The sequence below is a fragment of the Marmota monax genome, unplaced genomic scaffold, assembly GCF_021218885.2.
Source record: "Marmota monax isolate L192 unplaced genomic scaffold, Marmota_monax_Labrador192_F-V1.1 WCK01_AAM20220418_F8-fsc00014, whole genome shotgun sequence".
In the NCBI taxonomy this organism is placed as follows: domain Eukaryota; kingdom Metazoa; phylum Chordata; class Mammalia; order Rodentia; family Sciuridae; genus Marmota; species Marmota monax.
The window spans coordinates 31,856,291-31,999,752 of NW_026695222.1; the positions used below are offsets into that span (position 1 = coordinate 31,856,291).

The 143,462-nt window shown below is 49.0% G+C and overlaps 1 protein-coding gene across 3 annotated transcripts; it reads right to left on the bottom strand.

Moving 5' to 3' along the window:
* Window positions 1-4,292: 4,292 nt before the first annotated feature.
* On the bottom strand, window positions 4,293-79,440 carry Slc9a8 (solute carrier family 9 member A8). 3 transcript variants are annotated; one of them, XM_046433191.2, is made up of 16 exons: window positions 79,312-79,440; window positions 77,412-77,590; window positions 70,800-70,880; window positions 49,774-49,832; window positions 46,247-46,330; window positions 40,598-40,699; window positions 39,542-39,576; window positions 34,365-34,508; window positions 29,260-29,398; window positions 27,780-27,885; window positions 20,348-20,464; window positions 17,871-17,953; window positions 14,453-14,564; window positions 11,415-11,635; window positions 9,218-9,364; window positions 4,293-8,188 (listed from the first exon to the last, which is right to left on the bottom strand). In XM_046433191.2, exons 1-16 carry the CDS (start codon window positions 79,335-79,337, stop codon window positions 8,081-8,083), a joined length of 1,743 nt encoding a protein of 580 aa, XP_046289147.1. In that variant the 5' UTR covers window positions 79,338-79,440; the 3' UTR covers window positions 4,293-8,080. The 3 variants fall into 3 exon arrangements, with proteins under 3 accessions (XP_046289147.1, XP_046289149.1, XP_046289148.1); XM_046433193.2 differs by lacking the exon at window positions 79,312-79,440 and adding an exon at window positions 78,263-79,027; XM_046433192.2 differs by lacking the exon at window positions 34,365-34,508.
* Window positions 79,441-143,462: the final 64,022 nt, after the last annotated feature.

Below are 143,462 nucleotides of genomic sequence, written 5' to 3' on the forward strand. Positions count from 1 at the left end.
GTAAGTCTTCTAGGACATGCTCTTCAAAAATGCAGCTTGAGCCAGGCACAGTGTCGCACGCCTGTAATCCCGGCGATCTGGGAGGCTGAAGCAGGTGGATTGCAAGTTCAAGGCTAGCCTCAGCAACTAAGCAAGATCTTCTTTCAAATAAAAAATAAAAAGTGCTGGGGGGTGTGACTTAGTGGTAAAGTGCCCCTGGATTCGATCCCCAGCACCAAAAAAAAAAAAAAGGAGCTTGATCAGTGGCAGGCACCTGTAGTCCCAGCTACTCAACAAGCTGAGACTGGAACATCGCCTGAACCCAGAATTTCAGAGCAGCCGTGGGCAGCTGGACAGCACATTAAAAAAAAAAAAAAGAAAAAGAAAAGAACGGGAGCTTGCTCTTGCTGCTGAGATTCTTCTCCCAACTGGCCTGCCGTGAAGGCTGGGCCTGGAGCACGCTGAGATTCTGAGGGAGAAGCCAGGTGAAGGAGGCTGGGCAGCACCGAGGGCCGGGTCCTGTGCTCAGGGGCCTGTTGCGATGCGCTGCCTGCGCTGCCTGCCTCCAGGTTGCCAGGTGAAAAATTCTTGTTTTGCTTAAGTCACATTTTTTTTCCATTTGCTTTTTTTTTTCTTTTTGAGGCGGGGGGCACTTACCCACTGAGCCACATCTCCAGCCCTTTTTATTTTTTTAGAGACAGGGAGTCTCACTAGGGTCTCACTAATCGCTGAGGCTGGCTTTGAACTCTCCATCCTCCTGCTTCAGCCTCCAGCTGCTGGGATTACTCATACTTCAAAGTAAAATCCGGGGCAGCGGACTCTTTCTAAGCCTATCTTTTTTCCCATGCTGAGAATCCTGGTTATCAAGGGCACCAGGGAAGCCACTACTAATTTTGGCTTTTGTCACCATGACTAAACCTAATCATGACTGCTGGGAGGGGCTGTGGGCCTGCCACTGTGGCCCTGGGAGAGGGTCCGGTCACTCCCGCGGAGGGCAGGGAGGGCACGAGGAGCCCTGTGGGTTCCCAGGGCGGGAGGTGGGGTGGACTCCCAGGACCAGCTCCTACTGCCTGCCACTCTTGGGGAAGGGAACCTGCAGGGGACCGCTGAGGACAGTTAAGCCACAACGGGCACAACAGCCACCACCTCCTATCACCGGGCGCCTCTGTCCCAGGTGCTGGCCGCTCCAGCCTCTCCTCACACCCTCACCTCTAGGGCCACGACCCGGGGATACCATTTGGCTTCTTTTTTTCCTGAGTGTCTCTTTGGGAATGAGGGGACAGTTTGAACTCCCCCAAGATAGCCCTCTTTCTCTTGCCCCCGGGTCAGGCCCACCCATCAGCACTCCTCAGGCAAGAGGAGGGAACAGCCAGGAATGGCCAGATCCGGGGTGCGCCATTTCCCGGAAGGACATGGCCTCCCTCCGTGAACACGACGGGTTCTCTTAGCAAAGGTGATGCCGCAGCAGGGGGAGGAGGTGGGGGACCAGGCTGGCACACAGGGGTCAAAGGAGTGTGTTGGTACTGTGGGAATTCTTCTGTTTAAAAACATTTAATTTGTGCTTTTTAGGTACATACGACAGTAGAGTGTATATAAAGGACATGTCACACCTGGAGTGTGGCTTCCCATTCTTGTGGTTGTGCACGATGTGGACTGACACTGCCGTGTATCCAGATATGCACACAGGAAGGTTCTGACCCTTCCATGTCCCCCGCCCCCCATCCTCGTTTGTAGTCCAGCTCCCCCCCACCCCGTGTTGGCAGCCGCCCAGCTGAGGACGTTAGCCTTGTGAAGCTATTCCACCACCTCCACACCTAACGTACACCGAGTTTACAAAATGGGTTATATCTTACTTCTACTTTTAACATTTATCAGGCGCTTTGGAACAGCTAGAAAGTCTAGATTTTTTTTTTTTAAAGTCCTTAGCATCGTCAACTATACATACGGTCACGAGGAGGAAAACGCACCCACAAAACACTTCTAAACGCCCAGACAGACGAGGTGTTTCAGGTGAGGACGCCGTTTGTCCACTACGTAATGACAGTCGTCTTGAGTAAAGGGCACACGTGTAACAGTAGTTCTAATGTGAAAAGGTCTTCAGAATGTGAGCCCTCCGGCCCTCCACCACCAGGGCTACGCACTCCAGCCCTTCCTAGACTTCCTTCTTTTTGGTACCGGGGATTCAACAACCGAGAGGCCATCGCTCACTGAGCCGCACCCCAGCCCTATTTCGTATTTTATTTAGAGACAGGTCTCCTGAGTTGCTTTCTTTCCCCCCTGAGGCTGGCTTTGAACTCAGATCCTCCTGTCTCAGCCTCCCAGCCACTGGGATTACAGGTCACTGCACCTGATGCTTAGGAATTTTAACACAAAACGTACAGAATGTTTACGAATCCCACTTTTGTCATATACTTGCAATCTTTTTAGCATCTAGAAAACTAGAAGTAGAGTACGACTCGTGTGTCCTTTACATACACTATGTACACAGCAAAGTAAAACCAAACCGGGGCACGGGACAGTGCTCTGCCCCACCTCGCGTAAGCCACCGTGCTCCCAGCCCAGCACCCAGTGAGCGCCACTCCACAGGGGGTGGTTACTGCCCCTCCAAATCATTTATATTTTACTTCTATTTTTAACATTTATCAAGCACTTTAGATTTTTCAAAAAAAAAAAAAAAAGTACTCAGCATTGTCAACTCCACATCCGGTCATGAGGAGTAAATGCACACACAAAACACGGTTATAGTATGAAACACGTCTTTCACATACAAATCGTCTTCGCAGGACCCCTCTTGTCACGGTCAAAGTCTTCTCCATGTCCTCTAACCCAGTATGTGTATTTCTCAAAGCATGTTCGCAAAATTCTACTCCTGAAATTTACATTTAGCTCCCCTGTGGGAAGAGTGGGGACCACGGGGTCCTCAGCTGTGCCAGACCTTCCTTGGCCCCGAGCTCTAAGGAAATGGCTTTTTCTCTTGACTGCTCCCCGCTATGCTGAGAGCTTCCCTCGGGGGTGCAGGGGCATGACGTAACATGGAGTGCTGCCTGGGCGAATCCTGCTTTCCATTCCCAGTCCTGTCACTTCAGTCTCCCTACACTGAGGCCGTGACAGCCACCACCTGACACCACACTTGCAGTTCTTCTCCGGACCCAGGTCTCTCCAGCATCAGTGGGCAGAGGGGAGGGGGCTGAGGCCTTGTGGGCCTTCTGCAGCCTCCAGTCCCAGACTGGGTCCCCTGCTGCTGCCACCTGCATGGCTGTTAGTTCAGAAACGGGACAAGGGGCGATAGGGGATGAAGAAAAGACAAACAGACACACCTAGAGAGAAAGCTGGGGACCCGTGGCTCTCATCCCCTGGCGAGGGACGAATGACCGAGCCAGGCCAGCACGTTTATCATCGAGGTTTCCTTTGGGAAAGTTTCTTCAACACAAGCAGGACAAAGGTCGCGGTTGGGGGCAGCCCATCGTGACCAGACTCTGCTCACAATTCTTCACCCCTGCAGCTAGTGTCTGAACTGGAGTCAGAAGTGACAGTCCCATAACAGGCTGGGACCTCTTCTGAACAGGGCATCACCACAGTTAACTGGGCAGTCTCACCTGGGCCTTTGCACAAGTTCCCAGCTCAGATGTGCTCCTGTCCCCGGCTTGAGGACCGTAATTTGGATCGCTGCTCCCAACACCCTGTCTGTGGCTGGTGGCACCTGGGCAGCCCAGGCCAGGTCGTGTTCTGGGGCGACTTCTCCCCCTTCATGGCTGTGGCGGGACGGGATGCGGTGCAGGCCTGGGAGAGGAGGCCCGCCCCCGTCCCCATGGGCCAGAACAGGGAGCGGGTTCGCCCCCCCCCCCGCCCCCGTTCTAGATTCGTTTTCGTTTTCTTTTTTGCGCCTCTTCTCACAGAAGCTTCAGATGCCCCTGGACGGACGTGCAAGCTCAATTCATGCCCACCCACTGCCACTGCCTCCTCTCCCAGGAGGGGACAGGCAGCTTCTGCGGCTGTGTGGGCTCAGTGGAGACGATCTGCTTAATTGTCAGGCAACAGCCACCACAGGTGCCATCCTAGGTGGCCCTGCCACCAGCTTGGGAGACGGGCTCCTGTACCCGTGAGAAGCCCAGGCGGCCACCTCGGCCTCATATTTCTCCTGGGGGCAGAAGCAGGAACCAGATCCTGGCCCTCGTCACACCAAGTCCCCGTTGCCAGGCACTGCCCTTCACGGGACTGTTCGCTGCTGGCCCAAGAAGCTGTGTGACCAGAGTGAGCCCAGGAGTGCAGGACCTGTATGTGCAAAGCCACGGGAACACGGACACAGAAGCCCGTTCGGATTCGGCAGCATTTTTATTTCTAAATAAATATCCAGTGACATGACTTTTCCGATCCTGAATCCTCAGTCCAGGGAGACAAGCAGGGGCCCAGCAGCACAGCCGCCCCACCCAATGCAGCCACCATCCCCTGCAGCCAGGGCCCCCAATGCCTGGCCCCAGTGGTCCCTGTTTAATTGTTTTTTCCTCCCTGGGGTCCTTAAATAAAAAATAAACAACAATAAAAAACCCAAACTTAATTACACACACCTTAATTTTTAGAGAAAATATGAAAAAAAATACAAGACTCCTATTGGCTGTGAGAATAGATCTGGCCTTGTGGGAACTGCAGCGGAGGGCACTGGAGCCTCTGGTGGAAGCTGGGGCCTCCCAACCATCCCTCCCTTGTCATGTGCAAGTGGCTTCTTTCCTCTGGCCACCAAACACATTTTTTCCTTCCAGTCCCACAGCCCCGAGGGGCTCCCAGCAGCCTCTTGCCTGCAGAGCTGAGAGTCCACACCGTGGGTAAGGGCCCTGGGATGGTGGGGAAATGGGATGGGGCAGGCCATGTTAGAAAGTCCTTCCTTTGTGGCCCATGAATATGCATTTGAGAAACGGCAGGAACCGGCAAGGAGCTAGCTCCTTATTCTCTGGGAGCCTGTACTTAGGCCTGGGCCCTGGAGGTGGGGTCCTGGGAGGACACCCTAATGACTCTGGCTGCAGTGTTGGGAACATCTCAGATTCAGCTTCTGACGCTCCAACCAGCAGGGGAAACACATGGCTGCATTTTGGAGGGAATGGGGAGGGGACCCTATTTTGTATTTTAAAATCCTACCCTACAGCAGAGAGCTGTGAGATCCTCCAGCTGGAATCAGGGGCAACTCTCTACCTGGGCTTTGCCAGTCCCTGGACTGCGAAGCTAGTGAGGTCCTGGTAACAGCTACCCTGCTGAGAGCTCTGCCAGGGTGTGGGTCCATGGAAACAGGGACCAAGACTCAGGAGGCCAGGTCTTGCTGAGGGATAGGGATATCTGGCCAGTGTCAAGGAGGCCCCCACTTGCCCGTCTTGGCATCCACCGCACACAAAGGCATATACGGCAAAAGAGGACGTCTGCACTGACTGCGGCTGCCACGTTCTGGGCCAGGCAGGGCCCTGCTACAGCCCCATTGTGAGAGGGCCGGTGGCTTGGGCTGAGGACTGGAGGGCTTCGGCTCTGCTCCTGGGCTGAGAGGCTGGGCACCAATGGGCTGAGCCGTCCCCAGCCTGGTCCAGCCCACAGCTGACTTGACCTCTGGGGACTCAGGAAAAGCTCCTGAGGACTCCAATCTCAAGTTGCAGGGTGTGGTTGTTCCAAGAGGTCCTACAACCACAGGTGGCACTGAGTGTACGATTTATCCCAGGAAGTGGGGTGTCGGGGGCACAGGCCTGCTGTGGCACATCTTGGTTTACTGGCTACAGGGCCAGCATTCCCAGGGGCACTCATGGCTCTTACCTCACTCTAAAGCAATACCTTCTGAGCCACAGCTGTCCTGTCTCTTGGCTAGATCTGAAGCAGGCGGGAAGGTATAGCAAAACTGGATCCTTTTATATCTTCTACGTTTATTTCCCGCCTGAAGTGATACTCCACCTGAAAAACACACCTGCAGGGCCTTCTGCTTACTACAAATCGAAGCCGGTCACCCTCACCTCTCGGGTTGCCCTTCCAGGCTGCTAAACCCTCACTTACCAGCAGGGGGCAGAGGAGACTCACAGGAGACCCAGGCTAGTGCTGGTAGCGCCCAGGAAAGGTCTCACCCTCCCCACCAGCAAAGCCTGGTGGCCTTTCTACCAAACCCCACAGATGCTCCCCACCATGACATTCTCAGGTCTCAGCAAAAAGTGGGAGGACAAGGCATGATGTGGCTGGGCCACTGGACCTGATGACAATAGTCTGAACTGAGAAGACTCCTTCTGTCTCATTGCTTCATCTATAAATTAAGATTAAAAAAAGAAAATCTTGGCAAGTTACTGAGCTTGCAAAACAACCAAACAACCTTCATCTCTGATATCAGACCCTGGATTTCAGGGGAGAAAAATTAGCTCTGAGCTGGGCTAAGAGATCAATCTGGTCTCAGCTCCCTGCCTATTCTCAAGCAAGGGCGAAGGTCCCCTTCTTCTCTGACCTCTTCTTCCACAGCAAAGAAATGGTGGAAAACAAAATTATGCAAGGCAATGGGATGGCTTGAACTATGGGGTCAAGGTGTGGGACTCTAGGAAGGAAAAGACCACGCTGTAGCTCTATCAAGCACAAACTCACTTCTCATGCATAAAAGCAAGCGCGGCTTCCTGCCTGACGGCGACAAGTTCTGGGCAAGGTGAGCAGTGAGGGCTGGGCCTGGCAAGAATCCTAGGGGGGGGGCTGGGGATGTGGCTCAAGCGGTAGCACGCTCGCCTGGCATGCGTGCGGCCCAGGTTCGATCCTCAGTACCACATACAAACAAAGATGTTGTGTCCACCGAAAACTAAAAAATAAATATTAAAAAATTCAAAAAAAAAAAAAAAAAAAAGAATCCTAGGGGGTCTGCGGTCGGTCCTTCCTGATTCCAGAGTCACCCTGCCTGGGGCACAAGACAGAGAAATACACCTTCTACCACTCCAAGGCATGCTGGCCCATACAGACTGTGGGCCCACAGTGTCCCACTGAGAGCCAAGGACATGCCCGTGATGAACTGAATCACCTGAGGGTTCTGCTCTCGACTCCAGCTGGGACCCAGAGCCATAGGGGAACGCTGTCCACGCCTGTGGATGGGCGTAGTGGAGCAGTTACACGAAAGGTGGGTGGGAACGGGGTGTGGGTCACACGGAAACGACTGGCAGCTTGAGGCGGCAGGGGAGGCAGGGCCCGAGATGGTACCTCTGGGTGGGGAGCTGGCACCCCAGCACGGGAGACGGACAGAAACCAAGATGGTAGGGAACTGAAGAGAATAGAACCCTACACAGCAGTGAAGGTGGCAGCAGGTAATGGCAGGTGGACATACAGCTGGCAAAGGACCTCGGCTGGATGACCGAGAACAACGGAGCAGCAGGACCCAGCGAGGGAGATGGGATGCCGGCCGAGGCAGGAGGCTACCAGACTCCTGGACTTGGTAAAAGTGCATGAACTGAAACAGAATCAAGGCAGCCATGGCTGGCCGCAGACACCATTTTCCAGCTTCTCTCTAGGGGGCGCTCTGACCCCACAAAAGAGCCCAATGCCCCAGCCTGAGACCCAGGGCTGCAGCTTTCAACCAGGCTCTAAGAAGGGCCCAGCCTCAAGGTGGGCACCAGTGTAAACATTCACGATACGCCCCGAGCAGGGCAGCAGCTGCCTGCCCCGGGAAGACAGGCGGTGAGGTGCCAATCAGAGGTAAAGAAAAAGGGTCGCTCAGCTTTTCCTTCTCAGGGGGTTGAGGTTTCTGGCTTTCCAAGCCTGCACGAGGGTTAGACCCTGACCCCCAGGCTCCAGGCTCAGCGCTCCCTGCAGGCCCTGGCTCGAGCTTCCCTGTCCAGGCCGAACCGCTCTCTTAGGGGCTGCACAGGGGCTGCCAAAGCAGGAGGGGGCACTACCCATGACAGAGGCCACTCCACTCTATGGAGGCCCTGCTCAGTGAGGAGTGGGGAGATGAGAGTTTCCAAAGGCCTGGAAAACTGCGGGCTAAGAAGATTCCGCAGCCACGCGTCACTCTCCTTCTGACACCCTGAAGAGGCTGCCAAGTGCAAATACTTCCAGGGCCACGCTCGGTGTCTGTGGGTGGCAAGGCCCGCCTGGGCCCTGTCTGCCAGAAGGGTCAGAACAGCTCCTGCTCGTCGTCCTCAGAGCCCGACGGGCCCTGGCGCACCTCCTCATACCACTTATTGGTGAGGCTCTTCATCTGGATGCGCCCATGATGGAGGTCCTGGGGCGGGAGATGAGATGAACCTGGTCAGTGTGGAGGAGGGGCTTCCCCTGGGCTTGGGGGGCGCAGGACAAGGCACCAGGCAACGGCACAGTGTTAAGCAGCCAGCTTTGGGGGCACCAGGAGGGACCCCTGAGAAACAGGAGGTGAGGAGGCAGATGGTGTGAGGATAAAAATGTGGCACCTCTGCCCCTTTCAGCAACTTAGTGAGACCTTGGCTCAAAATGAAAAATAAAGCTGGGCGTGGTGGCTCATGCCTGTAATCCCAGCAGCTCAGGAGGCTGCGGCAGGAGGATCGTGGGTTCAAACCTCTTGCTTTTAGAAGATTAAAAGGGAGGCACTGAGCAACTCAGTGAGACCCTGTCTCTAAATAAAACACAAAGCAGGGTGGGGATGTGGTTCTGTGATCGGGTGCCCCTGAGTTCAATCCCCAGTGACCCCACCAACTCCCCAAAAGAAAAATGGCCAAAGATGGAGCTCAGCAGTAGAGCACCCCTGGGTTTAATTCCCAGCATCCCCCAAAAAACAAACAAAAAAACCCCCAAGCCCCTGCAGCCTCTAGAGTTATCCTCATGCTGGCTGTGTGGCCTCTTGGGCTGGAGCGGGGGCTACTCCCTGGGCCTCAGTTTCCTCAATGTCAGGGAGACCACGGCTGTCTCCTGCAGGTGGCTGGGATGCAAGGTGGTGCTGCAGCGTGCTGACAGCTGGCACCACGGCCTGAGCAGCAGAAGGTGCTGGGCGGCTGGAAGAGCCCCAGCCCTAGCACAGGGCGTCCACACCGCCTAGCAGTGCACCATGGCTCCCTGAGGCCCTGGCCTGCCTGAAACTTAGCCCAGCTTCAACAGCTGATCAAGGCCTGGAGCCATCAACCAGGAAAACCTAACACGTGAACAGGCTGTTACCAAGTGAAGAGCAAATCCGCAGCCCAGGGAAACAGCAGCTGCACCCACACCCAGCCCGGGAGGCGCCCTCGCGACACTCCCTCCCCCAGCCCTCGGCCAGCCCTCCTGAGGGGAGGCAAGGTCCCACCTCTTGTGTCAGCCTCCGTGTGAAGAAGGGGTTCAGGTACTTGGCGTCCAGCCACATGAAGCCCTTGAGGTCCTGCCGCCGGATGTAGTGGGCCTCGTACTCCTCCTCGGTGAGCTCCGATAGGTGCTCGGACTCGATGGTGTTGCCCTGGGGGACAAGGCAGCCGGATGCGTCAGCGGGCACTAACTGGAAGCCCCACACCACTACCTACAGGCTTCTGCCCCAGGTCACCAGTGTCCCCAACCCGAAGTGCCTCACACCCAGGCAGGGTGAATGTGGGTACAAACAGCCTCCTGGGAGCCCACGGGAGGTACGACAGTCTCTAAGAACATCATGGATGCCAGGGACACCTCCTGGCGAGTCAAGTCAGAGCAGGGGAGAGGGGAGAACAGCTCCAGAGAGGGGTGAAGAAAAGAGTGGCTCCGGAAGGGAGGACCTAGGTCTCAGGCACTGTGCATCTTCCTGCGCTCCCCAAAGCCTCACCAACAGCCACCCTTGGCCAGGAGGCCCAAAGGCCAGCAGCACTGGGAAGCAGGAGTTTCTGCTCTGCCGGAGGAAGTCGGACGAAGCCATGGAAAGTGCCTGCCAGTCCGCCACCTCGCCTCCAGCAGGCTCGGGAGAGGGGCGAAGGAAGTGCCTTCGGACACTGTGGCCCACGTCAGCATCACCTGGAGGGCTTGTTGAACCCCAAAACACTGGGCAGGAACCGCAGTTTCTGTCTCAGTAAGTCTAGGGTGAGGCCCGAGAATGTGCAGGTCTAAGTGCCCAGTGATGCTGCTGGTCTGGGACCCCACTGTGAGGACCACCAATGTAGAAAGTGGCGATTTCGAGGGCTGGGGCTGGGGCTCTGAGGTACAGCGATCGCTTAGCACGTGCGAGGCACTGGATTTGATCCTCAGCACCACATAAAAATTAATAAATAAAAAATAAAGGCATTGCGTCCAATTACCACTAAAAATAAATATAAAAAAAAAAAAAAGAGAAAGTGGTGACTTCGAGCTTAGATTGTGGGAGCTGTGGGACCTCAGCTGGGTGAGTGGGACTCTCCTGTGCCTCAGCATTCCTAGAGGCAAAATGGGGACCAGGAGAGCATCTGCTTCCTGCAGGTACTCAGGATGGCCCGAGACAGGCACATGCCTGCACCCGAGAGAGGCCCCGCAGCAGTCCCCCTGAGGACCCCTCCTGGCCCTCAGCCAGCTGGCTCTCCAGGAGTGGTGGCAGCAGCAGCAACTTGTAAGAAATGACCATTTTGGGGGGCCTCCTCTAGTCCTCTAAGACCCTCGTGGTAACCTTGTGACGAGCCTGCCGTCCATTCTGATACTCAAGCAAATGTCTGACCCCCATGAGAGATTGTGTTCAGAACAAATAAGAAAGCTGGTGGGTGGGGAGAGAGGCCTGGGAGCTGCGAAGAGCCCTGCAGAGCCCTGCCTGGCCATGGAAGCTTCCTTCCAGTAGCACAGCCCTGGCTGAGGCCCAGTGTGGGGACGAGTCCCAGAACCACCCAGGCCTGACCGCCATGTTAGACCAACAGGGAAAGATTTCTGTGACCAGTTACCAGTGGCCTCAAATATGGGAACCAGAATAAGATGCATTTCCTGAAACGTGGTGGGGGCGGGATGCAGGAGCCTGCAGGGAGGTCAGCAGGCCCACCTCTGCACAGGACGGCAGGGAGGCACCAGGGCTGTTGGCCCAGAGGGTGGCTTGCAGGAAGCAGAGGTGGGCAGGGAACAGGATTCTCAGCTGGACTGCAGCGGGCCCTGGACCCCTCCAGCCCTAGTCATGCCCTCCCTGTCCTCCAGCCCCCAACAGGAAGTTTTCAGCAGACAACATGATTTTGAAACCTTCCAGCCCTGGGTCCCAAGAGGTGGCTCTGCTACTAGCAGGGGAGGAATGCCCCCAGGGCCCCAGAGGGAAGTACCAGAGCTTGTCCGTGGCCTCTGTGGCCTCATCAAACCCCGAGTCCGGACAGCCTGTCCACCCCAAAGTGCCTTGCTCCAGAACTCCAGTTCCTCTTCAGCACAGTGACTGCACTGTGCTCCGCGATGCATGCCCGTGCATGTGTATTGCGAGCGCACACCTGTGCATCATGGAGATGCAGGGCACCCTAGAAGCCAGGTTGTTCCCTGCCTTCTGGCAGCAGGCGGCAACCAGCGGGTCCCCAGCACGCCTGCCCCCGCCCCACCCGGCCGGCACTGACCATCTTCTCCGTCTTGCTGAGGTTGACGTCCTTCTTGCTCCTGCGGCGTGCCTTGGCATCCTCGATGTCCATGAGGCGGATGAGGGGCATGGTGCTGCCGCCCAGCAGCAGGATGGTGAAGAGCACGATGACGATGGTGGTGGTGCCGATCAGCTGCCGCTTCTCCATGGGCTCCAGGTCCAGGTGCAGGCTCAGGGCGTAAGGGATGGCCCCCCGCAGGCCTGGGGGCGGCAGGGTGGTCAGGGGAGTGTGGGGAGGCAGCAGCAGCGGCTGCCCGGCAGGTTGCCTGCACCACAGCCCACGCAGGCTGCAGAGGAGTGGGGACGGGGTGGTGCCCCTCCACCCGCTCCACGGCTACAGACATGTGGTGAGGCCACTGACCCGCTAGGCTGCAAGGCACAGGTGCCTGTGCAGGGAGGCCACCAGGCCTGTGACTCATGCTGGCTGCTGTGGGCCAAGCGCTCCCGGGCGCCCCAGGCCTAGGGCTTTGTGCACAGCAGTCTCCAGTGCGCTCCACCACACACTGAGGAGCCAGGCCAGAGCACATTCGTCCCACCCGGGGCCACCATGAACAGCAGCAGCACAGGCTGCAGTCGGGAGGTGCCCCCTGAATCTGAGGAGGCTGCCTGTGCTGAGCCCCTGGCAGTGCTGGCAGGGCTCTGGCTGCCTGGTGGTGGTGACAGGCTCTTGGGGAGTGACAAGGGTGTGGACTGAGCAGGAGACAGCCCTTCACTCAGTCAGAAACTTCTGGCCACTCTGGCACCCCACAGCCAGACACAGGTGGCCCTGCCCCTGCCCTTGGGAGCTTCCAGAGTGCCTGGGAGGAGTGACCATCAACAAGGACGCAGGAGATGCTGAGTGCGGAGAGGGAGGGCGGGGCAGAGACAGCGCAGGGCCCACACAGGTCCAGGATGGGGCCGCGGGTGGTGAGGGACACAGGCAGGGTCCAGAGGCAGAGGATGAAGCCAAGGGATGTGCTTCCCCTACTGCCCAGCCAGCGCTGCGAGCCTAGCGGCCCTAGACCTGTCTCAGTGAGGCCATGCTGGCCCCACGACATCCAGGGAGGCACTCGGCAAGGTCTGCTCAGGGGAGCCCGATGAACCCCGAGCTCCCCAGGGAGTGATGACCTCGAGCACAGCAGGGCTGGGCTATGTCCTGAGGTGGTGCTGGCCGGAGCCTGAGGAGACCCCACAGGGGAGAGGGCAAGGGGCCTGCGGGCTCAGGCAGTGTGGGCAGCAGAGGGAGCCTAAAGCCAGGAGGTGGCTAGGGCGGGGGCTGACTGGGCCCAGCAGGTTGGCTGCAGGTGGCACCGGTGACCAGGTAAGGCCAGTTCCGGGGTGCTGGACAGGAGATGAAGAAGTGGAGACAGTGAGTGAGGGTGGCCTGCCCCAGGTGGCCATGGTGGAGGAGGGGACAGGGATGGGACTGAGCTGAAGCCTGGGAAAGAGAAGAGGCTGAAATGGGAATGGGCGGAGCCAGAGAGGCAAAGTCCTCAAAGAGGATCCAGAAAGACCCGGAAATCATAGAGGAAGGGCTATCAGAGGTCAGCTGGCCTCACCCCCAACACGTGGCTCTGCAGCAGCTGTCCTCCTGCCCTCACTCCCAAATATGGAGCCCCCGTGGCTTTGTGAACTATCTGACACAGTTCTTGGATTTTCTTGGGAGATTTTCACGCCCTGGGATCGACTACTCCAAAGAGTTTTTCGTTTTTCTTTTTTGCATTGCAATTCTTATTACACATATAAAGCACAATTTTTCATATCTTTGTATATAAAGTATGTTCACGAAAAGAGTTTTTCTTCATTGGCAAAAAGGATTAAGAAAAAACTGGGGCTGGGGCCAGGGCACAGTGGCAGAGCGCTCGCCTGGCAGGGGTGGCCAATGGGTTCGATCCTCAGCACCACATAAAAATAAATAAAATAAAGGTATTGTGTCCAACTAAAAAAAAATAAAAATTAAAAAAAAGAAAAAATTGAGCTTCTCTCGTTGTATATGAGTCCATGCGTGTACACACACACACACGTTTTTTGAAAAAAGAGAAATCTGAGACAAATTTCCATTTGTGCGGCCAGAGAGAACATTATAAAGCATGTTGCTGTATCCAACCCACATGGAAATGTTTCAATTATAATATTTAAACACGAAAGCACAGAGAACTCTATGTGTTGTTCAAAAATAAATTTAAAGATGGCTGAGGACCCGGTTCTCTAGGAGCCAAAGATTTATAGAGTCATTTCCATCCTTGAGGAAGTAGAGAAACATGATGGAATGGCAGCTGAGACTCTGAATGAGAGCGTCAGAACTCTGTGACTGAAGGAAGAAACACCCAGCATTAGCACACAGGCCTGGCGTGGATGGTGGCAGAGCCTTGCCTGCATGTGCTGGGCCTGGGCCCCACCCCAGCCCTGGAAGACAGAGAATCACCACGTGGTCCGTGAGAATTTTAACTTCTACCTCTTTTATTTTGAGCCATTATGACTTCAGCCTAGAAAACCAGAATTGGCCTGGTCACCCCTGGGCTCACTGGCCTGTCCAGGAGAGGGGTGGACAAAGGAAGGGCATACCCTGGCTCTGTCTCCTGTGGTCACAGGATCCCAAGCATGCCCTCTGTCCCCCAGATCTCAGGCTACTGTGGCCAGGTCGCATCTGGTAGGGGCCTGGCTTACAGTAGGGGCCGTTAAATGGGAGTTTTTTGGGGGTGGGTACCAGGGAATGAGCTCAGGGGCACTTGACCACTAAGCCATATCACCAGCCCTATTTTCTATTTTTTATCTAGAGACAGGGTCTCACTGAGTTGTTTAGCGCCGCCCCTTTGCTGAGGCTGGCTTTGAACTTGTGATCCTCCTGTCTCAGCCTCCCCAGCTGCTGGGATTACGCGTGAGTGCCACGGCACCTGGCCAAGTGGGAGCTTTTATTAATTTTGGCTTATGAGGCACGTTGGCTTTCAGGATTTCTAGCAGGTGGCTTCAGGTTCTCCCCAGCTGGTGTGCACCTTTATTATAAAAATTTTTCATCCATTTACTCAAGATTTGACTTACCGCTAAACCACATGATGAACATCATCTTCGGGGTGATCTTGTGATCGCGGAAGAAGTTCAGGAGGTAGGAAAGCGGGAAAATGTTGACGGCTCTGCCGAACAGCACGAGCACCTGTTAACAGCAGAGAGCCAAGTCCCAGAGGGACACGTCAGCTTCTTCAGGTCCCAGTTTGCCCAAGTCAACGCAGACCAAAAACACACCTGTCACCACGCACCAGCCCCCCTCAGCCATGAAAGGTGTGAATGGTACAACACCAGGCAGAGGCAGCAGTGGGTGGCTAGAGACACAGGCCTGGATGACCCTTGTGGCTCCGTTTTCTCTGGGATCACAGGTGCACAGCATCATCATGCCCGCCTGGTTCCAAAGTCCGAAGAAAGGACCAATAAGTGTCAATGAGGGTTCTGGTAATGACAGCAGAACAGAAGCCAAAGGCCTTGCAGAAACATCCAGAATGCAACTTCAGGGCAACCTGCCTCCGATGGTGGCCACCATGGGACAGGTCTGCACTAATCCTCCCCATGGGGCAAACTCTGGAGGGATAAACCAGGTGTTTCTACCTCAGCCACAGGGACCACGCTCCTCAGGACAAGGAGGGAAGGACTGAGAAGACCTACCTGGGCATTTTTCTTTGAGCAGAAAGAAAACAAGGGGGCCACACACGGCCTAGCCCGTTGCTATGGCTTTTAGTTCCCACCATCTCCAAAGGCATTTAGTCTTAACGAAAAATAGTTTTATGGGGCTGGGATTGTGGCTCAGCGGTAGAGCGCTCGCCTAGCACGGGCGGGACCCAGGTTCGATCCTCAGCACCACATAAAAATAAAGGCATTGTGTTGTGTCTATCTACACTTAAAAATATATATATATTTAAAAAAAAATAGCTGTATGGGGTGGGCTGGGGATGGAGCTCAGTGGCAGAGCGTTACTTAGCAAGGCCCTGATCCCCAGTACTGCAAAAAGAAAAGGTAAAAACCAAACAAAATATAGCTTTATGTAAAGCTTGAATCTTGCCAACCCCAGCCTCCACATGAATGTATTTTAATCCTATTTAGTTTATTTCTCTTAACAAACATGACCTGAGTGTGCTTTGAGTGGTACGCCTCAGAGGGTCAGGTTAACAACGACTGCTCCCAATTATCCAGCGGTCCAGTGCCAGGGGCTGTGCTAAACATTTCACGTGTCCTATCTGCCTGTATCTGAATCTTGCAGCAGTGTTATGGAGTGGGTGCTACCTCCATTTTACAGACAAGCAAACTGAGGCAAGCCGAGGAACTGAGTGAAGCTGACTGGGCAGGAAGAGGTAGATCCAAGGTGTGAACCTGGTCAGACCCCAAAGCCCACAGTCTAGACCACTGAGCTGGGTGTGAGGGTGGAACTATCACTACCTTAACAAAACAGGGGCTCTGCTAGCCACAGGGCCAGCCTGTGCCTGGTGCTTGGGGGGACTGAGCCACTGCCTGGGGTGTCCTCCCATGTTCCTCCCAGCCCATGGCTAGGACAGTCACCTCCCAAGTTCACCGTAACATCCAATCTCAGCTCCTACACTTTGTTTCAGGTTTAACCAAAGGTGGTCCCTTGACCAAGGACAGTAACGGCCACTGTACTTTCTGTAAAAGGCTTTTGCTGCTGTTCTCTTGTCCTGAAACCTGAGTTTGGAGGACAGACAACTGACAAACAGCAACAAGCTCCGGCCAAGTGAAAGGCAGAGAGAAGAACCCAGATGTCAGGGAGGACATCTTTCCCTAGGGTTCCTTATGTCCTCCACGGCTCTCCTGGGTGCTAAGCAGGAGGTCCTTACCAGTTTGCACTTGGTAGGTAAAAGTGCTTTAATAAAGTCTGCTTCCTAATAGCTGGGTTTTAAGTGGAACTGGCAATAAACAAAAAACAATTATGCCACACTCCAACAGGAAGGAGTGTCTTGTAAATGCTTGAAATTAATGAGAGACCCAAAAAGATTAAATTAGGACTTAAGAGTATAGATCAGCTATTGGGCCTTGGGCTGAAAAAGAATGAGCCCGAACTGAAGAAACAGAGACCAAAGGAGAAACGCAGGCAAGGACCTGGAGGTGTTGGGCCAGATGCCCAAATGCTAGCGGTCTCTGCTGTCACTTGAATCAGATGCTTGAGGGAGCTGGACCTTTCTTTCAAATGCTAAACATTTATTTTCCCTCCCAGTCCCCAAAAGGATTCCATTCTGCTGTAGATGATTACATTTCCCCTTTCCTTATTTATTTGAACCTGGGGTGCTTTACCACTGAGCCATGTGCCCAGCCCTGTTTTACTTTTTATTTTGAGACAGTGTCTTGCCATGTTGCTGAGGCTGGCCTTGAACTTGCATTCCTCTTGCTTGAGCTTCATGAGTCACTAGGATTACAGGAATGTGCAGCACTGGGCCCAGCCTCTCTCTTCTTTCTTAAAGGTATATTTCAATTGTTTTACTGCCACCCTCAGCCCAATTATAACCCTGTTTCCATGTCATAAGCATCACCTGGGTAACTCCCCTGGGTGATTCTGAGGAAGTCACCCAGGGTCTGGTAATCTTTACTTTAACCACTATCTAAGGTCATGCTTATAAATAGGCACATTTGGGGGGAAAAAAAAAAACTGCAGTAAGAAGGCAGTATACATCCATTATAAATTTTCCAGAAAAAGGTCAAAGAAAAAAATCATCCCCATTTTAACAACTGCTGTGAACATTTGTCAGTATTTTCTTTTTTTAAAAAAAAGTACTATGAGAGTTTTTTTTTTTTTTTTTTTTTTTTAAAAGACGTTAATGGATTTTTATTTTATTTATTTATTTATATGTGGTGCTGAGAATCAAACCCAGTGCTTCCCACATGCTCGGCAAGCACTCCACCACTGAGCCCCAGCCCCAGCCCCATCAGTATTTTCTTACATACATGGTTATAACAGGTTGCATAATCAATTTTGAAGTCTGCTTTTATCACCTAACATAAAATTGTATAAATTCGGGCTGGGGATATAGCTCAGTTGGTAGAGTGCTCGCCTTGCATGCATAAGGCCCTGGGTTCAATCCCCAGCACCACAAAAAAAAAAAAGAAAAAAATATATATATATGAGTTTGTTCTTCTTAGGAGAGACCGTAACATTCAAGTGCACTGAAAATTAAAAACTATGAAAAAAAAATAAAAATAAAAAACAAAAACAAAAACAAAAAAAAACAAAAAACTATGCACAAGTCCTTTTCCAGGGTTATTCAGCCACTTAATTTCAATCCCCCCACCCCCACCCCGTCCCCCTTGTTTATGATTTTTAACAAAAGAGACTTTAAAAACATAAGTGTGTCTATGTAGCTGTTGACTCTGAACAGTTAACAGTTACATAAATGAATCCAGAACATGTTATTGATCTACAAATAAGTATTTAAATTAAAAAAAAAAAAACAAGGAAAATACTTACTATGCACCAGATGACAAAGGAAATTTCAAACTTGTGAGGGAAACTAAAAATGGACAGGCCAAGAAATGCAAACACACATGTTTCTGAAACAAACCAAAGAATGGATTATTCAGCCCCAACTATTTTCTTCCAATACAGCACAAAACTATTAAGCAAACATGCAGAAGTCATGAGCCAATAAGGCACTTTCTTTTCATTTTCTGGAAAATACTGCAACCCATATTCTGGTCAAACTGTGCTTGGATTCTTTCTTTTCTGTCACACTAGCTACATGGGCTGTTCTCCAGGATTTCCCAAAGTAATGAGTCAACTGTCAAATACGAACTTCAATAAACACCATCCCACCCAGGGAAGATGATAAACCAAATCTGCCCATGTGCTCAGCACTGTTCTTAGCAAGGGTCCTGATAGCAGCCAAGTGGCAAGAGTTCAGAGCAAATGGCTGCAGGCGCCAGATGACAAGCATGAAAGGGCTTTTGGTTAACTTCCCCGCCAGTGCCACAGTCAAGTGACAGGAATGAACATATTGACTGCTGCTGCAGGTTAGAGAGCAGCCCGAGCCCAGCAGGACTTCAGGAAGAGATCCCCTTCCAGCTCTGGGCTTTGCTCCACAGAGCAAAGGAGCCCCGACTTTCTGTGGGCCAGCAGTCACTTGTGTATCTTAAGAAAAAGCACTTTATAAATTTCTGGGCACCCCGCTTAAACTCTGATGACCTCCAGAACTGCCGATTAACCAGGGAGACACGGACTATATTTTAAAATAGCTGAACATCATAAAGCATTAAAACTGTTTAAAAACATTGCAGTAATGTTTTTTCTTCAAACGTGAATCTTTTCTTTTTTGGTGCATGCTGAGGATTAAATCCAGGACCTCACACATGACAGGCAAGTTGTCTACCACTGAGCTACACCCCAGCCAAATGTATATATATATCTCTCTCTCTCTTTTGTAAATATACTTTTTAGATATATAGACCTTTATTTTATTCATTTATTTATATGTGGTGCTGAGAATCGAACCCAGTACCTCATACATGCTAGGCAAACGCTCTACCACTGAGCTACAGCCTCAGCCCCATATATCTTTTAATTTTTTTTTTTTTTTTTAATTTGAGAAAGGGTTTCACTAAGTTGCTGGGGCTGGTTTCAAACTTGCAATCCTCCTGCCTCAGCCTCCTGAAATGTGTATCTTTTTAAAGTGAGTCCACAAGCTGAACAATATACTCACCCTTATCCTACTTGAAGGTTTTTTCTTATCTATTAAACATTTTTGTGATCTTTCCAAATCTGCACATTCAGAACATTCATATCTACCTTTTCCCTGGCAGTCTAAATTCTAGTCCTGGGTGTATCACGGTTAACCCACCCTCTGCAGATGAATACTTAGTTCCATTTGATATTACAAGCTACAACACCACACCCCTGCACACAGGTTAGATTCCTGAAGACTGAATTGCCTGGTCCAGAGAGTACGTGCCTTTTACATTCAGATAGATAACTGCAAAAGATTCTCCAAGAGAAGCCCCTCCCATAGCTTGATTTCCACTCACCCTGCCAGAACTGAATATCACCAACTTGCCAATTTGCTTAAAAGTTGCCAATCTGATTGATTAGTGCCAAATAGAATTTGATGGATGTTTTGTTCTAGGTTCCTGTAATTGTGAGGATGAGGTCAGAATCTTTAGCCTTGGCTTTTGGAGAGGAATACTGTGGAATAAACACCCACCGGCCCTGGGATACAGAGGCCTGGCTGCCGGCGCCAATTCCTGGCAGAAGGTCACCAGGCCTCACCTGGGCCTCCTTGCCTCCGCATAGCCAGCCCTTCCTCCTGGAACACCACAGGGAACTACTGCTTTAGAATGAGACAAGGCCCCTGAAGTGCCAGGGGATACTGGTGATGACAGCTGGGGCACAGTAATTCAGGGCTAGTGTAAAGGGACAGTGTGACTGGCTCCGTCACTCCAGGGATGAGCCAGGGAGGAGGCAAGTGGGAGCTCAAACTGGAACAGCTCTTCACGGTGCAGCCCAGCTCAGCCAGCATGTGACACCCCCAAATGCACCCTTCAGGATGGCCCGTGGGTAAAGGGCTCCCTGGACGAACCTGGGAATGCTGGGACAGTGTCTCTCTCTTAGAAACCCAAGACGCCCATCTGCTGAAAAGCCCCGGCCCACAGCCTGCTCAGCTCACCCAGGATCTCCCAAACTCTTCTCCTATACAGCTCTGGGCAGCTGATCCTCTTCAGGATCATTTCCAAGGAGAAGTTTTGGACACGTCCCTTCAATACATTGCATGTCCCACTTGTCGGGAGCGAGGCTGGCCCTGGCGGTGCACAGCAGGGCGACAGCACAGGCAAGGAGCCCAGCGTCTGGTGGAGGTTCTGCCTCTGCTGCAGGGAAATCTCCGCCAACTCCCACCACAGGGCAGGAAGCCCATCAGGGCTGGAGGGCCCAGGCGCCAGCCACCAGGGAGGACTCACCGCACAAGAAGGCCACGGTCCGGAGGGTTTGCTGCATGAGGATCTGGGTGACCGGGGAGAGGTTATGGTGCGTGTAGTGTGACATCACGATGCCCGAGAACAGGATGGCCATGATGCCTGGACAGGGACAGAGGGGCACAGACATGAGCGGCAGAACAGCACCTGCCACGGGGCGCCCATGTCAGGCGACACACTCCTGCAAGCCCCAGAGCCCGGGGCACGAGGGCTTTAGGAAAAAGGAAAATAAAATAATCCCGAGGCCTCCCAGGGCTGCGGGGAGCCGAGCCCTGGCTCTTCGGCACTGGCGCTGGCTGAGCTCCTTCCCTTCCCGCAGCCTGTCTGCTTGACAGTACCCACCCGTGAACTGTTAGGGGGCAAGGGAACACGGGCCACGCAAAGTGCCCACTGTCCCGGCCCCACCACGTGTGCACCGTCACGGCCATCCAGGGCTGTGGGGCAGGTGAAGCTCGGGCGGCAGACAGCCTGAGGACAAGGAGAAGGGGCAGCTTCGGGGGCTTTTTAACTACTTCCCCTTAATTTTGAATTCCCCACAGCCATCATGTAAGGAGGAAAATGTGTATTTAAGCAGGTGACGCGTCTCTTCTTCAAAGCTCTCCACGGCCCAAGGCCTGTGCTGCTCAGGCTCCGAGTGCCCCGTCTGTCCCCTGCCCTGCACCCCTCCTAGGCACTTGGCTCTGACTCTTCTCAGCTCACCCCTGCCCAGGTAGCAGGAAAGGGGTCTCCATGTCAAGTAAGGATGCTGGCATTTAAAAAAGCCATCAAACAAGATGCCAAAACACACGAACTGCACGTCATATTTTATAACAAAAGTTTTAACTCAACTTGTGCCCTTCTGGAGAAGCAGAAGTCAGTTAAACTACCTTTCCATTTACACAGGGGTGAAGACGACAGGATTGTGTCGCAGACGTTGCAGCTGCTGAGCTGAGTGTACACACAACACCCTAAAGAAACCTGGCAAGTCCTGCTCTCTGAATGGCCCAGGTGCCTGCTGGCTGCGTGAGAGGGGCTGGGACGCTTTGTCCCCTCATTCTCTAAGGAAACAGCAAATTCCTTTGCTCTTTCACTTCCCTCCAGGAAGAGCCCAGAAACACTTCCCACGAGGCCTGAGAGCTGGGGAGGAAGCCCAGGGGCAGATCTCCTCTCCTGCCCTGTCGGGGCAGGAGCTCTCTGGAGCTCAGCGTCCCTCTGAATCATGGCTCTACTGGACCAAGAGTGAGCACAACAGAAACTTCAGTTCTTCTCAAGTTCACTTTTCCTCTCCCTAAGTTCCTGTTCCATACTGGGAGGGACAGCTGAGCCCTCTGATCTTGCAGAAAATGCAGGCACTGAGGCCATCAAAGGATGGGCTGGGGGTGTGGCTCAGTGGTGGAGCTCAGGCTCCGCAGGTGCAAGGCCCTGGGTCCAACCCCAGCACAAGAGCAAATCAACCAGACAAAGGCAACACCATGCGGAAAGGGCAGGGAGGGAGCACTGGGTGGCCTGGACCCCACCTCAGCTGGAAGACTGGGCGCCGGGTGTGGCGCTGGCAGCCGCTAGGCCACTCAGTCCCATGCTCACAGATCCTGGCTCCCAGCTGTGAAAGGGCTCTTTCCACCAGCTGACTTCAAGAGGGACCATCAATCCTCTGGCAAGGTCAGGCCTTTGTGCTTCTAACTTTGATGTAAAAGTCAACCCAGAGGAGCCCGAGCCACGCTGAAGTCACCACACAAGTTACCTCACACCCGATCGTCATTCCACCCACAGAGAGAAGCTGTCATGGCCATAGGAGTGGACATCAAATACCTATTCTAGAAAGCCAGGGCTGCGGGCAGTCGGATCTGACACAGAGTGTGGAAGTTCTCTCGGGACTGACCACTAGGAGAGCCCATATGGGAGCCTGTGAGACTCTTACCCCCAGGACCATCCTGCCCCAGAGTTCTTCAGGGGGACAGGCTCAGCAAAGAAGGGTTTAGCTGGCCTGTTTACTCAACACTCCTTGGGGGCCACACTGAAAATACAAAGAATAAGCTGGCCTCTAATCCCACCAACTCAGAAGGCTGAGGTAAGAGGTTCGCAAGTTTGAGGCCAGCTTCAGCAATTTACCGAGGCCTACGCAATTTAGTGAGACTATCTCAAAATAAATAGTAAAAAGAACCGAGGATGTGGCTCAGTGGTAAGCACCCCTGGGTTCAATCCCCAGTAACAACACAAAGAATCAAGAGTCAGCAACGGGGCTGGGGCTGGGGCTCAGTGGTAGAGCGCTCGCCTAGCATGCATGAGGCACTGGGGATCCTCAGCATCACATAAAAATAAAGATACTGTGTCCCCCTAAAACAAACAAACAAACAAAAAAATCAGCAGGATGGAGGTGGACAGTGGGAGGGTGGTCATAGAAGACACTCGTTTTTCTGGTACTGAGGATTGAACCCAGGGTCACTTAAAAACCGAACCACCACATCCCCAGCCCCCCTCCTTTAATGTTTTGAGACAGGATCTCACTGATTACGTTGGGCCTTGCTAAGTTGCTGAGGTTGGTTTCAAACCTGCAATCCTTCTGCCTCAGCCTCCTGAGTTTCTGAGATTACAGGCCTGCACCATCACGCCCAGCAGACACGGCCTCTTTACCAAGGGCTTGCAGCCTGGAGGGTTGGCGGCCAATCTTCCTGCTTGTGTTTTTAGATGCCGGGAATCTGCTGCTCATGGGTATTTCCCAACTTTTAAAGACAGCAACTGATTCAAATCTTTAAAAATTCCCTGTATGAATAAACAAACCCAGTCTGGGAAGTGAGTCCGGACGATGCTGTGCCTGTGTGCTTGACCTACTGATGTTGGAAACGGGCCACCCACGGGGAAGAGTGCCCCACCCAGGGCAGTGCCAGGTGGGGCATATGTCAAGTTCTGGGCTACAGGAAAGAGCCTGGGCAAGCAGTGGGCTCCAGAGCCCAAGGGACAGCTCAGGTGTCTCCCCATGATCCCTCCCTATGCAAAGGGGTCCCACCACCACCCAGACCACCCCATCCACTGCAGCTGCCACCTGTACAGGCTGGAAAAACACCACAGGGGAACAGGGTGACCTAAGCTCACTCTTAAGTGAGCTAAATGCCATGGCTATTTAAAAAAATACTATAAGGAAGAAATGCTGACACATTTACCTCTTTATTTAAACCTTTATTTAATTTATTTATTTTTATGTGGTGCCGAGGCTCCAACCCAGCGCCTTACACGTGCCAGGCGAGTGCTCTACCGCTGAGCCCCAGGCCCACATTTACCTCTTTAAGAAGGCAAAATCAGCTAGGTGCTGTGGCTCACGAGGCTGAGGCAGGAGAATCACAGGTTCAAGGCCAACCTCAGCAACTTAGCGAGGTCCTAAGCAACTTAGTGAGACCCTGTCTCAAAATGAAAAATAAAAAGGGCTGGAGATGTGGCTCAGTGGTGTCCTTGAGTACAATTCCCAGTACAAAAGAAGAAGAAGAAGAAGAAGGGCAAAATCATTTTAGAAAGTAGGTAGCCGGCAGGCCGCGCATAGTAGCACACGCCTGCAATCCCAGGGACTGGGGAGGATGAAGCAGGAGGATGGCAAGTTCAAAGGCAGCCTCAGCTAGTGCTCGAGTTAAATCTCTAGTACCAAAACCAAACTCAGCAGAGACACAATGCTTCTTGGAGTTCCTTTCACGGCAGTGCAAACGGACCAACACTTAGTAAGTGGCTGCACGGTATTCCATAGTGAGAATCTTCACTCTCACAGAGTGATCTGGAGGCTCCATCCAACCTCTCTCTGAAGACCCGGATTACCACAGCCCAAAGGCAAAGTGCAGGAGAGGAGTGCCCTTCCCAGGGCTGACCGTATGTTCCTGGCCTGCGCGGCTGTCCAGCGGCACCTGCAGCAACTCCAGAGGAGTCACTTCCCTCTGATCAGAAAACAGTGCCTCTTGGACAGAAGATACGAAAAACACTCCCTAAATGGATGCATAAAATGTATCTTCCCAACAGGGACTCAGTGCTAATGGCAGGGGGATAATTTTGAGAACCAGAGGTAAAAACAGGTAGGCGGGCCGTGACTCACAGGTAATGTTCAGTAAGCACCAAAGTTCAGAAAAGACAAAGTTGGCAGATGCCGGGAGCAGTTATCCAGGTGAACTGACTCAGGACTGACAACGAAGCCCTGAGGTCACAAGAGGCCCCCAGGGAAAGCAGCCCTTCCCCCTGCTTCCTCCTCCAGGCAATGGACTGCAGAGGGAAAAGGCAGGTCACCCACACCATTAAAAACCTCACCGCGGGTTCTCCCTGTGCCAGGTACTTAACAGCCAGGATGGAGCCAGGTGTGGTGGCTGAACTTAAGAAGAGCTCCCAGCTGAGACTCCAGGAGGGCAACACCACAGAGAGCCCGGCAGGTTCTGGGAGGAGCTGGGGTAGCTGCACGGAAAAAGCTCTGCGATTCTCCATAAGATCCCTTGAAGCCTTTGCCAGGATGAGATTCCGAGAGGCTGAGGATAGGACCACTGAGAGGTTGGCCCAGCAATCCCTGAGGCCTGAGAGCCGCCTGCCTCCCCCCAGCTGGAGCAGTGATGTCGCAGCACATGGGACAAGAGGCCAAGGACTGAGCAGGGCATTGCTTTAGTTAGCACTGCTTCTCTGGAACTGTCCTAACAAAGTTTAAGTCGACCTCAGGCCAGGGGTGATGGCGCATGTGATTCCAGAGACTCAGGAGGCTGAAGCAGAAGGATTCCAAGTTCAAAGCCAGCCCCGGCAACCCTGCCTCAAAATCAAAAGGACTGGGGGTGTAGCCCAGTGTGGGTTCAATCCCCAGCACCACACACACAAAAAAAAGTCCAGAACCATATTAAAAAAGACAGTAAAATCTTAAACTTGAGTTCATAATGACCAGCCTCCAATAGAAAATTAATAGCAAGCAAAGAATAGGAAACATGACCTAAAACACAAACAAATTGATAGGACAGACCAAGAATTGACAAAGATTGAAGGAATAGGTAAAGAAGCACTTTAAAATACCTATTATAAATATGCTCAAGAATACAAAGAAAAAAATGAGCATGATAAAGAGAAAAATGAAAGATATAAAAACGGGGTGGGGTCATGGCTCAGTGGCAGAGCGCTTGCCTGGCATGTGTGAGGCACTGGGTTAAAATTCTTAGAAGAAAGGAAAGAAAGAAAGGTATTGTGTCCATCTACCAAAAAACAAAAAACAAAAAACAAAAAAACCCAAAAAACAGAGAACTTCTGTAGATGAAACAACACAATAGCTAAAATGAGAAATACACTAATAGGATTAACAGATACCCAAATGGCAGAAGAAAAGATCAGTGAACTTGAAGACACACTGGTAGAAACTAACTAAAATAAATCACATATGTATATGTGTGTGTATATATAAATAGTATCTCTATATTTAAATATGTGTATGACTAAAAAAAAAGAAAGAGCACACTGTGGGCCAGTAGCACACATGCAGTCATAACTGGAGTCCCAACAGGGGGGCAGAGAGAAGAAAAGAAAACCTGAAGAAATAGGTAAAGAAATCACCAGTTCAATGAAGGCTATACACACCTAAACTATCAACCCAAAAATCTCCAGGGGGCTTCCCAGAGGAATCCCCAGAGAACCACACCCAGGCACATCCAAACCCAATGGCCATGCCTCTTCTGGGAGGGATAAGCTTTTTAAAAATTAAAATAAGAGTCATCAAGGAACTGGACTCTGTCACATCCTGGTGGGAATGTGACATGATACAGCACTTTGAAAAACACTTGGCAGGTTTCTAACAAAGCAAAATATATATTTACCATATGACCCACAACCTTCCTCCTGATATTTAACCCAAGATAAATAGAAACATGCACACACGTTCATAGTCCCAAAGGTAGAAAGACCCAAATGTCCTTCAAATGGTGAATGGCCAGCAGACTGTGGTGCCAAGAAGCGTTTAAGTTACTGATGTGCGAGAACACACACGCTTCTCAGGAACAGCACAAGTGAAGGAAATGAGTCCTGAGACCAAAGACACGCGAGCTCCTTCACCACCATGTGGAGAAGGCGAAGCTCCAGTGACCAGAAGGTCAGGGCGTGCCAGGCTTGGACAGCCTGAGGGCATAAGGGAACCCTGTGGGGAGATGGAACGTTCCACATGTTGACTGTGGTGGCAATGTGACTGCATATGGTTGTCAACGTCCACAGAATGTATACTTGGAATAGGTACGTTTACTACAGGTAAGTCAAACCTGGACCAAGATTTAAAATAAAACAAGAAAGAACAGAAAAGAAAAGCCTCCCTGTGGCAGAGAGCTAGCCAGCCCCACAGCGGGGGCTCCTTCCAGAACAAGGCCTCTGAAGGGCCTGCAGGGTGGGGTCAAGGCAGACCCTCCCTCTCCGCTGTTCAGCTGCCCCTCACACAGGGGAAGCGGGAGCCAGGCTCCAGGTGCCAGCACAGCCTCCATCTCTAGGCCAGCGCCCTAAAAACTTGCAGTGGACACAGGCTCACCTCCCGCTGGGAGGAAGGCCTGTCCTGCATGCCTGACGCGGAGGGGGAGGGCTCCAGCAGCACTACCTGTGAGGGGCCACCCCTCCTGCAGCTGGGAGCAGGGTTTCTAGAATCCCATCCCAGAGCCATCTCCGCTGCTGGAAACCACACACCCTCCTCCCCTGGGTGCAGGGAAAGGGCATTTGAAGCTCAGGGCCACCACTTACTGCCTGTGCATCTCTGAGCTGATGACTTAACTTCCTACAGCCTAAATTTTCCATGGGGCTTGTGGAAAATTTAAAAAGTGAACCCAAGCTGGGGCATGGTGGAGCACACCTGTAGTCCTAGCTACCTGGGAAGCTGAGGCAGGATGCTGCCTTCAAAGCCAGTCTGGGGAACACAGTGAGACCTCATCTCAAAAGACAAAACAAAATGGAACCCTGAATACAGGTTCACTGTGTCCAACACACCCCACCGTGATAGCATCACGTCACACTTTCTTGTGCCTCTGAACAGCCCTTGGTATGTGGTTTCACGATGACCTGTTTCGGAGGGACCAGGTTAGAGAAGCATCGGTTCTTGAATCAAGTCAACTACTATGCATCACTACTCTGCCAATTTCAGCTCTGACCTCAGGCAACATATTTCATTTCTCTCAACTTTGGGTTTCTCATCAGTATAACAGGGATCCTCACAGTACCTCCCTCCCACAGCCACCTACCTACAAGGGAGCCTCCTAAGACTGACGGTTAAATGAAAGAAGGTGGGTAAAGACCCCAAATGGCTGCGCCCTGGAGATGGTCAGGCCTGAATCTCTAGGCACCATGAACCCTCTTTAAGCCTTAATCTCTTCTGAGTTGACTCTGCCTCCCACGATGGAGAATGACCCAAGTGAAAAACTTTTCGACAGAAGGACAATAAGCCATTGCCACAGTATTTCTAGGGTCTGTCACTTACCTGAGAGTGAGATTCCTTCTGCAAGCCCATAAGGCAGATAGGCAAAAATGATCATCATGCCAAACTCCAAGGAAGGCGTTTTCCTCAAGTCAATATGCTTTAGCACGTAAATGGCAATCGTCAAGGAAAACGAACCAGGGGCTCTTGATAGAGAAGTCACAGAACTGCAGCTTTCCAAATGTATGAAGTAGACAAAGGAAATGAAAGACTTGAGCATCCCAAGGTTCCAACGGCAAACTAATCATCATGGATGCTTCCTACTCCACGGGGCTTGTGGAAAATTTATTGTTATAAAAAAGGGAAACTAATAAAACACTAAAAAGTACAAATTCCTATGATAAATAGGGGAAAATTCAAATCAACTACTTAAAAAATGCTGACTTAGAGGACTGGAGATGTGGGGTAACAGGACAGTCTGGGCTGCAGACACACAGAGGGACAGGCCACAATGCTAGGCCACCTTCCCACCTCCTAGGAGGACTCAGATGGGACCGTCAATGGGTACCTGTTTCCAGGGACTCAAGGCCCAGTTGAAGGACTGTGTCCCCGTCCCTGCACACTTCTATACCACAGCCTTGTATAAGGAGGGAGTCGGTGCCCGCTCACATGCTGCTCACGGGCCTAGACGGAGCTCAGGGACCCATCACTCTACTCTGCCTCACTACGCACATGCTCTGCAGAGAGGAAGCTCAGCGTGCAGGAAACGCTGAACAGGAAGGCTCGCTCTCCTGCCCATTCTGTTTATTGGTTCAATATGAAAAGCTGTCAGCCGCCTCGAGAGAGCTTTAGGCTTCTGGACAGAGGAGCCGATGGGAAAATTCAACAGAGTGGCAGGAAAACACTCCAGGCAAGAGTCTTCCGGCCATCTGTGAAACAAACTGCTTATGGAAGAGAGCCAGGTGGCCACGTCCCGGCTGGCGGCTCGGCGCGTGCAGAATGGTCTGGTGCCGGCTCATATTTTAAACATGATGGATTTTCAACGGCAGTTGAGGCGCCTTTGCCTTGACAGGCCTCTTTTCTGCTCTGGCTGGAAAAGCTCACGGTTGTTTAGAAACAAAATCAGTGCAAATAACTTAGACGGAGCTCACTTCCAAAGGCCCTTTCCAATCACGTTCAGCTGGGAAAAGATTCTGTCAATTCCACATTTTTGAAGAAATCCCATTTCCAATATTCTGTATGTGCGAACTGAGACAGCCGACAAGGAAAGTCATCGGAATGCAGTCATTATCCTGACAGCTGAGAACGTCCCCAGTCACACCTGATGACTCCACAGTGCACAGTGTTGTTAAGCTTGGAAAGTGATATCCTAAATTTCATGTTAAATTTTAATTCCTTGAGTCTAGAGTATTTCTCAAACCAAAACTAAACATGGCTTCCTTTAAACAAAATCTTGATTAAACTGGCCCTGAAGGAGCAGGAAGAGCCAGCTCCCGATGGGTGCCACTAGAGGACCCCACCCTGGATCACACGAAAAGGATATTAATGCAGAAATCAAGCCAGTGAGGGTGCCGAGTGCCGCAGAGCCAAAGAACATTTTGAGGAAGTAGCCAAGGGCTTGTAAAAATGTTTGCCACCCACTGACATCTGACGTATTCTTTCTTGTTAAACCTTCAGCTGTGCTAGGAAATAAAGGATAATATAACGAAGTCAAAATGTTATATCAGGCGCAGTGGCACATGCCTGCAATCCCTACGATTCAGGAGGCTGAGGCAAGAGGATGATAAATTTGAGGCCAGCCCTGACAACTTAGCAAGACCCTGTCTCAAAAATAAAATCAAAAGGGCTAAAAGGCTGAGGATGTAGCCCAGAGACATAGCGCCCTGGGTTCAATCCTCAGTACCTCAAAGAATAAAAATCAATAAAAAGTTAAAATATTATAGACAATGTTCTTAGAAATTCAGAACTTAAAACTTATTTCTTGCTTATTTCCTTATTCCTTCATTATTACACTGTTCAGCCAGTCAGATGTGTATCTCCGTTCCCCCACTGTGCCTGGGATGCTGCATTAGTTTCTGGGGACTGGGTGATAAGAGCAGCGTCCAGCCCCCCAGGAGCTCTCCCTAGTCTGAAGGAGAAACCCAAGATGGAAATGAATGGGGGGGGGGCAGGGAGGGCTGCAGAAACACTGCATGGAACTCCCACTAAGGGGGGAGTCAAGGAAGCTTCTAGAACAAACATGGGCTGGATTTAGATACAGGATAAAGAAGAGATCAGGAAGGACCCTTCGGGGGTGGGGAGGCAGGGAGCCCAAGCGGTGGACGCACTCAAGTGCTTGGATCAGTGCGGCTACAACACAGGAGCAGGATGTGGGGACAGGTGGGGGGCAGTGGCAGGAGACAGGAGAGCAGCAGGCGGTAGTGTTTCACCCTGATGATGGGACAGGTTTTCATACCAGACACCTGGAGTGACCCTGAAACTGAGACCATGGCAAAAAGCCAGGCTGGAATGGAGCCGCCCAGAGAAGAAATGTCAGAGGTGCAGGGCAGGGGAGGATTGAGGAGACATTAAGGAAGAAGAATTGAGAGAACTCTCCTTTCGCTCTAACAAAGACTAAATAAAATGTCAGAAGCCATAAAATTCAATTGTGGGTTTTGTCCTCAAAGGGAGGACACCATTCCCACGCAGCCATTCTATTCATTACACATCCTCCTCCACCCAGTCCCAGGACTCTCAGGACTCCACACACCTCTCTCCTCCCCGCCTCCTCCCTCCCAGAGTCACTCCTCCCCAGTTTCTATAGACATCCTCCTCTTCCTGCAGGCCAGCTGGGGCTGAGTTCCGCAGCCTGAGCAATGCACGCAAGCAGGCCAGCAGCCAGCTCCAAACTCCTCGGTGGTGTCCTGACACTTCCAGGAGGAAGCCCCGTCTTCCAGGTATGACCTAGCTCCCTCACCTACCTGAACTCATCTCCCATTCAGGTGGGCCACACTGTCACTGGTACCTCCCTGGAGGTCACCTTTCATCTTCCCTGGCCCCAAGTGAAATCCTCCAATGGACCCTAAGCACCCAGTGTCAGTGCCACTCCCCCAGGACACCTACACTGACCCCGTAACACAAGCCAGCCCAGATACTGGCCTTCGTGGTGCCTGACTGCTTCACACCATGTGAAAACTGCAGGGAATCATTTCCATGAAGACCAAGCCTCTGTCCACCTGGATCACTGCCACCTGTCCCAGGTCTATCGAAAGCACAATCCAGCACATGAAAGACACTCAGTACATTTTTGTTGAATCAGTAAATAAAATCAAGAATCTCTAGCAGCACCACACAGCTTCATTGATCAGCATTTCATTTGAAAGTAGAAAAATCTCTGTCAACAGGGCAGCTTGGTCAAGTCACCCAGGAAACCTTTGTGGAGACTCAGCAGAGAATAACATAACAAGGATTCTGAAACGCCTTGCAAAAAAGAAACCTTTCTTCACACCAGTTTTCCACTTTCCTGAATGTTCGATCTCCCCCACCTCCTGTCTTTTCCAAAAGGTTACTAGCTCACGAATGTGAGACCAACGAGGGCTCTCCCTAGAAAAGTGCTTTGGAAGGTCAAGGTCATCTGCAGTTCCCCACAGGGACCTGGGGATCACATACTTGACCCCAGGCCTGCAGCCCCACCCTTCTCCACTGCCTGCCAGAACACAGGTGTCTCTGGCTATTTTCTTTTTGTACAGAGGAGGTGAAGACCCAAAGACCAACTAGGATTTAGAGCAGACCCAGGGCTGGCCAGCAGGCTCTGAATGCCAGAAAAATGAAAGCAGGATCTGGGTTCTTCCTGGCTTAGCAATTTTTTCTTCTTTCTTTCTTTTTTCAGTACTGGGGGTTGAATCCAGGGCCTCGAGCATGGCTAGGAGAGTGCTCTGCCACTTAGCCACATCCCTACCCTTTGCAGAAACTTTATTTTGAAACAGGGTCTTGCTAAGTTGCTGAGGCTAGCTTCCAACTTCAATCCTCTTGCCTCAGCCTTCCAAGGCAATGGGACTATGGGGTGTGCCACTGCCCTGCTGGGTTTTAATTTTTGTATATAAGGTGGAGGCTACCACGTCTGACCCTCTTGTTCACTTCTCTAGGGTAGCTTTCACCCGCATGCATCAAAGTCATCAAGTCCAACTTGTTTCTGAGCAGCATCTGGCACCAGAGGCAGAGGACTGACAATCAGCCATTAGCATATCTGTAGTCAAGGAGGCTGACTTCTGAGGGGCAGGGTCGCCCCAGTGTTACCAATGGCAGAGGGAAGGAAGTCTGGGAACTGGATGCATGCAGTCCAGAGATCCCACTGTGGAAACAGTCACCACAGGCGATCTTGGCCTCAGAGGCACTTCCACTAAGAAAGAACCTTTGTCTATATACAATGACGTCATCAGCTCTTGTTTTTCAAAATATCTCCTAATCTCTGGCCTTTTTGCAGCAGAGACCTGGAAAAGCTCAGAAAAGGTCGTGACAGATCTTTTCTCTTTAAATAAATGAGAGATGAGACAATTCAGTTTAGCTCCTAATGTATAAAAATAACTCATGATGTTAACTCCAAATCAGGCAAAATTCCTTATCACAAATTTTCAATATGTTACCAGGATATGAGATAAAAGTAAAAACCAGAGAGCTAAGCGGCTTTCAGAATAGACCTTAGATAAGAAGAACACACTGTGCCAGGCACGGTGGCATATGCCTGTGATCCCAGAAGTTGAAAGGATGAGGCAGGAGGACCATAAGTTCAAGGCCAGCCTCAGCAACTTAGCAAGGCCCTAAGCAACTTAAGACCTTGTCTCAAAATAATAATAATTTTAAAAAGGGCTGGGGATGTGGCTCAGTGGTTTAGTAACTGTGGGTTTAATCCCTGGTAACCCTCCACCAAAAAAAAAAAAAAAAAAAAACCCTCATTGCCACCAGATTTGTTTTTGTTTTTGATTCTGGGGATGGAACCCAGAACCACACATATGCCAGGCAAGTGCTCTACCACTGAGTTACACCCCCTCCCTTTTTATTTTGAGACAGAGTCTCACTAAGTTGCCTAGGTTGGCTTGGAACTTGTGATCCTCCTGCCTTGACTTCTATAAGTAGCCAGAATTATAGGCAACTTCCAGTACAGGCACCCAGTGCCATAGATTTTTTTGAAAGGTCTTACGGCATGCTATATGATAATTTCCTAATAAAACTATATAAGTTTTTGCCAAAATAAATGGAAAAAAAAAAAAAGGTATAGGAGCTGGTCCAGAGTCTTACAGCTGAGGGCATCGACAGGACTTGAACCCAGGTCAGCTTGACTTCAAAACCTGGGTTGGGGCTGGATGTACGGCTCAGTGGTAGAGCACTGGCTTAGCATGTGTGAAACCCCCCAGTTCTGTCCCCAGCAACAAAGGGAAGAAAATGGGCTCTCTCTACTACAGAATACCATATTATTCCAACATACGAATTCTGACATCTTATGATTCATCTTTAATTTCTCAGATCCTATCAACCAGGGCAGTAATACCAGTGAATGTTTGAAAACGATCTGTAGTTTTCCACCACAGCACCTGCAGGTGGGACGCCTGTGGCTATGAAAACGAGGGCCTTGTGCAACAGCTGGGAAGCAGGAGAGGAGGGCCTCTTGATCACCTTTTTTTTTTTTGCTCCCAGGATGGAACCCAAGGCCTCAGGCATGCAAAGCCAGCACTTTGCCATTGAGCCTGCACCCTGGTCCTGTCTGTTGCTTCTGTCTCCAACAATGCTTCCCACGGCCTGGAGAACACACAAAAAGCCAAGAGGGGCCAGCACAGCGACACACCTATCACCCCAGCTACTCAGGTCGAGACAGGAGGACTGCAAGTTCAAGGCCAGCCTGGGCAACTTGGCAAGACGTTGTCTCAAAATAAAGTTTTTAAAAAGAGCTGGGGCGATGGTTGACCGAGAGAGTGCTTGCCTAGTAACGTGAGACCCTGGGTTCATTCCCCCGAACCCCCCCTGCCCCGCCTACAAAAAATAATAATAGTTTTGAAACCAACTGAATCAGAGACTGAGGTGGGACCTGAAAATGTCACATTGAATAAGCACCCTCAGTGATGCTAACAAGTTGAGCCCAGAAACCACCACTAACAGTTCAGAAGACTGGATTCTCCTAGTCACTCCTGGTCCTGATATATTCCTATGGCACAGAATAGCTTGTCAGTGCACAAAGATAGAGAACCACAGCAGGTGAGCCAACTACCCAGAGAACAAGCCACTGTACAGGTAGCTGCGTGGAAATGTCTGAAACTTTTTTTTTTTCTTCTTTTTTTGGTACTGGAGATTTAACCCAGAGGCACCTAAACATGGAGCCACATGCCCAGTCCTTTTTTTTTTTTTATTCTGAAACAAGGTCTCACTAAGTTGCTTAGGGTCTCACTAAATGGCTGAGGCTGGCCTTGAACTTGCAATCCCCCTGTCTCAGCTTGCCAAGCTGCTGGGAAAACAGGCATGTGCCACTGCACCTGGCTGAAACATTTTTTTTGATGCTGGGGATGAACCCAGGCCCTGGAGAATGCTAGGTCAAGTGAGTGCTCTACCACTGAGCCATGCCCCAGTCCTCTTCTGACAATTTGTTCCTGGGACTGTTGGTTCTATGACACCCACACTTACTTGGTCAAGACAATGGAGACGGCATCGTTGAGAATACTTTCTCCAAACACCAGCATGTTGAGCACGGGGTCCACATGCAGAGCATTGAAAATAGCAATAGTGGCCACGGGGTCAACAGCAGATATTAGGGAGCCAAATGCGAAACTGGAAGAAGAGAGAAGGAAATCTTGAACACCATGTGCTTGGTCCACACAGCAAAGCGTCGCAGTCAGTGCCTGTTTCACACAATGTGACGTGCACCAGCTAGAGTACTGACAGGAGCTGGTGTTGGCCCACTATATCTGCTGACTGGCCTTGCAGGTGGAGCAAGTCAGACCCATTCCAGAAGGAGCTGCTAGAAATGGTCTGGTGTCCCCAGCAGCACTGTGACTTTTTTTTGCCCAATGCTGGATGGAAGACTTTTGCCTACATACATCACACACCAACCAGCCCTCCCAGTCAGAGCAGTTGAAGCCCAGTGGTTCACAACCTGCTGGGCCTGACCTCTGCCCCATGCAACTAGGTGGTCTTAGTGCCACCTGTGACCAATGCCAGTCTCCAGATGGCAATATCTAAGAAAGTGCCAAGCTGGGCATGGTGGCACATGCCTGTAATTCTAGAGGCTCGGGAAGCCAAGGCAGGAGGACTGCGAGTTCAAGGCCAGCCTCATCAACCTAGCGAGGCCCTAAGCAACTCAGTGAGACGTCTCTAAATAAAATATAAAAAGAGCTGGGATGTGGCTCAGTGGTTCAGTGCACCTGGGTTCAATCCGTAGTACAAAAACAAAGAAAAAGCCAGGGCAACTCCAGGGGGTGGCTTGGGTGGCAGACACCAACGCCGTGCTGGCTCCCAACCAGGCCCTTGGGACTCACAGACAGTGCCCAGGATGACGGAATTGCCTCTACCAAGTCACCACTTGAATTGTTCCAGCCACTGAGGATTATCACAACAGCAAGCTACCTGTGGCACACACTGGGTCCCAGCCCTGTCCCAGGCACTCTGCACACAGTTCCTCAGCAATCCACGCAGAGGGTGTGGAGACAGCCCGGCTGCTGCCTGGCTACAAAGGCCCGATGGCAGACGGGGTGAGGGGCTCACCCAGTCAGTCAGCTAACGAGGGGCAGGATCAGACTCGAACACAGACTAACTATCTCCGTCCTGCTCCACCCACCTGGGTGGCTATGGCACTAGCCAGAGACTCAGCCAAATTTAGAAAATGGCAAAGTGTGACACAGGAAGTAAATGGGATGATGTGAGAACCAGTAGCCTGGCAGAGAGAGGTGTGTGAGAGCCCATCTGATTGAGGGGTCAGGAAAGGCCTGACCCCGTGTGCGCAAGCACCTACATGACAAGAAGCAGCGGGCAGGCCAAGGTGATGGGGGCAGAGGTACATCAAGTATCCCCAAGGTGGGAGCAAGCCTGGCAGGTGGAAAGCAGAGGAAGGTGCTCATGGCAGGGTAGGTGGCCAGGGCAGGAAACCTAGAAGCTTGTGAGGGAGGTGGCCCAGGTCCCCTGGGGTCCTGTGGGCCCTAGGGAGTCGGGATGATTTACTGATGGCCCTCCTTGGCTCCTCCTGGGTATGTGCACTGGCCTACAGTGCTTCAGTCCCCTCCCTGCTGCGACAGCTTCTCTCGACAAAACAGAAAGCCTGGGGGTCTGGCCCTGCAGCAGAGTCGCAAGCCAGACTGTCACCAAGCTTGCAATCTGGGAGAGAAAGGAGCGACACTCAGCTTGGGGCAGAGAGTGCACTTCATGGACTCTGCCATCACCAAGACTGCCCACGGGGGTCCCACCTGGCTGCCCTGTCACTCTCTCTCTGGCCCTGGGGTTCCCACGGCAGCACCCTATGGAGTGTGAATCCAGGCAGGAGAGCCTGCAGCACACGCTGAGGACAGACCCCAGAGAGCAGTCCCTGCTCAGGCTCAGCTCTGACTCCACCCGACCTGCGTGTAGGCTGCCTGTCACCTTTGCTGTCACCAGAATCCATGAAAGGCACAGCCCTAACACCTGTGGAAGGAAGGCAGGCAGGGCACGGAGGGGCGTGAAGAAAGGCGACTCCCAACCACCTGCGAGTGGGAGGCCCAGACTGCAGCCCTGCACAGCAGCCCAGCCTGGCCTTTGCTCTCACCTGGCCCCAGCAACAGGGCAGGGAGCATGGGTGCCAGCTGGGGGCTGGGTGGGGCTGCGTGCTGCACCCACGTGCTGGCTTGGCTGGCCCTCTTTCCACTCCTGAGCAGAGCACGTGGGTGCACAACTCAGCATCCACACCTGTCTTGGTTACAGCCACACCTCCTACTCCCCACTCCTGTCACCACGCGGCTCTAGATGTGTCACGAGGCCCAAGCTTGGACAATGAGAATATCACTGGAGGTCTTCGGTGCAGCCCTTTTGGCAGGGATGCTGACAAGAGGCGACGTGAGCCTGGAGCCATTGGCACTGCCACCCAGGGCGAGCTCACCAAGGAGCAGGCCAACCTGAGGGGGTCTGGGCTAAGGTGCAGTGACAGACAGGCAATACTCCCACATGGTAGTCCCCATAGGGTGTCATGCTAGATGCCATCACCTTGGGGACACTTCGGTCCTGTAAACTTCTTCCTCAACAAACTTCTTCATCTTTTTTTTCTTTTACCTAAACCAGTTTGCACTAGCTTGAGCTGCACAGTAGCTCTGACATCCTGAGGCAGACAGCGAGGATCCACAGGGGCACTGGTGAGGGACAGCAACAGGCCCCAGTCTTCAGGGGCCAGGAGCTACAAGTTCAACTGAAGAAAACTGTGGGAGGCCATCCTTGCACGTGATCCGAGTCACCTCCCCGGCTGGGCGAGAGGCGCTTAGACACATCCTTGTGTCCAGAGCTTTCCCCACCCTTCTCGGGTCCAAGGGCTTGTCTGTGTGGAGGCGTGCCTGGCCACTACCCGGAAGACCCAATCGTCTTACCGGACCTTGGGACACTGCCTGCCTTAATCTTCATTGGATGGGATTTTCCCCAGAATTTTTTGTTCCCCAGTAAAAGTCCACTCCCTGGCGTGTTCTCTCTCTCGCTGGCCTCTTCAGTAAACCTCGCTATCATAATAGGCAGCTGGAGGCTGGGGATACGGGAGGGAAGCCGTCCTGAGCTGGTTTAAAGGTAATTAGAGTCTGTCTCTTTAATTCAAACTCCCTTTGGATTTCCCACAAAGTCGAACCTTCACCTGAAAAGTTGAAAAAAGCCGGTGCTGGCCCAGGCTAAAGAAAACAGCCTCAGGTGGTGAAAAACCCGGGATTTTATTTACGGTGCACTCTCTGTCCAGCAGAAACATCATTAAACCACCACCTGTGCCACGGGGTCATCTTTGTGTTTTCTGCCCTGCACAGGCTGCATCAGGTGACCTGTGGGTCTCATTGTGGCCTACATGTGCTTTTGGGAAAATGGCATTGCTGTCAACAACATCAACAACAAAAGCCTGGACCATTCCAGTCAGGTGCGGTGGCGCACACCTGCCATCCCAGCACCTTGGGAAGGTAAAGGAGGTAAAGCCAGCCTCAGCAACTCAGCGAGGCCCTGAACAACTTAGTGAGACCCTGTCCCAAAATAAAAAATAAAAACCGCTGGGGATGTGGCCCAGTGGTAAAGTCCTTAGGTTCAACTCACAGTACCCAAAATAAAGACAAAAACTGGACCATTCCCTATAAACATCTAGAAACTACAAATCTAGCCAGTTTTTAAAGTAATTTTAACCAGTGTTGTGCACTGGAGAGCATTTGCTTCGTGTACATGAGGCCCTGGGTTCAATCCCAGCACCAAAACAAAAACTTCAAACATCTAGTCATTGTGGGCCACATGTCCACTGGCCCACATTATGTGGAGGAGCTGAGAAGCACTGCAGCCCTCAGACACGTGTCTCCAGTGGCCACCGTTCCACCTCCACCACACCTGACACCTGCCCTCTGCCCGGGGCGGGGTGGGTCTGCTCCTACCGTTTGGCTGTAGGCGACTCTCTCCCCTCCCCGACCCCAACACCCCAACCATGGCTTCAATTCAATTTCACAAAAGTGAATCCAGCAGCATCGTCTCTAGCCAGTTGCCCCCAAATCTGGTCGAAGGTCTGAATGTTGGACACCTGCCCTCATGTCAGTGGGGTGCGGGGCATTTCTTTTCACTTGTGCAATCAGGGACCGAATGGGCTTTACTCTGCCTCCTAAGGAACAGGAGTGTGACTCCGGCTACTTCTTCACATATCAAGACTTTCCTACAACAAGAGCTCCAATACTCATGTCTCAGGAAGGTGCGGGAGGCAGGGGGGACAGTGGAGGTGGAAAGGGGATGGGACCCGTCATCAGAGGCACATTTCTCATGAAAAGGGTTCTGAATTTTAGTCCTAAGGTACTAGGTTGCTGCTACAGTCTGGAAGCTCTGGCTACTCGTATTAAGGACCTGGGACTGAGTCCTTGAGCCATCCCCAGCAAGCCACAAGGCCAGACCAGGAACCAAGGTGCAGGGGGACACACCCCCAGCTGCACTGAGCGTGGAGCTTTGCTAGTCTGACCTCCTGAGATCCAGCTGCCGGGGCTCGCTCTTCTTTTTCTTTAAGATGGGGTCTGTGCCCTCACACTCGCATGCCCGGCTCAGCCATCTGAGTGACCGGTACTATAGGCATGTGCCACCATATCCGGGCTGCTGCTTGCTAAGTGACTGAGATGATTTCTGGATAGACTCCTAGGTAGCAGCTCACTGGGTAGTATTCCCGGGGGCAGCTGCAGAGTGACATGGACCCATGACAGGCCTACCTCAACCACCCCTCCATACCTAATCTATCAAGAAGGCAGCCTTTCATCATGGCTACTGAAAAGACAGTGATTCGTTGAAAATAATTCTTAATAATGATAAAAGGACAGCGGGGTAGCATGTGGGTGGGGGTGGGGTAGGGTGGAGGGATGGGCGGGCAGTGAACCGACCACAGCTGGGCACCCAGAGCGGAGGCTAGATGAATGTTTCCACCAGCAGTGCTCTGACTAGACACCTTCAAAAGGGATCTTCACTATAATTTTGATTCACCTCAGAGACACAAATTAATTCAGAATAGATTCTGAAGCAGAGACCATCAGCAAGTGGGGAGGGACAGAGGAAAAAGAGAGAAGTACCACACCCAGGAAGCAATGTGCAGAAAATTCCCCGGGCCTGAGCAGCAGTCACATGGAGCTACAGTGTGAAGGATTTACCTGTCTGTCATGTTGAGTTTAGAGATGACGTCAGCCTGTAAAATAAAACACACAAACACACAGACACAAAAAACCCCTGGAGAACAGCCAAGAAGATTAAAATGTCCATTAGTGCTTTATTACCAACTAATAAGGACATTCATCTTCAGTCCCCAAACCAATTGAAAAATAAAGAAAATTAAGTTTCAGATACAGTGTGCATCAATCAGACCATAGAAGTATGGACACAGGGTACATTTTCCAAGCCCAATTAACTGCATGCAGTTTTCTTCTCTATAGTTTATTCCTCTTTGATACTAGAAGCTGAGCAATGAAGAAAGTGGCAAGGCAGACAGATTTATTCTGGTGCCCTTGAGGCAGCACTAAAGGTGAGGATCAGGTGGAAGGGGCTTTGGCTATCAAGAGAAGAAAACCCCACCACACCAAGCACAACCTGCCAGCAACCCAGTGCCTGAACCTCAACTTAAGTTCTCAGCACCAGGGCAGGCAAACCTGACAATAAAGAAACAGAACTGGGGGCGTGCAGGGATGCACACGGTGTCAACCTACAGGAACCTGGTCTCAATTAATGCAAATTAACCAAAGTACAGAACACCCAACCGATGCCACTGTGAAGTGGCTCAGAATGGTGGAAAATCCAGAGCACATAATTCTACAGGTGGACTGTTTAGAATTGAGCGAACAGATTCAGAATCATATTTGACTTAAAATGTAAATTTTTATTAAAAAACAACATTCAACACCAATTCTACCTATCAGACAACATAACTGATAACTGTTAGCAAATGAAAATCATGATGGTATATACTCTGCTTCATTTTTAGATGTTTAAGACAACATTAGTTTGCAAATAAGATCAATACTTGAGAGATAATAGGAGAGATTCACTCAAGTCCAGCTTCTTGGGGGACCCTTGGAAATGTCCCCACGCTTCTGCCACATCTCCTGTGAGTTGGGATCTCCTCTAAAAATTGCAATCCCTGCCCAGGAGGTGCCCACCCTGCCTCCCACACAAGCTCCTGAATCTTCAAAGGCTTTCAAAGATGTTTTTCTTACCTGACCCAGAAAATAGATTCCTCCACCTACTACGAAAGCAGAGATCGCTGTACCAAAAACAGCAAACAGAGTGATGGAACCAATATTCTGAAAGAAGTTACCCTGTGTGAAAGAGCAGAGAGCAGAGAAACGGTCAGAGGGCTGGCCTGCCGGGGAGGGTGGCCCTCTCTGGAGCTCCACTCTCAGGGAACCATCGCCTGCCCTGTATGGCAGGCTGGGAACCGGAGTCCTCCATACCCACGTCGGCATCCCCATGCCGTTCATGTCTCCCTGTGCCCCCCTCCTTGAATCACCTCTCACCCAGACCCCAGCTTCTTACAGCCCTCGCCAGCACTCTCTGAGCACTTCCAGAACGATCTCGGCCAAAGACAAATCTGATGGTGCTACCTGCACCCGACTCCCTCTGCTCCAGATGCAAATCCCAACCCTATCCGCCCAACCCCTGGTAAAGCCTCTGACCCCATCTGGCACCATGCTGTCCTTTGTTCTCTGGGTTCTGGTCCACATGGATGTCCTGCTACCTCTCATCACCCTAAGACCTCAGTGCACCTCCACTCCTCCTGAGCAAAGCCTTCCCTGCGCCTCAGCCAGCTCCCAGCTGGGCTCCTAGTCTATGTTCTGGGTGCACAATGGCCCTCTCCTGGTGGCGCTGACCTGGCTGCAGTTTTATAGTTATTTATGTAACTATTCGATGTCTGACTTCCTCATAAGGCTGTGTGCTCAATGGGGACAATGACATTCGCTTTGCACACACAGTGACTGACACATTGCCTGTCAGATGTCACTTGGTATTGAAGGAACCAACTGTGTCCCATGTCTGATCAAGCAAGTCCAAACGCATATAATTATAATTTTAATTTAAGAAAAGGTTCACTACTAGGCTGGGGATATAGCTCAGTTGGTAGAGGGCTTACTCGCATGCACAAGGCCCTGGGTTTGATCCCCAGCAACACACACACACACACACACACACACACACAGAGTACGCTCTTATAAAGAATGCCAAGATAACAGGTTATCTTACTGTCCAGTTCTCTTCAATAATTTTGTCTCACTATTGGTATCATCTCAAATATGACAGATAAAATATATTTACATCTATCCTTCCCAACATTCAAGAGAAAATATTTCATCCCAAGTAGCAAAGTGACATCTTTCAAATCTCCACAGAATGAAGAGATGAGGCTGTGGAATAGAATCCTATGGACCCGACCCAGGGACCACTGCCCAGGGGGCCTGATGACTCTTGACTCCTGGTGTGGGGAAGATGTCCTCTTTTTTTTTTTTTTTTTGAGAGAGAGAGAATTGTTTTAATATTTATTTTTTAGTTTTCGGTGGACACAACATCTTCATTTTATTTTTATGTGGTGCTGAGGATCGAACCTAGCGCCCCGCACTTGCCAGGTGAGTGCACTACCATTTGAGCCACATCCCCAGCCCCAAAGATGCCCTCTTTTGCTCAGAAACTGTCACAGTATGGACACCAGGAGCTGCTATGTCAAAGTCACTCTAAGAGTGTCCTCAGCTTGATGCTGATTCACCACCAAGCCCCTCTCTTTGAAGAAGCTGCTTGGCAACTTCGTTCTGGCTGCCCACACCGCTCACTGGGTCTGTGTTTGGCAAATCAACCTCGGGTACACAAAGAGGTTTTTTTTTTTTTTTTTTAATATTTATTTTTTAGTTTTCGGCGGACACAACATCTTTGTTTGTATGTGGTGCTGAAGATCAAACCCAGGCCACACACATGCCAGGCAAGCGCGATACCGCTTGAGCCACATCCCCAGCCCCCACAAAGAGTTTTAAAATAGCTCAATGAGAACACAATGTTGAGTTCTGTTTCTAAACAAAGGACTTTTATCTGTGAGTCTTTGTAAATGGCTGGGGATGTAGCTCAGTTGGTAGAGTGCTCGCCTCATATGCACAGGCCCTGGGTTCAACCTACACACACACACACACAAAAAAAAAAAAAAAAAAAAAAAAAGAATAGTAATCACTCCTGCTCTGTTCACAGGGATCTAATTCTGATATGATTTATATAATTGGTTAATATTAACCTAGATATTAAAATTGTCCTAATTCAAGCTACTCTGCCAGAAGAACTTCCCTATGCTACACAGCAAATTTGTCTATTTCTCTGACATAATTAACATTATGTGACATTTACAATTTAAAGAACCAGTAGGAGTTGGTGTGTAACTCAGTGGTGGGGTGCCTGCCTAGAATACATGAGGCATTGGGTTCAGTTCTCAGCACCGCATAAAAATAAACAAATAAAACAAAACAAAGGTATTGTGCCCATCTACCAAAAAAAAAAAAAAAAAAAAAAACCAGTAGCTGCTTACTTTACACACTGCTGCTGACAGTCTTACTGAAATGTGTATTCTAAGTCAAATTTAAATTAGCAAATGCAGCAATATTAAATAAAACATTCAAAGTCAACTTCCTATCTTCTCAGGGGGAAGGTGGAAGTGGACAAGTCTCTGAATTGATATTTCCTGCTCACATCAGACTGTCCCATCCCTCCCTCCCTCCTTCTTTTTTTCCCCTTGGTATCAGGGATTAAACCCAGGAATACTTAACCACGGAGTCACATCCCAGCATTTTTTATTCTGTATTTCGAGAAAGGTCTCACTAAGTTGCTTATGACCTTGTGAAGTGGCGGAGGCTGGCCTTGATTTGATCCTCCAAACCATCTCCCTCAAGTCAGTGTGAGCACTGGGACCAGCCACAGAAAACAGACATACTATAAAATCAAATAAATAAAAAACAGGAATGTTTTTCTAAAAAACTATTATTTTCCTCAAATTTTAAACAAGCCTGTCTCCTCTCCCTCAAAAAAGAACTAGAAAATAAAAATTGTACATACTCTAATATTCAAAATGTCATGTTTTAAATTCAAAATGAGACCAATTTCTTCAGCATTTAATATATATATTTTGTTGTAAATGGACAAATACCTTTACTTTGTTTTTATTTACTGTTATGTGGTACCAAGGATGGAACCCAGGGCCCTGCACATGCTAGGCAAGCGTTCTACCACTGAACCATAACCTCAGCCCCTCCTCAGCATTATTTTTTTAAAAGTATTTTTTAGTTGTTGATGGACATTCATTTATTTATTTATATGTGGTACGGAGGATTGAACCGAGTGCCTAAGATGCTAGGCAAGCGCTCTACCACTGAGCTATAGCCCCAACCCTCTTCAGCATTATTTTGAAATATTTTCATAATCTGCTTACAGTTCTTTTAAGATTTGTTTACAAAATGAAGGAGTGAAGAGATGTTGAATTTGATTTCTTTTTGCTTGTTTTTTAAAAAATAATTATCTAATGTTAATAATGTCTGAAGGGGCTCGGGATGTGGCTCAAGCGGTAGCGCGCTCGCCTGGCATGCGTGCGGCCCGGGTTCGATCCTCAGCACCACATACAAACAAAGATGTTGTGTCCGCCGAAAACTAAAAAATAAATATTAAAAAAAAAAAAAGATATTGTGTCCATCTACAACTAAAAAAAAAAGTTTAAAAAAATCTCTTTAAGTTTAATAAGTCATTATTATTCCTGGTAATGATATAAACATCATTAATATGAGGAAATAACATTATCAATATCAAGAAGCAGCAGCAGTCTACTTAATGTGGGGGCAGTAATTCGCCCACATCCTTTCATGGAATGTACATCTCAAAGCCATATGGAAGAGGGTTTTGGTTTTGGGGATGGGGGTTGTTTTAATTTCTACCTCCTAACAAGAAATCTGTAGGAGGCAGCACAAGAGCAGAGCTGCATCTCTGGCTCCCTCCTCTCCCCCAGGGTTGGTCTAGCTAGCCCTGGTCCATCCAGCCTTCAGTTTGTTATCACATTCACAAAATACCTACAGCATTACAAATACTTCAAGCTGAATCAACTTATTTTAAAACTTAAATGCCTCTATATTTAAGGAAAACTCAAAGGAAGAAAAATCCAGCCGTATACAAACAGATTTTTAAAAAGAAGACAAGAAAGTGTTGCACCGGGCATCAGAGGGCAGACAGCAGCAAGGCCAGGAAGCAGAGCCCGGGCAGGGGTGGTGCTGCTGGTCTTCAAACACAGAATGGGCAACACATCTGCAGGAGGCGCAGCTGGAAGCCAAGGGGAAGGACAGGCCTCCAGCCAGTCAGGAGAGGGACCAGGGAGGGGGGGAGTGGGGTAAGGGACTTGTCAACTGGGGGTGGAGGCCCACAGAGGGGCACTAAGAGGAGAGACAGGAAAGATGGGCCTGAGAAAGGAAAAAGGTCCCACAAGGCGAGAAGCCACAGGCCTGGGCACATGTTCCTCATCCCAGGACACAGTCTGTCCTCATAACATGTGTTAGTCTGTGTCCAACAAGAGGAATCCAAAGTAACTGTCCAGGTGGGGGCTGTGGCTCAGTGGCAGAGCGCTTGCCTTGCACACGGGAGGCACTGGGTTTGATCCTCAGCACCACATAAAATAAACAAAATAAAGATGTATACTTTTATATAAATACATGTATATAAAATAACTGTCCATGTGCCACTTAAAATCACTTTGGAACACGCCTATAATCCCAGCGGCTTGGGAGGCTGAGGCAAGAGGATCACAAGTTCAAAGCCAGCCTCAGGAACTTAGCAAGGCCCTGTCTGACCATCTTCCTGGGCAAAGTACCCCCCGTGGAAACACTAGCTCAACAGGCCACTCTACCTGAAACTTCAGAGCAGCCAATTAAGATCACGTCCGCTCTTCTCTGGCTTCCCTGGGGCAACTATAGGGTCAGGGAGCCACCACTGCTAAAATTAACCCCCAAGCTCTTTTGAAGATGCACCTGAGGATACTGTTATGTCAGCTGAACATGCACAACAGAGCCAGATTTTATTTTTTTGCTACTCACAATAAAACAATCTCTTCCAATATCAGTATCAGAGAAGGTTGAGTCTCCACAATTGTCACTGAGCATTGGGTTTCAATATTTACCCAACTAGCAGTTGTTTTTGAAGAATGTTTGGAAGAACAAGGGGTAATTTTATAGCTATAATTTTCCTTGAATTTTGTTACAATTGTTAGAACAAAGCAAGAGTCATCTTTCCATTTGAGAGAAGAGGAATCTGAAAGAGAGGCCATGTAAGTCACCTATGATCTCTCAGTTACTGAGTGACAGAGCTGGGATTCAAGCCCAGGCAAAAGAAATCACAATGCACTACAGATCTAGGGAGCCTGGATGGGTGCTAATATAGAGGTAAAATAGCCATTGGTATATTATAAGCACCTGATAAAGGTTAGGTATATGACAACACTGTGATATATGTATTACACATATAGCTCATTTAAATCTCACCATACCTATATAGTAGGAATTACTATTTTCTTTTTTTTTTTAAGATATTTTTTAGTTGTTGATGGATCTTTATTTTTTATTAAACCTATTTGGATATGGTGCTGAGAATCGAACCCAGTGCCTCAGGCATGCTAGGCAAACACTTTACCAATGAGCCACAACCCCAGCCCCAATATTTTCTCTTGATAGCTGAAAATACCAAGAGTCAGGAAGTTGAATGGCTTTGTTAAGGTAACAGTCAGCAAGTGGCAAGCTTTTCAGGAACTGGCCCCAGAGAGAAAAGTTGCTTCCAGATACCAGCAGCTAATGCAGGTCAGGTCTCACCTTGTGCAAGGAGTATCCAGACTCAAAGATGATAGGCGGCAGCAGGAGGAGGAAAAACATATTAGGTCGAAACATTTCTTCTTCCTAAAAATATAAAAAGAGATTTGTATAACCAAGAAATCCATTCTTCTCCCAGGGTCTGGCAGAGGGGAGATGTCTGAGGTTTGAGTGTACTGCCTGATACTAAAACCAAGCTGAAGGAGAGACCGAAAGTAAATTAGTCATCTGCATTCTCAAATGTAGGACAAGCAATTGTAAAGGGTGCCCAGCAAAAGAAACAGCACAATGAACTGCTACCAAACACTTACTGGTGTGCTAAGCTTACTCCTTGGAAGGAAGGAAAATTAATTTTAATATACACAATTTAAATTCAGATAGAAAGCTTTCAAAATCGAGTGCACAAACTGGAACCTTGGGAACAGGGCGGCAGTGGGCCTGAGAAGCCCGCTCGGGAGGGCCAGCCTGCAACGTGGCGGCAGCTCGGCCTACTCCCACCACAAGCACCTGCTCTTTTCCTGCGTCACACTGGGTGCCTGGGAGGTGGCTGTGACGCAAGCCCCTTGCCAGGCTTCCAGACTTGAATATGAAGTGCTATTGGCTCCAGGATCCGTGTCTTCTGGGACATGAGGTCATAAGAATTCCATCTCTGCATTAATCTGCCTAATTTTGTTGGGATTTGGGGAAAAACAATAAACCCCAAATGGCTGCATGCGGTCCCCAGGCTACTCAATACTGCAAAACCAGGCCTCCCTCCCTCTGAATGTTTCCATGTCACAATCCTGACAGTCTGATTTCTTGTCAAAATCCTAACTCAAAAGAATGACTAACTGTATTCTTACAAATGTAGCTGCTATCATAAAGACTAAGATAACATTCAAAAAAGGCTCAAAATAGAAGCAAATGATGACTCTGAAATGCCCTACTGAGTCTGAAAATAACCCCTCTGCAGCGGTGGCACTCCTCCGGGCACACACAAAAGAAAGGGCTGCCTTCGCGGTGGCCACTAGGATCTGCGCAGTCAGGCCCTGGCAGCTCCTTCGGGAGGTTCAAAACCTAAACCCCGGGACAAAGGAGCGCGCCTTCAGGGAGCCCGCACAGCTCCCCTGCCCGTGCCCCCCGCACCCCCCAGGCTGCTCTCAGTGGGAAACAGGCTGGTGTAAGGACAGGCTAGAGGTAAGGGGAGAACTGAGAAGGGTTCCCGCCCTGAGGGAGGGCCCAAGTGCAGCCAAACTGCAGGAGCCAGGAAAGGACACACACAGAAGGCCACAGGAAGACAGAGGCAGAGACAGAGCTCACAGCCACAAGCCACGGGGTGCCTGGGGCCCCAGAAGGATTCCCTCCTAGAGCCTTTCCAGCAGCTTCGGGCCCCAGACTGTGAGGCACAAACCTGCAGCTCAAGCCACCCCTGTGGTAGGGAACGGGGACATGAACACCCCTCCTCAGACGGCCAGGCCCCTTCCACAATTTCTCCCTGGAAATGGTCTGAGGTGGTTTCGGGTGGCCATCGAGCAATGGTGTCAAATCCACTCCCCCACGGACAGAAGGTCAGCCCCTTGTCATTCTTTTCCAACCTCAAAAGTTTGGCCCCAACGTTTGGCATCGCCATGGCGACAGTCTCACTCTACTGGGCTGCCCCCTGGACAGAGGGAGCAGGCCTGAGCCCAGGCGTCAGCAGGCACATGTCCTACTTCACTTTTACCCCATTTATTTACAAAACAGCACTAGGGGCTGGGGTGCAGTTCAGCCACAGAGGACAGGCTTCGCTTGAGTGAGGCCCTGGGTTCCATCCCTAGCACCAAACCAAAAAAAAAAACCCACCTAATGTTAGTTTGTTTCCTTCCAAATAAATGCGAAAGGAGCTGGGGGGTGGTAAGGAGCTGGGGGTGGCTCTCTCCTAGCAGGAAGGAGGCCCTGGGTTCCATCCCTGGCACTGCAATAAAATAAGTTGGATACAGTATATCACCACCAGAGCAGCAGTATTCAAGTAGCCAAAAGGTGGAAAGAACCGGGACTCCACCCCCAGAGGAAGGGGTAACAGAAGTGAGAGTTATTCAGCCATAGAAAGGAATGAATTTCTGAGAGATGCAAGCACATGAATGCAGCCTGGACGCACCATGTTAACCAAAATAAGCCAGATACGGAAGGGCAGATGTTTCATGACCACATGAATACAGGGCACACAGGCTATGGGAAGGGGGACAGAGCTGTGGCTTCGAGAAGACAGTTTTTGTTTGGAATGATGAAAAAGTTCTCAAAATACATAGGGGGATGGGCATACAACACTGTGAATGTATTTAATGTCACAGAATTATCTGCTAAAAAATGGCTAAAATATAATTTTTATGCATGTTGTACCATGAAACATTTTTTTAAACTGCCAAAAATATACATAAATTAAAAAGTAAGCTGATATAAACAAAAATATCGGCCAAGGATGTAGCTCAGTGATAGAGAATTTGCCCAGCATACATGAGGCTCTGGATTTTAAAAAAAGGAAAATATTAAGCATGTGATAATACAGGCAGAAAGCAGCAGATTCAGCAGGACAGTTTACAAACAGGACTCTGTGGAAGGAAACCATCAGGCTCCTTCACTGTTCTTCTCGCACACTGCTCCCTGTGCATCCGGTTTCCAGAAGGCTGTCCGGCTTCCAACTCCAGCTCTCCACAGATGCCAGCTCCCCCAGGACGCCGCCCCACCTGTCCAGCCTAGAACTTTCCCACACACTTTCTACTCAATAAGGATGCTCAAGTTTAAGTTGGAATTCAAGTTTCAGCTGGTCCTTGTACTTCAAATGATGCTTATACCCTAATAACCACCCTGTAAACACAAGGGGATGTACATCAGCGAACTGAGGAACTATAGAATAGTGGAGAGAATACTGAATATACAGGGCACAGGGTCTGAACCAAGACTCAGTTCAGCCACTTCCTCTCTAACCCTGCCAACACTGGCCATGACCCAACCTCCTTCAAGTGTAAGGAGGTGGCAATGATAATGACTGGTCAACCTAGCTTGTCAAGCGGCTGTCACAAGGACCACAGGAACTAAAGTGTATCAAGTGCTCTAAGCTCCACAGTGCTGGACAAGTACCCTTCATCACCTCATCACCCTCAGCTGGCAGAGTGCGAGCAGAACGCTCACTGTTCAGGCTTAATGCTGATTAGTCTTCCCCATGAAGTCGGTTAGTGCAGGATTATCAAAAGGCAAGTAACAACAAACTGACAGTCAGATGGTGCGAGATTTATGCATTTTCTAAAAATTCACGTGTAAAGGAATCAACCTGAATCTTACAAAAAAAATGAATAGGAGCTGGGACTGAAGCTCACTGGTAGAGCACTTATCCAGCACAAGAACCTGGATTTGGTCCCCATGACAAAAAAAAAAAAAAAAAAAGTTCATGGAACAATATAAATAACTTCAGTGACAATCCAGTTAATAAGAAAACTAGAATAAGCATTAATGCTACTAAAAAAACAACCAGAAACTGTGATCATATTACAAAATGAACAGTTAGGCAAACTTACCTTCCAATTTGCCAGTTTTTTAAACTCTATAATTTTTATAACTGCTCCCATGAGGATACCTAGAAGAGAGAAAGTGAAGTTTAACATAAATTTAGACAGGAGAAAGACTATTCAGGCTTATAATTCTAGAGAAACTGAATATTATTCATTGTGTTTTAAATGGTTTTCATGGAGCTCAGCAAGTTTTATATCTGAAAAAATAAGAATAAAATATTGGCTGGCCATGGTGGCGCACACCTGTGATCCCAGTGACTTAGGAGGCTGAGATAGGAGGATCACAAGTTCAAGGCCAGTCCAGGCAACTTGGTGATATTGTGCCTCAAAATAAAAATAAAAAGGGCTGGGGATATATAACTCAGTGGTAAAGCACCCCTGGGTTTAACCCCCACAAGCGCCCCGCAACATACATGCACACAAAAGAGAGGAAATTAGTCTATCATTATATGAGTCACTTGAGTTTCTCACTTGCATCGCAGATAAACTAAGAAGTCTACAGGAATCTGGGGGAAGAAATTTTTGCACAAGGTACTCTGCCTGGCATGGAAGATGCAATACGTATCATTCTTCTACATACAGCCACTCTATTTTTCCTTTTTTGTTGTTGTTTTTGTTTTTAGAAGCATAGAGATTTCCTCAGGGAAGCTGAGACACATTCAAGGGAGAATGTAGGCCATCTCAAGAGTGAGAATGTGGGCTGGGGTTGTGGCTCAGTAGTAGAGCGCTCACCTAGCATGCATGAGGCACTGGGTTCGATCCTCAGCACCACATAAATATAAAATAAAGATATTGTGTCCATCTAAAACTAAAAAAAAAATAAATATTAAAAAAAAAGAGTGAGAAGCTGCCCATATGCCCATTTTCAAGGTAAAATGGGGAAACCTTGTAAGACAAGTTTGTCCTAGCATTAAAAAAAAAAAACAAAAAAGAAACCCAAGATCACTTTCTCACAGACTCAGATGGCAGCTCTATGTTGACTATTTAGAGATGAACTCAAATGCTGAAAATAACCCAAAGTAAAAAGTTCTGTGAAATCCCTGGAAGAAAAGAGATCATCTAAGTACAGCGTGTTTCTATAAAACTGACAGGCTCGTTAATCTCTCCTAAAGCACCTACCAAAAATAATTCTCAAAGATGCACCTTGGGTTCATTTTTTTATTGCTGGATTACTCACTAGATAAACAATTCTTAACCCCACTGCTCCATCTGAATCATCATAGGGGCCTTGTGTAAAACAAAAGAAGTCCAAGCTCATGGCAGAGCGCTTGCCTAGCATGCGAGAAGCCTGGGTTCCATCCCCAGTCCCAGGGGGAAAAAGATATTTAGGCAGAACTCCAGGCCTAACCCCCACACTCTGGTGAGGGTGACACTAGGAAGGTCTGCAGAGCATGGCCCTGGCGGCACTCTGAGGAAGACACAGAGGAAGGAGCTTCCCCAGCACCAACAGAAGGCTAAGCAGGGACACCTCACTGGGTGGAGGAACAATACCAGAACACAGACGTTTATCAAGAAAAGGATCCTTATTGGCTGCAGTGGCACACGCCTATAATGCCAGCTTCTCAGGAGGCTGAGGCAGGAGGATGGCAAGTTTGAGGCTAGACAGAGTCAGACCCTGTCTCAAAATAAAAACAAAAAAGCTGGGAATGTAAACTCAGTGGCAGAGCACCGCTGGGTTAACTCTCCACTACCCAAAAAAAGAAAGGAAAAAAAAAAAGAACCTAAAGTTGGGCACAGTGCTCACACTGTTATTTGGGAGATTGAGGCAGGTGAATCCTAAGTTTGAGGCCAGCTTCAGCACCTTAGTGAGACCTGTTTCAAACTAATACATAGAAAAGATCGTGGGGCTGGGCGCGGTGGCACACGGCTGTGATCCCAGTGGCTTAGGAGGCTGAGACAATAGAATTGTCTCAGCAACTGTGAGGCACTAAGCAACTCAGTGAGACCCTGTGTCTAAACAAAATACAAAAAAGGGCTGGGGATCTGGCTCAGTGGTTGAGTGCCCCTGAGTTCAAACTCCAGCACCAAGAAAAGAAAAGGCTGTGGGGGGAGCTCAGTGTTAAAGCACCCTGGGAACAAGCCCCAGTAACAAAGCCCAAACCAAACCAAACAAAATGAACAAGAAAAAGAAAAGGACCCTCCCTGGCAAAACGGCGTGTGTGCCCTCATGTGCACGTGTGGGGGGTGAAGACAGGAGGTAGGTTCATTTTAATTTTAGAAACTTCTACACTATTTGAGTTGCTATGCAGTAGTAGACTAATGATAGGGGGTGGGGACGTTGACCAGTGGCAGAGCGCTTACAGAGCATGTGTGAGGTCCGGGGCCACCCTCAGCACAGAACACAGCTCTAAAGGGAGTCAGTGACACAGCAGCCAGCACACTCCCCGCCAGAGTGGCCAGCCAGCAGCCCAGAGGCTCTTTCTTCTTATGTTTTCAAGCAGTAAACCATTTATTTCCGGGTGTTTTAAAACACGTCGTTATGACTACCACATAAAATGTTATAATCAGTCCCCTCTAATCATATCCCACCCCAGCTTAGTTCATCTTCTAATGCAAGATAAAGCCATCTCGGTAAGTCTTGGGGACTGTACCACCACCCCCTGTGCTCTCTCAGACATATGCCTGTATACATCTATGCATATGTATGTATGTGTGTGTGTGTGTGTGTGTATTTAAAGGACTGAGGATGTAGTTCAGTGGTAGAGCCCTTGCTTACCATGCAAGTCTTGAGTTCAATCCCCAGTACCACACAACCCCCGCCAAAAAAAAAAGAGAAACAGACAGACAGAAGTGCTATAGAGCTCCAGGAGACCAGAAATTGCAGAGAATGATGGTAGAAGAACTTACATTGTCTATATTTAAGCACACAGAACCCATACATTCTTGTGTGTATATGCATGTACAGAAACAGCACACCTGGGTACACTGATATAAAATGTATGGTACTGTATCATGTTGCTACTTGGATCATCACATATAGAGCCACCTCATTCCTTTTAACTGCTCTATGGAGTAGCATAAAAATGCCACAGTATAATCTATATTTGGCCACACATAAATGGCCAAAAAACACGTGTCAAGATGCTCAACATCATAAGTTACACCCACGAGGATGACTATACTGAAACAGTAAAAAATAACAACATTGGCAAGATTAGAGGCACTGAAACCCTCACATATGACTGATGGAAACAGAAAACTGCTAGGGAAGAGAGTTTGGCAATTCCTCAAAAAATTAAGTAGAGCTACCAAATGACCCAGTCATTCCCCCTAAGAGAACTGAAAACATATGTTCATATAAAAGCTCGTACACGGAGGACTGGGGTTGGGGCTCTGCGGTAGAGCGCTCGCCTTGCTCGTGCGAGACCTTGGGTTTGATCCTCAGCACCACATAAAAATAAATAAGTGAAATAAAGGTATTGTGTTAAAAAGTAAATATTAAAAAAAAAAAAAACAAGCTCGTACATGGATGTTCACGACCGAATTATCTTAATATTCAGAAGGTGGGAAACCCCCACACCCATCCACTAATAAAAGGACAGACAGAAAGTGGTGTGTCCATACAAGGGAATGTCACTCAGCGGCAGAAGGGAAGGGCGCACTGACAGGCGCTGCAGTAGGGAGGGATCTTGAAGATGTAAGTGAAAGAAGTCAGAAACCAAAGGCCCCACGTTTACTGTTCCATTTACAAGAAATGTCCAGAACAGGGAAATCTGTAGGACAGAAATCCTTGCCTGGATCTGGGGAGGAGGATTTGGGGGATGATAGCTAAAGGGTACATGGAGCTCTTTCTTGGGGTGATAAAAATGTTCTAAAACTGACTGTGGGGATGGTTGCACAATTCAATGAATATACTAAAAACTACGGAACTGTACATTTAAACCAAGCAAATCGTGTTATATGAATTGTATCTCAATAAAGCTGCTGCAGGTGTGGGGGCTGTGTCTCAGAGGTAGAGTGCTTACCTAGCATGAGCAAGGCCCTGAGCTTGACAGTTTGTTGACATGTATTGAAGAAAAAAAAATATTAAAGCTGTTACAAAAAAAAAAAAAAAAAATCACAGATTATATAATTGCACTGATATGAAATGTCCAAGCAGGGCATGGTGGCACATGCCCATAACCTCAGCAACACAGGAAGCTCAGGCAAGATCCCATGTTCAAGGCCAGCCCCAGTAACTTAGTGTGACCCTCAGCAACTTAGATGTAGCTCAGTGATAAAGTGCCCTGGATTCAATCCCCAGTAACAGAGGTGGTAAAAAAATAAAACAAGGGAAAAGTCCAGTACAGGTCAGTTCATGGAGCCAGAGGGCAGATTAGTGGTTTCTAGGGACTGTAAGAAGGGGATGTGGGCATGGGGTTTCTTTTTGGGGTGATGAAAATGTTCTAGAATAGAGGGGATAGCTGCAAAACCCTGTGAATATACTGAAAAGCACTGGATTGTCACTTTGAAGTGACAAAGTTTACGGACGACATGTGAATAGTACTTCATTTGTCTCCAACTGCTGCTGTCAACGAGGGTGCTGCAATGAATGTTCCTACCTGCCACTTTGTCTGAAAGAGTGTCCCTAAGGCTGATCCCGAGACTAAGAAGGGCTAGATTATAAAACACAAGCACTTTTATCTCTGAAACTGTTGCCAAATTATCCTCCAAAGTGGCTGTGCCAACTTACACTTCTGCATGAGAGACTCCACGTCTTCACCAGGGTGGATATGAATAACCAGCAGACACTGACATTTCTGCCAACATGATGGGCAAGAATTATACTTCAATGTTTTAATTTGTATTGCATTCAGCAATGATTCCTGATGACCACGGAAGTTGAACATGGTTCCAGATTTCATTTTTAAAGCTAGTATTTTTCTGCTCTACTGAAATTTCAACTTTCTTTTCCCCTTTTAGGTGCACGCCAAATTTCAATAACAATTAGTGCGTTCCTAGGTGCATACAAAGCAGTTCCACCTGAGAAGTCACTCTACTGCCTGTGCCTGTGTCTGTGTTATTGCCTATGAGGGGCTGGGAAACTTTACAAAATATAATGTGAATATATTTTGTGAGTATATTTTATGAATAACAATAGCTGATCACCAGAGAAATCCTTTTGAGATTGATCCCAGGACTAAATTACAGTGCAGTATTAAGTCGGCAAACTTCTACTTTATGTCTTGAGGCTGAGGTTCAAAGTTAACTCAACCTAGTCTACAGAGAGAATATACCCTGATACAGTTTTATATATTCCTATCAGTAAGTACAATTTAAGCGTGCATGGCTACAGATTTTTATTACTTTATGCAAGTCCTACTGTACTAATTGTTTCCAATGTTTGTTGCTGTTGTTTTTTGAGAGGGGTCTCGGCTGTGTTGCCCACACTGGCTTCAAACTCCTGGACTCAAGGGAGCTTCCTGAGCACTGGAACTACAGGTGCACGCCACCATGCCTGGCTTCTATTTGTTTCTGTAGTACTGGGGACTGATCCCAGGGGCATTCTGCCTCCAAGTTACATTTCCAGTAATTTTTTTCCCTTTACATCTTATTTTGAGGCACAGTCTCACTAACTTGCTGAGGCTGGCCTGGAATTTGTGATCCTCCTGCCTCAGCCTCCCAAGTTGCAAGGATTACAGGTTAGTTGTTATGCGATGGGGTCTTGTTATGTTGTCCAGGTCCGTCTCCAACTCTGGGCTCAGTGACGCTCCTACCTCAACCTCCTGAGTTGCTGGGACTACAGCAACTTAGCCACTGAGCCCGATTCTCTAATACATTTTAAAATATATGCACACAAAACCAGAAATTATAAAAGAGTGCGATTAAAAATAAACAGAAACCCAAGTTCTCACATTTTCTTTTTGGCTTTTCATGCCCACATCTCATCAGGACAGCACAGACTCATTCAAAGCACAGAAGCAGCTAATGGTTATTTGCTGAGCTCCTTCTCCCAGGATCTGTCACTTTAAATTAGTTTTAATCCTCAAGAGATGCTGTAGGGAGCAAAGCTCAGAGTTTAAGTAGCTCGCCTGAAGGCTCAGGGCCAGCAAGCCTCGCCAGTCTGCTGGCTCCGAGTATATTCTACCTCCACAAGATGCGAAGACAGGCAGACTGGCTGCCGCCCATCCACATGGTCACTATGAACGGCATGGCCACTAAGAACTGCGACAGCGACTCTCTCCCCCAGAGTGCACTGCTGGGCTACGATTACCACTGTAAAACATGAGTATCCCTGGTCATGAAGGCCACGGAAAAAATACTGAAAATGCATTAATAATCAGGTTGCCAAACAGTATGCACAGTATGGTCCTAGTTCTTAAAATATACACACATCTATTTATTTGTGCTGTGCTAAAAATACACAAGCACACCCACATCCACACTGTGCAGGTGCCATGCTTATATGTAAAGCCCATTTTTTAGCTCATTCTCACAACTAGCCTACAAGGTAATAAAACCATATAACAAAAAATGATAATAATTTGTTATAGCTTGGATGTGAGGTGGCTCCCCAAAACTCATGTGAGACAGTGCAAGAGGGTTCAGAGGAGAAATGATTGGGTGGTGAGAGCCTTAACCCAATCAAAGAATTAATCTCCTGAAGGGATTAACTGAGTGGTGGCTGGAGGCAGGTGCTGTGTGGCTGGAGGAGGCGAGGCCTGTGGGGAGCCGGTGGCTTCGGGGTCTATATATGTATTTGGCAAGTGGAGTCTCTCTCTGCTTTCTGATCACCAGCGAGCTGCCTCCCTCTGCCACACTCTCCCACCGTGATGTTCAGCCTCACCTTGAGCCCCGGGGAGTAGAGCCAGCTGCCCATGGACTGAGACCTCTGAAACCATGAGCCCCCAAACAAGCTTTTCCTTCCCTACAATTGTTCTGGTCATATCTTTTAGTCACGGCAATAAAAAAGCTGACTAAAACAATAATATTAACATTAATTATTTTTATTTGATTATTTGTTACAAAACTAAAAAGGTACAAAGGAGTATAAAAGGTACACAGTGAAGACATGAGTCTCCCTCCCTCCTCCATTCCCTTTTCTCCTTTCCAGTGTTAAGATTTCTTGATAATTCTACATTTTTTCTTAGTGTCTGCACATCTATAGTCTCATCTATATACATGCATGAACATGTCAAGTTTTCAAGACAAATGATATTTAATATTCACATTCTTATCTACTTATTTATTTGGCTGTATTAGGCACTGAGCTCCATCCCAGCCCCACCCCCCTTTTGTTGAGACAGGCTCTAAGTTGCCCAGCCTGTCCTCAACCTTTCGATCCTCCTGTCTCAGCCTCGAAGGTAGATGAGATTACAAGCGTGCACCATCAGCCTGGCTCACTCTGACTTTTAACCTTAACGCGTACCTTGGCAACCACTCCACAGCAGCACATACGGGCCCTTCCCCAGGGCACTGCACCATCCCAGCTGTCGGGAGTGGTGGCTGCTAAGTGCTCCCACCTGTACCTTGCAGAACACTGCCCCTAGCTGTGGGCAGGCCCCATGTGCGAGTTGCACGTGCCCCACCTAGTTAGTAGCCAGTGATCACCTGGTGGGGTAGAGAAGCCTGGACCTCTTGCTTTAAAGAGGGACAACCCTGGCTGTGCTCCTGCCCCTGCCCACCCCCACTCAGGCTAGTCACCTGAAGCCACGACCCTCCTCACAGAATTATTCCTCAGGGAAGCCCTCTCACAAAGTACCTGTCCCCAGCCACATCTCAGACTTTGCTTCTAAGAGAGCTGGTACCACGGATGGAATGGTCGCAGGAAGCCCACTTGAAGGATGTGGATCCTGGAGTTGGGTGTCACTCAGCAACTTAGTGCAACAAGGACCCTGTCACTGGTGGTAGGTGGGCTGACACCCCTCACGTGGGTGGCAGTGCAGGTGCTAAGACTCACACCTGTGTTGGCTGGGTCAGGGACTGTGGAGGGAGATACCCGGGTCCTGCGGTCTCCTGGCATGGGAGAGATTCCAGGGAACTTTGTGGTTGGTGCTGAATTTCTTATGCTTTAAAAAGAGGAAATGACCGGGCCAGGAAGCAAGGGCTTCCTGGTAGCACTGGAGACGCTCATCTCCTGCACCTGGAGGGCTTAGAGAGCCGGACAGGGCGGAGGACTTGAGCAGAAGAGCACGCAGCTTCCAAGGAAGCTGACTCAACCAGGCAAGTCTGCGTTTCTCCCCCCAGGGGGGAAAAGTGGGCTCTGAGCCTTGGGGCAGGGGTGCTTGGGGAGAGACACACAAGCACCTGTAACTAGGACCCATGGTTCCCATGGACCCTCTCAGCCTGCCCACACAGCCCCGTCTCCTTGTGGGAATAAAGGCACCCGAGGCTGTCTCAAGACTACACGGACACCCCAAATGAGGCAAGTTCCTTACAGGACAAGGAAAAGCCAGGCACAGTGGTGCACGCCTGTAATCCCAGCAGCTTGGGAGGCTGAGGCAGGAGGATCAAGAGTTCAAAGCCAGCCTCAGCAAAGCAAGGTGCTAAGCAACTCAGCAAGACCCTGTCTCTAAATAAAATATGAAAAAGGGCTGGGGATGTGGCTCAGTGGCTGAGTGCCCCCGAGTTCATTCCCCAGTACCAAAAAAAAAAGGAAAAGCCCTCACCCAACCCCCAGCCTAGCCAGTCAAACCTCAGCAGTACAGGGCCTGCCACGGCGGGGGGGATTAGATACAAAAGGACCTAGGAGACCCCATTAACACACACCAGCCCAGTTAGATCAAAGATGGGGGGAGCAATGTAAAGCAGGGTACAGGAGAGCCTGTTAATCTGGCGCCCCTGACATAATGCAGCACTACAGCAAGAGCTCTAGAAGGCAGCCCTGGTGCAGGAGGCCCCAGAATGTGGAAAGCGATGGTCCAGATGAAAGAAGGCATAGGTGCCAGAAAGGGACTGAAAGGTTCAGAGAGACTGACATGCAAGAAGGGACTCTCTGCAGATGGTAAACCCACGCAGTGACTGTGCTCCTCAGGACAAGCAGCCAGGATTGCACTGGTAAAAGGGACACCTATGTCACTGAAAAGCCCCAGGGGCCCAGTTAACAAAATGAGGTGTGGGCCGGGTGCAGTGTGGCAAACCTGAAATCCCAGTGACTCTAGAGGCTCAGGCTGGAGGATCACAAGTTTAAGGTCAGCCTCAGCAACTTGGTGAGACTCTGACTCAAATTAAAAAACAAAATGGGGGTGGAATATAGCCAACTATATATCTCAGTTGGTAGAGTGCTTGCCTTGCATGCACAAGACCCTGGGTTCAATCCCCGGCAACACACACACACACACACACGGCTGGGGATGTGGCTCAGTGCTGAGGCACCCCTCGATTCAATCCCCACCTGTCTCACGTGCCCACCAAAACAAAAGGTGCTGTTATGGCACTGGGGACAAAGGAATTCTGGAATTGCAGAGGCAAAATGACAATACTTAGCAAGCCAAGGCAAGACCCCCAGCAAGGGCAACCCGCGGGGACCTGTGGAAACCCTGGCTTCACGGAACGTGTCCCATCAGAAGGGATCAAGAAAGGAAAGTTAGAGTTCATGTCAAAATGGAAAATCACAATCCATTTCCCAATCCCAGACCCGAGCCGGTTCCGAGACTAGAACCCACAGACTGAAGGAAAAAGCAGACCATAAGGAAGGACCCAAGACACCAGAGCAGGTGCAAAGGGTGACGATGGTCCACCCGCACAGAGGAGCCCGGCAGCTGTGCGACACAAAGCTAGAAACCCAGAGGGGCAACGTTCAGGGCTCCCACAGCTGCTAGAAATGGGAGCCAGACTGACACTGATACCAGGTGGCACCGTGGCTCCCCCAGGGGCAGGAGCAGATGATGAGGTAGGAAGTGCAGGCTGGTGCAGCCTACCCAGTGCCGGCCTCCCTGCCAACTCAGCTACTTGGCAGTTGTCTCCCAGTTCCAGGGGTGTCCTAGCAGCTGGCAGGCTCTCACATTAGTGATCGTTTGGTACTGGGGACTGAACCCAGGGTGCTCTGCCACTGAGCTACATTCTCAGCCCTTTTTACTTTGAGATAGGGTCTTACTAAGTTGCTGAGACTGACCTTGAACTTGAATCCTTTTGCCTCAGCCTCTCGAATGGCTGAGATTATAGGCATGCACTACCATGCCCCGCTCACAGTAGTTTTGTTTTTTTGGTTTTTTAAAAATATTTTTTAGTTGTCAATGGACATTTATTTTATTTATTTATATGCAGTGCTGAGAATCAACCCCAGGGCCTCACACATGCCAGGCAAGCGCTACCATGAGCCACAGCCACAGCCCCTCACATTAGTTCTTGACCAACCAAGTAAAGGCTACTGTAGCAGGAAAGGTCAAGAGAAGTGCCTAGCCCGGATCCCTAACAACTCTGCCCAAACAATACAGCACCCCAAGGAGAAGGGCAGAGATCACTGCCACCCTGAAATACTTAACACAAAAGTAGTGGTCCCTTTAGTCAACCAGTGTGGCCCCTACAAAAACTGGCAAATGCAGCAGATCAATGCAAACTGCAGCAGCTGTGCTGTGGGGCCCTGAGAAGAACCCGGAGGGTAAACCTCAAGCCTGTGGTGTTGGCTCTTGACCTGCAAAATGTGTCCTCCTTCACTCCCAACAGGAAGAAGCATCGGAGATGGCCTCAATTCCCAAAGGACAGAGGAGAGGATGCACTCATGGTCTTGCTCCAGGATTAGGCTAGTGCCTGCTTTCTGTCATTAACGTAGTTTGAAAGGCGCTGGACTACACGGACGTTCCACAGAGTGACGTGCTGGCCTGCTATACCAACGACATCCTGCTAATCTATGGGATGAGAAATTAGTAGATGCCTTCATGAGACACACATGCTTCAGAGGACAGAAAGGTCCAGGCCTGCCCATTAGAGGATTTAGGGCTCAGGGGTCTGGGGCCTGCCGTGACATTTCTTCTAAGTAAAGGACAAGAGGTTGTACCTTCTTTTTCCTAGCACTAAGAAAGGCACACAGAGCCTGGGGCCTCTTCTGGATTTAAGGTAACTCCCCAAACCTGAGGAAGCCATTTTCCACTTCCTGGGTGTGCAGAAGGCTGATGGTGCCTAGTGAGCCCAGAAGAAAGGACCTGGCAGCAGGTCCAGCTGCCGTTCAGGCAGTCCTGCCACTCTGGCCACATGATCTGGCAGACCCTGTGGTCCTGAAGGTATCAGTGGGAGGAAGGGATGCCATGTGGCATCCTGGGCAAGCTCCAGGGGAAGGTGGCTGAGCACAGATCTCCAGGGTTCTGGAGCAAGGTCATGCTATTTGCAGTAGAGAATTATTTGCAGTTCAAAAAGTTGTACCTGGCATGGGGCCTGGCAGAGATAGAGCATCTGAGCAGGGACACAAATGACCATATGGTCAGAAATGTCCTTCATAAGCTGAGTTGTCAGACCTACCAAGTTACAAGCTAGCTGGGCACAGCAGTAATCCAATCGGAAGATGAGGTGTTACATTAGAGATCAGCCCTCTGCAGGTCTAGAGGACAGTGTGCTATGTGGACAGGTGGCCCATTCCACCATGTCACTTTCCACTGTTACATTGACACCCTCCTTTGCCTCCTATATACAGTGTCACTGGCAAATTCTTACAACCCCAAGCTTGGTGCAGGATGATCCAGTCAGCCCAACCAGCTTAGTGTGTACAGAGAACATGTGACAGTAGCCATGATGGCTGAGCTGGAAGGTGGACATGGGTCCAGGACAGGAGCTCCCTCCCATCAAGGCTGAGCCCACTACGGCCACACTGCAGGGAGCCTGGGCAGCCGCAGAGACTGACGCTAATCACCTGATACAGCAGCCTCCCATGAAAGGACCAGCTGGTGGCATGCAGCGACCTGAACATTAGACCCCTCTCACCTTTGGAAGGGCAGCAACTCGTCCTGACTGGCGCTGACACACAGTATGTCTTTCAACTAGCCCACAAGTGTCTGACCCACCAGTGTGGGGACCTACACAACGAGTCAAGCTAAGAGAATGACTTTATGGCAATCACCCAGAAGCTGCCAGTCGCCAAAGTGGCAAAATGACCTCCTACAGACAGAACTGAGACAAGACTGGATGTCCCATTCCATGAGGACTGGAGCCAGGATGCAATATATTTCTTAAAGGCTATCATGGGTAGTATGTCCTCAACAGTAAGCACTGATACAGTAAGCAATGGGTGGAAGTGGCCACACGCAACATCATCCCCAGTGACCCCCTTGGGAGTGGATTCCTACTGAGGCCATTTCTCACCCTGGAAGGCTAGGCTTAGTGGATCAAGAGATCCTGGCTTCCAGAGGGGGACATTCCTAGGGTTCACCCACTGAAGAGTCACAATGCTGCCTTCCTCGTCACTCTGGACTCCCTGTGCCAAGAGACCAGAAGGCCTATTAGTGGAGGACACGCTGGCAAGGATCATGAGGGGCAGATCTGCTGCTACACAGGATTATCTATGTGACACTTTAAAACCCACCGTAAAGGATTTTCCAAAAACAGTTTACATACTTGGGGCCCTTATAAAATGCTTTTGAAGTTGGGTGTGGTTGGCACACCTGTAATGCCACTGACTCAGAGGGCTCAGCCAGGAGGATTCAAAGTTGGAGGCCAGCCTGGGCAACTTTTCAAGACCCTGTCCCAAAGGACTGGGATGCAGCTCAGTGGTAGAGTGCCGCTGGGTTCAATCCCCAGTACTGGAAAAATAAGATGCCTGAACCATGTTTTGTGGCTATAATTATAGAATCAAGTTATAATGGACTAATTTTGAAAACCCATCTGTGATTCTACTACCTACTTGCAAGTAGACATCCGAGATACCCTTAAAGGCAGTCCTTGCAGGGAGGTGGGAATCAACACCTCAGGTTAGTCTGTTTTGGGGGAAAAAGGCTATTTGTATGGTTTTTAAAGTAGCTCACTTTTTTTTTAGAGAACTGTAATCCTTTCTAATCTTCAGATGAGAATGTTAATGTGGTAAAAGAAAAAACAGGCTGGGCACCGTGGCGCGGGCCTATAATTCTAGCAACTCGGGAGGCTGAGGAAGGAGGATCATGAGTTTAAAGCCTCAGCAACTTAAGGAGGCCCTAAGCAATGCAGCAAGACCCTGTCTCTAAATAAAATATAAAAAGGACTGGGGATGTGGCTCAGCGGTTACGTGCCCCTGGGTTCTATCCCTGGTACGGAAAACAAAAAAGTTCAGCCCTTATATGGCAAGTGTCAGAAGACAATCCTTTAACGACCTACTTCCTCCCTTTTTTAAAGTGTGGATGACCTCACTATCTTGGCATATACTTTTACTTCAAGACCAAAGTATAAAACACAACGCAGAGATGATAAAGGGCCAAGCAAGAAAGATGACCATAAAACTAGACGAGTTTTAAAATAAGACTCTAGGCAAAATCATGAAGTTGGCACCTGCAGAGCGCGCCCTAAGCTAAGGCCACGACACGGTAATGGGGCATCACAGGGATAAACTGTCACTTCTAATTCATGATGTCAGAAACACTGAGGCTCCAAGACCATGCTGACAACCCCCTCTTCTGGCATATGAAAGCCTGGAAAAGCCTTCCAGTCTAACATGGTTTTCTTGTCAATCTGACAACTGCTTAGGCCTTGGCCACTGAGACAGCTACCTGAATACCAACAGATGAATACCTGTGTCTCAAAATCAGCAGGCAGTTACCAGGGGACAACATAAGCTCCGTCAACATTACTTAGAATAATAGTTTTAAAAAGTAACAAAAGCTGTTACGGTCACATTTAGGATTCTCCTCTGATAAGTTCTTTTTTTCTTTTTTCTTTTTTTTTTTTTTTTGTGTGTGTGTGGTGCTAGGGATTGAACCCAGGGCCTTGTGCATGCGAGGCAAGCAGTCTACCAATTGAGCTATATTTCCAGCTCTCTAAAAAGTTTGTTAAAAGAACTTAAGTACAAATAAGAATATAATTGCTGAGCATGGTGGTGCATGCCTATCCTCCCAGAGGCTCGGAAGGTTGAGGCAGGAGGATTGTGAGTTCAAAGCCAGCCGCAGCAATGGCAAGGTGCTAAGCAACTCAGTGAGACCCCATCTCTAAAAAATAAAAATACAAAAAAGGGCTGGGGATGTGGCTCTATAGTTGAGTGCCCCTGAGTTCAATTCCCAGTACAAAAAAAAATTTATTTTTTTATTTTATTTTTTTTTTTTTTAATATTTATTTATTTTTTTAGTTTTCAGTGGACACAACATCTTTGTTTGTATGTGGTGCTGAGGATCGAACCCGGGCCGGACGCATGCCAGGCGAGCGTGCTACCGCTTGAGCCACATCCCCAGCCCCAAAAAAAAATTTATATACATACACACACACACACACACACACACGTATATAAAATTACTGTATCTGCTTTCCAGAATTACCTTTAGTAAACAATTCAAACTGAGCAATTTATTTTTTCCTCGCATTTTCTACTCAAAACCTCACTGGCAAAAAGAACATTATTCTTAAAGCTGGTCTGGGACTATAGCTCGGTGGTATAATGCTTGCCTGGTATTCAGGAAGCCCAGGGTTGAATCCCCAATACCACAAAAACAAATATATATTAAGCTGGGCGTGATGGTGCATGCCTATAATCCCAGTTACTTAGGAGGCTGAGGCAGAAGCATCACTCAGCAATTTAACAAGACCCTCTCTCATTAAAATAAAAAGACCAACGGATGGCCTGCCACGGTGGTGCATGTCTGAAATACTAGCAACTCAGGAGTCTGAGGTAGGATCACAAGTTCAAAGCCAGCCTCAGCAACTTGGCAAAACCCTGTCTCAAAACATAAAAAGGGCTGGAGACGTGACTCAATGGTTAACCTCACTGAAGTTCAATTCCTGGTACCAGATAAAAAAACCCACTTAGGGCTATAGCTCAATAGCAGAGTGCCTTCCTAGACGCATGAGGCCCAGTGTTAAAAATCCATGTATCACACAATTTACATATGTGTGTGTATATATAAAACACACCACAGGGCTGGGGTTGTGGCTCAGTGGTAGCGCCTTGCCTAGCATGTGTGAGGCACTGGGTTCGATTCTCAGCACCACATATAAATAAAGTCCATTGACAACTAAAAAAATATTTAAAAAATAAATAAAACACACCCCAAACATGGTTAAGAAGGAATGATGGGCGAGGCTGGGGAGATAGCTTGGTTGGAAGAGTGCTTGCCTTTCGCCTTGCATGCACAAGGCCCTGGGTTTGAGCCCCAGCACCACACACACAAAAAAGGAATGGTGGGGAGCTGGGGCTGGGGCTCAGCGGTGGAGCGCTCACCCTCAGTGCGAGGCACTTTGTTTGGTCCTTAGCACCACGTAAAAATAAGCATAAAGATATTATGTCCAACTACAACTAAATACTTTTTAAAAAAGGAATGAGAGAGGCACTTTTGTGTCCTATTTACTCAACAATCAAATCAAATGCAATTCATAAAACTGGTTCATCAAAATGTTTTTTTGAACTATCACTAGTGTTCAGGCTAAACCTTGGCATTTGAAAAAGTCAAATCTCCAGCACTCTAACCCCATTCTGGTCTTTTTTCACTCTAAAATAAAGAAAAATTGTGTTATACACAACGGAGCATAATACAATTATTTCACTTCTAAGCCTTGGCCCAAAATACATAGACAGTACATCGGCACTAAAAGGCCAACAAAAATAAGCACATGAACTCAACTAATATGTGGAAATATAAAAAAAGAAAAAAATACAAAATGACTCTCAACTCAGAAAATTATCTAACACATGTATAAGTCCACACATGGCTTGGAAAAGAAGAAACCATGATAAAAATACTCAGAGCTTTCAAACAGGATTGTTTTTTAAAGTACAGTTGTTTATGAAAAGGAAAAAATTTAAAAGCCAAGACTACAGAACTTCATAAAGGACAGAAAGTATCCTAAAAACTTTGAATAAAGGTCAAGGAAATCTCTTTAGAACTTTATACTGATACTCTTTTTATAAAGAATAAAAAAAATGCCTAAACTCATTTGAAAATATAAAAAAGTATCCAGGCATAGTGGCCCACACCTGTAATTCCACATACTCAGGAGGCTGAGGCAGCAGGATCTGAAGTTCAAGGTCAGCCTGGGAAACTTAGCAAGATTGTCTCAAAATGAAAAAAGTTTTTAAAAAAGGACTGGGGAGGGCTAAGGTCATAGCTCAGTGGCAGAGCGCCTGCCTAGCATGTGTGAGGCACTGCGTTCAATCCTTAGCACCACATATAAATAAATAAAATAAAGGCATTCTGTCCATCTACAACCAAAAAAAAAAGGACTGGGGATATAGCTGAGTTATAGAGAGCCCCGTGTTCAATCCCCAGTGCTTCAAACAACAGCAACAACACAACAGGTGAAAAAGCTTCAGAGTGTATCTGGTCCTTCTCTATGCCATTTCTTAGGAACTCAGAATCCTTAGCCATGACACAAAAGGCTCTAAGTGACTGCAGATTATTTGTAACTGCTGGTTGGAAGAAGCAGGCTAGGAAAACTTATCCCTGGAAGAATGAAGGCGGCTTTCCAGCACCTCCGGATGCTTTTCTGGTACAAAGGGCCTTCCTGAAAGCGGTCTCAATGGTTCATTATGATTTGCTCCATGAAGAAACATTTTCCTTTAACATCCTTGGCTTTATGAAATAAGAACTATTTTCATAGCTTCGTCAGCATTTCCAAATTCTAACAAAATGTCCTCTAAAGTAATAAAGTTATTTTTCTTTTTTTTTTTTTTCCCTCGTGCATGGTGGGCAAGTGCCCTACCATCGAGCAACATCCCCAGCCCACTGTCGTTTCAAATACTACTCTTTTCTGGACCCTGGCACTCTTTTCCTGGACACTCTCTTAGCTTTCCAATCACGTGAGTTGGCAAAGAAGTACTGAAAGCAACCCTTACTTTCCATCACCAATCTCAAGTTCCCACACCAGCTCGACAGGCTGCAATTATTTCTGCAGCATCAATGTAGAGACGAACGGTGCAGATGGTTTATCTTCAGGTGACCCCAGCACCACTGCACCCCAATTCTGAGGTGGCCGCGTGGCATTCATCCATCTGCTGCCAGAGGGAAGAGGAGGCCGTCTTTTCTACTTCAATCGCTGCTGTAAGGCTTACCACACAGCCTGCCTGAGGGCAGCCAAACAAAACAGAAGGCAGGAGGAATGGAGGACCAGTCCAGAGAGCTGGATCCAGGTCAGGGAAGGGAAAGCCAGTGCCACCTGTAGCTTTCCAGTTACATAAGCCAACAGGTGCACCGCTCCACGCCCACCAATCTGTCTTCTCTAAATCAAACTAAGTTTGTTCATCAAATGGAAAGAGTTCTATATTAAGATGCTTTTAGCCAGGTGCAGTGGCTCATGACTGTAATCCCAGCGACTTAGGAAGTTGAAGCAGGAGGATTGCAAATTTGAGGCCAGCCTGGTCCTCAGGGACCAGGTCTCTCCTTAGGGAGACCAGGTCTCAAAAAATAAAAAGGGCTCGGTATGTAGCTCAGTGGTAGAGCACCTCTGGTTCAATGCCCAGTATCAAAAAACAAATAAATAAAATAAAGATGCTTTCAGCTCCAAGTAAAAATAAATAAATAAAGGTATTTATTCTCTCATGTAACAGACATCACTGAGATAAGCAGCTTCAGGGCTATTGGATAAAAATGTGATCAAGCTTCTCTGGGTATGGTGGGACACACCTAAAATCCAAGAGACTCCAGAGACTCAGGTAGGAGGACCGCAGGTGCCAGTCCAGCCTCAGCAACTTAATAAGGTCCTGTCTCAAAATAAAATAATTAAAAGGGCTGGGTGGGCTGAGGTTGTGGCTCAGGGGTAGAGCACTTGCCTAATACATGTGAGGCCCTGGGTTCAATTCTCAGCACCATATAAAAATAAATAAAGATATTGAGTCCAACTAAAAAACTAAGAAATATTTTTTAAAAGGGGGGGGGGGGGGGGAGGGAATGTAGCTCAGTAGTAGGGCTACACTGAACCCTGGGTTTAATCTCCAGTACAAAAAAAAAAAAAAAAAAATCTGGGCTTCCCATCTCTCTCCCCTTCTGGCTTGTCTTTGAGGCACAGTTATCAAAGTGGTTTCAAATGGCTACCAGTGCTCCAGGCACACATCCTCAATCCACAGTATCAGAGGGAAGAGTGGGAAATTTCCCTTGTTTCTATTGGGGAAGGGCACTTTCGAAGACCAACCACCCCAGCGTACTTCCTGTTACTGTCACTGGCCAGAAGGGAGCTTCACACTACCCCACTGCCTCCACCATAGGCAAGGAAGGGTGGAGTCACCATGATGGCAAAGACAAAGCGTGACTTGGACAGCCCCCTCCTCCTGGAGCATACACTGTGGAGGACACCTGATCAATGTAGGGTTCTATTTCCAAGGAAGAAGAGGGAAACGACTCCTAGGTAGGCAAGCGACAATGTCTGCTCTAGGTCCTAACATAAGCACTGGTGTTTGGTGACACAGTGAAGAACACAACTTTCCAAACCAAGTTATGAGAATTATCATTTTAATTTTCATGTACATCCAACCTAAATAAACAACAACCATAATTTTTATTCTTAAGAAACTATGAATTGGGGCTGGGGATGTGGCTCAAGCGGTAGCGCGCTCGCCTGGCATGCGTGCGGCCCGGGTTCGATCCTCAGCACCACATACAGACAAAGATGTTGTGTCCGCCAAATACTAAAAAATAAATATTAAAAAAATTCTCTCTCTCTCCCTCTTTCTCACTCTCTCTCACTCTTTCTTTAAAAAAAAAAAAAAAGAAACTATGAATTAACCACAAAGCCATAAAGTCCTTGATGTGGTTTTTTAAGCCTTTGCTGAATGCGGCAGAATAATGGGTATTACCTATGGAGGTTATTTTCAATGTGCCTAATAGCAGGAAAGGAATGTTAATGAGTTAGCCTCCCATGCTCAAAGTTCTAAGACTACCTGTTAGCCAAGGCTGTTAGAACCTGCCAGGATATACAGCCAAAGAACCTGCAGGCTGAGCTCAGGTTATAGCTCAGTGGCAGAGCTTTTGCCTAGTGTGGGCAAGGCCCTGGGTTCCACCCTCAGCACCAAGGGGTAGGGACCAGAAGGCTGGCGGTGTAGCTCACTGGTAGAGAACTTGCAGAGCAAGCACAAGGCCCAGAGTTTGACCCCAGCACCACAAAACAAAATAAAATCCCCTGTTAAATAAAGAGCAGGAACCCTGAGTAAAACTAGTTTCCAACTCTGTATAATCCCAGCAGGAGAAGCATGAGTTCAAAACCAGCCTCAGCAACTTAGCAAAGCCCTAAGCAACTTAGTGAGACCCCGTCTCAAAGAATAAAAAAGGGATGGGGATGTGGCTCAGAGGTTAAGCACTCCTGGGTTCAATCCCTGGTACCAAAAAAACAAAAACAAAAACATTACTATCCAGTTCTGCCTGCTCCTTAAGATATGGTGGTACTGGAAGTTACAAGGCTTTAATGAAATGGCACCTGAAAGCTCAGGGGCTACAGCACGGCACTCAGCAGTACTGTGAGGTCCGGGAAACAGAGGAGGGCTGGCACCAGCCGATCAGGACACAGGTAGTGATGGAGCCGGTGAACAATCTGTTCATTTCCGAAGCTAACACAGACCATAACTATGTTGCAAAAGAATTACTAGTCCCAGGGCTAAGGCTGTGGCTCAGCGGTAGAGCGCTCGCCTAGCATGTGTGAGGCCCTGGGTTCGATCCTCAGCACCACATAAAAATAAAATAAAGATATTGTGTCCAACTACAACTACATAAACAAGGTATTAAAAAAAAAAGAAAAGAAAAAGAATTACTAGTCCAGTAATTGAGATCCAAAGGCAAAGAAAATTAACTTATAAAGCATCAGTGGTGATAAGGAAAAATTAACAGTAGGTAAGTGGAAACTAGTAAAAACAGCTAAAAGAAACAGATAAAAGTCTCAGGTGATCTTAGGAAACTACTTAACTGTGCCTTGAGCAACTACAAACATTTTAGACTAGAATTTAATATCACTTGAAGTCCCTGCTTCTTTCTTCGCAAACCACTTCAATGAACCTGCACGTGTGTTCATACCTATTATTACATAGATTCATTCTCCCAAATTAAAAGCTAATTATCTTAACAATTATTTGCCACAGGAAACAGAGAAAGTTAAGTGGGGTAGACTGGAAACCAAGGCATGATAGTGCACCACCCACACTCCCAACAATCTGGAAGGCTAAGACAGGAGGTTAGCAAGTTGGCCAGCCTGGGTGATTTTTTTTTTTTTTTTTTTTTTGATACCAAGGATTGAACTCAGGGGTGCTCGACCACTGAGCCACATCCTCAGCCCTATTTTATATTTTACTTAGAGACAGGGTCTCACTGAGTTGCTAAGTGCCTCACTAAGGTGTTGAGGCTGGCTTTGAATCACAATCCTCCTGCCTCAGCCTCCCAGGCTGCTGGGATTACAGGCCTGCACCATTGTGCCTGGCAGCCTGGGCAATTTAATGAGACTCTCAGCAACTGACCAAAATCCTGTCTCAAAATAAAAAGGACTGGAGAACCAGGCACAGTGGCACACACTTATAATCCCAGCAACTAGGGAGGCTGAGGCCAGGAGGATCATAAGTTTGCAGCCAGCCTGGGCACCTAAGCCAGACCCTGCTTCAAAAACAGAGCTGGGGATGTCGCTCAATGGTAGAGCACTTGCCTGGCATATGTAAGGCCCTCAATTAAATTCAGTTTCAAGGGGCAAAAAAATAGTGATCCTGTAAATTAACTATCAACCACCTGCCTTAACTAAGGAGGACATCAGCCTAGTTGAGCAGCAGAGGCTAATGTGCACTAAGGGCAGTGAGAAGCAGGAGACCACAGAAAGGCCTTTGCTATGTAGATGGACTGCTGCATGACCTGCAGAGGGTAACCACCACTGTCTGAGCCCAGGTTCTCATCTTTAATGTGCGCTCATAACACCCTACGCAGGCTACAGTGAGGAAGAAATGGAATCAAATACCCAATGCAACTCTTGAAGTTTCCAGCACTAAGGAGGCACTTAAAAAAATGGTGGTTACTGTTATCACTTTTATTATGAGATCAGCAATAAGCACTTACCTAGAGAAACAACAGCAACGCTCTCTGGTAAGAAATGCAATCTGTATCGGATCAGTAAATGCACCAATATGATGCAGATAGCTGTGGGAAAAAATAAGACAGTGTTTAAAAAAAAAAAAGCCCAAATTTGAATAAACATCAAGTTCAAAGCAATGTTTATGGGGGGGGGGAGCTATCAGCATAATAGACACTTGGTAATGACACAGTAAGCTTCGATTGTATTTTCATTGTCTTTTTTAAAATTTTTTCTTTTGTTATTCTAATTAGTTATACATGACAGTCAATGCATTTTGACACATCATACATAAATGGGGTATAACCTCTCATTCTTCTATATATTATCTTAGCTTTTAACCTGGAAGTAAACTTAAACTTATAGTTTTTATAATATTTCTCTATACTTCTTTGTATGCCTGAACTACTTTGTTTTCTGGTAGCTGATGTTTCAATAAACTGCAAAAACTTATACAAGCGTTTAAATTACATAGATTTTCCTGATTATGAGAAATGGTCCTATTTTTTTAAAACTAATTTTCAACTGGAAAACTCTAAACAGTGAAGAGGAAATCAATGAAACCATTTTTACGCAAATATAACTGCAACAGGTTATGTAGACATGAAATATTTTGTCACCACCTGACCAGCTCTCTATTATGAAGAAAGTGAGGATGTTTAAAGGTCAATACTTTGTTTAGTGAAGAAAACTTATCAAAGAGATTCAAAAATGGGATATTCCTGCTCCCCAGCTGGCTACAGCTGGGCCGAGCAGTTCCCCAAGAGTCCAGAACTGCACTGAGCACTCCCCAAAGTTGGCTCACTGGATCCCAGCTCCGCCCTGGGCTAGCTGTCGTCACCATTACATCCTTTGGACAGAGAAAAGCGAGGCTTGAGGACGCCACACACAGGTGGTGCTGCGGCCCTGTGCTCTGTGCCACAGTGCTCTCTGCCACCTCCCACCTGGCTGGCAGCCTCCATTCCTCAACCTCCAAAACAGGACTCAAGCCTCACTTGTCTCACAGGGGTTCTGCCAGGAAACAAGCAAAGAGGATGTAAAACTATTTTAAAAAAGAAAGTACTGCAGCAGGGCATGGTGGTGCACGCCTGTAATACTAGGGGCCGGGGAGCAGAGTCAGGAGGATCACGAGTTCCAAGCCAGCCTCAGCAAGGGCAAGGCGCTAAGCAACTCAGTGAGACCCTGCCTCTAAATAAAATACAAAATAGGGCTGGGGATGAGGCTCAGTGGGTGAGTGCTGGACTTCAAGCCCCAGTACCAAAAAAAGAAAAAAAAAGTAAGCATCGCATAATACTTCATGGCCCAGACCTTAGTACACAGTCTCTGTCTTTCATTAGGCTCCTTGGCGGCACACCATCTGCTAATCACAGTATTATCTTACTAGAACTGATTTTTTTAAAGGAAATGCTTAAACAATCTGCATAACTGTTAACACCCTCAGAGCCTACACTAACAAATGAGATTTCTTCAATCCCAATAAAAAGCACCAGGTGGCCAAAGAAAGCAAACAGTTATACAGAGTTATCCCTCGTTCATTCTGTGCTTCACACTATTAATCTGTGATGTTATTTTAATATAAATATTTAACCTAGTTAGAAAATCTACATTAAATAATAAAAGCATGAAAAAAGTCCCCAGATGCAAGTACAGCGTGTGCTGATGAGCATGCGCTGACCGGAGGAAAGAGCACGTGAGCATGAGGAGACAGAAAACGGCATCAGTTTCTGCTCTTTCTTTGCACCAAGCTGGATTTCTAAAAATTAACTTGAAAAGTTTACTCATATAAAAAGCAAATGATTATATGCAGTTTTAAGGGGAAATTGTCTAAGCCACTAACAAAAAAACTCTGAAAAGACAACCCACAGAATGGGGGGAAATATTTACACTACTATATATGAAGATGGACTAGTATAGAGAATATACAGAGAACTCCTACAGCCAACAACAAAGAGCCAACACAGTATAAAAATGGGTGAAGAACCTTAACAGACATTTTTCCAAGTAAATGGCAAGTAAGCACAGGAAAAGGGCTCACCATCAACAGTCCTAGAGAAACAAAACAAACCACAATGGGACGAAACTTCACATCCTCTCGGATCCATCCATCTTATTATCTATTGACCTATTCATGCTGGGCTTGAACCCAGGGGCACTCTATCACTGATCCTCAGCCCATTTTATTTTTTGAGACAAGGTCTCCCTGAGTTTTATAGGCTGGCCTTGAACTTGTCATCCTCCTGCCACAGCCTCCTAAGTGGCTGGGATTACAGGGGAGTGCTACATGCCCAGCTGGGATGGCTATAATAAAAACAACAGCCAGGCGTGGTCATGCATGTTTGTAATCCCAGCAGCTCAAGAAGCTGAGGCAGGAGGATTGCAGATTTGAAGCCAGCCTCAGCAATTTATTGAGACTGTAGCAAGCTAGTGAGATGCTGTCTCAAAATAAAAAATAAATAAAAAGTGCTGGGGATGTAGCTCAGTGGTTAAGCATTCTTGGGTCCAATCCCTGGAACAACAACAACAAAAAAAAAAAAGCAGAATATAACAAGCATTGATAAAAACATGGAGAAACCAAAACTCTTATAAAATGGTGCAGACTGTGAAAAAGAGTTTGGCAGTTCCTGAGAGTTAAACAAAGTAACCATTCAATCAAACAAGTTCACTCATAGGTAAATATCCAAGAGAAAGAAAAACACTGCCAAGTGCATTAGCACATGTCCATAATCCTAGCCATTCAGGAGGCTGAGGCAAGAGTATTGCCAATTCAAGACCAGCCTGAGCAACTTAGCCAGACCCTGTCACAAAACAAAAAACATATACTCCATATATGTATAATATGTCCAAATATACTCTGTCATGTATATCTAAAAAGAACAAATAAAAAAATTTAAAAATAAGGGTGGGAGATATAGTTCAGTGATAGAGCACCCCAGGTTCAATCCCCAGTACCTGCTCCACACACACACACACACAAAAAAAAAAAAAAAAAAAAAAACAACTGTACACAAATGTTCACAGAAGCACTATTCAGAATAGTCAAAAGGTGGAAACAATCTAAGTGTCCATCACCTGATGAATGAATAAACAAATGAATAAACATAGCCATACAATGGACTATTATTCAGCATAAACAGGAGTGCATTCTAAAACATGCTCTGACATGGATGAATCCTTAGGACATTATGCTAAGTGAATAAGCCAATCACAAAAGGTCTCACATTGTATGATTCCATATATATGAAAATATTCTTTTTGGGGGGTACCAGGGATTGAACTCAGGTACATTCAGTCACTGAGCCACATCCCCAGCCCTATTTTGTATTTTATTTAGACAGGGTCTCACTGAGTTGCTTAGCACCTTGCTGTTGCTGAAGCTGGCTCTGAACTCACAATTCTCCTGTCTCAGCCTCCCAAGCCGCTGGGATTATAGGCGTGCGTCACCACACCCAGGCTATATGAAATATTCTTAATAGGTAAATTCCTAGAATCAGAGAGCCACATGGTGATTGCTACAGCAACAAAGACTAAGGAGTAACTGCTTTTAATGCTTTTTTTATAAAAATTTTTTAATAGTTGTAGGTGGACAGCATGTCTTTATTTTATTTATTTTCATGTGGTGCTGAAGATCAAACCCAGTGCCTCACACGTGCTAGGTAAGCACTCTGCCACTGAGCTACAGCCCAGCCCTAATGCTTTGTTTTAATGCTTTCCTTCTGAAGTGATAAAAATGTTCCGAGCCAGGCACAGTGGCACATGGGATAGCTATAATTAAAACAACAGCCCAGAGACACTCAGCCAGAAAGTCACAAGTTCAAACCAAGCCTGGGCAACTCAGCGAAGTCCTGGCTCAATATATTAAAAAAAGCCTGGGATGTAGCTTAGTGGTTGAGTGCCTCAGGGTTCAATCCCCAGAAGCATAGAAAAAGAAAATATTCTGGATCTAGATGGCTGCACAACACTGTGAATGGAATAAATGTAGCTGAATTACACACTTTAAAATGGTTTAAATGATATTTTGTTTATTTTACCACAATTAAAAATGAAGTGGATATAAAATCTACTAACATGAAAAAAGAAAGCACAGACATTCTGTGAGAAAAAGCAAATTACAGAATTCCGTTTATGTTAAAATAAACTCCAAACTATATGTGCTTGCACACCCGTATGTGCTTATAAACGGACATACGTGCATATACATACATGCAAACATGCCTTCAAGTACAGTAAGGGGGAAAAAACAGCAAGAAGGGATGAAAACTTGTGTGGTACAGAAGGAATGCATCCCATAAACTAATGTGCTTCTCTTTTTTTGTGCCTGACCTGGCAATTATGGAAAATACATGAAAACAAACATGTCAATTTTAATAACTCCATTAAGTTTAATGGCCCATAAGATGCACTAAATGATGTTAATTGTTAACTCTAGTTTAAGTCAATAATAATGACTCATCATTGATTCTAGTGAAGTCAAAGATCAGCCAGGTTAAATGCAAGTCAACTGAATTCAAGTTTCTAAAAGTCAAAAGTAACTATAGTTTTGTCATTCCTTCATAACAAAGAGGAAACATCATAATCCTATGATATGCTTATAGGACACAAAGTTACAATTTCATTTGATTTAACTAAAATAGTAAACAAAAATGGTAAATGGCTGGGGCACCCTGTTCCACTTGTGCAATCTAAACTACTTGGGAGGCTGAGGCCAGGTAGTGAGACCCTATCTCAAAATATATAACTATAAAAAGGGCTGGAGATATGGCTCAGTGACAGAGCTCTCTTGGGTATGATCCCCAACTCTGCAAAAATAAAACAAAAACAAAAGCAAGCATTATTCCATTCTGTCAACGCCTGCTGATAAGTAAGTAGAGACACTAACTCATCCAAGAATCTGATTAGGTGAAACAAAACTCACGGAACAGCAGTGTGACTCTAGAGTCTAGGTTTATGATCAGTTTGAAGAGAAAACAATCAAGAAAAATACCCAGCACTATTAAGTACAGTTCGGCCTTCCCAGCTCCCAAGATGAGCTAACACTGGGCAGGATTTTGCTGAGATTAGAAGGCACATTATCGAAACCTGTTTTGTGATCTCCAGCACAAGTTAATCTTAAGTGCCCCACATCCTGAAAGTTTTAATTTGACATTTCATCCTCCCTTAAAAAAAGTGATCACAGAAGTTTCCCAGGCTGCCTTTTCTATTCTCTAACAGAGCAGGCTGCCAGCAGTGTCAACAGACTAACCACGCTCCATCCTGAAAGATGATGTCAGGTCCTGAAGAGTTCTTAATAAAGAAAAGAACTGCTTTTCTTCTTTGTATTCAATTACTTTAACCAAAGGAAAAGAAAATAAAACCAAAGAGTCCTTGATTATTGGAAGTAATCCACTAGAGATCATTCAATTACATTTACTGGGTAAAAAAATGGTCCAGGTGTACTACGTCCCACACATTGTACACTTCGCATTGTGTACTTTCTCATTATTCAATTTAAAAGTTTTTTAAATTCTATGACGGAAAAGGATGAATCGTAGGATTTCCAATAAACTACTATACTGTTAAAACTCTTTGACCATTTACCACAGTCTGAATATAAATGTGAACAAAATTACACTTTTTCTCCAAAACCAGTCCTATTAAACATCAAAACAATACTCATAAAAACCCAGTTCCTTTCACTCCTCTGAAAAGGTCTAATCTAATTAAATGACATCAGTATCATTAAGGAAAAGCAGCAAATGTAAACATGCAAACTTTTGAAATGAGTCTGGACTTGGGTCCTGTCACCCTCCGGGTTCTTTGTCCCTACTCAGCTAATCTAAAGTGACTGTACAATTTCTCCAAAACAGTTGTCCTCTGTCCATCTCCTGTCTCTGGGAGACACTGAAGTTTTGACCTCTTTATCTAGACCTCCTGACTGGCATCTGGCAACCCGGATATCAGCCACTAGTCTCCACCAGCCAGGTGTGCGACTGCTCGACCTCTCTAGACCCACTGGAGGAAGGTGAACAGGTAAGATTTTAACTTGGACAAAATTAGCCCATTTAAACAAAAATATAAGAAAGGAAAGAGCACAGAGAGTGTGCAGAGATGGCAAAGGTCACAACCACAGTCAATGGGAATGACAGTTGAATGGTGTCTGACACAAGGGTTTGGTCTTTCACTCAAATATACCCAGAAACCTAATAAATACAAGAGACAAAATGCTGCTCTGGTTGAAGTAAGTTAGGGACAGGAAGTCAGATGTGTTCTCACTTGGCTCCCCCTACCTCCTGCCCACCACCTTCACACATGTGTGCATGTACACACACACACACACACACACACACACAGATTCCTATGAGCAGAATACGAAATCCACTAATGGTTGTTCAAGATCCTTTTTGGGTCAAAAATTCTTTAATTCCTTCTTTCAAAGGTCAGGATACGACACTAAGAGCTCTTCAGAACTGCTTAGCCCCATGATTCCATAGACCCTTACGGTGTTATGACCACTGGCCCTCAGTGTTGAAAGTGGAACCACATGGCAGGAAGGCCTGACAGAGACAGCGATGACAGGGTCAACCACAAACACTCCTGAGGGCAATGGTGGGCTCCATATTCACCTAAGACAAGGAGGCTGAAGAAAATGGTCATGCCACTTGACTGCTCCTCCTGCTGGGCCTGCTCGCCCGTCTGCACAGGGAGGATGGGCTTGGCAGGGGTCGGGAGCACCAGTTTGGTCGTGACACCCAAGGTGGTATGGAGGGTGACATTGAAACCCTCATGAGTTGTATTGGAGAACCTGTTGGAGAATATAAAAAGCAGAATTAGATGACAGAAAGGGGTCTCAAGTATCAATACACACACCTCAAAATGGAAGAGAACCTGGCAAAGAATTTCATGGGATTCACAAGTCTCCCAAAGAGAAGGCAGGCCTCAGAAAAATGGAGATGAAGGAAACCCCTGCCTGCAGGAGGGTAATAAAGACCTCAGGTACCTTTGATTATAGCCTCCCAGAGGCCAGGAACAAGGGCAAATCTGGGCTGGTATAGAAACAAAATATGTCCTGCTTTTTCACACTTGATGGGGGCAACTAGTCTCAACACATCCCAAGGTCCATTACTTCATGCTTTTATTTATCCATTTTGTGTTCTTTGTATTATTTCTGCTTGCGGAAGAAACCACCTGAATTTGCCCAATTGTCACTCTGGTCAGAATGACCTACCCTACCTTACAAAATCCTACTCAGATTTCAGAAGGCTCAGGTTACCTGCTTTATAATACTCCACCCCACCCAGTGTACCCACCCCATGGCTTCTGTGCCAAGGCTCTCTTTTCATATTGTGTTGGGACTGTGAACTAGGGCAATACTGATATGATAACAATGGTTAATTGTGCTTGTAACAGTTGGTATTTACTGCATCCTGCTTCATTCCAGGAACAAGGTAACACACTACCTCTCCAGGTTCCATACCTTGACCAACATCCTTATTAGTCAATGGCAGAATCAAGCTTCAACCCAAGCCTGACAGCACGGGGCTAGTCCAGTCTCTTTGCTTTGTGCTGTTGAGGACCAGTTCAGTGTCTGGAGCAGATGCCCAATAAGTCAATCGACTGAATGACTTGGCCCCCACGTGGCCAAGGGCTATTGAAAGGTTATCAGGTGAAGAAGTCCAGTATCAATGGGTACCTTGCTAACCTTCACATACTCATTCCACGAACACTGACAGGGTGTCTAGAACGTGCAACAGATGGTGGCCTGCAACGATGGCGATGGACCTTGGCCACAAAGGCCTGGAGGACACAGACGCCCTCCCTACCTCATCACATGGAGCTCATTCTCCTGTTTTCTACACTCTACCCCTGCTGCCTTTCTTTCCTTCACTCCAAAGCACAAAACCCTCTCTTGAGAAAGGGCTTTTGAACTTGCCACCTCTCCTATTCCTCCTGTTTGTTAAAGTTTCTGCTCAAGCGACACTTCTTCCTGGGAACTCCGCACCCGCACGCTACTCCACTCCTTGCATTTATCGGGCCGGGGCCCACCGCGTGGGTCCCTGTCAGACTTCAGGCAGCTCCTGGTCCGCCTCCCTCACTACCATGTGCCTCGGGCCTGCAACTGCGCCAACCGTCCTCGGATGAATGAAACTCGGTGAAGGGGACGGACGCGAACCGATCGTTAGAGGAGGCTGCGGCTGGCGAGGCAGCGAGCGGGCGCGGGGGGCCCGGAGCCTTCCTGCGGCGAGGCGAGGAGCGCGCAGCGGCCTCCGCAGGGCGGAAACCCAGACGGTGGAGGTGGGCCGCGGCCTCCGCAGGGCTGTTCTCGGGGCGCCCCAGCCCGGGGTCCGACCTCCGGGGGCTGCAGAGCCCAACCGGGCCCACGTCCCCATCCCGCCCTCCGCGTGGGCGCGGGCAGGGGCAGCCCTGACAACTGGCACAGGAACCCCGCCTTCCGGGCCAGAGGCTCGCCGTCACCCGCCGGGGCCCAGCCCTGCCGCCTCCGCCGCCCCGGAAAAGCCCACTCACTCCTCTTCCGCCATCTTCTCCCCCATCCTGCGGAGCCTCCAAGACCACCGAGTTTGGAGCCGCGGGGCTAGCGGGGCCCACGGTCGCTTCCGGCTTCCGCTGGAGGCGCGGGCGGGCCAGCGCGCGGGGGGCGGGGCCTCGACCTCGCGAGGGTGACCCTCTGTCCTGACATCTCAGTGGCCTGAGGGTGGGAGGAGGCGCGTGGGAGGGCCCTCCCGGGACTGTCCGGGCTTACGTCCGGTTTGGGCCACGTGGCAGCACTGCCCCGGAGAGTCGGCCTTTTCCCGATTACCGGGCGGGGACGATTTGGGGGAAACTTCTGTGAGGTCACTGTGACTCACCCTGAGGGCAAGCACTCTCTACCCAGCGCCCTGACATTCATTTGGCTAAAATCCGGGACAGAAATCCCCTCCCAGCCTCATGCTTGCTAGGAAGCGCTCTACCACTGAGCTACATGCCCCCAGCCCCTGATTCAACAAATTAGTAGTAGGCGCCTACTGTGTGCCCAGCAGTGCAGTGGCGGGTAGGGGGACCCCATCAGAAAGGCTATTGTAAGGCTTTGGGGTTTGACTGACCGCCTCTGCTGCCCTGGTCCGAGCCATAGAATCTCATCTGGTTAATCACACACTCCCTGAATGTCTGTGCCGGTTCCTGAAGGTCTTCCATAGAGGTCAGAGTGATCCTTAAACTACAGTCACGCTTCTGCTCAGAACCTGTAATGACTTACAATCTTAAAGCCCTGGACCATCTCCAGGAATCAGCTCTGCCCCGTTTGCCCCAGTAAGCTGGGTCTCGGCCCACTCCCTCCCCACTTTGTGCTGTTATCAGGGCAGCTTCCTCCCTATGCTTGGAGCCCTGAGAGCACCACTTGCCCTGGTACTTGCCCAGCCCTTGGTCTAGAATGCTCTGCTCCTAGGCAACTGCTTGGGCTCCACCTTTACCACCTTCAGCCTTTTGCATTAAGTCTTCCCTGACCATTTAAAATCCTGACTATTTAAAATCCAAGGACCCCCACCGTCCCTGAACTATTTTTCCATAGATCTCCTAAAATACCATGTATTCTGCTGGGCATGGTGGTGCTCGCCTATGATGCCAGTGAGTTGGGAGGCTGGGGCAGGAGGATTTCAAGTTAAAGCCAGAAAAATAAAAAGGGCTGGGGATGTGACTGTGGTAAATTACTCCTGGCTTCATATGTTCATATATATAGTGATTTGCTTAGATATTTATTGTCCATCTTGCACAATGAGAGTGGAACTGAGATAGGGAAACACCCTCAAGCAATTGAAATGCAGAATCAATCCATTGAGATGCAGAAAACACAAATGGGCAAATCTTGGCCCATACTCTAGGCCTGTGTCCCTGTAAAATAAGGGAAATAAATACACAAGCACTGGAAAAATGGCACAGAATTGTGCAGCTAAAGTCTAGTCCCTGAAATAGCCCTTCTATAAATATTGGACCCCCCAGTCCAAGTCAGAGCTGCGTCTCCCTCTGCAGACAGCCCAAGTCTCTCTTGAATGTCTACCTTCCTCAATAAACCTATCTAAACCTTTGTCTGGCTCTTGCTGAAATTCTTTTCCTTTCTGTCACATGTGGCAAGAACCCTGTTGTTGGTCCTCAGTTGAGTTCCCTCTCTTTTCTGGGAACTCCTGGGGCCCTTCTCTGGAGACATCTCTTCTCCTGTGACAGAATCTTCATGAATACAGAGATTCTTGTCTGTTTTGTTCTCCATTTTATCTCCAGTGCCTAAAACGGTACCAGGCTCATGGTAGACACTCAATAATAATCATCATCGGATAAATAAGTTCATTCTAAGTGCTTCAGGGAGTCACAGAAAGGGTTCCTTCCAACAAATGACACAGCCTTGGCTGCTTGTGGAGTGTTGACTGGGTGTGGTGAATCTAGGGGAGAAGCCCCAAGACCAGCCAGGAGGCCTTGGCAGTCATCTGGGTGAGAGCTGATGGCATTTGGATGAAGGTAGTACCTGAAGTGGCAGGTGCGGTTGGACTGGGTGCACATTGAAGGCAGGGTTTGCTGATGGACTGGGGCAGTTGAAAGAGGATGAAGTCAGAGTTTTGGCCCTGAGGAGCTAAACTGAGAAATCCTGAGGAGCTAAACTGAGAAATCCGGCTGAAACCCAGAGTTCTCCACCCTCCGAGACCTTTTAGGACTCTTGTCAAAACTGAGAGAATGAGGTTAGATTCTGCTGGTTTTTTGAGCCCTTCCTGTGGGTGTGCTGTGAGGCTATTGTTTCCTTAATTCCTTCCATAGCTTTCTAGATGAAACTGTCATTATTCAGGAACTGAATCACCACAGAGAAGTCAAGCCACTTGCCTGCAGTCACACAAAAGCAAACCATGAAGCTGGAACTGTCTCTGTCTCTCTTTCGTGTGTGTGTGTGTGTGTGTGTGTGTGTTGTGCTGGAGAAGGTCTTGTGCATGCTAGAAAAGCTCTCTATACCGCTGAGCTAAACCCCCAGCCCTTTTAAAATTTTATTTGGAGGATGGATATAAAAGTGCACACCTGTAATCCCAGCAATTGGGGAAACTGAGGCAGGAGGATCCCAAATCGCAGGCCAATCTGGGCAAGTTAGGCAGCCCCTGTTTCAAAATAAAAAATAAAAAAAGGCTGAGGGTGCAACTAGGGTCTGTTCCTGGTTCAGTCCCCGGCACTACTGTAACAGGGGACCCTTTTATGCTTTGAATATAGCCCTTGCTGCTCTGCCACTGTGACTGATTTTTTTAAAGGACGCGTTTCTCTTTCTCTGTTCTCCTCCCTAACCTCTCCCCGTCCCTAATCTCAGGGGAAACAGGATTACCTTTCTTCCCCATCCGAGTTATCTGTCCTTGAGCACACACCCACCATGGGAATGAAGTAATTCAGATTTGGGGGATGGCACCAGAAGATCTCAGAAATGACTCTCTCCCAAATTAACAAGTGAACCTTTGAATCACCTCTTTAGAAGCCTCCTGTTCCCCTTGATGAGTAGAATCACAGCCTTTGGGACAGGAGCCCCCTGAGTTTTTCCTTTGCAAGCAAAATAATAAACCTTCTTTTTCCTTTTTCTCAAAACTGTGTCCTTGTTACTGGATTGGCATCAGGGACAAGGACTGAGCTTTGGGTAACACTAAAAAAAAAAAAGGCGGGGGCAGGGAGCTAGGAATGTAGCTCAGTAGTAGAGCACTTCTGGATTCCATCCTCAATACTGCAAAAAAAAAAAAAAAAAAAAAATTGACACAGCGACTTCCTGGGCCCTAAATCACTCAGGCCAGCCCTGAATTCTCCTCAGCCTCTCACGCGGTTGGGACTACTAGTGTAGGCCACCATGAGCAGCTCAGGTCATTTTTTTTTTTTAAACCAATAGCCCTGTTTCTCTGTACTGCCTAAGTTTCTCTGGCTCTAAGATAAAAGTAGACCCAGAGACTTATGGGAGGCGAAGTGGGTGGCAGAGGGTGAATGCTTGGTGCTCTCAGGCCAGACCTGTGGAAGGAAATGGAGATTTACAAAACCCTCAGGGGAAAAGGGAGCTCAGGTCTCTGACCTGGTGCAATCCTAGCTGACCAACTCCTCCCACAACCTGGCCCCGCTAAGCCCTGTGAAACTCAGACCCTGTTGTAGCCCGTGGCCTTGCTGCCTCTTGAAAGTGTGCCCCTCTGCTGCTCAATAAAGCATCGCGGATTCCTTGAGGTCTGGCTCAGTTTCTTTTTCTTTTTATATTCTCTTTCATTTGCTTTCACTTGTTACCCAAGAGCTCAAGGCTGTTCCTCTTTCTCTAGCCCCAGAAAACCCCACCTGGCTGCAATTCACCAAGGGCTGCTCCTCTCTACCCACTCACTGCCCTCACCACTCAAGGCCAGATCAGCACTTGGCAACAGTCCTTGGACTGCAGCCCCGGCCTCCTCGGGCCTGCTGCCAGCCCTGAGGCTGCAGGTCACCTGCTCTCAGGCCTGTGGTCAAGTCCCAGGTGCTTCTCACCTATTCCTGGGAATTAATCTAAACTCTCAAGGTCATGGCCCCAGGAAGACAAATAAAGGCACTGGACATGCAGTTCCTGGGCTCAGGGCTGTGCCAGGCCCAGAAGTGCCAGCCTGCAAGTTGCAGTTCTGCCCAAGCCTGGGAGGCCTCAGGGAGTCACCACAATTTTTGTCAGCACCCCTCTTAGAAGACTGTTGCCGGTGAGAGAGAAAGCGCCTGCCTGGGTTCTCTCTGCCTGGTCTGCTCTACCCACTACCTCCAACCTTCCGCCTTGTTATTCCACCTCTTGTCATCTCCGATGTCACCTCCTGGGTGAGGGGCCCCTCTCTGACCTGCAAACTTTTCCTCTAAAGACAGTAAATCCAGGCTTTGCAGTGAGAGAACAGTCCTGGAAGACATAAGAAGGTGGGGCCAGGTTCCAATAAAACTTCATGAATGTTGACATTTGAATGTCATGGTATTCCCACATGTCATTATTTTCACTCTTCTCTTTTGGATTGTTTTTGACCATTTAAAAAATGTAAAGCCAAGCCGGGCACAGTGGCACACGCCTGTGATTCCAGCGGCTTGGGAGGCTGAGGCAGAAGGATCAAGAGTTCCAGGCCAGCCTCAGCAAAAGCAAGGCCCTAAGCAGCTCAGTGAGACCCTGTTTCTAAATAAAATACAAAAAAAAAAGGGCTGGGATGGGGCTCAGTGGGCAAGTGTCCCTGAGTTCAATTCCTGGTACAAAAAAAAAAAATGTAAAGCCACTCATAGCCATTGGGGCATATGAAAATAGGTGGCAGGCTAGATGTGGCCCACAGGCTCTGACCTCTGGCCCAAAGTTTAAAACACAAGCAAGTGTCTCCGCGGCATTTTGCACTACCAGAATTGTTCCTTCTTCCCGGCTCCTCTGCTAGCTTCTCTCCTGCCTTCCTGAGTTTATCACCTTTCCCTCCCTGGGACACAGCTTGGGAAATCAAGGATTGGAGTCTCTCCTGTGTCCTTCCTCCCGTGCCTCTTATAACGTTTCTTGAATACCTCCTCTGCTCCAGGCATTGTTCCAAGAGTATTGTGCTCAGTCATTTATTTAATCCTTATAATAATGGTGGAGAGCAGGCTGTGCCCTGCTGGGCATTACTCCACAAGGTGCTTTCAGGCTGTGCCTGACCTGGAGTTACGCCATTTTACAAAGCGGTGATTTGCTGTGAGTTACTCCCTTTTGAGTCTAAGGGCTGAGGTGGAATGACCCCACGTCTTGTTTGTACAAGTAAACAACCTCCTGCCTCACACCACCACAAGAAACAAACTAAATCAACAATGCTACAAAAATGACCCCCGGCAAACTCAACAGGGTAATCAGAAGCACACAGGTGCACGGTCGTATCCAATTTATATGGCAAAAACCAGGCCTGTAAGTTCATGGAGCCCACCAGACCACCCAATGAAGCAATCCCCTCAACAGAGGCCCATAAAAGGAGGCCACCCTGCGACTGGATATGGTGGCACCCTGACCCCGTCACCTGGTCACTAGTCACAAGCCTTGCCCAGGAAAATCTCTACAGTGACAAATTTCCAAATCTCTTTCCTTGGGCTTCAGCAGAGTGTGGTTTCTCCTGCCGGTGAAGACCAGGCATGACCCACTGTGACATCTCAAGCAGACACTCCTTCCATCCAGACTCTGGCTTAGAATCAATTCTCTGCACTTTGGCAGCTCTGTACCCTGAACAAGGGCTTCTGCTGGTTGCTAATCTCACCTGGCCACCCACAGAGACTCTGCCTCCCATGTAGCTCACTATCTACCTTTGCCCTTGATTCAGTCTCCCGAACCCCTGTGGCCACCTTAACCCTTTCTTGGCCTGTCTGTAACTTGTGCATATATAATTATGTACAGTGTGATGTGTGACTTGAGTGTTATGGACATTGGTAGTTAAGATTGGAATAAAAGAACTTGTCATTACGTAGCTTATGACCACCAGGTGACCTGTGAGTATTTGGTGAACTGCTGTGGCTGAAAGTGGTGTGGCCTGGGAGTTCATGGCTGGTTGCCATCCCTTGCCTGACCCTACACTGACATCGTGACCTAACCCGTTTGGCTGTGGTCTATGTGGATGGCATGGCTCATTCATGACAATAACCCTATAAGAGAAATATTCTTTTGAGCCCAGGTTTACAGAGGTGGAACCCTGAAGTCTTGCTCATCACTGTTTTCCCAGAGCTTAAAAAATGCTGGAGCTGCCAGGTGTGTGGTGGTGGGAGGCTGAGTCAGGAGGATCACAAGTTTGAGGTCAAACCGGGCAACTTAATAAAAAAAGCGGGGAAGGACCTCAGGATGTCGCTCAGGAGTACACCACTCCTGGCTTGGGTTCCTAGTACTGGGAAAGAGAAAGAAAAGAAGAAGAAAAAAAAAAAAGACAGAAAATTCTGAAGCTGTCAACAAAATCAGGGACCACCAAAGACTCCTTAAGAAGTTCACTATTTCATATTATTTTAAAAGAGCCTAGGGCTTGGGGTTGTGGCTCAGTGGTATAGTCCTTTTCCAGCATGCATGAGGCCCTGAGTTCAATCCCCAGCTCTGCAAGAAATGCATGATTAAATAAAAACCAAAAATAAAAAGGGAATCAAAGTGGTCACACGTGGATCAGTCAGGGTTCAGAGACGCAGGACCAGTAAGAGAAATATATTAAAATATAGATTTATATAAAAATATCTATGGCTGGGATTTGTGGCGCTCAGTAGTAGAGCATTTGCCTCGCATGCACAGAGGCCTCGGGTTTAACCCCTAGTACTTCAGGGGGGAAAAAAAAGACTTATAGCCAGGAATTGCTACAAAACAGGACAACCTGATTGTGGCCTAGTTCTATTGGTTAGAAGCCACAAGGGGCTAAAATCCTGGGGTGGGTGAGGCCGCCTTGCAGCTGGAGGCCATAGGAGAGTCCGCCTCCCTGGGCTCTCTGCTTCTAGAGGCTGTCCCAGTCCCACAGGGCAGGCTGGGAAGTCCAACACTGAGGGGTGGCATCTGGCTTGTGGCCCATCGTGCGTCTTCAAAGCCAGCAACTGCATCCCCCATCCTCAGCTTCCTTCACCTTGTGGGGACAGTGGACCCTGAGGTCCTGCCTTCCTCTCTCCCTTACATGCACTCATCCAGAAAATCAGACAATTTCCCCATTTCAAGTGACCTGACCATCCGCAACCTTCGACCTTCCGCCATGTAACACAGCATGTCCACGGGTCAGGGGCTAGCACGTGCCCACCTTTAGAATGGCCATGTGCTCACCTTGAGAACGGCCATTTTTCTGCCCACCACACCGCAGGAAAAATAAGATCTAGGCTGGATTCACCTTCATTCATTTATATCATTTAGTATTATTTAGTATTGTTATTGTTGAGAGAGAAAACGGAAGAGAACTGTACATGATTTCTCTCCCTCCCTCTCTTCAGTACTGGAGATTGAGCCCAGGGCCTTGCACATGGTAGGCAAGTGCTCTACCGCTGAGCTACATCCCGTCCTGAGTTCCATAGCTTGAATGTGTCTTCCTTTTAAAAGCCTGTGCTAGAGTCTTAATTCCAAATGCAATACTATTAAGAGGTGGGACCTTTAAGAGATGATTAGGCTTTCAGGACTCTGCCCTCCTCAAAGGATTAATGTCATTATAGTAAGAGTAGCTTTGTTAGAACAGGAGTGGGTTCTCTATAAAAGGATAAATTTGGCCCTCTTTTGCCCCTCTCTCTCGCCTTCTCTTTGCCCTTCTGCCACAGAATGCCACAGTGAGAAGGCCCTTGCCAGATGCCACCCCTCAGTGTTAGACTTCCCAGCCTCCAGAATTGTAAGAAATAAATTTCCTTTCTCTCTAAATGTCCCAGTCTCGGGTATTCTGACATAGTGACAGAGATTGACTGAGAAAGGACTCCCTCCCAGCCCAGAACAAGCCAGCCATCCGGGAGTTCATGCTTCTTAACAAACAGCTAGTGGCCACTGGAGAATCCATGCCCCACTTCCTCACCCTCTGCGTGGGGCCAGTCTGTGCTGCGCGTCCTCAACTATTTCCTGAGACTCCCCCATGGGATCAAGCTCAGCGTGCCCACAGTGGTGGCTGGCTTGGCACCTGTACTGACTTCTTGCTCTTTCCTGTCTTAATTCTCCTCCATTCCTGCAACTGAGCAAAGCAAACTGAGACATTCCTCTCAGGGACTTCTTAGGGTAATCACACGTGGTAATCACTACTGAGGGGGATCCTGTTAAATGTCCCCCATGTTTACCAGTGATCAGCCTCAGAGGTAGCATGAGGAATGGAGAGGGGAGTCAGGCGAGGCCCTGGGGAAGATATGTAATTTCAGCAATGGAGAAAGTGCCGTGTTCAGATTAGCCAGCAAGACTTTGGGGAAAAGATGACAGAACAAACGTATGTTTTTACTTTTGCAATACCACTAAGCACCACTGGATTGACAAGGCAGGGGTTTACGATTATGAAAATAAGCCTTCATGCACCTGAGAACAGGAGAGATTATAGAACATTTTGTATAACAGCAAGTGGATAGGTTAGTAGGTGAACCACTCAAAAGAACTGGGAATACAGAATTCTGAATTGGTACGGGGAAAGCCAAGGCCAACCTGATTTACTCCCCAAAACTCCAAAAGGCTCAGGAATTTTTGCACCAGGTACTATTGAAAATGAAATTGAAATGAGTAGGTTGGGCTGGGGATGTGGCTCAAGCGGTAGCAAGCTCGCCTGGCATGTGTGCGGCCAGGGTTCGATCCTCAGCACCACATACAAACAAAGATGTTGTGTCTGCCGAAAACTAAATAAATAAATATTTAAAAAAAAAAAAAAGAAATGAGTAGGCACCTCCAGAGAGGAGGGTATTAAATAAGGAAATCAACTAGAAGTCCACTTAAGAACCAAACTTTCAGATCTTGCCAAGAAACATTATTACAAAACTTCAAAATATGAGAAAAGAACCCGTGAACTTCCAGAAGAGACGGGGAAATACATTACATATAAAGTATCAAAATAACCTTAGACTTAATAAAAACTTAGAAGCAAGAAGGTGAGAGTAATGTATTCCAAATTCCAAAGGAAAATGATTTTCAACCTAGAACTCTATACCCACTAAGCCATCGTCAAAGAAAAAACAGAATAAAAATATTTTTAGCTACAGAAAGTCTCAAGATTTCTACTTCCCATATACCCTTTCTCAAGGTGCTTACATCAAAAAGATAAGGGTCAGCTGGGCACAATGGTGTACATCTGTAATCCTAGAGGCTTGGGAGGCTGGGGCAGGAGGACCGTGAGTTTAAAGCCAGCCTCAGCAACTTAGCAAGACCCTAAGTGACTCAGTGAGACCCTGTCTCTAAATAAAATACAAAATAGGGCTGGGGATGTGGCTCAGTGGTCGAGTGCCCCTGAGTTCAATCCCCGGGACCAAAAAAAAAAAGCGGGAGGCAGGTCAAGTAATAAAGAATAAGACCCTTGACGCAGGAAACAGAAACTCAGATTGGGACTGAAGTAAGCACAATCCCTAAATGGAGACAGCAAAAAACCTCAGGATGGTGGCCCTATACCAAAGAGTACGCGGTCCAGCAGTTCGCTTATCTGAGACTCCAGGGTGTTTTGTCCAGGAGGTAAATGGATAGAATCATGATAAATTAGAGAGGGTTGAGAGGACACTTGGACCTCCGTCAAAGAGTTTGCAGTTGAACTGACAAGTACTGAGAAAATTAGGCCAGGGTGGGGGCAGGAGAGGAGGATAATTAATAACCAAGGAAACATGAAAAGCTGAGCAGGAAAAGCCAAGGCCACCCCAGTGCATCACGGAGCTCAGCTGCAAATGGCGCTTACATGATCCCCACGAGGTGAATGGCAAGTATCGACCTCACCCAAGTCACCATCTAGCTACATTGAGAGGACGGGGGAGGCCAAGGGTGTGTGTGTGTGTGTGTGTGTGTGTGTGTGTGTGCTGGAGCACCCGGGTGTGGGAGGGCAAAGCCCCCAGAAGCCTCGTCATCTGCAGTGGAGAGCAGGTCTGACTGGAAAAGAGAAATTAACAAGTTGCAATACAAGCGTGTTACCTAGAGGCAGGAGTAAAAGGCAAAAAAAAAAAAAAGTTCAAGGTGAGAGGGGTAATAGGAAGAGTGAGTAAAGTGGAGATTTCTTTCTTTGGAAAGTGAATTGAAACTTGACTCTTCAACTTATGTGTATGTATGACCTCAATAAAAATAAAACCTAAAGCCAGGATGGGTTTGCTGTGGTTTGTTTGTTGTTATATTGGGGATTGAACCAAGGGGTGCTCTACCAACTGAGCTACAACCCCAGCCCTTCTCATTTTCTATTTTGTGACAAGGTCTCTCTAAGTTGTTTCGGGCCTCACTAAATTACTGAGGCCGGCCTCAGACTTGCAATCCTCTTGCCCCAGCCTCCTGAGTTGCTGGCATTACAGGCATACACCACCACACCCAGTAAAATATTTTTGAGAGAGAGAGAGAAAGCAAAAAGATCAGCCCAGGGCAGCCTAGAAGATAATGTTTCCATCTGTCACCAGGGCTCAGGGTGGGGACGGTGGCAAAGACACAAAGGTGACTGTGGGGAGGAGAGGAAGAACTGATAGGCAAGGTGACTCACACAATAGGGCATGAGTCAGTGGAAATACCAAGATGCCCCTGGTCTTGACTTCCTGTGTTCAACTAAACCTGACAAGCTGGCATCTTTCTGGTTTATGGAAGTGACTGGGGGTTACTGGGTGCTGCCAGCCCCAGAGCCGTGCCGACTGCTTTACCTGTATTTTCTGCTTTGATCCCTACCCGCTGCCTCCTGCATCAGATCATGTTACTCCTGCTCAAATTCACCTGGGGCTCCCCTTTGATGGTGAGCCAAACTCCAACGTCTATTAGTGATCTGCAAGGCCCCCTCTGGTCCACTGCGTCCTCCCAGCTCACCCAACTCCAGCTGTACAGACTTCTCCTTGAACATGCAGAGCTATCCCTGCCTCAGGACCCTTGCACTTGCTGTGTTTGTCTATATAGCTGCCCTCGAAGCCTGCCAGGTCCCATCACAAATGTCTGTGCCTCAGAGGAAACCACCCTGCCTGAGGTAGTCCCTCCACCTGCCCAAACCATTGCTGTCTTTCAACGTTTTACTTTCTTGACTTCATGGCTCATAGCACTGTGTGAAATTTTTGTTCTTTCAAAAAATGTTTTAAGGGGCTGGGGATAGGGCTCAGTTGGTAGAGTGCTTGCCTCGCCTGCACAAGGCCCTGGGTTCAATCCCCAGCACCACCACACACAAACAAAATGTTTAAAAATTGTCATTGAAATATCCCTAATACATGACCTTCATCATTTTGAAGGGCACACGTCAGTGTATTCCCGGTGCTGTGCCACTGTCTCCACTCTCAGATTCCCGAACATTCCCATCACCCTGACAAGATTCTGATTCCGTGCACTTCACCCCGCGCCTGTCAATCACGAGCTATTTTCTATTTCTGTGAATTTGCCTGTTCTGAGCACTTCCTATGAACGGAATAAAAATGTGGCATTTTCTAACTGGCTTCTTTCACTTAGTGTAATATTCTATTTCTTTGAAAAATTTACTTCCTTATTATCTGTCATCCTCATTAGACTGAAAAGGGCTCTAGTGCACAGAATAGTACCCGGTAGAAGTCATTAACCATGGATGAAGCACCTACTGTGTGCACACAATAGCACAAAGAGCTCCCTTTGGGGTGACTGTCTCTCTAACCTCATTTCCTCCTTAGGAATCTTCTGGGGTCTCCTCTGGCTTCACCTCAGGGGCGGTGCTGGGTGGAGGGATGGCAGGCAGGTGTGGGGAAGGCTCCCCTTGGGAACCCAGCAGACTCCAGGAAGGACACCTCACAGCAGCCCAGGGCCTCAGCCGGAATGGAAGCAGGATGGCCCCACGAGCCACCTCTTCCTGAGGGGTGTCCCTGTCCCTCTGATTCTTTTACAAGTCTGTGGGACATTCAAAGTATTTGCCTTTACTTCATTATTTACACCCAAGGGCGCTGAACCACTGAGCCACATCCCCAGCCCTTTTTATTCTTTATTTTGAAACTGGGTCTTCTAAATTGCTTAGGGCCTAAGTTGCTGAGGCTCCCTGGAACTTGCATCCTCTTGCCTCCCGAGCTGCTGGGATTATAGTCCTGCGCCACCAGATCGGCAAGTCATGTGCCTTAAATGCAAAGATGGAAAGGGCCGCAGGACCCGCAGTGCAGAGGGCCGTGAGTCGGGGGTGCAAGCCTCGGTTGGTTCTGCAGCTGCAGGGAAGCGCACCTGCCAGCCCCGGAGTGAGCTCAAAGCTGGCTTCAGAGGAGGACTGGACGGCGACCTCCCAACGCGCCTGTGACACTGAGCCTAGCACCTGCAGAACCCGGGGCCAGCAAATAAATGGGTATTGTCCCAACGGGACAAGATGCACACTGGCCTTGCTGCCTTCAGCCTGACCTGCAGGTGGTTTGCTTTGAGGACCCAGGGCTGGCCAGCTCCCTGGAAACCGACGGTGACCAGAGGCCGGTTGAACTGGAGCATGAGACACAAAGTCCAGGGCTTCGTTCAAAATCCAGCCCCAGTTTTCGTTTTGCCGGCAGGTCCCGCTCGCCCTGAGCCTGGGTGGCCGGCCTTGCCACCCCCTGCGGCGGCACCTGGGTGCTTCCACTGGGAGGAGGAACCGGACCCAGGGCCGAGCCCTGCTGCTTACACTTGGGCAACCTTGGATCCGCGTCCCCAGCTGGCATTCCAGAGTGTTCTCTTCGGATCAAATAAACCAGCATGCAGCAGCGCTGAACCCTCGTGGTGCACATGGACTCCCTTGGACGTGTGTGCCACTGCAGGGTGACTGCCCCGCTGGGCTGAGCCTGTTCTGCCACTCCTAGGACAGAAATACAGCTTGTGGTGACATCGAAGCAGTTTTCTTACCTCATTTATGGCCCCAAAGGGACCTTTTTTTCTGTCTCTTTCCTAATGGGGGAAAATTAGGGAAACCTCAATCGTCCATTGACAGGAGAATAAAGGCGGATCCTGGGAACATGCCTCTCTGTATTAGCTTGGGAAGGGGCCTCCACTGGGGCTTGACCACAGAGTGCGCTGTTAAGGTCCCGGGGCCTTGAATCCTGGCTGGGCCACCTACACCTTGACCTTGGGCAAATCACTCACCTCTCCGTGCCTCAGTTTCTATCTGTAAAACGGGTGCCAGGCACCATGGCACATGCCTGTAATCAATCCCAGCTCATCGGGAGGCTGAGGAAGGAGGATAGAACACAGAGATCAACCTGGGCAACTTAGTGAGAGCCTGTCTCAAAAATAAAATTTAGAACTGGGCATGCGGCTCAGGGGTAGAATCCCCTGGCTTCAATCTCTAGGACTGGAAAAGAAAAAAAAAAACAGTGCTCATTACCCAGGACTATGGTGAATATAAAGTAGATTCACACAGAGAGAGCAATGGCATATGCACTGTAAGTTACTCAATGAATCTTAGGTATTCCTGCTTAATAAAAAGCACAAATTTACTTTGGAGTTTGAATGTACTATATGCACTGGGAAGAAAGCTGAGGTAATTTATAAAATGCTCTAAATTTGTGACTATTTTTCACTCTCTTCATACTTTTCCAAGGTGTTTGAAAAAAAAAAACTTTATAGTTATGAGTCAACATTACTTTCATAATCAGATGAAAGTGAGCCCACGTGGGGGTGGGCTGCGTGCTGAACAACTTCACCTCCGGGCTGCGGTGATCGCTGGGCTATTTGCCTGACCAGATCTTTGAGGTTCTTGAACACAGTGTCACCCTGGTTTACTCAAGTCCTCTCCCAGTGAATCACAAGGAGACTGTGAAGGCCGGGTGGGTCGGGCGGGCGGGTCTCCCAGCCTTCTCAGTGTTCTGGGAGGGAGGGCTGACTCTTCCTGCCTCTGGTTTCGTTTGACCATTGATCTCACCCACAGCCATTCAGTGGGGTTTAGTGGCCCAGTCAGTCAATAGATCTCCATGCATTCATCTCAAAGGCCACCAGACCACGTCTACTGCCCTGAAGAGGGGTCGGCAGTGGCACTGTTCAGTTGAACCCACCACGACAGGATGGTGTTTGTTCAACAAATCTGTGCCAGGCACCTCGGCACACTCCTGAAATTCCAGCTGCATGGGAGGCTGAGGCAGGAGGATCATGAGTTCAAAGCCAGCCTTAGCAACTTATCCAGACCCTGTCTCTAAATAAAACACAAAAAGGGCTGGGGATGTGGCTCAGCCGTTAAGTGCCCCCTGGGTTCAATCCCCAGTATTAATGAATGAATGAATGAATGAAAGGTATTGTGTCCATCTACAACTCAAAACACTTTTTAAAATTAAATTTGAATTTAAAAAAAAAATCACATAGTGAAACCTGAGTGTAGAGGTGGGACTAGATTCCCTGCTTCCCCAATTTCCTTTCGGGTTCTTATCGCATAAGTTGAAAGAATAAGTTCCAGGACAGTCAAGGGAGGGAAGAGTAAATGGAGCAGGGTGTACTTGAGGCAGGGGAGAGAGAACTCACTGGGGGGGGCGGCGGCTGACAGCCGGAAAGTCCCTTTGGTGTGCGAGCTCGGGTGGAGCAGAGGGCACATCTCCGGTAGATGGCATTGAAAACAGCACCCAGATTATGGCCTTGAGTTCTGATCCTTCTCACCTCTGGGACAAAGAAGCTGTGCCCACAGGGAGCATCATGGCCTTTGACATTTGAAACAGGCCTTGGGGGTGCTCGCTGGTATTTCTGGGGAGGGGGTAGCTTCAGGTCTGGCTTTTGCATCTGGGGCCAGCATTTCTGATCACTGACCACTGACAACTCTTATTCAGTAGGGTGTGGTGGTGGCGCAGGACTGTCATCCCAGCAGCTCAGGAGGCTGAGGCAGGAGGACCCCAAGTTCACAAGTTCAAGGCCAGCCTCAGTGACTTAGCAAGGCCCTAAGAAACTTAGGGAGACCTGGTCTCAAAATAAAAAATAAAAATGAAATAGGGCTGGGGATGTGGCTCAGTTAGTTAAGTGCTCCCAGGTACCAAAAAATAAAAAATAAAAAAGCCACATAGGGAATGCATTATCATTTTGGAAAAACTTGAAATACTGGCACATAAGATAATCCCAGGACCCAGGGTTGTGACTCAGTGGTACAGCGCTTGCCTAGCATGCATGAGGCACTGGGTTCGATCCCCGGAACCACGTAAAAATAAAGTAAAGGTGTTATGTCCATCTACAACTAAAGAATATACATATAAAAAAAGATAACCCCAAATCTCACCAGTACTTCAGTTATACAAGTTTTGGCCCTTCTGCTCAGTCTCTTTGTGCCTGGGTTTCGTCTGAACAGCATGGTCAGGAAGCCTCTCTAAGGAGGTGGCATTTGGGCTGAGGCCTGAAGGAAGAGATGGAGCCACCATGGGAAGAGTAGAGGACATCACATGTACAAGGGACAGAGGACAGCTGGTAGTACTCATGAGAAACAGAGGAGGTGTCCAGGGAGAGGACATTGGGGAGGTGGAGTTGAGTCAGGTCACAAAGGGCCTGAATCAGGGGCCATCTAGCCGCCTGGTCACAGGTGTGGGCGGTGACTTTGGTATTTTCTGGTTTGGAACTGCTGCCCGTCCGCTGCTAAGAGATGCCTCTCAGTTCTTTAACTTGCACTGCCTGCTGGGGAGGAACCTTGAAGGTCTTTCCCTCCATTTATTGGCAGTCAGGTGTCTGCTTTGGGAAAATGCCCTTCACAGCCTTGGCTGCGCCTGGATTCCTGGTCTTCAAAGCGAATGCCCCCGGGGGCAGGATCTGTGCCCTGCACCATGTGGGTGGGCACTTGGTGGAAACAGACCAGATGGGGCTGGGGAAGTGGCCTGGTACGTGCTGGTGGTGTTCTCGTTGGTGAGGAAGTGGGGACGTCAGAACACACATACTCTGCTGTGAGGTGGCCGAAGTCCACAGCCCGGTGACCAACATCACCACATCCTGGAGAAGCTCTAACAGGTGCAAAGATGGGTGTGGCCACTTTGCCCAGCAGAGGCCAAAGGTGGAATGCACTGAACAGGCCAGGGCAGGGGCTGGGCGAACCACAGCGCACTTCCCGTAATGGGATACAAACAGACATTGAAGATGAAGGCCTCACAGGGCAAAGTGTTGACTGAGCTCGCACAAGTAAACTGTTAGTATGCCGCCATTTACATAAACATTAAAGCCACGAGAGATGTCAAGCATAAACTGTAGTGGTAGGCTGCAATTCAGACGCTGGCCACACTCCAGCCGTCAGAGAGGCAGCCCAGGTTCCCTCGGGCCCTAAGATAAAGACATGGCTTCTCCGTGCTCACGGGCCCCTCCACTCGCACCACCCTGTCTCGTCCATTCTTTACCTTGTTCGCCACGTGACCACGGGCAAGCTGATCGATCTGTCTGGGCTTCAGCTTTTTCATAGGTTAAGATGGAAAAATAGCAGCATAAGCTAATGTGCGTGGGGCCCCCTCCCCTCGGGCACTCTTTTTTTGTATCCGGATTGAACCCAGAGGTGCTGAACCACTGAGCCACATCCCCCAGCCCATTTTTTTTCCTATTTTATTTAGAAACAGGGTCTCGCTGAGTTGCTTAGAGACTTGCAAGTTGCTGAGGCTGGTCTTGAACTTGTGATCCTCCTCATGCCTCAGCCTCCTGAGCCTCTGGGATTACAGGTGTGTGCCCCAGTGCCTGGCTTGGGCACAAGTATCACCCGTCATAATAACCCTCTGCAGTGGGCTCTATTATTACTTTCACTGTGCATATGAGGAAACTGAGCCACATAGTGGCTGAGAAATTTGCTCACGGTCTGTAGAACTTGACTTATAGGATTGTTGCAAATGTGTACTATGTGATCTACGTCAGCAGCTTAGCAAAAGAGTTGGCTCAATAAATATCATCACTATTATCGTGCTACTGCCCTGCTTGTCAGCCCAAGGGCTCGCCATTGCCCTTAGGAGAAAGTCTGAACTCCTTAGCGTTCCCTTCCCACCCCTCTGTTTCCTCATTTTTCCTTGTTCTCTGTTCTCCAACCAACTATCTTCTCTCAACTGCTCCCATACTTTCCTCAACGTCTTCCCTACCACTGGGCCTTTGCACATGATGCTTGTGCTTGCCTTCAGTACAGTTCCCACCTGCTCTTCTTTGCCCAGTTGTCCTCTATGCATCTTCACAAGTTATGCACAATGACACCTCTGTCAGGTGGTCCTGTCGGAAGAGCTGAATCTTCCTGGAATATATGTTTGGTATTTGCTATACTTTCTCTGAAGTAATGCTCCACTCTCCTGGAATTTCTTCTTTGTGTTGTCTTCCCCCTCAACTCTGGGTGCTTGGAAAGTGGGGGACTTTTCTGACTTTATCGTTGCTGCAGACCTACAGCAGGCAGTGCCGCCGCCTGGCTCACTCCACACTTAGCCAACTCCCCTTGGTGCGCCTGCTTTATAAAGCCCAGGAGGGAAAAAGCCCCAGTTCCCAGACTCCCCTGCCGCGGGCACACCTTCTGCTCCTGGGTTCATCCTGCTGAGCCTGGGAAGCAAGAGCAAGCAGAGGCACCAAGCCTGGCAAGTTCAACAGCAGAGGTGTTTGTCCTCCAGCAGGGGAGTTCCAGAGGCCAGTCCCTGGATTCTCAGCCCCAGGCAGAGGTGGCAGCAGCAGCAGCGGTGACATTTCAGCAGAACAGCTGCTCCTGGCCACGGCTCTGTCCGCTCCTGGGTGTCAACAACTAGGCCTTCCTGCTGGAGAGCCGGGTGCTCAGTGACTGCTGGGGAGGGGGAGGGCGGAGCAGCAGCCCCGGGCCCCTCTCTGTTCCTGCTACTTTCATCCACAGAAAGGAACATCTCGATCTGAGTCACCGTCACAGGCCCTGAGTGGACAGAGTTCTTCAAAGGTCAGGGACAGGAAGATGACATGGAACATTCTTATCACTGGCAGGCCTTGCAGATAAAAGAGTACGGAGGGACGGGCCGCTCTGCGCAGGGATGGGGGATGCCAAGGGGTGGGTGCAGTGCGGAAACCACCCCACAGAGCGCGTGCACTGCTTTTTGGTGGAAAATGCTTTGAAAGAACGCTGACCTGTGTGTGAGGCGGAGCTTGGGAAACGCTGGGGTCGGGATCCTGCTAAAGCAGCTCTGAGACAGGGTTTGTGTGCCAGTGGTTTACTTGGGAGATGAACCATCCCAAGAAGCTTGGCTGGGGATGGGACATGAGGCGGGGAGGGACATTCCCACTCCCGGGGAGCCGTGGGACTCCGTGTAGAACCCTCCTTGGGATTGACCCCTCAAATGCAGGAGAGGAGGGTATTGCTGCACCCGCTCCTGTCAATCACTGGTTAAGGGCTGCTCCCAGGGGAGGGTGAACCCCGGGCGTTCTCCCCCTGTGTGTCCCTCTGGCAGAGAAGGGGGGTGCTGGAAGCCATCAGATCATTGTGCAAGAAAATGATGAGTGCCAAAGTGGCCAGGGCAGATAACAACATCACCTGCTCCAGTGACTTAGGCCAAAAAAGGAACCCAATTGATTCCACAGAATAGCATGTTCAAGAGCGTGTCACTGCCTTCAGGTGCGGCTAGATCAGGGGCTTGGAAGTTTCAGGCGCTCGGCTCCGCCTTTCTCTCACTCCCCCAGCAGTGGCCACTTCCTCTCACTCGCCCACCAGAGCAGAAGGAAAGAGAACAAAACAATATTTTCTCAATAATTGCTGCAAAAACCCCAGGGCTGATTCATGTGGGCAAAGGGATGCGGGGTGCTGAGGGCCCAGCATGGAGCCCTGGGGCTTTCCTGGCACCCAGGATGCAGTCAGCCCACGGGCCTCACAGGGACAGAAAGCAAAGACGGGGCTCCCGGGAAATCGGGGTGCTGTTAAGAGAACATGGGGGGAGGCCAAGAAGACAGATGCACTACCACCCCCCCAAGAGCAGATGGGGGAGCCCACCCTGTAGGACCAGGGGCTTCCTCAGCTCCTCCAGGGAGACAGCGACTGCCCAGCGTGGGCCCAGGGCTTTCCTCCAGGAGCTGAGGTCTCCGTCAGGCAGGTCTGTTTAGGCTGCACGCACCCCGTAGTGTCCTTCTGTACCTGGCCTCTCCCAATTCACGCCCTCAGTGGCTCTTACCACTCATCCTGCTGATTTTGTTAAGGAAATCTTTAAACCCCATTTCCTAGACAGAGAAACCGAGAAGTTAAAGAATGTGGTATAAGCGGCGCACGCCTGTAATCCCAGCCTCTTGGGAGGCTGAGGCAGGAGGGTCAAAAACCTGAGGCCAGCCTCAGCAATTTAGTGAGGCCTAAGTAACTTGTGAGACCCCGTCTCAAAATGAAAAGTAAGAGAGAAGGGCTGGGATGCCGCTTAAAGGCCGTGGATTCAATCCCCAGTACCAAGGGGAAGAAAGAAAAGCAGTCATCCGTGTTGAAATCGCGGTGACAGTCATCACTGAGGATGACAGCCGTGAAGGTGGAAGGAAGCAACCGGGTGTGGGGTGGGGATTCATTCCCTGATCTGGGGGCGGGTCATCCTAATTCCTCTCATCCTAATGCCTTGAACATTCGTGGCGCTATCTGTCGCTCGCGTGTGTACTTTTCTGAATGCATGTTCTACTTCAATAACCAAGTTTCCCCCCAAAGCATCTGTGGCCTGTTGGAAGCCAGCAGTGGCCAGGGGCCGAGGGGCCCAGGTGGGGCCTCCTTCCTGAGCAGCCACCCCAGTTCCTGTTTCAGATCCAAGCACAGGCGCCAGCTTCCCCTTCGGTTGCTCCACTGGGCACCCACACTGCGCCTCTGGCCACAACGCTCCCGCTGCCCCTGGACTGTGGCCTGACCACCACATCCGGGTCCGGTCTGATGCCAGCCACCTGATCGTCCATGCTGTCAGCCCCAGGCCGGTGGGAGAGAGAGCTGTGGGCAGGGACATTTCAGTAAGTAACCTTGAGTAATACCCTCAAATCAGCCTCAGCTGGAACCACGTGGGTGGGGGCTCCTCTTTCTTTTACTCAGTAATTCAAACAGCACTCTTGGACTTGTAGGCACCTAGTGTGTCCACAGCTCGCCTCCTGGCTCCACTCCTGGCTGGACTGGTGACTGAACCCAGGGGAGCTTTACCCCTGAGCTCCATCCTCAGACAACTCTATTTTTTGAGACAGGGTGTTACGTTGCTGAGGCTCTCACCGACTTGCTGAGGCTGCTCTTGAACTTGGGATACTCCTGCTTGAGCCTCCCAAGTTGCTGGGATCACAGTCGCCACCACACCTGGCTCCTTCTTCATTCATATGCACATTAAGTAGTTATTTATGGTGCTGGGGCTGCTAAGCCAGTGCCCTGTCACAGACCTCTGCTCCTGCTGCACTAGGCATTTATGGACACTGAAGAGGCTCGGTGCTGGGGGCTAGGCAGGCGTCTGTGTAGGAAATGCACCCGGCCCCTGCTCTCCCCTTTGGTGGGTCTGAACACTACAGGGAAACTAGGCAGAGACAGGGATGCGGAGTACAAGACATATTTAGAGGGGCTGCAGATTTTGATCAAGTGCTCAGGCAAAGTCTCCTGATGAGATGATGTTGGAATAAAGACTCGTAGAAGATGAGTGGACCACGGGAGTGGGTGAGGAAAGACTGAGAAGGAGCAACCGTCATTCAAAAGTCATGAGCCAACACATGAGCGTGGGGGTGCACACCTGCAATCCCAGCCACTCAGGAGGCTGAGGCAGGAGGAGGGCAAGTTTGAGGCCAGCCCTAGCAAAACCCTGTCTCAAAATTAGAAATAAAAAAGAGCTGGGGACATAGAGCAGGGAGCAGGGAGCTAACCAGGTCAGTTTCACTTCAGAGTCCTCAAGACTCAGTTGGGCAGGAGAGCACTTGTCTAGCATACGCAGGACCCTGGATTCAATCCCCCAAAAGTATCAGAAATAATAATAACAATAACAGCAACAATATCATCATTCATGCATAATAACATCATTCACATAGTAGCTACTTTTAAAAGAAGATCATGCCAGGGCTGGGGTGCAGTGAGGCCCTAAGTTTGGTCCCCAGCACCACCAGAAAGAAAAGATCATGCCACGGTGGAATGTTCTCCAAGATGAACTGTTACCAACAAACCAATGAGCGAAAGGTGCAGAAATATTCATATTTACCTGGGTTAAAACCCACGTGACATTTTATAACCATTGTTGTCAAGATTGTTTCAGGCAAAAACCGCCCCTGAGAGCTAAAACTAAGGGGGAAATTCGATGAGAACAAAATATCTAAATGGCCCTCACAGCCCGGCCACCCACACCCCAAGGGTCACTTTTCAGTCTCGGGGAGACCACATCCTCGGGGGCACTTTAGAACCACATCACCAGTGAGAGGCATCTGGCCTTGTCAGGGAAGGGTGGCACAGGCAAAGGGTGGTCCCAGAAGGGGAGGTGTTCACACGATGGTGGGATTCTCGGAGTGTGTCCCCGTCAGGACACAGGCGTGACTGAGTTGCTTGAAGGTGGATTTCCTGAATTTGGCAACAGTGCTGTGGCTGCAGACCACGGCCTCCTGAGCTCCGAGGACACGTGTTGAAATATTGAGGAGGAGACGGGGCAGGGCCCCTCTGGTCTCTCCTAAATGGTTTGAGAACAAATGTCATTGGTGGTCAGTGTGTTAACGACATGAAGGAAGGGAAACAGACACAAAATACTGAAGACCGGGGGTTCAGGGAAGAGGGCACTCTGGAATTCTCTGAATTATTTTTGTAACATTTCTGTAATTGGAAAGGATTTTGAAACCTGTACTTATTTATGGTTGCATCTGCGAGAGGAAGTAGCGGATCAAGGAACCAGGGGAAAAGGGTGTCTCTCCCACCCACCCCTCTTTTTTTTTAAGTATTTTTTTAGTTGTAGATGGACACGATATCTTTATTTATTTATTTTTCTGTGGTGCTGAGGATCGGACCCAGTGCCTCATGCATGCGAGGCATGTGCTCTGCCACTGAGCCCCAGCCCCAGCCCCCTCCCTTTTTTCTTGTTGTACTGGGGATGGAACTCAGGGTTTGGCACATGGTAGGCAAGTGCTCCACCACCAAGCTACCCTCCTATCCCTTTTAGTTTAATTTTATTTTGAGACAGGGTCTTGTTAAGTGTCTAGTTTGGCCTCAAACTTGCGATCCTCCTCTGTCAGTCTCCCAAGTAGCTGAGATTACAGGTATGAGCCACCATGCCTGGCAAGTGTGTATATTTTTCTTTTTTTTTTTTAATATTTATTTTTTTTTAGTTTTCAGTGGACACAACATCTTTGTTGGTATGTGGTGCTGAGGATCAAACCCGGGCCGCACGCATGCCAGGCGAGCGCGCTACCTACCGCTTGAGCCACATCCCCAGCCCAATATTTTTCTGTTATTAATGTTTTATTATTATTATTGTACTGGGGATTGAAACCACGAGTATTCCCATGTGTTTCAGACCCAGCCCTTCTTTTTTTTAATATTTATTTATTTTTTTAGTTATCGGCAGACACAACATCTTTGTTGGTATGTGGTGCTGAGGATCGAACCCGGGCCGCATGCATGCCAGATGAGCGCGCTACCACTTGAGCCACATCCCCAGCCCCTTATTTTTAATTTTGAGACAGGGTCTCACTAAGTTGCTGAGACTGGTCTCCAACTTGGAATCCTCCTGCCTCAGCCTCCTGAGTCTCTGGGGTTATAGGCATTTGTCCCCACACCCAGAAGGAGACTCATTTTCTACCCTTTTGTTCTGTTTGAAAGCAGCACCTCATCAAACAGAGAAGTAGAAAATGGAAAAGAAATGTATTAGACACAAATTCTAGGCACTTTGCTAAGCTAGTGATTAGCCTGACTTGATCTTACTTAGTCCTCTCAATTCGGCCCTTTGCACAGAGAGGGAAACTGAGGCTCAGAGCAGGGAGGTGACTCACCTAGCGCAGAACTAACCAGGTCGGTTTCACTTCAGAGTCCTCAAGACTCAGTTGGGCAGGAGAGGAATTTGTAAAACTCTTCATTGCCTAAAGAAAACAAAAATAATGAAACAAAACAAAAAACCTGAGTGTCTGCCTTTTCAGCTTTGTGGGTGTGGGTGTCTGAGGTAGGAAATAAGCAGGGTGTAGCTTATAGCCAGGCATGTAACAAACACTTCTTAGAAATCTTCACTTCTGGGTATCGTGATGACATCTGGGATCCCAGTGACTCTGAGGATCACAAGTTCAAGGTCATCCTGGTCAACCTAGCAAGACCCTGTCTCAAAATAAAAAGGGCTGGGGGTGTAGCTCTGTGGTAGAACGCCCTGGGTTCCATCCTCCGTCTCACACACACACACACACACACACACACACGCACATAGAATCTTTATTGGTCCAGGGGCAGCTATGCCGGGACTTCTCAGCACTGGGAGGTGCAGGGAGCTCCTGAGTGCCCCGGGGGGCACGTCTGGTAAACTGCCTGAAGAGGGCTCAGAGGACAGGATCCTGACTCTTCCAGCCTCCAGTTACTTGAGATGAGTGATTTGCAGATGTACCGTCTCCCTGGCTTTCACACTGGTCCTCTTGAGTTCTGTCTCTAGAGTTGCCTGCACTTCTGAACCTGCAAGCCCTGGTCCCCTCTGCAGGGCCAGGACTTCTCTCAGGTGCCCTGAGTTAAAGAGGGCGCTTGAGGGGGCCCAGCAGGTCCAGCACAGTGGCTTGTGCCCCAGTGGGGAAGCAGAGGTCATGTGGGCTCTGACCCTGTCACCCGGGAAGTCCCAGAGCCACCTTCTCCCCTTTCCTCATAGGCGTCTCCCGAACTCCGATTTGGCCGACAATGGATACCTTGATTCCCTGCTGACCCCAAAGCCACGTGGTACCTTCCCTGGCACTGAGGAGCGGGGGTGAGAACGGCAGCCGATGCCACCCGTGCTGGGTACCATCCAAGGCCTCTTCCTGAAGTCAGACCCCTGAAGCTCAGAGGGTGACCCTACAGGGAGGTCCCACCTTTGTCCAGATGAAGCCACTGAGGCAAGAGAGGTTAAGCACTCTGCCAAGGTCACATCGCCACATGCAGAAGAAGCGTGGAGCCCGAGGTCCCCCCACCTGCTGGGCAGCAGCGGCTCCCACCTGCCTGGAGTCCCAGCTCTCCTTCGGGGAACCCTGCCGTGGCTGACCATGTGCGTGGGTGGAGCCAACCACCAACCTGGCTCCACTCTTTTTTTTTTTTTTTTTTTTTTTTAAAGAATTTTTTTTTAATATTTATTTTTTAGCTTTCGGCGGACACAACATCTTTGTTTGTATGTGGTGCTGAGGATCGAACCCGGGCCTCACGCATGCCAGGCGAGCGCGCTACCGCTTGAGCCACATCCCCAGCCCCCTGGCTCCACTCTTGATGACATCACCAGCCCTGGCCCACCGAAGCAGCAAATTGTCCTGGCCATGGTGACTAATTCAAAGGTGATCCCAGCTGTATCTTTGTGAAGCTGCCTTGAGACCTTTATTGGAATCAATAAGGAGAAAGGTAGTTTCCCAGAGTGGCCAGAAGAGCAAGAGTCCCCTAGATGAGAGCTGCCAAGTCTAACCTTGTCATCGGCTTGAAAAGGAACGCAGCACAGGGCGAATCTGAGGAGCAACAAAGGACCAGTGACGTTATTTAAGCTCCTGGATCAAGCTGTGCCTGAAATACCCCTGGACTTTTCAACTACATGAACTAATACATCCTGCTCCCTGCCTTGCATTTTTTGGCTCAGGCTAGTTGAACACTAATAGGAACAGGAGTTCAAGCACGAGTTGTGGTGAAGGTCATGGCCACAGCCCACCCCCTGATTATTATTTGTTAACTCTTGTTGTGTAACAGCTTTATGGAGATATAATTCCTGTTGGTAAAGAAGGCGCCCAGACTGCTTCTCTTCCAGGAGCTCAGGTCCATGATGCACTGAATGGCGCACGAACCGTCACCTCCAATCCCTGTGAATGGCGCGAACTTTGAATGGCGCACCTCCAATCCCTGAAGTGGCTCAACTCTCACCAATGAAGAAGTAACAGCTCACTCGCCTTGCTCCTCCTCATCCTGTGTTAAGCCCATAAGTATCAATAACTTGTTCGTGTTCGTTCTCTTACTCTCTCTCCTCCCCTCCCTCTCCTCCCACTTCCTCTTTCCCTCCCCCTCTCCCCCCTCCCCCTCTCCCCCTCTCCCCCTCCCCCTCTCCCCTCCCCCTCCCCTCCCCCTCCCCTCCCCTCTCTCCCTCCCTCTCCCCTCCCCTCTCCCCTCCCCCTCTCTCCCCTCCCCCTCTCCCCTCCCCCCCTCCCCCCTTCTCTTCTGCGACTGGCCACTATGGTCCTACTAATAAAATCTCAGACAGGTAAACAGTTGTTGAGTTTACGGAGCTTTTCCATCGTCCTTTACAATTCCCATACAGTATACCCATTCAACGTATACAACTTCATTCAAGGAAAAGAGCAAAGTGTACAAGTCAAAGGTTTTTCATATAGCCAGAGTTGTATAGCCCACTCCTCAGTCCACTTTAGAGTCCTGGCATTGGCCCCAGAAGAAACTCCACACCTATTAGCAGCACTTCCCACTTACCCCCAGATGCCTCTATTGGAATCTCTGTAAATGTGCCTATTCTGGACATTTCATATAAACAAATCATTTAACATATGTTGCGTTTTGTTTTCTTTTCAAAGTTAACCTGTCCCATAGCATTTATCAGAACTCCTCTCATCTTTTAGTGCTGCGTAAGATTTCACTGTATGGACATACCACGTTTCATTTGAGCCTTTGTTGGTTGTTGGACACTTGTGTCGTTGCCACGTTGGGCTGTAAGGAACAATACGGCTATGGAGGATGTACAGATCTTCTTGTGGCAGGTTTTCCACCCTCTGGGTGTTCCTAGGAGTGGAGCTCCTGGGGAGCGCAGGCCCAGTTTAACCCTTTGTTGTGCCGCTGTACTGTAGCCCAGCGTGGCTGCCCCTTCTCACCCCAGCAGTGTGTGACCACCCCCGATTTTTGCTTCTACTCTGTGGGAAGAGAGGTTTTCCTGTATCTTACACGGGCTGTAGGGAATGAGAAGCCGTCAGGTTTGTGAGTTGAGACAAGTCTCTCGAGTTTGGGGCATCAAGTCCCATCTGAGAAATGGGGACAGCAAAAGCATCTTCCTCTTGAGGAATCTTCTGAGGATACAGGAGACGCAGCTGCCAGAGACAGGACATAGTCAAGGGACGACGGTGGCCAGGGACCTAATTTTTTTTCTTTTGCAAAGCCGGGGAGGAGCCCAGGCCTCATGATGCTAGACAAGTGTTTTACCACGGAGCTGAATCCCCTTTACATTTTTTATTTTGAGACAGGGTCTTGTGAAGCGGCCCAGGCTAACCTTGAACATGTGATCAGCCTCCCAAGTTCCTGGGATTGCAGGCATGGGCCTCCACCACAGGCCAGACACAGTTAGGACGCTCGTCCTTTGTTCCAGTTAAACGGAACTTGCCTGGGGCTGGGGCTGGGGCTCGGTGGCAGAGCGCTGGCCTACCGCGTGTGAGGCACTGGGCTGGATCCTCAGCACCACATAAAAATGAAATAAAGATATTGATTGTAGATATCACCTACAACTAAAAAATAAACATTTAAAGAAAAAATAAATAAATAAACCAAACTTGCCCGAATACCTGTAGGGTACACACCTGGCGGTATAATACTTACTAAGGTACACCAGCAATCCCAGCGGCTCAGGAGGCTAAGGCAGGAGGATTGCAACTCCAAAACCGGTCTCAACAACTTTGTCAGGTGCTAAGCAACTCAGTGAGACACTGTCTCAAAATTAAAAAAAATAAAATAAAAGAGGGCTGGGGATGTGGCTCAGTAATCAAGCGCCCCTGGGTTCAATCCCTGGTATCAAAATAATAATAATAATAATAACAATAATAATGATTTTTTTTTAAATAAGGAAAAAAAAAAACAGGATTCATCCTGTGAGACCTTGGAAGATCTGTGGTCCGGTCTGACATTGCACACCATGTTGTGGATCAGCGGGTGACAAGTCCTGCTGACGGGGGACATGTTGGCTGAGGCACAGCCACTGTGCCAGTCTTGGAGCAGGACAGGGTGAAGCCCCATGGCTCAGTTTTGGTGCCCAGAGTGGGACGGGTGGGCGGCAGGGGCGGGAGAGGCAGGGTCACGTCACAGTTCCGTAGCGTGGGCCTTGGCCTCTCTGACCTCCTCTCTTCCTCTCCCTCCACCTGTGGTATTGGCCTTAACTACTTTCCTTTTCCAGAACAAGACCTGTTCCCTTTCCGGTCATTTCCTTCCTGTCACCTGGCAAAGTCCAGTTCACTCTTGGATTTCACTTAAAGGTCAGCTTCTCCAGGAAACGCGTGCAGTGGAGATCTTCTGTCTGGCCTGGGTGACATTTATTTCTTCTGGATCAGAAAACAGCATCTCAGTTCTTCTTGGGGAACCATCCCCTCCCCAGCTTTGCCCCGGGGGTGTGGGTCCGGCCCCTGGCTCCAGGGGGCGACTGGACCAGCAGGTTATTACCTTCCTCAGACCATGATAATTGGTTGGGATGGACGATCTCCGATCTCCACTGGACGGTTGAGCCTCATTCCTGGGCTTTGGCTGGAATTACCAGGAAAGAGGAGCTGCCGTTGCTTCAGGTTGCTAGGCACAAAATGAAGACAGTCATGCCAGGCGTGGGGCCCACCCCTGTAATCCCAGTGACTCCGCAGGCTGAGGCCGGAGGATCCTAAGTGCCAGGCCAGCCTCAGCAACTTAGTGAGACTCCATTTCAAAAGAAAAAAGAACTGGGGATGCGGCTCAGTGGTAGCAGACCCCTGGGTTCAATCCCAAGTCCTGCCTAAAGGGGGGGAAAAAAAAGAAAGAAAGGCGGGGTTGTAAATTGGTGGTGGAACACGGGCCTAGCTTGTGTGAGGCCCTTGATTCTCTGCCCAGCACCGCAAATAATAACAATAATAAAACATCAGCCCCCAGGCTGATTCAGACAAACAAAAGCAGTACAGGCTTACTGGAGCAGTGAATGGCAACAATTCAGAAGTGTATACCTGGGTCCCCCTTTAATCAAGCAGGGACAGACTCCAAAGCCCCCAGCGGATGCCCGAGACTTGGATATTACCAGGAAATTTCATCACGCTACTCAGAAGAGTGTGTACCTGGGGTTGGGGCTGTGGCTCAAGCGGTAGCGCGCTCGCCTGGCGTGCGTGCGGCCCAGGTTCGATCCTCAGCACCACATACAAACAAAGATGTTGTGTCCGCCGAAAATTAAAAAATAAATATTAAAAAAAATTCTCTCTCTAAAAAAAAAAAAAAAGAGTGTATACCTCAAAACTTTTGAATTGCTTATTTCTGAAATTTTCCATTTAATATTTTTGCAATCTGGTTGACCACAGGTAATTGCAATTGAAAAAGGCAAAGCCCCGGCCACATAAGGAGGGGATAATGTAGTTAAAGGCGAGGATTACTTTGCCCCTTCCAATAAATATTTGTTGAATGAATGAACAAATGTCACTCCTATAAAGAGTTGACGAAAGACTGATTGAATCTAAACGAAGAGACTTGGCTCAAGGTGACCACTGCCCCCTCCCCCAGGGCAGGCCAGCTGGTTTCCCTGAGCCGCTGGGCCCTGGGCCAAAGTTTTCTTTCTTTCTGGGATGGGCTCCTTATCTGGGAGTCCTTTTCCCTGGGAACCTTGGAGAATGACTCATGGGATTTTTCTTGGACAGGAGTCCCCTAGAGACCAGAGGTCACCTCCAGCTCCTGAAACAGCTGTGCTCTGGGTAGACTTCCCAGGAGCTGAGGGCAGGGGAGAGGCCTCCTGAGTGGCCCCGGTATCACTGTGGAGAGCCTGCTGGCCTGGGTAGGGGTCTGGGGGTCACCCTACCAGGAACCTGTCATCTCTGAAGTGAGAGAGGCCCCCCTGCAGGACACCTGGCCAGCTCCTTCTTTTTGTCCAGCTGGGGACAGCACTGGACAGCCAGGCGTGTCACCGCAGGCAGGGTCTCACTCAGCCCTGGAGGGTGTGTCTGGGGCACCACCGTGGTGTGGAGGTCTGACTTACTCTGAGTGGATCCCACGTCCCTCACGTCCCTGCCAATGGGGGCCTAGGCACAGGACCTCTGTCTCACTTTCCTTTTTTTCTTGATTTTGGTTGGTTTGGTTTTGCTTGTTTCTTTCCTCCTCCTCCTCCTCTTCCTCCTCTCTCTTCTCTCTCTCTCTCTAATTGTATTTTCCCCTTCCTGTGGTCTGTGTGATTCTGGTCAGTTCAGAACCTCAGTTTCTTTCTACAACGCGGTGGTTCTCACATGTGGATCTTTGCTATAGGATTGAAAAGAACTCAGCTCCAGGGCCGGTGCTCAGCAGGAGTCAGGACACGTCTTAACAAACACAGGTTGCTTAATGGTGGTTTGAGCACACCTTCATCGTTTGCAGGGTCACTTGATGCATGACAACGACCTTCTGAACCCTGCTTGCCCACCCAGCTAATTTCTTTTGGCAAAGGACTGAATGATGACCTTCAGATTTCATTTGAAAAGCGACATAATTTCAAATTGTTGGGTGTGTGTGGAGGGGAAAGTCCTGGGCTTGATCCCAGCACCTTGGAGGGAGAGCGAGGGCAGGGTGGTATCCGAAATCCACCCTGGAGCAGATGCTGGGCTCCTGCCCTTTCCTGACACCTCCCAAGCCACAGGTCTGGGCTGGGGCCAGGCCTCTGTGAGCCAGGGTCCCAGGGGATTTTGTCAGCTGGGGAATCTGAGAATCACTGGTTTCAGGGAGACATTCCCATCCTCTTGCGCCTGGACAGCCGTCCTTCTTTGCCAAGTCTCAGTCTCCTCATCTGGAAATGGTGATAGTATTCCCCACCTCAGAGGTTCAAAGCATGGGTTAAAAATGGGTCTCAGCTGAGGGTGACTGTGCTCCCCGGGGGACATTTGTCAAAGTCTGGAGACATTTTTGGTTTTCGTAGCTTGGGGAACGAAGAGTGAGTGGCCGTCAGATGCTGCTGAGGTGCCTCCAGAAGTCAAGGCCAAAGGTCAGCGCGCGGAGGTGGGGAACTCTGTGTTCTGTGTGTCAGGGTGTCCTCAGCGCTCCGTGGAGAGCAGGCCAAGGAGCGTTTTCTATGACCCAGCGCACACCTGAGCTGCCCACTGCGGGGACCTGCCCAGGCGGGGAGGAGAGTCCAGCGCTGAACGGAAAGAAGGCCGGAGAGCAACACTGGCGAGCCGCCGAGGGCAGCAGAGCAGGGCGGCAGAGGCTCTGCGGGTGACCTGCTGGGACTGCCCAACTCCACACTGCACCTGGAAGTGACCTCGGGGTCCCGACAGAGACCATGGGTGCAGGCGGCCAGTGAGAGAGAGAAAGAAACGGTCGGTGTGGAGGCGCCCCTGGAGGCTGAGGCAGGAGGATTGAGGGAGGAGGATGGTGAGTTCAAACCCAGCCTCAGCAACTCCGTGAGGCCCTAAGCAACTTCCTGTCTCAAATATATATATAAAGGGCTGGGGACGTGGCAGTGGTTAAGTGCCCCTGGATTCAATCTCCAGTTAAAAAAAAAAAAAAAAAGATTAGTAAGAAATATCCAAAAACTGGCCCAAATGTCAGTAGTGCAGGCTGCGTGAAAGGCAGGATGTGTCAGAATGTGCTGTTATTGGGGTCTAAGAATCACCCCCAGTTTTCAAGGGAACAGTTTTCTTTCTTCTCCCCCCCCCCGCCATGTGTGGTGCTGGGGATTGATCCGAGGGCCTTGTGCATTTGAGGCAGGTACCTTACCAACTGAGCTACATCCCCAGGCCAAGGGAGCAGGTTCAACAGGGAAAACTTTCCAGATTTTGTGTAGACAATTCCAGCCGTTCCCGGGACCGCCTGGGAGCCGCGGGGCACTCTAGGGACACTTCACAGGTGTCTTGCTTTCATTTTTGCAGTGGCCTCAGCATCCCAGAGAAACACTGTCCCTGCGCTGTGTCCAGCCCCTTAGCCTCGAGTTTCCTGGGGTCCCATTGTCCCACGTCCTCTGCCCTCTGCTGAACACAGGCATCTGGAAGGAGCCCGTGCTCTCAGCTGAAGATCAGGCGAGAAGGATTTGGAGGGGTGCTCTGGTTTAGATGTGGCCTATCCCCAGGGCTCACGCATTGAAGGCTTGGTCCTCAGTGTGCCAGTGTTGAGCCGATGGGACCTGTGAGAGGCGAGACCTCGCGGAGGTGACTGAGTCACTGGGTGCTCAGCCCTTAGAAGCAATCGACACAGTTCTCCTGGGACCTTGGTTAGTTTTTGCAAGGGGATGCTCTAAAAGAACAAGCCTGGCCAGTGAGGTGGAAACAAAAGTGATAAGCACAGCTTCCATGTTATTTCCTTAAAGCACGGACCATGCCCTATTCCCTCTGCACACTGGAATGTGGATGGGATGGTGGGAGCTAGAGCAGCCATCTTGTATCAAACTGGCAGTCATGTGTTAAGGAGAGCAGAGCCACCAGAGGGAAGGAGCCACCTTAGCCCTGGATTACTCAACTCAGACCATTATGCAAGACAGAAATAAACTCCTTTTTTTTTTTCTGTGAATGTTTTTGGAGCATCCATTTTATATAAGGTTTGAGAGAAATAAATAGAAATTTATTAAGAACCGTCTTTGCTATCCCAGGAACATGGGGTAAATTAGAGAGAAGAGCAGGGCAGGGGGAAGGGTCCCAGGGAAAACACCCTCTGCCGTCTCCTCCAGGTGGGGCAGTGGGGCCTCATCTCCAGAGGGCTCTGGATGCCCTCGGGACTAGAACTGAGGCAGAGTCCACAGCGGGCTGCACAGCCGCCCCGCAGCTCTCCCACACAGGTGAGGTCCCTCCTGAGGACACAGACATGCTGGGGGCAGGACTCCGTCGTCCCAAGGTGCACAGAGTTGTCTGATCATCTTTGTTTTGTCTCCTCTCTGCACAATGGAAACAAAGACACCTAGTTCCCAGCGTGTCCACGACCGTGACCTGGCTACACCTGGCTCTGCCTCCGCTCCCGCCCCACCACGGGGCCACATCCCTCTAAGCTCCTTTATGTCCAACCCCTGTCCCTGCTCTTCCCTCTGCCTCGCGGGCATGTCCCCTGTCCTGCCAGGGCTGGGTGCTCTTCCTCAGTTCTTTGGGACAGCAAAACTTCTGTCCCTCCTGGTCTCTTTCTCTTTCTCTCTCCCTTTCTTTCTTTTTTGTAGTTGTAGGCGGACAGCAAGCCTTTGTTTTATTTGTTTATTTGTACGTGGTGCTGAGGGTCAGACCCAGGCCTCACGCATGCTGGGCAAGCGCTCTGCCACTGCGCCCCAGCCCACCCTCCTTCTTTCTTTCTTTTATTCTTTCTCTCTCTCTCTCTGTCTTTCTTTCCTGCTGAGGTCCTTCTCTTACACCTTGATTCCAACGTGTTCACTCCTCAAAACACCATACCTGGGTCAGGCCCATGCTTGGGCCATCCACCTCCTCCGTGTCTGTTAAGATATGGCTGCAGCAGACACAGACATTCAGGCGGCTGATTAAGTATATTTAAGACCTTAGTCCATTACCCCATCAAGTCCATCAGTAGGCTCCCTGTGCCCCCAAATACCTCTGGCCCATCTTTGGAACCGTCTCCAGAGGATTTTTCTAAGACATCTAGTCGGTGGGAGTTCCGCTCATCTTGAATTTGACTTGAGTCTGACCCCTGTGTAAGGTCTTCCTACTTCCTGTGTAAGGCCCGAGGGTCCTCCAGATCCGGGGGGACCGCACACGCCCTTCAAGAGCATTCGGGAAACACGACATGTTGGCCACTCAGCCAACTGGACGGAGCTGGAGGGAGCCTGCAGGAGACCAAAAGGCGACATGTCCTGCTCAAGCCACTAAGGGCCTCTTCAAACTCGTGAGGAGCTGAGTCTCCTGAAACTGGTGGGGGAGAAGAAAGGAAAGAAGGAAATGGGTGTTGATTGCATAGTGCTGCTATGTGTCACTTACTGTCTCAGGATTTATCTCGCTCAATCTGTCCTTTAGCCTCAAGGCTGAAGTCATTGCTCTCAAGTGTCATGAGATGAGAGAGATTCGCTCTCTCCTTGGTTTGAATGCCCTTTGTGGTGGGCACAAAGACCCGGGCACAGGAGGTGCCGAATAAACATATAGAATGAGTGTGAACACCGAAGCTTGCAGAGTTCAGGGCCAGGTCTACAGTGACAGGAAGTAAAGGTAAGAGAATGGATTTGAATTTAGCATCATTTTCCCTCAGTGCCTGCACAGATTCCACAGGCTGAGAAGCTCAACCTGCCTCCTGTTATGGTCTAGATCCTAAATGTCCCCCAGAAGCTCAGGTGTGGGAGACTTGGACCCTCTGCAGCAGGGTTCAGAGGTGGGGCCTTTGTTAGGAGATTGGATCCTGAGGGCTGTGCTCTCATAAACGGATTACTGTCTGGATGGAGTCATAGCTTAATCAGCCACTGGGAGGTGGTGCAGACGTCAGGAGGTGGGGCTCACCAGGAGGAAGGAGATCTTTGGGGACATGTTTTTGAAGGGTATATTTTGTCCCTGGTACCTCTCCCTCCCTTTCCGCTTCTTGACCACCATAAAGTGAGCTGCTTTCTTTCCCCACACACTCCCCACCCTGATGTTCTGCCCTGCCAGTGACCAAAATCAGTGGAGTCAAGAGACCACCTGCTAAAACCTCTAAAATCATGAGTCAAATCTTTCTTCCTCTTCAGTTGTTTTTCTCAGGTATTTTGTCATGGTAACAGAAAGCTGACTAAAACAGAAAGCTGGTATCAAGAAATGGGGTCATCACTCTGATTATATCTGAAGGTGTGGTTTAGAAGCCTTTGGAACTGGTTTGTAAAAAGAATTTGGGAGAGTTTGGAGAAGCAGACTAGGACACTGAAAGTGGGCTTGAGAGGTGACTCTGGTGGTACCCCAAAAGACCAGAATGCTGACTGGACTGTGAGAGTACAGACTGTGCTGATGAGGGTTCTGATAGAAATGAGGGTTCTGTTCAGAACCGGGATAGAGGCCATTCATGTGGCAGTATGGGAAAGAACTTGTCCGTAGTTTGTCCATGCCCTGAGACTTTGTGTTTGTCCATGCCCTGAGACTTTGTGTGAGACAGAGTGTGAAGAATAATCAATCTGTCAGAGGAAAGGCAATGCAGAATTCAAAGTCTGGTGTGGATATTGATGGATTTTTTTCCCATCAGGTTTTCAGTGAGGATAAGGAGCAAAAAGCAGAGCAGAAAGATTTTAAATGCTTGCAAGTTTGATTAGAAAAGTAGAAAATATGAAGTCAGGACTAAGGAGGACGCGTGGGGTTGCTTAAGAGATTAGCCCCTTTAAAAAGGAGCCAAGTAGGACCTGGTCAGACCTCACCCATCCCAGGTGGGTATAACCTAATCGGAAGCACTTTGAGAAGAGAGCCCCCAGGCATGCTTGGGCCCAAGGCTGCCTACATAATCCTTCCCCCAGGATTCCTTTCCAATGTTCAGCCGTGGACGCATTCAAAGCCCCCTCATGGCTGCCGCTGGGGCCTTCCAAATGGGTCTCATTTGTAGGCATACAGGAAAGCTAGTGAACTCCAATTTTTTTAAAGTGATAGTTCTTTGGATCTTTAATATTACAACCAAGCTGGGTGCAGGGGTGCAGTGATTCTGGAGGCTGAGGTAGGGGGATTATAAGTTTGAAGTCAGCCTTAGCAATTTTAGTGAGACTCTCAGCAACTTAGAGAAATGCTGTCTCAAAAAAAAAAAAATAGGACTGGGGATGAGACAAAGCACCCCTGGGTTCAATTCCTAGTATACCTCAAAAGTTAGAACCAGGCCTAAGTGTTAAGCAATATACTATCTAATATGGTAATAAGGTGAAAATCACAGTCAAGTGTTCCCTAACATATCTGAGATGGATAGCTCGTGTACATCATTATCTCAGTGTGGCCAAACACTGCCAATCTCCCTGTGCCCACTGTCTGCACTGGAACCCCTCAAAGCTAGTTGACTTCACCTGAAGAATGGCTTATATTAGGACAATACCCAATACAGACACAGGGTTCATCCCAGGAGAAGCTCAGGTAAGGTAAAATCAGCTGAGGATCTATCCGATTCATGTCTCTCATCTCATAACCACCCTGAACAGGAGGGCAGTGATGGAAACACTGTTACTGTACTGTAGATCTCTCCTGCTGCTTCTTACCCTCAGCATAAACTATTCACTTCATAGCCCAAAGTGTCTGTTTCAGCTCTTGCCATCAGGTTCACGTTCCTGCCAACAGTTGGAAGGCTCACCACCATTTCTAAGGATACATCCGAAAAGTCACGCACATCACCTCCACTGGCATCCTACTGGCTGGACATAGCCACATGGTCATACCTAGTGTCCAGGGAAGCTGGAAAGGGCAGTCTCTTTACCGTGGCCATGTGCCCAGTTAAACTTGAGGTTTCTATGACTCACAAAATAGAGGAAATGAGTTGGGGGAAAGGGGTGGCTGCAGAGCACACTACAGTCAGCTGCTCTTTATCATCCAGCTCCTGCTACCAGCTACTTGACATTTGTCCATTTAACTCCGTCACACTCATGGCGGATGGGAGTCATTTTCTGCATCCTCCAGATGAGGAGACAGAGCCTGGAAAGGCCAGGGACGAGCCTCACATCATAGGTGAGAAGTGGCCAAGCCGCATTCGGCCCCGTCTGTGCCCCCACAGCCACTGTGTGGCTGAAAGACTCAGAAGTCCAGGGGCAGCCATTGGGCTCCCCAGACCAACGTCTGATTGGCCCGCCCAGCCTCAGGGCCTTCTTCTGGTGACAGCGGCCAGTTGTCCTTTGGAGATGTAGCGAGTGCTGTCGGCGCCCTGGCTGTCACTCGCCCGCTGGTCCATCTTCAAGGTCTTGTCTGAGGACTTTCTTCCAACGGACACCCCTGGCAGCAGCTCTCCGACAATGACGAAAATTCTTCAGCAACCTCAACCCTGGCTGCCAGAGCCTCTGGGGCCACCGCTCCCATCATCTCTAGTGGTGACACACTGATAAGGCATCCTGTGTCACCGCCTTCCCCGCTGTCTCCTTTCCTCCTCCCCTAATGGTGCTTTCTGGGACCCCCTCCAAGTGACCCACCCGCAGGAAGTCTTTGTCTCAAGGCCTGCTTCTGGGGATCCCAGACCAAGGGATGGGACCACCTGCTCAGGCTCCCTGGTCAACCTCCAGATGGGCCCATGATTCCCACCTGACTAAGCCACCACCAGCCTCCTTCAGCTAAGTGACAGGTCAGGGATGGCTTGTGACCCCAAACCAGGCCAGGGACGGCTCTTCCAGGATTTCTCCTGGAGCAATTGAGGAGGAGCAACCATCGCTGCTGGGCTCCGGAACTGCTGGCCTTATCAGAGGACAGCTGTCCTGAGAGGAAGAAAAAACCCTCCCGGCTGCAGTGCACCAATAAAGGTCACTGTCATTTGGGAGCTCAGCGGCTCTCCTGCTCTCCGTGGGCACGATGGCCCCGTGGTTTTCCCTAGCTGCCTTCCTGCCTGGCCTCTGTGGCCGTTGGAGTTTGCAACCTCTGAGGTTGGCTGGGAGGCAGTTCTTGCTTGAGTTTCCAGTTACTTTGTGACCATGCGTCAAGGACAGCTATGGGAAGCGTGGTGGCCAATAGCCTGATTGAGAAATCAACTGCCTTCCATTTTCTCAACTCCAGGTCATTGGGAAAGAATGAGAAGTATTTCCCTACCGTTTGCCAAGAAGGTAGTGGGGCCTGTGATCGGGCTTCCTTTGCCTCCCAGGCAGAATCCGCAGGCCATCCTTTCCCGAGGCCTGGGCCAGAATCTCAGAATCTACTGGGCAGGGCACCTGACACAGGGCCTCAGAGGATCTTGTTTCAAAGGTCTGAGTCTTACGCCCCAGCCCAGATGACTTAGTCATACTCTTTGGGGACAGGACTCAAGAATTGGCCTTTCAAACAAAGCCTCTCAGCTTCTCTGAGAGTTGAAAAACTTAGAATTCTTTTACTCCTGAACAGTAGAAGGCCCATCTGAAATTGGCTTATAAGAAAAAAAAGCAATTTGTTGGCTCAAGTATCTGAAGAGTCCTGGCTTCAGGCCTGGCTGGCTTTAGGAGGTGCCCGGACAGACACAGCATCTGCCATCTCCTGGTGTCCTGCTTCAGCCCAAGCTGCCAGCAAGATGCAACCACAGTTGCAGGCCACATCCTGGCAGGAGCGAGTCTGGTGGGGAACGGGGTCATTTCCTGGGAACTCCGCTAAATGGCCGCCGTTCCCTGCGATCAGATTGACCTGGTCACGGCCCATCTCTCTCTCACTCGCGCAAGGAAGGTGGCCCCCTAATTGTCCCAAGTAAGGAGTGGGACAACCCCACCTGAACGGGAGGGACTGGAAGAATAGCGGGTGCTGAGGCCGATGTGGGGGTGCTGAGCACAGTGTCCTGTGTGGAACCCCTGGTCTCGGCCGAGATCTCACTCTCCTATTTGGAGGCTCGGAGATTCGGGGCCTCCTTGTAGGTCCAAGTTGCTCTTTGGTCCAGATCACAAAAGACCCCACCAAAGCCGTGAAGCACACCCTGGGGATCCCTTCACCCTCTTGCTCCTTGCCAACAGGACCTAATTTTATTCAGACAAAGAGCAACATGCCAGTCCCAGGAGACGATTCTACTTGGTCTGAGCCAGGCTTGCCAATCCTCTGACCCTTGGCCTAAGACTCGGGGGAAGCACAGGCCCCCGTCCTGGCCGTGGAGGATCAGGAAGTCTGCTGGGGCCTGCTGGGAAGGATTTCCCTCCACGTGAACTCAGAAAGGAGCTGTGGTGCCCAGAGGGAGTTGGGGGATTCATCTGCAGCCTAGGAATGTGGAGCACTTTGGGGAAAATGCTCCTGTTTTTGCAGTAACAGATTTGGCCATCACTTTGGACCTATGGCCTGTCATTGCTGGCTGCTGCCCGTACTCAACCGCCACCAACACTTGAGGCAAAGGGGACCTGTGCCGTCTCCAGCTCTTCTATTATTTAGAGTAGAGGTGTCATTTTTAAGGGACAAAAAAAATTGCTTTCACACACATTCTTGTACATGTGGGTGCCTCTGGGAGTCCCGGTGGCCAGGGTTCACCTTGGCCAAGTCATCGTTCCATGCACACCAAGCTGAAGAACCTACAAGGGCCACATTCAGGGTTCCGGCCCTCTGGAGGAGCCACATCTCAAAGGAGTGGGGCTTTACCAGGTTTAATGCTGGTGAGTTTGAAGACACAGTGGCTGAGAAGTGGCTCCCTCCAAGGTTACACAGCCAGACACATCTCCAGTCATGGGCTCCTGCACAAGTGGCAGATGCTACTGTGTGTCCCCTCCTTAATCAGGCTCAAAATAAATTTTACATCCTACCTGCTTCAAAAAAAAATTTTTTTTAAAGACATTTGGAGAGAGACAGAGGGAGGAAAGGTGTTGACCCCAACTCCTTCTCTCTCTCACACAATCTTGCAGCCCTTGGACATGGGAACTGCAGTGGTCACTGCCTGCAGCCCAAAGCACCCTCCTAGATCCACCTGCAGGCGGGGAGGACAGACCAACTGAAGCTGCCCTGCTCTCGGGGGCCCTCTGGCTCCAGAGCTGGGCAGCCCCTTCCACCCCACCTTCTGAAGGTCACCGAGAAGGCTGCGCTGGAGGAGCCTTAGTAATGCTTTCAGACCCCGCCACTCCGCTGAGCTCTGCAAACTTCCTTTGTCTGTGAGCTGCGGGCCTCAGGAGCATTCACAGCCTAGAGGGAAGAGTGGGCGGGCCCAGGACATTTTCAGTTTTTATCTGTTGAGAATTTAAACTTACAGAAAAGTTGCATAAAGGAAAACAGGACAAAGACTGCTGAACTGGATTCACCTATTAAAAATATTTCACTCCACGTTCTTTAGCATCCCAGATTTTCTTTTCGCTGGGCTGGGGATCAAACTGAGGGTCTCATGCATGCCAGGCAAACGCTCTACCGCTGAGCCCCGCCCAAGCCCATGAGCTAATAATATCAAACCTTGGTAAGGGGGTATGTGATTTATCATTCTATCCCCACTTCTTTTAAAACTGGGGATTGAACCCAGGGGTATGTGACCACTAAGCTGTACCCACAGCCCCTTCTTAAATTTTATTTTGAGACAGGGTCTCACTAAGTGACCCAGGCTGACCTAGAACTTGCAGTTCTCCTGCCTCAGGCTCCGGAGTAAATGGGATTAAAGGCGAGGACCGAGCCCAGCTATATTTTGACCAATTTGAGGGTAAGTTTTGTATCTCATAGCACTGATACTTCAATGTCTATTTGCTAAAAACGGGGATGTTGGGGAACATCACCCAGTGCAGCTACAACACTGGACCTTTAACGTTGATAAAATTCCTCTCTCCACCCTTCCGTTTGTGTTTCAGTTTTGTGAATGGATCTGGTAAGGGCCTAGTTTTTTTCCACCTCCAGCACAGGATCCAGGTTGGGGTCAGGGTGCATTTAGATGTCACATCTCATTAGTCTCCTTTAGCCTGAATCATTTCACAACCTTTCACTTCCTTTTATGACACGGCCTTTGTTTTTTTTGGTACTGGGGGGGCTGCACACAGGGGAGCTTGACCACAGAGCCACATCCCCAGCCCTTTTTATCTTATTTATTTATTTTAATATTTATTTTTTAGTTCTCGGCTGACACAACATCTTTGTTTGTATGTGGTGCTGAGGATCGAACCCCGGGCCACACGCATGCCAGGTGAGTGCGCTACCGCTTGAGCCACATCCCCAGCCCCCTATCTTATTTATTTTTGAGACAGGGTCTCACTAAGTTGCTTAGGGTCTTGCCAAGTTGCTGAGGCTGGCCTCCAACCTGTGATCCTCCTGCCTCAGCCTTCCGAGTCACTGGGATAGCAGGCATGTGCCACTGCACCCAAGGATGCTGTCATTTTTCAAGACTACCCTCTCTCAACTCCATCGTTTTAAAGAATATTCTTCCTTTGGGTTTGTCTGATGTTTCCCCATGATCAGTTTCAGAGTCTGCATTCTCTGCCTGGCCCCTAATCTTGATTCTCAGAAACCCTGACTGTACAATCCTGAGCAAATAGACCTTTTTGAGTCTCAGCTTCCTCGTCTGTAACAACAGCAACAACCAAAGGGCGGGATTAAATGATGATTAAACCCCTTCCCGGGATTTTACTGTTTGTTTTCTTTTTCATTTCTTCTTCTTTTTAAAATGTCCCTTCACATCTGTTGGGGTTTTGATTTTGCTTTTCAGAGATGGGGATGGACCCAGGGCCTTGCACATGCAAGTGCTAGGCAAGTGCTCTACCTCTGAGCTACTTCCCATCCTCTAAGTTCTTTCCTTTCAAATTTCATTTTGAGACAAGTGACAAGTTTAGAATAAAAGTCAACAGCTTCTATTGATTTCAGATTCATTCATTTAGCATGTATTTCCCGTTCACCCATATTGACCTGGATTATCATTTTTGTTCTTTTTTTGGATTGCTACCACCAAGATACACCCCCAGCTCTTTTTTTTTTAAGACAGTGTCTCCCTAAATTGCCCAGGCTGACCTCAAATTTGGGATCCTCCTGCCTCAGCCTCCTATGTAGCTGGATTACTGCCACCAAGTGCAGCTTGCCAGGACTCTTTTTTGATGGGCAGGGAAAGAAACTCAACTCCTACTGACTTGAACTGCCAAAAACCCAAAACCAAGCAAAACAAGAAATAAAAGAGGTCTAGGGCTGGGCTAGGTCCAGTGGCGTAGCTTTAGACTCTGTGTCTCCCTTGGTCGGCCTTCCTCTCCGTTGGCTCCATTCTCCAGCAGGCTCTTCCCACATTGTAGCAAGATGATTGCCAACAGCTCCAAGCTTCTGTTGTCCAATGGCTGGACAACAGAAGTTGGCTCCTGCTTCCCAGTTGTTCCTGCAAAAATCCTGGGGCAGGCTCTCATTGGCCCAGGCCAGGTCTTGTCCCCATGCCTAAACCAATCAGTGGGTAGGAGGGCAGAGCTCTTTGGCTGGAGTCCTGGATCGTGTCTCCACCCACAAAGCCAGGATATGGTGTCTGCCTTTGACCTTTGACGGTGAGTGTTTAGCAGGAAGGACTTGTTATAGGGACCAGACTGCCTCAAATTGTGGGAGCAGGAGGAAAGTGAAGATTCAGAAGAGGACTTAAAGGATCAGAGAAGCATCGTCAGTCAAACTGAGAAACCAAGCACACCCAACAGCAGAAGTAAAACTGCAAAGGTGGTTTGTTTTAGTCAACTTTTTTTGGGGGGTGAGGGGGAGTACCGAGGAGGATTAAACTCAGGGGCACTTGACCACTGAGCCACATCCTCAGAGACAGGGTCTCACTGAGTTGCTTGGTACCTCACTGTTGCTGAGGCTGGCTTGGAACTTGCCATCCTCCTGTCTCGGCCTCCTGAGCTGCTGGGATGACAGGCGTGCAGCGCTGCACTGGGCTATTTTAGTCAATTTTTTTGTTGCTGTGACCAAAAGTCCTGATGAGAACAATGTAGAGGAGGAAACGTTTATTTTGGCTCCGGTTTCAGAGGTCTCAGTCCGTAGATGGCTGACTCCATTGCTCTGGGCCCACAGGAAGCAGAACATCACGGTGGACGGATGGGGCAGAGGAAAACAGCTCAGGGCCAGGCAGAAGAGAGCAGACAGCGAGGAAGCAGAGAGACTCTGCTCACCAGGGACAAAATGTAAACCCAAAGGGGTGACCCCACGTCCTCCAGCCACACCCTACCTGCCCACAAGGGACCACCCAGTTGCTTCTCCTCAGTGGTTTAATGCTCTGATCTGGTTGAGCCTTTCATGGCCCAATCCTTTCACCTCCACATTTTCTGGATTGTCTCATGCAGGAGCACTTGAGGGACACCTCATCTAAACCATCACAGCAGTTCCTGGAGAGGTCTATGGGAAGCAGTTGCCTCTGTGGGTCTAGAGCCAAGAATCTCTCTGGCCATGGGCCTAAGCCAGCTTTTGGTCAGCAGGGCCATCAGTTAGGAAAAAAAGAGCCGGAAGCAGCAGAGAGGACAGCACACAATTGAAACCCACCAGTCATGGAAACAGAGAGGTGTTTTAACACAGGAAAGCGTGAGGCAGGCAGGAGGCCGCAGGGGTCCCAGACCTTTCCAGGAATCCCGGAAGGCCTCCTGGAGGCAACAACACTTGAGCTGAGGCCTGAAGGGTGAGGAGAGAGCTCTGTGAAATGGGGGAAGAGGAAGAGGATTAGTATTTGCAAAGGCCCAGAGGTGAGCCCCAAATCAAAGCAGGTGTGGAGATGGGCTAAAAACAGCTGTAGAAGAATGAAGGTCAGTTCCGGGTCAGTGCAGGACCTCTGGGAAGCCAGTGCTCAGATGGCCAGCAGGGCACGAGGTTCCTGGGAGGTGGGAGGAGAGTGGTGGGTCTGCGAAACCTAACGGGGGAGGGAGCAGGACTGGGCAGGGGTGTCCCACTGCAAAGCACGGCTGCCACTGCTCCCCAACACGCGGGGGGACTGCACGTTGGAGAGCCCATGGGACCGAGCTGGCTAGGTCCTTGCACCCCACCCCCAGCTGGGGGATTCTCCAGCACAGCTGGCCTAGCTGGGCGTGGTGACACAGGCCTGTAATCCCAGAGGTCAGCAAGGAGAGGCAGGAGGATCACGAGTTCCAAGGCAGCCTCAGCAAAGGCGAGGCCCTGAGAACTCAGTGAGGCCCTGACTCTAAATAAAATAGAAAAAAAGGGCTGGGGTGTGGCGCAGTGTTAAGCACCCCTGGGTTCAATCCCTGGTACCAAAAAAGGAGAAGAAGAAGAGGAGCTGGCCTAGACTTGACAGTGGTGACGGGTCCCACAGGAGTATGGCACTTTCCAGGACAACAGCAGGTTCTTTCTTGAAGGGCGGCCACAAAGTGACAAATGTGACTTCTCCTGGGAAGTCCACTTGGAGGTGACAAATCCATTTCTGCCCAGATCAACATCAAGCCCAACAGAAAGAGCAGAATAATTGAGCAATTAGGCTCCATTCAGAAATGGAATCTTATACCCCCCCAAGACGACTCAGTACCACGAGGAATCGCACGGGCACAAACAAGACAGAAGCCAGCCGGGAGTCCCTCACCACGAGGATGACATGAACGAGGGGAATGACAGCCAGGGTTTGTGGTGCTGTCCTCGTGGGCCGGGTGCTGTCACCGGCAGTTCACGTCATGATCTCACTTAACCCCAGCTCTGCTGCCCGGGCGCGTCCCTTGGCCCTGCTCGCTGGGCCTGGGTTCACCTGCCTCGTGGAGCTGCACTAGGATCCTCTATGTGGGTTTGTTCAGTGGATTCAGCAAGTTCACCCCTCGGCGCGCCCAGCTCCAAGGATACGCTCAGTGAAGATCGGCTGTCATTTTTATTACAATCCCTCAAATTTCTGAAGCCCAAAAAAGACTATGAAAACCAACAGCTTCCACCAAGTCTGATGCTACGACTCATTCGAGGACAAATCCCGGGCTACTCTGAGGCTACTTGGACTCTTGTGGAGCCCTAATTTGAATAATTGCGAGTCACAGAAATGGTGATGGAACGCGGTAGGATACGTGGCTCTTAAACCTCACCCCTCTCTGAAATCTAAACATGTCTAAATTTGGAAACAATGACTTCTGCCCAAAGATTATGGACTTGTGATACCAATCCTCGTGACAACCCTGAGGCCAGCCCTACGAGATCTTTATTTTGTAGGCAAGGAAACAGGCTCCTGACAAGGAAACAGAGTCCTGACATGAATCTTGTTTTTCTTTTGTCATGATGTAATTTGCCCAAAGCCACCAAACTAGGAGATGGAAGACTGAGAACTTGAACTTGGGTGGGCTGACTCCATGGATATCTAGGTCCTTTTTCTAGGGGATCACCTGGTGCCCACATTCTGAGGACCAGGGAGGCCCCTTGAGCAGGAAAAGGCTTGGTGACTCCTATCCTGCCACCAATGAACTCTGTGTGACTTTGACAAAGCCCTTCCTCCTCCCAGGACCTGTGCCTCCTGACTTGTAAAACAACTGACAATACTGTCTTTGAGGTCCCTTAGCTGCCTGTCACATTTTCTCTACAGCCTTTGAAGAGGAGTCCGCCTGTCCCATTGAAAGTAGGCATTCAGACCCTTGGGGAGGCGCAGTGGCGCCAGGTCCCATCCTGGAAATCCTTTGAAATGTCAGGCTGGGCTGGGGGAGTCGATGGGATGGGGGGGGTAGGGTCAGGCAGAAAGAATTCGGAATGTCCCTTGATTCTGAGATGCAAGTGCCACGTCATTGTCTCCACCCTTTGGTGAGTGAACCTGCCAAGGACACTGCCTTCTTCCCTTTCCCAGGTTTCTGAGGCTATTTCAGCAAGAGCCAGTCTTGCCAGATTAAATGAATTTCTTTCACACGCTTAAAAGAAATGTAAAACCCAATCGTTCCACTGTCTTTTGAAGTTTTATTACCTAGTTTTGAAATGGTGAAAACTGGCCCAAGATAAACAAAATTCAAGGACAATAAAAATATGCAGGAAAAATAAGTGGGTCCCTCTCAGGGACTGATGTCCCCCTCCTCATAGGCACTCTGCATGCCCAGCGTGTACATCTCCTTCCCCGAACACTTTTGGGGTCTGTGAGTGCTACTGGGATGCTCTGGCAGCAGGCACAGAGCCACACATGACCTATGCGTGCTTGATCTCCTCATAAGTATTTGGGCTGTCAAGGAGTCCCCGTGGATGCACTCAGGGGCATGTAAATCCAGAGAACCAGATTCTGTCCTTCCTTTGATCTGGCCATCTTAGCAGTGAGACTTGTGAATCCTGACACTGGGTGAGTGAGCACCATGTGCAGCAGGAGTGTCCTACAAGTCACTTCTACACCAGGACAATGAGCAATACCGTCACCAGGCAGAGAAGAGATCGTGAGCGACATGATCCCATCCCACAGAACTGAACGAGATGGATTCCCCCCACTTCAGCTTCCCCTTAGGTGACGCTGCCCATGGCCCCCCAGTGCTACCTGACACCTGTCCTGGGAGTTCGGGGCAGTCGGGGACAGTGGTCTGCTTGCAGCTGCAGGACCTTACCTCTGCGGGGGGCTGGGGGAGCCTGTGACCCTGAGGACACTTGGCTAGGGCTTTGGCAGCTCTCACCAGTTGAAGTCCTGGCGTAAGCTTGTTAGCTTCGTTTCTTTAGGGGTTGACCCACTTCCACATTTGCAGGAAAGCTGGACCGGCTGAGTGACCGGATGTGAAAAGTGAGCGAAAGAGAAAAATCCAAAGTGATTTGAATGTGGTTTTTTTTGTTTTTTTTTTTTGGCTTAAGCAACCAGTTGTTTAGAAAATGAAAAAAAAAATCAGTTTGGGGGAGTCAGAAAGCAAAAGTTCAAATAAAAAAATTGAGGTTCCTATTAGACAGCTTCTGGACAGGCAAGCCGGGCATCTATTATCTCCTCTCTTGCTGAGAAGTCCATCACATATTTGTAGGTTGTTTTTGTACCTGTAGCCAAAAGCTTCCCAACAATTGCAGTATATGCATATGTGTGTGTGTGTATGTGTGTGCGCGCATGTTACACACACATATACATGTAGATGCCTCTCCTTTTTTTTTTTTTTAACAGTACTAGGGATTGAACCCAGGGGTGCTTTACCATGGAGTTACATCCCCAACCCTTTTTGAAACTTTTATTCTAATTTGTTACATATGATAGCAAGATGCATTACAATTCATATTACACACATATAGCACATTTTTTCGTATTTCTGGTTGTACACAATGTAGAGTCACACCATTCGTGTCTTCATGCATGTATTTACAGTATTGATGTCCATCTCATTCCACTGTCTTTCCACCCCCATAAGCCCTTCTTTTCCCTCCCTCCCCTTTGCCCTATCTAGAGTTCGTCTAATCTACCCATGCTCCCCATTCCAACCCCACTATGAATCAGCTTCCTTATATCAGAGAAAACATTCAGCATTTGTTTTTTGGGGGGCGGGGATTGGCTTACTTAATGTAGCATTATATTCAACTCCATGCATTTACTTGAAAATGCCATGATTTTAATCTCTTTTAATGCAGAGTAATATTCCATTGTGAATATATACCACATTTTCTTTATCCATTCACCTCAAAAGAGCACCTAGGTTGGTTCCACAGTGTAGCTATTGTGAATTGTGCTGCTATAAACATGGATGTGGCTGTGTCCCTGTATCATGCTGTTTTTGAGTCCTTTGGGTATAGACCTAGGAGTGGGATAGCTGAGTCACATGATGGTTCCATTCCCAGTTTTCCAAGGATTCTCCACACTGCTTTCCATATTGGCTACACCAATTTGCAGTCCCACCAGCAATGTGTAAGTGTGCCTTTTCCCCCACATCCTCACCAACACTTATTGTTGTTTGTGTTTTTAATAGCTGCCATTCTGACTGGAATGAGATAAAATCTTAAAGTAGTTTTGATTTGCATTTCTCTAATTGCTAGAGATGTTGAACACTTTTTCATGTATTTGTTGACTGATTGTATATCACCTTCTGAGAAGTATCTGTTCAATTCCTTGGCCCATTGATTGGGTTATTTGTGTTTTTGGTGGTAAGATTTTTGAGTTCTTTATATATCCTAGAGATTAGTGCTCTACCTGATGTACATGTGGTGAAAATTTGCTCTCATTCTGTAGGCTCTCTATTCACCTCACTGATTGTTTCCTTTGCAGAGAAGAAGCATTTCAGTTTGAATTCATCCCATTTATTGAGTCTTGATTTTAGTTTTTGCGCTATATGAGTCTTATTAAGGAAGTCAGGGGTTATGTTGAAGATTGGGCCTACTTTGGAGCCTCTGGTTTAATTCCTAGGTCCTTGATCCACTTTGAGTTTTGTGCATAGTGAGAGATAAGGGTTTAATCTCGTTTTGTTGCATATGGGCACCATTTATTGAAGTGGCTATCTTTTCTCCAATGGCGCCTTTATCTAATATAAATGTAATTATGTGGGTTTGTCTCTGTGTCCTCCCCAACCCTTTTTAAAATTTTTATTTTGAAATGGGTTCTTCCTGTGTTGCTCAGGCTGGCCTCGAAGTTGCCTCAGCCTCCTGAGTAGCTGGGTTTACAGGCGTGTGCCATCTGTCTATCTACACGTCTATCTGTCTATCTATCTAAATACAAATACGACTGAGACTAGTCAACAGGCTGGCCTCTGGGGCAGAGAGGTGGCAGGAGGATGGGGGAGGGAGGGACAGTTGGGAGACTTACTTTTTCTGGGAACTTTTATTCTGCTTGAATAAAGAAGCAGCAGAGGGGGCTGGGGATGTGGCTCAAGCGGTAGCGCCCTCGCCTGGCATGCGTGCGGCCCAGGTTCGATCCTCAGCACCACATACAAACAAAGATGTTGTGTCCGCCGAGAAATAAATAAATAAATATTAAGAAGCAGCAGAGCCATCTGACCTGAAGCTGGCCTGGCTGGAAGGAGGACCCTAGGGTCAGTGCTGTCCTCTGCCTCTGCTGGGTGACTCCTCTGTGTCTCACTGTGGCAGCTCTCTCTCTCTCTCTCTCTCTCTCTCTCTCTCTCGCTCGCTCGCTCTCTCTCTCTCTCTCTCTTAATATTTTTTAATTGTTGATGGATCTTTATTTTATTTATTTGTATGTGGTGCTGAGGATCGAACCCAGGGCCTCACACATGTTAGGCAAGCACTCTACCGCTGAGCCATGACCCCATCCCCTGTAACATCTCTTTTGACTGAGCATCACTAAGTGCCTGAAAAGATTCCCATGGCCAGGAAGACTGCGTGCACTCTTCATTCCCTCCACTATGGAAACCCCTGTGTGGTTAAAGCTACAATGGGGGCCGGGTGCAGTGGCGCATGCCTGTAATACCAGTCGATCGGGAGGCTGAGACAGGAGGATCATGAGTTCAAAGCTAGCCTCAGCAAAAGTGAGGTGCTAAACAACTCTGTGAGACCCTGTCTCTAAATAAAATACAAAAATGGCTGGGGATGTGGCTCAATGGTTAAATGTCCCTAAGTTCAATCTCCAGTACAAAAAAAAAAAAAAAGAAAATAGTAATAGTCCTGGGTGGTCCCCAGACGACACATCTGCCCCACATGAGTGACTTGCTCTTGCTTTCTTTTGTAATACCAGATTCGTGAGACCCCAATAGACCTCCAAGAGCTTAATCCGATGCAATCACACAAGAGTCTTTATTGCAAGCTCGAGCCTGGACTCACAACCCTTCCCAACACAGCGGTCCCAGGGAGTGAGTCCCGGTCCTTTGTTCAGTGAGATTTTATAGGTTTTGGGGGGTACTCTATGTGTCACAACATCATACAGCAAATCATTCCACACCTCGGGAAAATCAAACAACAACTCTTAACATTGATTAGCACATTCACTGGCGGGAACAAGTTGGGCAGGGGTGATTGGTTAGTACAAGAGGGGGATTCCTTTGAACTGATTGGTTTAGACCACGAGGGGTGTATGTGCTAAACTACATGGTTTCCCAACATGTTATCAACCACCATAAACTACTTGGGGGTCATCTGGCATCCCAGGTATTTTCCCTGTCCCATGTTGATTGGTGGTTGCTAAGAGGTTGCTATGGGTCCTCACCTAGCCTAACTGAGTCAGGGACACCTGGTGCAGCAGATCTCTCCTGTTATTTGCAGACAAACAACTCAGCAGGGTGGCTATCTGCCTAGAAAGGCTCTGTGGGTTTTTCCAAGGACAAGGGTCAAGCCCTCTTCCTTAGGACAGGCCTTGGGGTACAAGCTGCTGTTATTTATTTTCAAAAAAGGAGTCACATTAGTTTCTCACTTTCACTTAAGGACGAGAGCTGCTTAGGACTCCAGGGAGGTCTGGATTCTACACCAGCTCCATCGTCACGTCACTGATGGTAGTGCTGTGTGTCTTTGGGGATGTTATTTACCCCTCTGTGTTTGGGTTTGCTCCTCTGCAGCAGCTGTCTTGCAGGACAGCTGGAAGTGTCAGAGCTGTCGTACAGACTGAAAGGTCTCCCCAAGGCCCAGGTGTTAAAGTCCTGGTCCCTGGCGTGGTGAAGGCGTGGGTGATGGAGACTTTGTGAGCTGGAGCCTCACGGGAGGCCTCTGGTTCCTGGGGATGCCCTTGAAGGGGACTGCGGGCCCAGCTCTGCCCTCTTTTCCTGTTTTTCACTTCCCAGCCCTGAGGTGAGGGTTCTGCTCCAGCATCGGCCTCCATCATGATGCACCACCTCAACAAGTGAGCCCACTGATCATGGACTGAACCTCCAAAACTGTGACCAAAACAAACCTTTTCCCTTTATAAGCCGGTCATCACAGTAATTTGTTGCAGTGACAAAAAGCTGACCAACACAGTCAGAGACTTGGCAGGTATGATCTGTTGGGCTCTCTGCTTCCTAGCAATCCGTCAATCAGTCTGCTCCCATTGCTCCCACTCCCAGACCCCTCCTTTCACAGGGCCTTCGCATATGATGTTCCCTCTACTGGGAATGCTTTTCCCTCCCTCTCTTTGCCTAATTAATGACCACTTATCCATCAGGACCTCTAACACTTGACTGCAACCTTCATGAGGGCAGGCCTATTTTTGTTTCAACATATAGTGCACCTGGCACTTAGCACCACTGGCATTCAGTCATCGTTCACTGTGTGAGGGAACAACTGCATCAGTAAATGAAGGAAGAGATCTATTACTGCTAATCCGCTCGATCAATGTCCTGCAAAGGAAGATGGTAGGTACCTATATCCTATCACCATGGGGACTGAAGGCATGCATTTAAAGTGTGTGGGGTGGTGCACACCTGTGATCCCAGCTACTTGGGAGGCTGAGGCAAGAGGCAAGTTTTGGGCAGGCCTCAGCAACTTAGTGAGAGGTTATTACTTATTATTATTTCCCACAGGTGTCCAGGTGGCTTCCTGGTGGCTCCAGCTCTCAGCCCTGCTCAGATGGGAGGCCCCTGCAGGCCCTCCACACCTTCACCCTGGCAGCTGTCCACTCACCCATCCCAGCAGCCTCAGTCACACTCCAGAGGAGAGGACTGTGCCAGTCTGGGGAAGCGAATTCTTAGCACCTGCAGGGCTTCTGCGCGGATGTGGCTTCGGTCTCTGTGAACCAGCTGACTGGGCTACAGAGTCCCGCCCATACTGTGGTGTCTGCGCAGTTCCTCGGGATCCCTCTCTTTGAAGCAGGTGTGGGCAACTCCGGAAGCCATGCTTCTAAGCCCATGAGACTGCCCTCCCAACACAGGCGACTGCACAAAGGGGGTACCTGAGTGAGCGGATCAGAAGTCTCTCTTGAAAAATGGGATGATGACCTGATGCCTCTTGTGGGTTGTTATTAAAGGAAGTTCGGTGTGTGGGCAGGTGTGAGGCGGCCATGTGTGTGACATGGGCCTGAGGAAGGAGGGAGACACAGAGAAGCAGAGACAGGGAACCTGTGGGCAGGAACAAAGAGACATAGGGTACTTGACTTTTTAGGTGTAGATCCAGAAACGCGTGAGGCACTTCTGGCCTTCACGTTTGATGTGGTGCCAGCAGCAATCCCAAAAGCCAGCTGGGTGGTATGGTGGACACCTACCCACTCTGCGTTTCTGGTCTTGCAGAAACTGCTCCCGAGGCTCCCTGGAGAGTCACCCCGCTCCGAGCTCCTCCCACGAACCTCTAGCGGAGCCGCTACCTGGTCGGCCTGGCTCCAGGCGGCCAATCACAGCCTTTGAATGCCCGAGGCTGCGGGGATTGGTTCAGAGATGGATTCGCGCTCAGTCAGAGCCAATGAGACTTGTCCGGCCTCGTTGAAGCCGACGAGCTGCCGAGTGCCTGGTCCTGCAGTTGCTGAGAGGCTCGGCGGTGGTCTTGTCCCCAGGAGGGGGACTCACTGCAGAGCTGGGGAGTGGCTGGAGGTGGAGGGAAGGTCCCAGAGGTGGCACTGCTCCTGGTGTTTCCAACTAAGCGTGCCAGTCCTCCCGTTTCGCCTAAACCAAGCACCCCTGTTTCCAGGAGGGCGCTCGGGCGGGTTCTGACCCAAAGAGCCCGGACCAGGGCATGGAGCGCGCCCACGTGCCCTCCCTGTGATCCCGTAGGTTCCCGGTTTGGGGCTTTGGATCATTTTTCCGACTCTCTTTTGAGATTCTGCCTGGGAAAAAGAGAAGTGGGAACCCCCGCGCGCCTGGTCCAGGGTTACGGTTGTCATGGTCCCAACGAGTGGGGAAGCTGTGGGTTCACTCCGTCCTGGGATGCAGTGCAAGGGCTTTACGGACCAGGAGGCCGACGCCCACGGTGTCCCCGGTCAGGATACCCAGTGGCAAATGCGGATGTGGAGGACTTGAGAGCCTGGCCTTTACCACCACCTGCGCTGCCGGCAACGGCCCGGGCCCCGCCTGCCAGTGTCATCAGAAGTCCCCAAGTCTGCGCTCTTCGCTCTTTGGCCTGCACATTCCAGGTCTAGGTGTTCATCTTGAGAAATAATCAAGCTGGGCGTGGTGGCTTGTGCTGTAACACTAATCACTCGGAAAGCTGAAGGGTCGCAATAAAATTTTCTATCAAAATACACTTTTATGGGGCTGGGGATGTGGCTCAAGCGGTAGCGCGCTCGCCTGGCATGCGTGCGGCCCGGGTTCGATCCTCAGCACCACATACAAAGATGTTGTGTCCGCCGAGAACTAAAAAATAAATATAAAATTCTCTCTCTCAAAAAAAAAAAAAAAGTAAATTGACTTAAAAAAAATATAATTTTAAAAAGGGGCTGGGGTATTCCGAAGTAGAGGCCTTGCCTGGTATGTGGGAGACTTGGGTTCACTCTCTGGTATCCAAAAAAAAAAAAAAAGGGCTGGAGTTGTGGAGCTGTGGCCCAGGGGTAGAGCCCTTGCCTTGCACGTGTGAGGCTCTGAGTTCCATCCTAGCACCACATAACAACAAATAAAGGCATTGACTCGATCTACAACTAAAATAAATAAATAAATAGGAAGGAAGAGAGAAAGAAGGAATGAGACAAAGGATAGTTGAGGACATGGGCTTCATAGCACAGGAGTGAACTGGAACCATTCTAAATGTCCTTGAACGGAAATTTAAATAAAACATGATAAGACAGATCACGCTAGGGAAACCTGTATGTAGGTTTATGATCAAGGTCATAGGCTCTGGAACCAGATTATCTGGGCTCAAACCCTTGCTCTCTGCCCTCGTCTAGCTGGCAGATGGACATTGTTGGCCAACTTATTTGACACCTATGAGCTATACTTCCCTTTTTTTGTAGAATGAGGGTTCTCAGGAAGATTAAGGGTTAAAACATTCTTTATCACCCGAGTGGTTGGTAAGGGTGGGCTCCTGAACTAGGTTCTCTGGGTGGGAGTCCCAGCCCTGCTGTCCAGTTAACTTTTCTGTGCCTCATCTTCCTCTTCTGTAAAACGGCATAATAGTGTTATGTTTGTATATATGTATTTTTTTTTGTACTAGAGATTGAACACAGGGGCACTTTACCACTGAGCTACTCCCCAGCACTTTTTAGTTTTTATTTTGAGACAAAATCTCATAAATCCTGAGGCTGGTCCTAAACTTGTGATCCTCCTGCCTCAGCCTCCTGAGTGGCTGGAATTACAGGTGTGCACCAGCATGCCCAGCAATAATAGGACTATTTTGCTACACAAAACAAATAAAGTGCTTAGTACAGGGCCTGTCACATAGCAAGATTTAACAAATGTTAACAGTTATTTTTTGACCTGCAGAAGTCTTGTAGGGTCACCTATAATACTTTTTTTGGGGGGTAGGGGAGTACTTGGGATTGAACTCAGGGGCACTCGACCACTGAGCCACATCCCCAGCCCTATTTTGTATTTTATTTAGGGTCAGGGTCTTACTGAGTTGCTTAGCACCTCACTGTTGCTAAGGCTGCCTTTGAACTCACGATCCTCTTGCCTCAGCCTCCAGAGCCACTGGAATTACAGGCGTGCGCCACCACAGCACCTATAATACTTTTACAAATTCTGTGTGTCCCTTCAGTGGGTAGCCGCTAATGCTTTGGAGCACTTCCGCGTACTCAGTACTGTGCTGAGTTCTGTGTCAAGCTCACTGTGTGCTTTTATGTGGCCTTTGAGCTTGGAGTGCTTTTCACATTTTTAAAGGTATTTTTAAAAATCAAAAGAATAACACTTTGTGATGCATAAAAATTCAATGAAATCCAAGTTTCAGAGTCTTAAAGTGAAGTTTTATTGGCACCTGTACGGCTCTACCCATCTGTTTTCTTTGCCCTACATCAGCAAAGCTGAGTATTTGTGGCAGAGACTGATGATTTTCAAAGCCTAAAATATTTACTATATGGCTCTCTACCTAAAGGATTTGCCAAACCCTGTCTTATTTGAGTCTTATAACATTTTTATCCGCTTTCTGCTAATCCCGTTTTATCTACTATCCCATTTTTAATCCCTTTCTGCCAATGAGAAGTCTGAATCCCAGCGATGTTACGCCAGGTTCAGGCAACACGGCAGAAAAACCTAGGAAAGGGGCACAGGAATCCTGGCTCCTGTGTTCAGGGCTGGAACCTCCACTTTGCGTCTCTGCCTGAGACGTGACTGGGAGTCCCCCACCTACAACCTGTTGCCCTGTTGTAGTAGAGGCCGGTGCAGAGCCAGGGACGGCGCAGTGTCTCCTCAAATGGCCTCCAGGGAGCCCTGCCAGCCCTTTTTACCCCTGGAGCCTGGCCTGGCTCACACAGGCTGCTCTGTGAGGCTGTGGGCAGGAGGCCTCTCTGGCCGGCCGTGTTGGGTTACCCGGGTGACATTCAATTGTTCCTAAAAGAGATGGCCCATTTTTGGCAGGTCCTGGTCCTGGATTCCAGGAAGCTCTGCCGGACTCCTTTTCTGTTTGCTGCCGATCAGATCAGCAAGCTGGCCTGCATCACTCTGCCCTTAGTGACTCCGTCTGTTCCTCTGACTCCTGTCACAGGGCCCAGGGTCTCACCCCTGAGAAGAGACCCCGGAGCGTCTGCTCTGTGGGTGAAGGACCCAGGCACTGGCGCTGCCCCTCTGCAGGCTAGTTTGGTGGGAGCTGGGAAAACAGGAAATAGACACACAAACCTGGACCCCAGTGTCTGGGTTCAAATCCCGGCTCTGTCATTTACTGACTGTAATTCAGGGCAACTTTCCGAAACCGGAGTCTCTGCACTATGGAGACAATAATAAGATTGCTGGTATTCGATGGAATAACAAGGCTTCTCCCCCGCATGCTCCCTAGAAATTTTTTCAAAATAAATTAAAAAATAAAAAGAGATGTGGTCCAGAGGTAGAGCGCTTGCTTAGACTGAGTAGATCCCCAGTACCTCAAAAAAAAAGAAAAAAAAGGAGGTAGACCTACATGGCCTGATATCCCGATATGATATGACTTCCAAAATACAGTGAAAAAAGGGAAGTAGCAGAAGAAAACAGAGAGGGTGAAAGTTTACGTAAAACACAAAAGTGCAAAATGGCCCGTGAGTGTACATGTATTTGTAGATGCTCAGAAGAAGGTGTCAGGGTTGGGGCGGTTGTCTCTAGCCACTGATGGCTGGCTATTTACTTTTAGATACAAATTAATTAGGATTAAATTTAGAGTTCCTCAAAGCCACCAGTGGTACTTGAAGTGCAGCAGAGGCTAATGATGACATTTCTGTTGTTGCAGAACTTTCTATTGGATGGTGCTGATCTGGAAGGAAAGAAAGGCCAGCTGATGACGGCAGTTACCTTGGCATGGCGGGGCAGGGATTGCAGGAGTCATTTTTTTTTTTTACACATATTTATTGCCTTCACTGTGGCCGCTGTCCTCAGCACTGGGGCTACAGCGATGCATAAACAGACCCATGGCTGCCTTCGGGGAGTCGCCATGCCAGAGGGTGGTTTGTCAAGTGGAAAAGCAAGGGCCAGGGCCTGGGTACGGAGTGCGGGCCGGTGACACAGGGTGGCCATGACACATTGTTTTCACTTACCTGCAAGTTTTTCAGATGAGGAGACTCCTTACTTGTATAATTTACACTTTGTAAAAGGAAACAAGGGGCTGGGGTTGTGGCTCAGGGGTAGAGCGCTTGCCTAGTGTATGTGAGACAGTGGGTTTGATTCTCAGCACTGCATAGAAATAAGTAAATAAGGTAAAAAGGTCCATTGACAACTAGAAAATGTTAAAAAAGAAAAAGAAAAAATGAATGAAAGCCCTCAGTTCCAGAGAGAGGAAACCTGGATTCCCACCCGATTCTCACCCTAATGTGCACCTCGTGGCCTAACCCTTCTGGGACTTTTCTTTACCTCTCTTGTGCATTGGGCAGGAGCTCTGGGCCACCCGCCTGCCCTCCTGGGAATGGCTGCATCTGTGATCCTCTCTACCTGTCCAGGAGACCCGTGGAGCCCTTGGGAGGTGTTAACATGGCAAGCTTCTATGGGAACATATTGCAAGAATTGCAAACACACACACACACACACACACACACACACACCAGAGGAGAAGGCGGCACAGGAGGCCTCTGCAGCCCCAGAGGCTTGAAAATCCTGCAAAGTGCCTCTGGGCACCTGGGTTAAAGTGATCCAAGCTCCTGAGACTCACAGCTCCAGCAGCGAAGACAGGCCCTGCAGGCCCTTCCTAATGACATTTAGCAGCGCCTACCTTCCCCTGGGTACCTTTACCCAGGCTGATTTATTTAATCTTGAGGACAACTCTGCCAGGTCAGCACAGTGTATCACCTCCAATTTATAGATGGGGAAACTGAGATCTCAACTAGCTACCTAACACCTGATTATTATTTTTGGGGGGTACCAGGGATTGAACCCAGGGGCACTTAACTACTGAACTACAGTCTCAGCCACTTTTTATATTTTATTTAGAGACAGCGTCTCCCTGAGTTATTCAGGCTGCCTTTGGACTCCCCATCCTCCTGTCTCAGCCTCCTGAGCTGCTGGGATTACAGGCGTGTGCCACTGCACCAGCCTAACACCAGATTATTAAGTGGGGAGGCTGGACTTCCACTCTGAAGGCAGCCTCCAAAGCCCTGGGTCTTAACCACTGTGCTTCAGCACCTGCTGCATACAGCCAACTAGGACAGAAAACAGAAGAAATCGAGGCTTTGCTTGTTGAAAGCAGTGTCTGCTTGTGTTTGGGGGGCACAGACCAAGTGGGGAGGAGCTCTGATGGGGGTTGCTGGAGTCTCCCTGCTTCTCCTTTGCCAAGCATTCCCTGGATACCCAAGGGACCCAAAGCCAGTGCCAGCTTCTCTGGGCCGTGGGTGGAGCTCAGGGGTAGAGCGTTGGCCTAGGCCCTGTTCCCTCCCTTGCACCACAAAACAAAAACGAAAAATGTCTCCTGCACCCCGTTTGGAGTGAAAGCCCAAGACTGACTTGGATGGACAAGGCCCTCCCTGGTGGCCCTGCAGCCCTGTCCTCCAGCCTCATCCCCTGCTGCCCATTCTCTCTCCAGCCACGCTGGCCACCTCGCTGCCGCTCTGGCCCTCCAGCCTGGGCTCCGGGCCCTGCATGCCCTGGAGTCTCTGCCAGGACATCTTCAAAGTCTGTGGGTGTGTCCTGGCCAAGGAGAGTGGGAAGGGGAAGGGAGAGTTCCAGGGAAAAGATGTCACACACAGAGAGAGCACGAGCACGTGCACCTCATTTCAGAACTAAGGGAACACAGTGTGGATGTGTTCCTGAGAAAAGAGACCAACGAATAAAATCTCCATATATATGTATATATATATATATATATGTATATATATATATATTTTTTTTTTAAAGAAGAGACCAAGTAAAAAATGGCAGGTGGCAGGGATCAGTCAAGGTAGAGTCTGCAGCTGCTGCTGGGACTTTCTCTTGGAGGCAGTGGGAAGCTATGGGCAGCTTCAGGGCAAAGGAGGAGCACATTCAGGGTTACTTTGCCAGCCCCCTCAGTCTCTGCAGGGGCTCTCTGCTGCTCATGGCCCCCATCTGGTTTGCCTGTGAGGAACCCTCCATCACCAGTGACTCAATAACTACTTAAAAGGCACCTCCTCGCTCCCCAGGAGGTGATACAGCAGCAAGCGTCACTCTTTAGTGGCTATTCATCAACCTCCTCTTCAGACAAACTGTGGAAATCCCTGCAGACTCTAATGGCAGAGGACCCCAAGGAAGACTGCAGGGGAGGTAAGAAGAGTGTGGAGGATTGGAGGCTCTATGTCATCCAGGAGTCCACAAGGGCCTGAGGAGGTGACATGTGGTCCGACATAAAGGGTAAAGTGGAGTCAGGCTGGTGTGATGGGAGGAAGAACATTCTAGGCAGAGAGTAGCATGTGCAAAGGTACAAGCGGGGGAGGGAGCATAGGGTGCTTCAGCATCGGCAAGGAGGCCCGGAGAGCTACAGTTCGTGGAGCAAGGGCCTGTGGGCCACCGGAGGACTTCAGCTTTTATTCTGAATAAAGATGGGAAGGACTTGGAGAGCAGGATTGGCAGGGCAGTCCTGGTTCTTCCCAAGGGAGGCTTGGTGGGGAGACTGGGGTCCCCCTCCTGGGCCCCACCTGACTCCCCAGTGCAGAGTCCTGGGAGAATGTCTTCAAGCCCGTCCTCAGCCTGCTCTCTGGACTCCCCTGAGCACTTCACTGGGGTCTCCACCTGACTCAGCCATGCCTACCTGAGTATGCAACTCAGCCTTCCTCTTGTAGCTACAGCTGCTGGGTTGCAGTACCCATTTTGCCATTTACCAGCTACGGGAATTGGGTAAATCTGTGCCTCAATCTATTCCTCTTCCTCCTCCTCCTCTTCCCCTCCTCTTCCTCCTCCTCCTCCTCTTCCCCTCCTCTTCCTCCTCCTCCTCCTCTTCGTCTTCTTGTACTGGGGATTGAAACCAAGGACCCTTTATAGCTGAGCTACACCCCAGTTCTTATTTTTTGAAACAGGGCCTCACTAAGTTGCTGATGCTGGCCTCAAACCTGCAATCCTTCTGTCTCAGCCTCCAGAATTGCCAGGATTATTGGTGTGCACCACCATACCTGGCTTCAGTCCCTATTTCTGCAAATGGGGATGGAAAGGTTACTAATTAATAGAGTTGTTGAGTGGATTAGCTAAGTTAATATGCGTACATACTTGGTGTTGTGTCTGGCACAGAATAAGAACTTAATAAATGCCAGCTGTTTTGATAATTGCTGCTGCTGTTTTCTTTCTTTCTTCCAGCTGGTCCTGGAGACAAGATCTCGTTAATTTGCTTAGGGCCTCACTGAGTTGCTGAGTCTGCCCTGGAACTTGTGATCCTCCTGCCTCAGCCTCCTGAGATGCTGGGATTGCAGGCGGGTGCCACCATGCGTAGCTCTTTGATCCTCCTCTCTTTCTTTTTCTTCTGATTTTGTAGTGCTGGGAAGCAAAACCAGGGCCTTGTGCGTACTAAGCTCATGCTCTACCACTGAGCTGTACTCCAGCCTTGTTTCTTAAATAAGTCCAGGGAGCCCAATCTTCACTAGCAAAAAAACTTTTCCACCCTTTCAAGCATACCGGAGATGTTAAAATACAAGCTTGGGAGTTCTACAGAGATCCTGGTCCCTGGCATAAACCTAGATAAGTTTCTGTTGCTTATAAGCCACCTGAGCCACCCCAAAAGACAAAGCCTGAAAGTTGGCACCCACAAGTGGGGGAGGAACTGCTGTTGCAAATATTCATAGCGTGGAAGAAACTTTGGAACTAGAGGAGTTTTGAGGTGCACGCCAAGAGAAACCTACGTTGCCATGAACAGACTATTAATATTAAGGGTGAAAAAAATATATATTAAGGGTGATTCTTATAAAAGCCCAGAAAGGAAAGAGGAAACTGCAGAGAGAGCTTGCCCTTCTGACCATCAAAGAGAACAATTTTGAGGCCAGGAACAGAATGCTGAGGGGTTATGAAGAGTAAGTCATTCTGATGAGGAATGTTATTGGGAACTGGGGGAGAGGCAACCCTTGTTATAAAGTGACACCAAATTTGACTCAGTTGTGTTGATGACATGGTGCTTCATGAAGATGGAACCTTGTGAGCAGTAAAATCGAATATTGCAGGGCATGGGGGTGCACACCTGTAACCCCAGTGATTTGGGAGGCAGAGGCAGGAGGATTGCAAGTTGGAGGCTAGTCTCAGCAACTTATTGAGAACCTGTCTTGAAATAAAAAGTAGAAAGGGCTGGGGATATAGCTCAGTGGTAAAGCTCCCCTGGGTCCAATCCCTGGTATCACACACACAAAAAGAAAGAAAGAAAGAAAGAAGTATGGTTTTTTTTTTTTTTTTTTTTAAAGAGAGAGAGAGAGAGAGAGAGAGAGAGTTTTAATATTTATTTTTTAGTTATCATCGGCGGACACAACATCTTTGTTTGTATGTGGTGCTGAGGATCGAACCCGGGTCGCACGCATGCCAGGCGAGCGCGCTACCGCTTGAGCCACATCCCCAGCCCCAAGAAGTATGTTTTTAAGCAGTGTTGTAGGTATAGATAGTTCTTTCGTAAGTGCTTACAGTAAATGGGAGAAGACAAAAGTGTTAATCAAAAGGTCTGAGCCCTGGCACATTGGGGAAATGCTGTTCAGGAGGGAACAAAGGTGTCACCAAAGGACATTCTGATAAGGTCAGTGTGGGTCTCTTGTCCTAGAGAACTGGGGAATGACTGAAGGGGTTGCAGGGGTCACTGGCCTGCCCCTCCCATCACAAGCCCGGATTGCCAGACCCCGGCAATTTCAAAGGAGGTGTGGGTGCTGTGGGGCCTTGGCTGCCAGTGTCGCCCCAAGGCTCCCCACACTCCATTCTGTCTCCTCAGCCACCCAGTTACAGCCCCAGGGAGCCCCGGTATGGCACACGCTGTGCCCCAAATCTGGCGGGGTACGGCTACCTCCACCTGTTTCCGCTGACGAGTCCTTGCTTCCCCAATGTTGAAGAATAACACAGAGAAGCACGTCAAGGCAAGGTCAGAGTGGAAAGTAGAAGTTCATTAAAGGACAGCAGAAAAGACTTCTCCCGGAGGAAGAAGGGGACCCAAGAGGTGGAATCCACGGAAGTGCGGTTGTCTCCCCTTTGTATAGTTCTTTCAGTGATGGAATGTAGGTGGGAAGGCTGAAGGGTGGGGCACAGGTGGGCCAAAGAAGTAATCTTCATTAACATTTCTTTGGGATGGGCCCTGGGCCTTGGGGACATTAACATTCCAAGAGTTGTTCTGCTGTTCCTGGATTCCATTCTCAACATGGCCTCCATTTTGGACCTTACTTGATATTAGATCCGGTTTACCTAACTACCCTGACTACCTAACTTTAAATCTGGCTTCACACCTAGGTATCCAAGAATGGCCACAAGCTGTGGTGCTCAGGCAGAGAGTGGCTGCAGGGACAGCAGAGAATCCCCCGAGGGAAACGTCCAGCAGAGCTGTGGGGCAGGGCTGCCTTGGAGCCCCCAAAGCACGAGTCCAGCCCCAGAGAGCCCCAGGCTCCCACTCTAACCACCCGAGTGTGCAGAAGCTGCAGCCAGCAAAGCCTTGGAGTCGGGCTGTCCTGGGAGTCTGTCCTGGGGGCAGGACCTCCACCCTAGGGGGTCTGGAAGGCCACAGCCAACCCCAGGGAGCCTGGGGGCAGAGACTTGAGTCAAAGACTGTTCTCAAGCCTCGGGTGTTGGAGCTGCTCGGGGACCTGTTACCCTTCTTCCTTCCAGTTCCTCAGGAATGTCTCCGCTGAGCAGTCTGCCTCCTGTGAGTCATCGAGTCCTGCCCAAATCTAATTTAGATAATCTTTAGATGAGACTTTGGACTTAGACTTTAAAGTTCAAGGAGTGAGTTCAGACTTTGAGGCTGTTGGGACAGAACAAATGTGTTTTGCATGAGAGACAAATAGGAATTAGAGGGCTGGGAGCGGCCTCTGGGAGGGGGTGCTCTTGCCTGAAAGCCGGATTCTCCAGAGTTCATATGTAGACACTGGAGGCTGGAGGGAGATTTCCCTTCCACCTTCTGAAATTTTACTGGAGTGAATTGACATTAGGCAGATTAAATAGGAGAAAAGATACACACATTTATTAACATGAATGGGGTAAAAATCAGAGACAGGACTCACACACAAAATATGAGACCCTCCAGCAGCCAGATGGTGGAGGCTTAAATAACTTTCTGAGCTACCTTAATGAATAGTTTTGAATAGGGAGGTTTTTGGAGGATCTGGAGGTGCTGGTGACCAGGGATGGCAGGGGAGAGGGGAGAGATACCTGGTAACAAAGTTTGTTTCATTATAGATAAAGTCTCTCAGAAGAATAGATGAGAAGTCTGTCCAGACAGGCAGGTGTCCTGGTGTGGAGATCTTTAGTCTTTTCTTTCTGGTTAATCTTGCCTGATTAATGAAATTTCATAATTGTTGCATTCCTTCTGGGAAAGGGACCTCAGAGGAAGCCCCTCCCAGCACTTTGGGAAATAGAGAAAACCAAGAGACAAGACAGTGGCGGGTCAGGGGCATGTGAGGGGCTTCCTAGAGCAACCTGCTTTCCTGGATTCCAAGTCATGGCACTTTGGATCTGGTGTGTCGTAATCTCGGTACGGCGTCTACACACAGAACTTTAAAAAGTATTTCCTCAGGTTTCTTATTACTATAGTGATTTAAGTTACAGCCAACAACTTATTTCAACTTTTCATGGCTGAGAAGGAGTGGGAATGACATCACTCCCAGGAATCAGGGCTGGTCAATTAGACGCAGATACAGCAGTCCTTCAGGTAATCGTATATGACCGAATTCTTCATAGGCAGGGCAATCGTATCAGGTATTAGGAGACAGGACCTCGCAAAGTGGTAGGTCATGAGGATGGAGCCCACCTGGATGGAATTTGTGATCAGTGTCCTTATAAGGGGCCCCAGGGAGCTGCCTCCCCGCTCTTCCACCATTGAGAGCAGTGTGAGAAGACCCCAGCTAACCAGAAGGCAAGGCCTGGCTACACACTGAATCTGCCAGTGTCTTGAACTTCTCAGTCTCCAGAACTGTGAAAAATACACCTCTGTGGTTTATAAGCCATCCAGTTTATGGTAATTGGTTATAGCACCGCCTGGACGAAGACAGCGGGCGAGAGGGTGGAGGTCTAGGGAACAGGAAAGAGGAGCTAAGCAGGCCAAGAAACCCAAGTACAGGGACAGAGAAGCACCAAAGCCATATCAGGGACATCGTCCGCTCACTACGAAAGGCTGAGTTCTCCTAGTAGAGAGCATCTTCTTTTCAGACATAGAAAGAAAAGTGTGCATCCAGTGGGGAGGCGACAAAGAGAATGACCAGAAAAATACAGATGGCTCCTGAACATGTCGAAAGACGCTCCAATGCTCACAGAAAACGAAATGCAAACTAAACTACGGAGTCACTGCCTCCCTCAGCGAGGCTGGTGAAATCAGGCACCAGGCACTTTGCTGCTGGGGACGTGCATGGTAGGGCCAGTGTGGCACCATCTGGCAGTGTCAGTCACCACTACGGAGATGCACCTGTTGATTCAGAAAGTCCATTTCTGGTCATTTATCCTGCAGGGTATGTTACAATGCATAGAACAGCTATGCTTTGTAACACGGTTAAGGTAAAAAGAGGTGGGGTAGAGGCTGGGGGTGGGGTAGAGGCTGGAGGGGTAGCTCTGTTGTAGAGCACTAGGCCACCAGTTCTGTCCCCAGCACCAGAACAGAGTTAGGAGCAACCCAAATGTCTATCCCAAGACTAGTTAAATGAATTACGGTTTATCCATAAAATTGAATGCTACGTGGCTGTAAGAGGAATCGGGAAAGTGAAAATGCACTGGCACATTATAGGAAGGGCAAAGCAAGATGATGCTTCTTGTGTACCAGGGTGAGGGAGGAGAATCTATATCTATATTTACTTAAAAAAAACATTTATTTTTAAATTGTAGTTGGACACAATACCTTTATTTTATTTATTTATTTTTATGTGGTGCTGAGGATTGAGCCCAGGGCCTCAAACGTGCTAGGTGAGTGCTCTACTGCTGAACCCCAGCCCCAGCCCTTATATTTACTTTTTTAAAATTATTATTATTATTTTATATTTACTTTTATATGCATGAAAACGCTGGAAAAATCAACAAGAAATGAACAATAGTGGGGTGGGGTTGTGGCTCAGTGGTAGAGTGCTCGCTTAGCACATGTGAGGCACTGGGTTCGAACCCTAGCACCACATAAAAAAATGAAATAAAGATATTGTGTCCACCGACAACTAAAAAACAAAATTAAAAAACAGAGAGAAATGAACAATAGTGGTTAGGTCTGTGTGTGTGTATGGATGGGGCTGGAGTTGGAGATCAGCAGTAGAGCAGTTGCCTCGTACGTGTGAGGCACTGGGTTCGATTCCTAGTACCACACATAAATAAGCAAATAAAATAAAGGTCCATTAACAACTAAAAAATAAGTGTGGGAGTTGATTTATTTAAACTGGATTTAACACACATAATCTCTCTCTCTCTCTATATATATATACATATATATACACCTATATATATCTATATATATGTACACACACATATATATAAATGTTATTGAGAAACATTACCCATAGCATACAATGTATCCGTTTAAAACATACAATTAAAAAATAAAGAAAACATAGGATTCAATGCTTTTTAGTGTATCCACAAAGTTGTGCAACCACCATCAAGTTTAGAACAATCAAGTTTAGAACATTTGCATCACCCCTCCCAAGAAACCCCACACCCGCTAGCAGTCCCCTCCACCTCCCTGCATCCCCCATCCCTAGACAACTACTATCTATAGATTTGCAGATTCTGTACATTGCCTTAAATGGACTCACACAATCTGTGTCTTCTTTCACCCAGCATAAAGCTTCCAAGATCATCCTCATAGTAGCATGTATCAGTTCTTTCTTTCTTTCTTTCTTTTCTTTCTTCCTCCTCCTCCTCCTCCTCCTTCTTCTTTTTGGCTGAATATTATTCCTTTATACTGATATAACACATTTTATCTGTTCATCAGTCAATGGATATTTGGATTTATGTTTTTGTTTTTGTTTTTCTTTTGTTTTTTGGTACCAGGGATTGAACTCAGGGGCACTTGACCACTGAGTCACACCCCCAGCCTTATTTTGTATTTTATTTAGGGACAGGGTCTCTTAGCACCTCACCATTGTTGAGGCTGGCTTTGAACTTTCAATCCTCCTGCCTCAGCCTCCTGAGTCGCTGGGATCACAGGCCTGTGCCACGGTGCCCAGCAGTCAATAGATATTTGACTTGCTTCCACTTTTTGGCTGTGATCTCCAATGCTACTCTCCACTCTGTGTATGGTTTTTCTGTGGACATGAGTTTCCATTTCTCTTGGGTCTTCACCTAGGAGCAGAACGGCAGTCAGGGTAGCTGATTTTAACTGTTTGAGAAAGCACTAGATTGTTTTCCAAAGTAGCTGCACAATGTTGTTACATTTC

Bases quoted from the DNA above. Each gene is read 5' to 3' on its own strand.
- Slc9a8 (XM_046433191.2), bottom strand. From the start codon at position 79,337: ATGGGGGAGAAGATGGCGGAAGAGGA. The intron at 77,591-79,311 runs GTGAGTGGGCTT...ATTCTCCAACAG, and splicing joins GAGAAGATGGCGGAAGAGGA to GTTCTCCAATACAACTCATG. The intron at 17,954-20,347 runs GTGAGTCCTCCC...GGTTTGTTTCAG, and splicing joins GACCGTGGCCTTCTTGTGCG to AAACATGTGTGTTTGCATTT.